The sequence below is a fragment of the Pleurodeles waltl genome, chromosome 3_1 (assembly GCF_031143425.1).
Source record: "Pleurodeles waltl isolate 20211129_DDA chromosome 3_1, aPleWal1.hap1.20221129, whole genome shotgun sequence".
Classification (NCBI taxonomy): Eukaryota; Metazoa; Chordata; class Amphibia; order Caudata; family Salamandridae; genus Pleurodeles; species Pleurodeles waltl.
The window spans coordinates 530,202,061-530,346,239 of NC_090440.1; the positions used below are offsets into that span (position 1 = coordinate 530,202,061).

The window sequence follows — 144,179 nt, forward strand, 5'->3', positions numbered from 1 at the left end:
CACTGGAAACTTCCACTCGCTTGAAGCAAGACACATTTTGGGTGACTAGCTGCTCTCCTCTTTGAGCAGTCCCCATTGTCCCAGTCACTTTGACCACCTTCCACACACTTGACTCCTAGGGGGTCCGGAACTTCCCCCTAGGATGCTGGTCCTTTACTGCCACCAGGTCACCGACTCAAAGGTCGGGGCACCTCGTTCTCCGATTGCTTGCTTTCTGGTTGGTCATCCATCACTTTTGTTGGGTAGCCTGCAGATCCAGCTCATTGGGCTCCCAATGCGAATCAGCCGGAATGCAGTCCCGTGGGGGCTGCCTGAACATCAATGCTGCTGGGACGCAACCAGTCGTACTGTGGGGCGTCTGCTGATAAGCTCTCAGAAATTTGTGCATATACCACTCAACATCATCCCCTTGTTCAACACCAATTCTTAGGGCTCTATTGAGAATTCACATGAATCTTTCAACATCACCGTTGTCCTGCGGCAAGTATGGCGTAATCTTTCGGTGACGTATAGCCAGCTGACCCTGATAGTCTCTTAGCTCTTGACAATTAAACGGTGGGCCATTGTCTGTTCTGATCTCATCAGGGAGACAACACAGGGCAAATGTTTTCTCCAGCACTGGCCTTACATTCTAAAATGCTGTCGACCTGACCAGCTCTACCACCGGGAACTGGGTATAGGAGTCCATCATGACTATGTTCAGCCTCCCATCAGGAAAACTCGCAAAATCCATGCTGACTTTCGACCATGGCTTTGAGCAGGGTGATTCCGTGGTCACCGGAGTGCTGGGCTGATTGATGGCGGTGATGGCACAGGATGGCACCTCCTTATAAGGGTATCAACCATGGCATCCATACCAGGGAACCACACCTTGGCCCTGATGCGAGCGTTTGTCCTAGCAGCCCCTTGGTGTCCTTGATGAGCCAGTTCTACCACGGTGTCCCACAGGCACCGAGGGAGTACTATCTTTGGGCCCCGGAGGAGGAGACCACCGCTCCCCTCCGACAGTTCGTCCCGCACCTTCCAAATCCTTTGCATAGACATGCGCTCCTCGTGGTCCAAGGATCTAGTGCCTTCAAGGAAACGCTTCCACCCTCTCCGGGTCAAGGCATTTTTAGCACGATCTATGACAGGGTCTGTTCCAGAAGCTTCTGCTATCTCTACTAGTGTTAGAGCCACACAGCAGGCTGCCAGCACTACCATCTTCACAAAGCTCTCCAGCTTTTCCCCCTCGTCCTCTGTTACATCACCTGGTTGAGACACTGGGGGATGCCTCGACAGATAATCAGCCGGGTTGTTCATTCCCGGCTGATAGATGACCTGAACCCTGTACGGCTGAAGCAGGACAGCCCATCGCTCAATCCTCGGGGAGCCAGCCGTATGGATCTCGCAAACAGCAATACCAGGGGCTTGTGGTCAGTGATCACCTGAAATTCTTGTCCATACAAGTACAAGTGAAAGTGCTGACAGGCCTAGTGGATTGCCAGTGCCTCACTTTCGACCTGTGCATATGAAGCCTTTACTGCTGACACGACTCGGCTGGCATACACCACCAGTGCCCACTTCTGGTTGCGCTGTTCCTGACGCAGAACTGCCCCTAACCCATCGGGGCTAGCATCCACCACTACCTCCATCTTTCTCCTGGGGTGAAAATAAGCCACAGTCAATTTATCTAGCAAAGCATCCTTCACATCCTGGAATGCCTTGCCTGCTTCAGGGCTCCAGTCCCACTTAGTTTCAGCCTTCGTTAGTCGTCTCAGAGGCTCAGCCATTGTGGCCAGATGAGGAATTTCCTGCCCGCAGGCTGTTGCCATGCCAAGGAAACTCTGAAATTACGAGGCATTACGTGGAACCGAGGCACTCCGAATTACATCCACCTTCTTGGGGTCTACCTGCAACCCCTCACGTGAGAAAATGTAACTGAAGAAATTGATTGAATTTGTGTAAAATGCACATTTCTTTTTGTGGAGTGTGAGACCCCCATCGGTCACACTGGAGCGTGGCCCTTAACCTGCGATGATGATCTTCCAAAGTCCCGGAAAATATCAAAATGTCATCACTGAGGTTGAGCACACCCTCAAGGCCAGATAATGGCCCTCATTTCAACCCCGCCCGCCAAGTTGAAACCGCCTGGCGGCCACCAATGCAGCCACTCTCCCGCAGGGCCTATTTGGAGATCCCCGCTGGGCCGGCGGGCGGAAACCTGGTTTCCGCCCGCCGGCCCAGCTGGGATCTTGGCTGCAACACGGGAGCCGGCTCCAAATGGATCCAGCGGTGTTGTGGATGTGCGACGGGTGCAGTTGCACCCGTCGCGCTTTTCACTGTCTGCTATGCAGACAGTGAAAAGCTGCATGGGGCCGTGGCAGGGGGCCCCGCGACTCCCCATCTCGCCAGCCTTTTCATGGCGGGTTAAACCACCATGAAAAGGCTGGCGGGAGGGGGACTCATAATCCCCTGGGCAGCGCTGCAAGCAACGCTGCCCTGGGGGATTTAAACCGCCAGGGCTAAAGTTGCGGGAAACTGCCGGTACCGGCGGTGCGACCGCGGCACTTCCGCCGCGGTCGTAATTCCCCAGGAAGCACCGCCAGCCTGTTGCCGGTGCTTCTGTCAAAACAGCCCAGGCGGTCAAAGACCGCCAGGGTTGTAATGACCCCCAATGTCTCTCTGATGGCATTTTGAAAAACTTCAGCGGCAGATGACACCCCAAAGCTAAGCCTTTTGAAACGCTGTAGCCCAACATGCGTGGAAAAAGTAGTAATGTTCCTGCTTTCAGGTGCCAGTTCCAGCTGATGGTAGCCGGAATTCAGATCTAGCTTCGAGAACCACTGGGCACTATTCAAATCTGAGATAATGTCGTCCATCATAGGTGTGATGTGCTGTTCTCTCTTGATGGCGTGATTTGGCAACTGTATATCCACACAGAGGCGAATGGCACCCGGCTGCTTGGGTTTTGGCGCAATCACCAATGGTGACTTCCAGGGGGTAGGCCCCATCATCTTCTCGATCACCCCTTGGTCTTCTAGGGCTTGCAGCTCTTTCTCTACTGCCACCCAGAGATCAAATGGAACTTGGCAGTGCAGCAGCCCCGTGGGCTTCAAAGCAGGGTCAACATGCAGCTTGAACTGTTTCCCCTTGAGTTTGCCCAGTCCTACAAACAACTGTGGGAATTAATTTAGTATGGACTCCGCATGCGTGTCATGGATCTGCCGTGCAAAAAAACAAGTTCTAGATCCTCAGTAGTGTGGCACTCAAGAAGAGTACCACGGCTCCCCTTCATAACGTATAACAGCTTTTGTCGAGCAACCTTGACTGACCACAGTCACTTCAATGGCACCGTGCAAAGGGAGTGGGTCATGCCCACCTTAGGTGTAGATTTTCCTGTTACAGGTCGTCAACTCTGGCCTCTGCGACAGCTGGTGGTATATCGCACTGTCCATCACATTAACTGACGCACTAGTGTCAATCAACATGGCCACTCTGGCGCTACTGATCGCAATACTACACATGGGGGGGCGGGCATCACTTTTGTTGTCTTCGTCCAGTGAATGAGATGACAAAGATGTCTTCCACATCTTCCTCTTCATACCCTATACTTCCTGCTCCCGCTACACCAGCATCTGTGCCTTCTGCAGGCATCAGTCTCCTCACTGTGGCGGTCTTGTCTTGTGCCACCTTCTGCTTGAGCCGCGCAGTGTGACACACCTTGGTGAAATGATTCACCTTCCCGCACTTATAGCAGCTTTTACCTCTCACTGGGCAAACGCCGGGCGTCTTGTGGTCATATCCGCAGCTACCGCATTCTCTCTCACCTTGCTTTTGGGCACGTGGTGAGCGTTGGGTGGATTGACGTGTTTGTAGAGCATCAACCTGTTCCTCTTTCACCACTGTTTGTCTCATGGCACAGGACTCATGGCCGTCGACGACTGCCCTCTCACGGCACCCAGTGCATCTGCCCGGGTAGCTGAGAGTTTGTGCGTCCGAGCGAGGATCAAAATCTCATCCAACATGATGCCAGGCTGTCGCAGTATGAGTTTCCGTAACATGTTCAAACGGCATTCCTGGATGACTTGCACATGGATCTTCTCGTGCTGGTTTAGGCCGATGCAGGTGCTTGCTATTTTCCGCAGCCTGCCGTAAAACATGCCCACTGATTCGGTGTCAGTTTGTTCTGCTTGGTGGAGCTTAAACTGCTCATAATCAGGGTTTAACTGGGGGTCGAACTACAGGTTCAGTGCTGCCACTGCAGCGTCAAAGTTATTAGCCTGACCTGTATTTGGAAGTGTTCCAAAGAGCTCGTACAGTTCATCACCACCCATGTACAACATAAGGGACCTGCGCACGGCTCCATCTGTCTCTCTGGTGGTACAGAAATAGTTGTCCAGGCGGCCAAGCCAATGACGCCATTGTGGCGCCACCGTGGCAGGATCCGCAAGCTGGCTGAAGGGGGGGCAGCGCTACCACTGAGGATCGTGCCCCCACATTGGGTGGTGGTGGCTGCTGGTCACGATTCTCCTGAGAAGAGGCCATTGCGTTATCCGCGCACCACTCACTTCCAGCGCTGTCAAGTGATCGTGGCCCAGCTGACTTGGGCCTCTGTAGCTGGGGTCCTCACTTGAGGTAAATGCTTTGTAGTCCTTTAGTTACACACCTCCTTTAGTGAATGCCTGTTATTTTCTTCCACCAATATTCTTTACATTTCGTTCACATATATTTGTGTTTATATATTTTTTTGCAGTTTGTATTTTATTTTTTTATTTTTCAGGCCTCTCCGCATGGCATCCGACCTTCCACACACACTGCTGACTCACCAGGTCTGGGAATCAGGTTGCTGCGTCATTCCCGTCTTGGCAGGCACTTCCAGGCCAGCCAGAGGGTGGGGTCCTTTCCTTGCAGGCAGCGTTGGGGAAATCCTTGCTCCCAGACTGGCGCGGTCAAAGCGCACCAGTGCCATCGTGCAGAATAGACGTCTGCGGGCGGGCCCCTGCACACGCCCAGGAGTGCCGCCGAGTGCAGCAGCACGGAGCAGGAGGAGGGGTGACGGCCTCAGGATGAGCGCACACACACGCAGGCAGGACTGCAATGCACTCCGCCAGGAAAGCGGAGCGCCGAGGTAGGCGTCTTCGTGTTGTTCGGCGCTCGTGCCAAAGCGAAAAACGGGGCTCATGTCGCGTAGCACTGCAGGGGCAGTCCACCTCGTCGCCAAAGTGGCGCGTGGCCATGCGCCAGAGGGTCGCTTGCAGTGAAACATGCTACTGTTGTTTAGTATATTACTGTGCTACTGCTGGGGTCACCAGCGCTCACTTTATTTAAGACCTCGGTGGTGAGCCCACCCCCTTGCCCTCACATTGTAACATTTTATCGGCTTGCTACAAAACCAAAGTTTGCTGCAGTGAATAGGCAAAGCAAGGGTCGCCGGGGTCGAGGAGTCAAAAACAGGCCGTTAACATCTGTATCCAGAATGTTTGCCTCTCTTTTAACTGTTGACATCTGGACCTGAACAAGAGTATTTTTTGCAGACTTTCAAATTTCTGACTCTTTCACTTGTACAAACCTAGAGCGCTGCAGTTCTGGCAAACTCTTACGACTGCAGTTTAATTTCCTAGCCGCAACCTACTGCAGCAGGCACGGAAAGCAGCTGGTGGGATTGTTAACTGAGATTAAACAAGCATTTGCAAATACACTAGGGTCTCGCATTTGTTGTAAGTTGTAAACTCCCAACCGGATTTTTCTTGCATTAAAAAAAAAAAAAACTGCAATTGCGCTGCTACAGTTCACACTAATAAAAGTGTCGGCAAAAGTGTAATTAACTGAGTAACAAGGTCGATAGTATGTGAAGCGCTGGACTTCTGCCCAGCGAGATCGCGCTGCGAAAACACAGAAAAAGTAGTCCACAAACCCAGCGAGCCTCGTATGTTTTCTGTACTTGGTCGTTATGCTCGAGGAGGGCTAACCACCGGAAAAGGCATGAGGTATGCGTGCCTTCCACTAATGAAAAGAAGCGGATTCTAACAGGCATGCCAACTTGCCAATGAAAAACACTGACGTGAAGTTGACAGGGCTCCGAGCCCTTTTCTAATCCCTAAAGCGTCTCGCTAGCGATAGGACCCTAAAAAGGCGAATCAGTCACCAAGTTAAACCATTAGTGGCCTCTAGAGGCAGCATGCCTATTTATATGTTTCCCTCGTATTCGTTGCTTGATTTTGCTCGAGGAAAAGTGTCACTCCTAGTCGTTGAATTGTCACTCAATTATGAAAATGTCACAGACAGCAATCTGAAGCCTTGGCAGCTATGCTGAAGCATTAACTTTCAAATATTTTTTTCTTCACATACAACTATGAGAAAAACGGTTGGGCCACTCATGCGTTTTTCCAAACTGTACAGTTGTCGTTATGCTTAGGAATCACTTCCTTTCAAATGAGGGTGTGCGCAGGAAAACGATATTACTCCAGATCAGCTCGATTCTCAACTACTTCTGTCTGTTGGTTCCGATTTACGGCCGAGGCACTGCGGTCCGAGATTCGGCATGGATTAGAGTTATTCGCGATGAAGGAGTGCGAAGAAGGCTACCGTCAATCCAGGCACTAAAAGAAGGAGACCGAAGAAGGAAGGCACACTTTATTCTTTTGAGACGTCAGGCATTATAAAACACCTGACGATAACGCAGAGGAAAGGCAAGATGGCGGCGCCCGGGCGCTACATGTTTCGCTTACCTCTCTGACCCCATAGAATGGCTATCACAAGACGGGGGCTGTGGCGCGTGCCGTGGCCTGCGACCGTGCTACCGAGCCCCACGGGAGTATGGTGGCCGGGTCTCCTCCCGCGGGGCTTTATGTCCACGACGGTTGGTTCATCCCAGAACATAAGGAGCAGCCTTTATCGGTACGTGAGTGGCATGGGGGCCCCTCCGTTGTGCCCTCCTTGGCGAGTGCTCTTCTTTGGTACTGACCTTTTCGCCATGGAGATTCTGAGAAGTCTACACGAGACCAGGTAACAGCAGGAGGAGGGGAGTGGTCCATACCTGCTGTCAACCACTCCTTTGAGTTATACTTCTAACTCCGAGTCCTACCCATTTTTATGCTCTGGTCTATCGGTGCATTGCCCCCTTAACAGTAATACCTTGAATTGTTGGCTCATCATCACTCCTATGAACTCTGCGGTTATTTACACATGCCTGAACACTGCCCTACCCAGCCTCTGAACACTACGGGTTATTCTCCCCTGGCCATGCCCAATTATCACCTATTCAATTTCCTCAACACTCTCGCCGCTCAATTGCTTGCGGTTATTTCGTGTACTCTTATGATCAACCCGTGTACTGTCACCATTGTGCCTCATGCAGTGCGCAGCCTCTCACAACTGATCATCACTTTTACTGTCACTCCGAAAATTGTGCTTGTTGTATTATGAAGGTGATGTGTAATCTGGGTTCTGGCTGTCTCCCAGCAACAGTGGGGATTCTGGAATGCGGGGGCTTGGAAGAAAGGCGGTTAGAGTAGGAGACAGCCGGGCCAGGGTCGTTATACAATAAAGCTATACCTATTCTTATAAAGGCAACTCTCACAGTGTGATGTCCTCAACTTAACAGTGCTGTTATAGTTTGCCTTTTTGGATTGCACTGTCAGTCCAGGAATTTAGCCCCCATGTATGCACAACCTCCATTGTCCTCCGCACTGCGCAACCACCACTACCCAACCCAACGACATGGCCACTCTCACTACCCCAGATATTCACCCATCGCTGACCTGTGCTTCACACCGGCCGTTCCTTGATCTTTGCCGATCTGTATAGTTTCTTAAACGGAACCACTGTTATCGCATTCATCCCTTCCGTCAAGTCTACATTGTTCTTGCCTGAAATGCCCTCAAAACATCAGTGGAATTTAGTTTCCACTTTAAAACCACCAGTAATGGGCTTCCTCAGTGTGCCTCTAATCAGCCGGCTCAACAGTGATTTCCTCCAGGGCATAAGACTTTAAAAAAAAAAGTGAGGGGGCTAAGCAGTATGCAAGTGATATCATGGCGCGAGACATCACCGGGCTTCACATGATAATAAAAGCAGTTTATAGCGCAAATGGCTACTCAATGGAGTGTCCTGGCGCGATACAGCAAAGTCATACTGATGAAACAACAACAGTTAGTCTTGCACAAAAAGCCATTCAACTCTTCTCCCTTGCTCCATAAAAATAGCAGTTGTGTGTCATCTGCAGAGGATGTTCGTTTAGCTCCCAGGTCTTCAGCTAGTTGGGCCAGAGGGGTAAGGTAAACATTAAAAAAGGTGGGACTTAAGGGCGAGCCCTGGGTGACTCCCATAGCCAATTTATGCGGGTTGGCAGAGCAGGGAGGAATCCAGACTTGTTGACTCCTACTTGCCAAAAAGGATGTTAGCCGGTTTAAGGCCTGTCCTGTTACCCCAATAGCCTGGAGATGCTGAAGCAGCTTGGCATGGAGAACAGAGTCAAATGCAGTTGATAGATCCAACATAATCAGTGCAGCATTGCCCATGTATCAAGAATGCCTTTGATATGGCATTGTGGGCTCCAACAATGCTGTGTCAGTACTATTAGGTGGTCTGAAGCTTGACTGGCTAGAATGTAACAGATTGTTCACTTCCAGATAGTTGGAGAGCTGTTTGTTCACCTGTTTTTATAATATTTTCACTAGAGCTGGCGATAGGGAGATCGGCCTATAATTCAATGGAATACTAGGATCCGCTGAAGGTTTTTCCACTAAAGGTAAAATCTTTGCCTGCTTTCAAGAACTGGGAACCATGGCGGATACTATTGGTGCATTAAGAATCATATTTACTATTGGGCTAATGATGGTAGTCCCTGAAGCCACAGGCCATGACCTCACAGGAATTGACATCACAGGAAGTGACTTCAGATCTTAAGACCTCACACATATGATTAGCAGGTCTATCATGAGTACATTTGAGCGCATTACATTATTTAACATGAGTTTTTGCATCAGAAGTATGCCAAAAAAGTGACGCATCCAGATGCAAAACCTGGGCCTCACTGCATGTATTTATGTTTTTTAAAACTGTACCACAAAGAAATTGGCATCAAGGAGACACATGGCAGTAGATCTATTCTGCTTAATTGGTTACAAAGTCTACATTTTCAAATATCTTATGTGGTTAAGGCACCTGCTGCATAGATCTGTTTGCCCAGTAAATCCCAGGGAATAATATAAATGATAAGATAACTCTGGAGGTTAATGCACTTGCTAGAGAGAGCTGCTTTTTCTAGTCCCAGTTTTGAGTCAAAGTAGCATAGAGGGTCTCCTGCAAAGCTCACCGTGCGACATGCAGATGACAGATTTGTATTTTATTGAGATGGGCAAGTGGGTTACTGCTTTTAAAACAGAGATCCTTTTGTTAATTGCAGTTCATACATTGTAATCCTAATAATATAGCACAATGAGCTATAAAGGACATGTGACTCCTATGCCTTATAAGCCTCACTGTCTTATTTAACACCTCCTGTACATTGATTAACACACATATGATTTATTCTAGATGTGTAATGTGTACGTGTTATGTAAAGCGCTCCAACACCATGGATTGGGATGAGAAGCGCTATAAAAGAAATAAAACAAAATAATGGTATTTAAATTGTTGTGTTTATGCACTGGGACAGACCAACACATCTGACATTCTAACAGTGCATGCATATGTCTTTTATATACAGGGACTGAACAAAGTTAAAAGCTTGCCTTTCTCAAGTATCTGTGAAGAAATAAGCTGTGAGGCTCTGTTCTTCTCCACTGCATTTGCAGCTAGATGTGAGGAACTAGATAGCTCCCAGCCAGGAGATTTAATCTAAAGGAGGCCTGATGGTCCTTAGCTCTGGCCTTTTTTTTTGGACTCGGCTGGAATTAAAATAACAAAGCTCCTCGCCAACACGTTGTTTGTCTGAAAGCAGACAACGTGCAGGCACAGCTGAACTTGTCCCGGTGTCTGAAAATTACAACAGGACAAGTTTGGGATATTTCTGCAGGGCCCAACTTCTTGGGAGGGGTGACGGCCTCCACCCTGGGAAAAGATTGGGTAGACACTGTCTACTTGTGTGTACCCTCAACTTGTGCTCTAGTTTCCTCTAAAGCTCCTTGCAGTGTGTGTATAATACTAATGAATCCTTAATTCTTCCTCTCCCCAGCCATAACCATTTAACAATATCTCAGGCTAATGCCTAATGCCTGTCTTTTTTCGAGTGGAGGTGGGCGGTTAACTGAATGAACTACCTTTCATACCCAGAAGCCTTTATAACCTTGTGAAAGGTGTTAAAGATATACATGTGTGTGAGGGGGAAGGGGTGGCTATGTGGCAATGACTGCTTGCCTCAAACCCCTGAAGTATTTAGAAGGAGCCACTGTTAGTATTTGTTATCTTATTGAATGTGATGTGACCGTTATAATTTCTGAACCTGTCTCCTTTGCCTTGTCTCTTAATAGAGAAGAGAATAAAGATCCGCTGATTGAAAAACTAGAAGTTATTACGCTGCCGCCTCTGTTGCCAAAAGGGCTGCCTGTCAAAAACTATGCTGTGAAACATTGCCTTCCAAACTACGAATGGCCTAATGTAGGATCTTGTGAACAGTTTGATGTTGGCGTAGTGACCTCATTTGGCCGCCTCCTGCCTGAGGATCTTATTCTAAAATTTCCATAGTAAGTCTCTTCTGAAATAGCTGGAACCTGATAATTCCTCGGTCTACTGTACAATCGCATTATTCAGTTTCAGGTTTTATAGAATAATATAATACGTGGAAGACTGAAGTCCCTGTAAAATAACCTATCTCTAATTCTTTAGTTACTTTCTCGTTGCCTTCTGGTCACTGTAATTACAAAATGATATTGCTACTCTACTTTATGAAGTTATTACAAAAGGGGTCTGAAATCGCAGTGCCTGCTTCCAGGGCCAGTGGACAGTGTAAAGACCATCTTCTTCAGAAGTACCCTTAACTATATCTTGACAAATTTAAGACTACATTTTTAGGCTCCTTTCTTTTAAACTAGCTACCACGAAAATCAAGTCATTATTTATGGTAAAAGTTGATTTATTGCACTGCTGAAGGTCAAGACAGAGAACAGGAATGAGTTATTTTATCAACACGAAGCTTTACTACAGATTTACGTTTACATTAAGAACATCTGAATAATTACAAGCTGCTTGTTGAGACACATCTCATGTATTATCAGCAATAAAATATCTCGTTAGAAGTGGCAAGCACTAGACTTTAATAGGGGTTTTGGTCGAGGAATTATGGTTTCGGTGTAGGTCACCCCAGAGTTCCATGGCCTTATTAATGAAATATGCCTTCAGTTCTATTTCCCTATGTGGGCATAGAGCTCCTTGGTGACTTGCAGTATCTTTATAATGTATGGTCGGGGGTACTTGTCACATGCGTTATGTTTATATTCATGTTCCTTTTCTTTTGATCCAGAGATGCCTGCGATTATGGACTAGAAGGCAGGACATTCTGCAGGCAGGGTCAGGTTAATCTGTACTGGGAATATGAGGATTTAAGTATTTGATTACACTATTTGGGATACTTTTAGGAGTATGAATAGACTTGGAAAGGCAGATGAAATGGAAGGCTACAAGAGTCACCGACGTGCACTTAGATTAAGAGGCTGTTTGTGTAGTACAACTGTCTTTTCTAGAATGGAGTAAAGAGCAGGCACAAAATTAGTGATTCACTTGTGATTAGGGTACCTTTTAACGAGTTACTTATGTGCAACCCAGTTGAGGACCAATTTTTGGACAGGAATAATTTTGTGCTTTGTTTCAATGACAGAGAGAATGACAGAGGGGGTGCCTTTATTACTTTTACCAAAACATTCTTAAGAAAAGTGTTTATGACCCATAGAGACATTATGTGTTCATAGTTGTTAGCATCACACGACTGTATGGGAAATGGAAGTGTAGTGAACATAGATCAGATGTCTCCTCTGGCCGCAATGCATCATGATATTTGTCGCATATAGTCTAATGTCTTTGAGTTTTTTGTGATGCAATATGCTGCTTTAACTCATTAAAAAAACAAACAGATGCTTGTGTGATGTGGATGTGACTGCCACTTACCGTTATTAGTAGACCTCATGGTTTGGTTCATTAAGAATTGGTTCCCAAGGTTGCCCAATAATGATTTTCTCTTCTTACTATCCCTTCCCAGCGGAATCCTTAATGTGCACCCCAGCCTTCTCCCCCGCTGGCGAGGCTCTGCTCCCATTTATCACACAATACTGAATGGAGACACAGTCACAGGAGTTACCATCATGCAGATTAGACCAAAAAGGTATGCCTTATCTTGGTTTACTGTCATCATTCGGGTTGAGGGCAACCATGGTGGAATACTGGATGACTTTCAGGTTAATGTCATGTGAAACAGTCATCCCAATGTTTTCCTTTGTATTTTCTCTCCGCAGTATTCATTACCCATATCACAGTATAATCGCTAAGGTTATGATATTAAATATTTGAGCATGTTTTCCTGTACTTTTTTCTTTTTAAAGATTTGATGTGGGTCCAATTCTTATGCAAGAAAAGATTGCCGTTCCATCACAGTCCACTGCAAAGGAATTGGAGAGATTGCTATCGAAATTGGGCTCTGCGATGGTAAGTCAACAGGAAATGGGCTTAATGACATAAGTGGTAAACTGTTAATTTTACTAATATCTTAATCCTTTCTCTGCATAGTTAATGGCTTCATTTAAGAAATCCAGTTTAAGGAATTTATGATTTGAATGACTTACAAAAGACCATAAGTAACTTGCATTGTAACGACATTGACTCAGATAATGATGATTACATTCCTTTCCAAACTCTTGCAGTTCTTTTTAAAAGTTTAATTCTCGATACTCCTGCCAATCAGTGTTTGTTTCTTGTACATTGACCATGTTGGTTAGAAGTTAAGCATATGTTAGGAGCTCCACAGAACTTTTAAGAAGTGGCTGCTCAGGTTATGAATGTTTCCATGAGTGATCTTCTTCCTTTTCTCTCTCAGCTGATCTCAGTGCTGCAGAGCCTTCCTCAGACTTTAGAAAACAAACAAGAGCAGCCAAAGGAAGGAGCCACAATTGGTAAGTGCTTTACTTTTACATTTAAAAAGTTGTAATCAATGAAAAATCTAATCATCGATCTACTGTGGTCTGAGAGCACAGAACGTGTATGTTGTGGGAGGGGGGGAGGAGACTGGAGAGACATGGTCGATAGCTGACCTGCCGATCAGCACCTGAAGCTTCTTTATCTTTGTTCTCCAAGGCCAATGGTTGATGATCCAGACTAGACCGACTTAGCCTTGGGTCCTTCTGATGTTTAGTTTGACAAACACGGCTGTAATATTTTTTTCAGATATGCAAATTCAGTGCTAGATTAACAAAGGACAGCATTTCTGCTTTACTTCTTACTTCTGGAAACTGTCTTATTTATTGGTAGTTTGTCTGCAGTACACTACTTTTGGTTAATGGCCTCCACTAAACCAAAAGTCAAGTTGGTTGAATGGAGGCTGTGTGCAAGCACAATAGTTACTTATGTTTGTTTCCTTATTGGTAGGTTTTGGAAGAATGTTTGTTGTGGGCTGAAAGAAGAGTCCTGTCTTTTTGGAATGTAGTACTGGAGTACTGCATTTTGTGTGGCTCTGCGGCAGAGGTCTTCAAACTTTTGCTCTGAGCCCCATCTCACACCATCGAAAGCAAAATGTTTTGAAGCTCACCTCCAAAGCTACTTAGCTTTATAACAATGAATGGAATAGCGGGAGAGGCAGGATTAAGAGCAGGGATACTTTTTCTGTTGCGTTTAATTCACAGTGAATGTTAGACTTGTACAAGAGCAAATGCATCGAACAAAAACTGGCCTGATCTGGATACTTTCATCGTTTTTCTGGACTATGACTTTGAGGCACCCAGGGCTCCAGAGTCTCAGGCCCCTGCATCCAAATGCAATCCTGCTGGTCTTATTCATGCCACTCCGTCGACTAACCCCTTTACAAAACCATACCTGAGAGGTTAAGGTTAATGGTGGGAGGCCTCCGCCTGATAGCGAAAGGGAGGAAGCGAAGTGAGGGACAGGAAACTAAAGAAGAAACACGCCTTCTCACGAGGGCGCCTGCTACCTGCAAGAAATGTAAAGGTATGGAATTGGTTAATCACCAAATTGTAAGGTTGCTTGGGAGCTAGTATAGGCTTTTATTGATGGAGCCACTTGGACTCCATGCTGACAAAGATTTATTCTTTTTATGAGGTAATTTAAGGATGTTATCAGCTGAGTTCGAGAGTGTGTCCTTTAATGCACTCTTACAAAAACATTTTAAAGTACAGTTTGATGATATATAGTGACATTTATATTCCCAGTGCTTTCTGTCATGGGTACGGACCTTGAAGCGCCATAAATATATACGTCGCTATTCCACACCGCCCAAACCAGAATTCATTTCTGCAACTCTCTGGTCACATACAGGCATCTGCACTGATTACATTAGCCAACTGAGGTTTTATAAAGGAAAATAATACATTCCCATCAATTAATTTAATTTTAATTTATTTTTCTGTTACAATGTATGCATGTTTGTTATTTTACATGCAGTTCCTGAAGGTGAAAAAATAACTCAATAGTTACTGAATATTTTGTTTTTGTTAGCCACATCTTTGACCTCGATACCCCACTCACTGACTCTGCCCCAGGGGACTCAGGATTACAACTCCCACAGTTCTTTAAGCTTTTCAACCCCTGCATGTTAACAAGGACAGCCTGAAACATGCCAAATAAACCAGGTCATCCAGGCCATCTTCATTTACAAGTTCTGCTAAAGCCATTTGTGTCCCCTACAAATGCAGGCTCTGACCTTTTTGAAGGGTTGGGGGGGAGGTGGGTGCGCCTAACAGCTTGAAGATCTCTGGTCTGTTGTCTCAGTCCTTATAAATGGCAATTTATCTTTACTAAGAAAGAATAAAGGTATCAAACTGATTTCACTGGTCTGCGAAAAAGTGGCACATTTACAGCAAACAAAACTAGAGAGCTCGCTCACATTATAGGTTTTTATATTAGTATTGATCAATTAAGCTTTCATTAGTGCATTACTACTTTACTACTGGGAGGGAAATATCCTACTGAATGGTATTACAGGCTTGCACCCCTGTCCTGGATGTAGATTATATAACATCCTGATATTTTTGGCCCAGCATACGCAACCGTCAGCGGACGTACTGAGGTCATCATGGTTCTGAGACCCAGAGTCCAGCTGTGCGGTCTGTAGGGGCGCACCAACCCGACTTTCTAATCAAAATGGAACTACTGTCCAAGTTCTGAGTCACATTAAATGATGGAGGGAGTATGCGTTTTCTATTTGAAAATACTAGGATAAGTATGGTACCTACAGACCTCAAATGTGTAAAGGTCTACTTTAATGTAATGCCCAGACCCACCACCAACATCCCTGAGTGTGTGTGTGATTCGTAGGAGGACTTCATATTGTTTGTAAATAGGTGGTTGCAGAGACCAGTGGGATCTATTTTGGCTACCCCAGATAAAACATGGCACAAAATTGAGGTTGAGTTACAGTCTTTCCAGACAGCTGGAGTGTATTGCTTGCATTCCTGAGATAGAGAATGTAGCCTCAGACAATTCAGAGAATGAAGTATGAGAGGAGGGAGACAGGGCTGTCTTAGTTATTTCATTGTGATGTGTTAGCAAGGGTCTGATAATTATTAGTCCTGAACTCTGCCATTTGGGTTTATAGTGGGTAAGAGGAGGTGAGTCAGCAGAGACCGGTATTAAAAAGAGGGCATCTTATAGGCAGTAGCAGTCCCCTTTTCCTCTCCCCTGAGTTTAAATGCAGAAAGCTTATAAAATCAGGGGTAGAGTTTTCACAGGTCAATATTCTCATGTTTTGGGTGCTTCAGTTACAGCCAGCCTCTTCCCTACCTGCTATGAAAACCATCACCTATGACAAAGGATACGTCTTTGCTACAGAAATAAAAATTAACTATGAAACAGAACAGCTCCAAACTGGTACCTGAGCAATGAGAATGGGACTAGCATCGCCCGGAAAATGTGTTTAAAAGTGGGACAAAAGAATCCCTCTTTGTTCCATTTCTAACTTATTTACTGACCAAGGGGAGGGAGTGTTCTGCATAGTACTTGAACGACTTGTCAGGTCCCAGCTGTTGCTTTGATAGCCAGTCTCCCAGAGGTGAGGGGACATCACTTTAATTTTGCATTTCTTGCTGTCGTTGTGCCTGTGGCATGGCTTGCTTATAGAGGGGAAGGAGCAACAGAGACTGCCCACGGGGAAGCCTAGCCGCTATGCCTGGAGTGTGTTGCCCCCTCGACAAAAAGCCTGAAATGGGGAGAGTAACTGGTGTGGCTCCAGGTCGAAATAGGGTCCCTTGACCTTCCTAAAAGTTTCCACAACAAGCTAAGTGGGCCAGATCATCCTATGTCCCATTAACCTGTCAGCCAGTGCCATTGCAATATGCCTGTAATGTGCCAGAGATTGGAGAACTGGTGCTAACTCTGCCATGGAATTTATCCTCGAGATCAAAGACCTGGGACTTCTTGGTGGGAGGATTCCTGTTGGCGAGGTACCTTGTGGTGTTGCCAGACCTGCACTGCTCATACGTGGACTCATCATGCCCTTAACACAAACGCCGAAAGTCAAAGTAGAAGGGCTCTCCATCCCATGCTATTGTGAGCTACGAGCAGAACCATTTACACATGCTTTGGTTACCGGTTGCTGTGCGCTTGTGTGTTTCAAGAACCAATTGACCAGGTAACGTGAGGTGTGTGAACATGAACATTGACTGTCCCCTTATCTGCCAAAACTCAAGAAGGTTATTTTACCCACTGGGACTGAATCGTCCTAAAGAACCTTAGAAGTGAGACATATCTACGGAGTGGCCAAAAGGCTGAGAACCAGGGAACCGCTTGCACCATATTACAGTGAGCTTTCCCCTGTGCCAGATTACGTCTAAGTATTTCTCTCTGCTTTGAATCCCGTAGAAGCCTGGGACATTAGTAGAAAAAGTCCAACCCCCTCAGTGGCCCGAGTTGTTCCCCAGTGATAACATCTTTCTCCCTGGTCCCCGAATGGGTTCTCTGTGCTTTGAATCCCATAGAACCAGTCTACTTGCCCTCTCTACCCTGAGAATGAAGTACAGGAAGGGGCACTTGGTGCCCAGTTTGCAGTGCCATTGTAGGCCAAGCCTGGGACATCACTAGAAAAAAAATAGTGTACTTCGAAAAGATTAGGAAGAACAAAGACGAGGAAGCAAACATGTACTTGGTCTATGCTGCATGGAGGAGCAAACATAAAAAATGAAGGGAAACCAACGGGAGCCAAGCAATCGAAAGATTACAAATGAGAGTGACAGCGAAAACAACTATTGGTATGCTCTGGGTGGTTTGTCAGCCAGCTGAATTATAAACAATATGCCTCGCGGCACAGTGCATGCTCTGTGCAGGTGAGACCTGAAAATGCAACAGAGCACACCCTTTCCCAGCTCGTTTGTCTTTCACATCTTCATATGGCTTCCTTTATCCTGACTTATTTCATTCAGGATAAAGATGTGACCTCGAAGGGGTGAACGTGGTGACAGGAGGACTATGCTTGCAACTATTAATATTATTAAAACACAAAAGAGAGTGGTGGGAGTCCAGTGGTATATGCAACTATTAGTATCCCATTCATGTGACCTTTGACAGTTAGGCAAATAGTAAGTGGGGTGGCAGATCTGGGTAGAGTGGGAGAGGGCTTGTTTGGTAGTTGAATAGATTTTCCTTTGAGTGCATGACTTCACTTTTAACTTTTTGTGTAGTCACAGGAAGTGTAGAGGAAAAGGGAGGCTTGCTTTTATTGTACCATCACAGTTATTGTGCCCAATATGTTGCCTGAAATTCTATCATGTCTCAAAATTGTATCATATCTAACGTTATAATGTTCCAACCATACTCCTGGGTGTGCCCATTAAGCTTCTGAGGTTTTTCGTCCTGGGAAACGCCCAGTCCCGTCAAATTATTTTCATTCTTCTTTCTGTATCGTTTCATGTTCAAATCATCTAATTTCAGAATTATAAATTTTGCATACAATTCATGAACAATTCCAGCTTTGTTCTTTTTCATTATGAAATATTTACACGCATTAAATTAGTCCTTTGACATATAAATGTTTTTTTAATTTCTGCCTCGACCAATATGTAGAAATAGGCTAGTTGTTTTGCGCCTGTATTTTCTCAAGTTGTCTGTGGGGTCCTTGTAGTCCAGGGTCATAAGAAGATGCTTCATTTCAGTTGTAAAATTTGGGATTTCTTGTGTCGGAGTTAACTACAGAGCCACAGAGCAAATGCCAGCTTAAAAAATCCTAACGATAGCGTTTAATATATCCACGATTTATTTATAGGAAATTATAATACAATGCATCCATCGTGCAGCATTGTCTCTGGATGCTAAATAGCAAGTATTGACCTCTGAGGCTTACATGCTAAGCCTACCCTACTGGGGCCTGCAGCTTGCACTTGGAAAAGGTCTACAACTTGGAGGGCTCCCCAACTGCTCAGTAAGCACATGTGGTTATAGGTACCATATTCATTTCCCAGAATCAAGTGCAGCCACGTTAGGGAATGCTTTTGGGTCTATGCATGTTGGTACATTAGAAAGAAGCGGCTTGAAGGCAAACTTCCCTGTCTCTTCTGTCAGGGTTTGGAGGTCTGAGAAGAATGTAATTGTGTAGTGTATAAGGTAATGATGCTAAATGTCTGTATTTCCCTCTCAGCTCCTAAACTGACTGTTCCCATGGGCTATTTACAATGGGAGGAGCAGACTCCGGCCCAGATCTTGCGCATGGAGCGTGCACTGCGACCTGTGGTAAGAGACCGCATATCAGTACTCCCCACTCCTAAGCTGAATGAAACTCTCTTAAAATCAATCCTGGGCTTCTTGTCTTCGGGTGAAGTAACTCCTTCAATATAGATATTTTAGAACCGAGTATGAGTGAACTAAGTTATTTTATGCTATGTTTTTTCGTTATTTTGAGTGAAATATAAAGCATCCAAAGCAATTGAAAAAAAGACATAAATTGAGTCTAAAACAACCAAACTGTAAAGGGAGATTTCATTGCTGTCAGAACTGCTGAAAGATGACACGAAGGAAAAATGTAGGTTAACTGAAGTGTATGATTCATTTGACAAATTTGTTTATACCTCGTATAGAGAGCATCTGCAAAGAGAAAAAGGTAAAGTGGGTGAGATGCTAGCAAGGCTGCTGAGGCGGGAAACCCACTGCAGAATATATTAAACATAGTTAACCTGGTTTAAGAAGGTTTGTTCCTGCCTATGGTGAGTTATTGAGACGGAGTAATATACAAGGTTTGAAGCAAAATGTGGCCTGTGGTTAATGACCCCTCCCACTACCTGTTGGGACTACCTTCTTCTTCTAAGAATGGTGAAAGCCAGCACAAATCTTGCGGTCCTATACCCTAACAAAAACCAGGAGCTTTCTGGGGTGAGTGACAAAGATTACCCAGTCTTTCTTTTGGCGAGGTGTCGGTAAGGTCCTGTCATCCGGCCTGAATGTTTATATAAAGGTAAGCCCCATTTGTTCTCTTTTTGGAATACTAATACATTGAAATAAAAGACAATGGGGCTGATGTGGACATAAGCAGGTTGTGTTTTTATGACTTTGTTGGCAGGGAGGGAGAGCTGCAGGAAGTGTTTGCTTACTCTCCTCCCAACTATAGAGGAGTGGTATGGAGCGATTAAGCAGGTGTATGCCGCGGAGAAGACAGGAGGGTTTGGTGGCTCCGACAGGCCTTTGGGCACCCCCATCGGGAGGTGGATATCTGTAAGGGCACTGAATACGTGGCCCTATGGTTACACCTGACCCCTCAGGAAACGGCTACCGGTGGAGATGGAACATCCGTAATTGGTATTAAGGAATGACCAGGGGATGGAGCTCCCGGGCGTGTAAGTTGGATGCTCTTTGAGCTATTGGTATCCTTGGCACTTTTGAGGTGATATGAGTACCAAAAAAAAATGTAACCAAGCGCCCAACGTCCACTTACCAAGTTTTTCAGCCAGTCTGGAGCAGGGTCTGGCCATTGCCTCTCTACTTCAGACCTACTAAGGCTTTAATATCGCACCTCAGTTAATCAGAGGAGGACCTTGACAAGCAGTACACTGTACATTTACTACATAGATGACCCCCCTCCCCCACGCTGTCAAGATTTTAACTTTCTTTCTGCCACTACATAGTATTAATTCACAGCCAGCACCAGAGACATTATCCCGTGCCATATGAATTGATTTTGATCATTTGCACATAGTGTTAATTTAAAATTGAATAAAGCGAAGCAAATGAGTCATTTAAAAATATATTTACATACGCAAAAGGTATAGAATATAATGTAAGGCTTACCTTGCAAAAGGAATAAAGATTGATATAGAATGTGATGAAACATGGTCATTTAGCTGTAGAAAAAGAAACAAAGGGGACAATAAGTTGAAGATTGTGTGAGCTCAGTAGATAGATAGGTGTCTGTGCTTAGGTGAAGTAATATTAAAATGCGCTCAATGTGTTCAACCATGTGTTATCCGTTTTAAGGCCTTTCATCTCGAGGGTTTTTTCAATGGGCCTTTTAGCTGACTAACTCCTGAGGTTCTTTTAGTGTGTTATGCCATTTTGTTTTCTTGTGCGTCAGTCACTCTTGGGTGGACCTCTTCGCTTTATTTTGTTTTCTTGGTCAGCGTAGATTAGAGCTACAACAAGAGCATGACAGAAGCCATTATTATAAGATAATGTTGATTGTTACAAGAAAATACATGAAATACAAAACATTACATACCATAGTGCTAAAACCTAAAAGTTAAAGCATTGACGCACAAACGATACTCCTACCTGAAGGGAACTCCTGTTCCCCAAGTTCTGAAGGTTAATTGCTCACACTACTAATGCAGCTATCCTTTCGCCCGAATATTATCCCACCCAGCATAACCGCATGGTTGTGTTTCTATCCCTAGAAGTCCAGAGCTCAAGTGCAACAGGAATGCAGGTAAATACATTTCCCAAGTGGGTTCTTTGCTTTCGACCTTTCTGCACCTTACGCTCCTCACGCTCCTCATGTTGTGCATCCAGAACCTTTCCTGCTGAAGGGACAATGCCATCTTTAAATTCATTCTAGCACCCAGACTGACTCCATTTCAACCAGCCACTCTCCACGTACTCCATCTATCTACAGGTCATTGTCTCACAAACTACCTTCCCATCTACTCCATCTGAATGAAGAACTCGCCTCTGATGCCATCATGACCCCAACTCTCCTCCTCGTTGTCTTTCTCTAAACACAACTCAACTTCTTTGTGTCCCACATCCTTCCAGCTGTAAATAACCCTCCCTCCTCCATCAGATCTTCAATTCGACTATCTTTCACTGCCTTCAGTCAGTCATAAAACTTTATTTGGATTATATATAATCCATAAAAGTACATAAATACATATAGAAGATTCAAACATTATTTGTCAAATTTATGTGTTAAAAATATTTGGATCTAGCATGTGTGTATTGCATTGCATCACGTTGTACATCCTATAGAACGAAAGCGATAAAAACTTAAAAAATACTAGCATCCAAAAAATGCACACACAGCATCTATAATGCACACTAGTGTGCAGAACAGCAGAGGGGCAAAATATGCAGAGCATTCAATGGCATGTAGATAGTCACGAATATATAATAGAAGTTTATCAGGGACATACATCCGTGACTTTTTTAAGAACAGACTAATGTGCAAAAAGGCATAGTCCAAAATATACAGCAATATAAAAAAAGTTGTATTATTGCTCCAAAATCAACAATTCAACTTCCAGTACATTAAGATTAAATAAAAACAATAAGCACATATACATAATCACTGACTAAAAGCACAATATATAAAAAGAAGACAGTCATTCATCTCGGATCTCTACAGGGCACTCATTCCCTCCATAGTTGCCAGTATAATCACGTTAATCTATGTATGGGGCACCCCCTTACATGAATTCTTGCCCTGCCCTGTTCTGTAATCATAACAGCCATTACAATACATACAGTGCAAATAACTAAGAACCCAAATTCCTTCCACAGGTTAAAAGCTAGTGATATTTGCCTGCCCAGCCCCTGTTTGGGCAGTAGTTGGTTAATCTTGTGCTATCTGGGTTAAGATCTTAGCTCGCTTATACCAGACACTGAAAAGGAAATGACTTGCCGAGTAAACAATGGGCTCTGCAGTGTTTATTGTAAATAGGTGTATCGCCGCCCGGTAATCCCCAGAGATGAACAAATGGGCCTAAGCCAGCACCACCTTATGTCGCGGTACCCTGGACATACAATGACAAAATGATTCACTGTCTCCGGCACATATTTATAAATAGGGCATAAGGCGTGTGAGACACCTCGTCGCCATGAACTGCAAAAAAGCATTCAGCAGTAAGCAACCATATCTAAAATGCAAGTAAAGGCTTTTTGCCCGTGGGGAAGTTATATTATCTAAAAAGTGTACAAACTTCGGTATAGGTTTGAACCCCAGAATCTTTTCAATTAGATAGCTCTTTTTGGCCCTTGATTGTTGATGCACCAGGATATGGTGCCAAAAAGCCGTCTTTATGACCTATTTGTCTGGTTTACAGATTTGGTCAGGATGCTCCCAAAGTACCTCAAGCATCAACTTCTTGCACCATTGAACTTTTAGGGCAAGGCCCAGTCTTATTAGATGGCCTAGACAGGCGCAGTACGGGGCCAATTCAGGGGTAGACCAAATGCGAACCCAATAAAGAAGTGGTGTTTAGCTGAACATGGTCAGTCACCCCATTGGTACTCAAATCATAGCAGAAGGGGGATGAACGGTGTGCTAACTGGGACAGCCACTAGTGCCCTAAAGAAATTATTTCGGCAACCGCTAAGCTGTGTAACTTGGCATACCCCCAGATTTCAGCACCATAAATAGCAGCATTGAGAGCCTTAGCACAATGAGCCTCGACAGTAAGTGAAGTAGAACGAGTGGTGGTCGCTCTAAAAAAAAAAAACGCAGAATGGCTTTAGACCTGTGCGGCAACATCAGGGAGCTCTTTAAAATTTGGGGGTCCCTCTTGAACTTGTCCGACAGGATAATACCTAAATAGTTGAAACATGACACCCTTTCAAGGTTTACGTTGCCCACCCTAACACTCTTTGTTTTTGCAGGGCACTTGCTAAAGACCATATATTTAGGTTTTGCATTAGTTATTTCCAATCCTCTTTTGGTGCAGAATGACCCAAACTTTGTCAACAGGTTTTGAAGCCCTATTGGGGATGTAGAAATTAATCAAATTAAATCAAATCATTAACATTTATAAAGCGCGCTACTCACCCGTGCGGGTCTGAAGGCGCTAGGGGAAAAAGGGGGGGTTATCGCTGCTCGAACAGCCAGGTCTTTAGGAGTCTCCGGAAAGCGGAGTGGTCCTGGGTGGTCCTGAGGCTGGTGGGGAGGGAGTTCCAGGTCTTGGCCGCCAGGAAGGAGAAAGATCTCCCACCCGCCGTGGAGCGGCGGATGCGAGGGACAGCAGCGAGTGCGAGGCCAGAGGAGCGGAGGAGGCGGGTGGGGACGTAGAAGCTGAGGCGTCTGTTGAGGTATTCCGGTCCCTTGTCGTGGAGGGCTTTGTGTGCGTGGGTGAGAAGTCGGAAGGTGATCCTTTTGCTGACTGGGAGCCAATGCAGGTGTCTCAGGTGTGCGGAGATGTGGCTGCTGCGGGGTATGTCGAGGATGAGGCGGGCCGAGGCGTTTTGAATACATTGCAGGCGATTTTGGAGTTTGGCTGTGGTCCCGGCGTAGAGGGTGTTGCCGTAGTCCAGGCGGCTCGTGACGAGGGCGTGGGTCACGGTTTTTCTGGTGTCGGCGGGGATCCAGCGGAAAATCTTGCGGAGGGTAAGGAAGCAGGCGGAGGACACAGCGTTGACTTGCTTGGTCATGGTGAGAAGAGGGTCCAAGATGAAGCCGAGGTTGCGGGCGTGGTCTGTGGGGGTCGGTGCGGTGCCGAGGGCCGTGGGCCACCAGGAGTCGTCCCAGGCGGACGGGGTGTTGCCGAGGATGAGGACTTCCGTTTTTTCAGAGTTCAGCTTTAGGCGGCTGAGCCTCATCCAATCTGCGACGTCCTTCATACCCTCTTGTAGGTTGGTCTTGGCGCTGGCGGGGTCCTTGGTGAGGGAGAGCATAAGTTGGGTGTCGTCGGCATAGGAGTTGATGATGATGTTGGCGAGGGGGCTCATGTAGACATTGAAGAGTGTCGGGCTGAGTGATGAGCCTTGGGGTACGCCGCAGATGATCTCGGTGGGTTCTGAGCGAAACGGAGGGAGGTAAACTCTTTGGGAACAGTTTGAGAGGAAGGAGGCGATCCAGTCCAGGGCCTGGCCTTGGATTCTGGTGGAGCGGAGGCGGGTGATTATGGTGCGGTGACAGACGGTGTCAAAGGCAGCCGAGAGGTCGAGCAGAATGAGGGCGACTGTTTCACCGTTGTCCATCAGGGTTCTGATGTCGTCAGTGACTGAGATGAGGGCGGTTTCAGTGCTGTGGTTGGTTCGGAATCCGGTTTGTAAGGGGTCGAGCAGGTTGTTGTCTTCCAGGAAGGTGGTCAGCTGTTTGTTGACGGTCTTCTCTATTACTTTGGCTGGGAAAGGCAGAAGAGAAATGGGGCGGAAGTTTTTCAGGTCGCTCGGGTCAGCCGTAGGTTTCTTTAGTAGGGCGTTGACTTCGGCGTGTTTCCAGCATTCGGGGAAGGTAGCAGAAGAAAAAGAAGAGTTGATGACGGTCTGGAGGTGCGGGGCGATGATGTCGTCGGCTTTGTTAAAGATGAAGTGCGGGCAGGGGTCCGAAGGGGCGCCGGAGTGGATAGAGTTCATGATGGATTTGGTTTCTTCCGTGTTGATGTGGGACCAGTTGTTGAGGGTGATGGCCGTGGATGCCGGTTCGGTGGTGTTTGGTTGGGTCTGGTGTCCGAAGCTGTCGTGGAGGTCGCTAATCTTGCGATGGAAGAAAGTGGTGAGGGATTCGCACAGATCCTGAGTTGGCGTGACTGCTTTGCCGTTGGCGCTGGGGTTGGAGAACTCCTTGACAATGCTGAAGAGTTCTCTGCTGTTGTGTCTGTTTTTGTCCAGTCTGTCGGTGAAGAAGTTCCTTTTGGCAGCGCGGATCAGGTGGTGGTGGTCATGTTGTCAGTGGTGCGGTCCTTGCGCCAGGCTTTCTCAAGGGCGTGACAAGTTTTCTTAGATTCTTTGAGGGTGTCAGAGAACCAGAGAGGTTTTTTGGTGTTGGTCTGTCGATTCGTGCGTTTGAGGGGAGCAAGGATGTCTGCGCAGTTGGAGATCCAGTTTGTGAGGTTGAGGGCTGCATCGTTGGGGTCGGTGGTGAGGGTGGGTTGGTTGGCGGCGAGTGCGGAGAAGAGTTGCTCTTCGGGGATCTTGTTCCACTGTCGATGAGGGATGGGTTGGGTGCGGAGGTGGCGGGTCTCACGTCGGAATGTGAAGTGGACGCAGCTGTGGTCGGTCCAGTGTAGGGTGGAGGCGTGGCTGAAGAAGACGTGTTTGCTGGCGGAGAAGATGGGGTCAAGCGTGTATCCGGCGATGTGGGTGGCGGTGTTCACCAGTTGTTTGAGGCCGAGGTTGGCGAGGTTGTCGAGCAGGGTGGTGGTGTTGGGGTCGTTGTTTTGTTCCAGATGGAAGTTGAGGTCACCTAGGAGGATGTAGTCCGGCGAGGCGAGGGCGTGCGGGGAGATGAAGTCGGCGATGGCGTCACTGAAAGGGGCGCGTGGCCCGGGAGGAAGGTAGATGAGGGATCCTCTGAGGGTGGTCCTCGGATCGGTGCGAATCTGAAAATGCAGGTGTTCAGCGGCGAGAGTGGTGTCTTCGGTGGAGGTGGTGACGCTGATGGAGTCTTTGAAGACGATGGCGATACCTCCTCCTACCTGGTTGGTGCGGTCTTTTCTGGAGATCTTGTAGCCTTCGATGACAGGATGGCAGTGGCGATGTCAGGGGCCGAGGAGGCGTTCATCCAGGTCTCCGTGATGAAGGCGACGTCCGGTGCTGTGGAGTCCAGGGGGTCCCAGAGTTCAACGCCGTGTTTGTGGGCGGAGCGAGCGTTGACTAGGATGCACTTGAGGTGGTTGATGGCGCGTGGGCTTGTGGTCGTGGTTGTTGCGTGGTGGAAGGTGCGTTTGCAGGAGTTGCAGGCGAAGGGTCCATGGGTGCGTTTGGGGTGAGCTTGGAAGCAGGTGTTGGAGCGTCCTGGGTTGAGGGTGTGGAGGGTGGTGGGGTCGTAGCGGGTCAGCGGGGCTTGGGAGAGCTGGGGACCAGGGGTCGTGGCGCTGGGCGCGGGACAGGCGCAGACGGGCTTGCCTCTGGCGCGCCAGCGGCGCAGCCGCACAGCGGCCGCCATATGAGGTAGGAGGGGTCAGGTGGGGGCGAATGGGAGCTGGGGGGCGGGGGCGTGCAGGAGGTCGCGGCGGGAAAGCGCGAGGGAGGGGGGGACAGGTAGAGTGAGAAGAGCTGGTAGAGGGGAGTTTAAGGGTGGAGGGGGGTGAGTGTTAGGAGGTTTAGGAGATAAGGGAGAAAGATAGGAGTAGGGTTGAGAAGATAGGGGAGGGGGGGTTGTAGAGGTGGGTGAGAGGTAGAGTGAGAGGATAGGAAGATAGGTAATAGAGGGGGTGAGGGAGGGGGGAGAGATAGAGAAATAGATAGAGAAAATGGATAGATAGGGAAATCGATAGATAGGGAAATAGATAGAGAGATAGGAGGAGGTGGAGAGTGAGGGAGTTAGATAGTGGGATAGAGAGATAGGTAGATAGGAGGAGTGAGGGAGGTAGATAGTGAACGGGTTAGATAGGGGAGATAGAGAGGGGGATGCGAGTGGGGGAGGGGGATGAGGCAGGAGCAGGAGGGCAGGTGCGGGGAGAAGAGGACAGAGGAGGCAGAAGAGCCGAAGGCAGAAGACAAGAAGAACAGAAGACCGGAAGGAGAGAAGAAAGGAAGACCGGAAGAACACAGAAGAAGATACAGAAAACGAAGAACAGAGGGCAGAAGACCACAGAAGAAGATGAGGAAGAAGAGAAGAAGAGTGAAGACGGGGGAAAGAAGAGTACAGAAGAAGATTACAGACGAGGAGCGAGGAGGAAGAACAGAGAAGAAGAAAAGAAGCAGGAGAGAGGGTGACTAGCGCGGGGCAGAGCGAGGGGCTGGGAGGGGGGGGGGTACCGTATTTATCGGCGTATAACACGCACTTTTTCTCCCTGAAAATAGGGGGCAAATGATGTGTGCGTGTTATACGCCGATAAAATGTAATGGGTTTTTTTCCTGAAATTTCCTCTTAAAATGAGGTACGTGTTATACGCCGGTGCGTGTTATACGCCGATAAATACAGTACTTACTGTGAGGTGGGTCTCAGGAACTCAGGAACCTGGAGGAGCTGCAGCGGCAGGGGGAGCGACATCAACGTGACATCCGCGAATAGGATTGGAATTTCCCTCAATCTATGGTGGGAGAGTCGTTGACACATTGCCCAAGGTACTCAAGAACATCATTCATATGAAGAGGAAAAGAGTGTAGGGGCCAACACACATCCTTGGCACACTCTATGACCAATAGGGATTCTGGACGTCAGTTCTCCGGAACTTGAGTAGTTCCTGCCATTTATCCTCATCTCATTTTTTTCTTTGCAGCTTTAAGTGCCTTTTTATACCTAGCACAAGCACATTTAATATCCACCCAGTTGCACTCCCTTATTGCTGTCACTAGGGATCGTTTAGCCAGCCTCCATTCCTGATTAAACCATTTAAAGGGTTTACTAACCGACCTTGGTGTGCCTTGACAGACACTGACAATTATGTTTTTTTTAGTTTATCAAAAAATAAAGTGTGAGTGCCTAGCATAAAATCAGGGTCAACGGTTGATCCTACAAGTTTGGACATATTGTAGAAATAATCAATACATTTCTGCATGCGTATCCTGGTCCGCCATCGCTACTCTGTGACAATTATTTGTTGCACTGGGTTCCGGCAGTGCTGCTTGTTCAGAAGCAGGTAACTGTAAAAATTATCCTGATTTCCCCCCCCCCCCAACAAGAGGTGGCCAAGGGACTATGATCACTATCCGTGGTACTCAACCCCTCCATATCATTAAGATTCTGCCACAAATGGACGTCCACCAGCACATAATCAATAATACTCCTCTGGCATCCTCTTCTAAATGTAAACGATCTATCCGGATCTGAGTGGGTTCTCCCATTACAGGCTTGCAGCCCGTGTGCCAGCACCAATGTGGCTGCTTGTAGAGCAGTGTTTGTAAAGTGGCTCTGCGGCCTGCCTGCATCTGTAGGACAACTCAGTACTCATCTTCTTCCTTGGTTACCAAATTGAGAGCATTGCAAGGTTCAAACAAGGTATTAAAATCGCCAGCCACTATTATTTTGGAGTCCTGTTTGTGGTTCTCTACTAAACTGTCTAACATGCATAGGACTGGAGACTCACTTTTTGCTGACATTGAGCGAGCATACACGTTCAATACAACCAGTGCCAAGCCCCTGGGGAACTTTAGTTTAATGCCCATTAAATCAGGCAAATATGTCTTAAGTAATCCCTGGGCACAAGCAATGTTATTGCTAACCAAGATCATGAGACCACCCCCACCCCCCTCAGTTGCCCGCCCCATTTTCCTCATGTCTCAATGCTGTAAGTGGCAAAGCCACTAACAAAAAACCTTGTTTACACTCCAAGTTTCTTGGAATAGGCAGACATCGTACTTCCCTATGAGGGAGATCCAACTCCCTATCCACCAGCTTTGCGTTTACCCCTGCCGCATTCAATGAGATTATGTGAAGGTCTGTCTTACAAGTATCCATCAATCTGAGAGGAAGATCCTCTTATTCTGCATCAACAAGTGGACAAGGTACCCCTGCAGAGGGAGCATCCGAAGTTGGCCCATCTGCAGCGACACTCGACAGATAATAATTCCACTGGGTGACTGTTGCCCCGGCTGACGTAGTCAGTCCAGCTGGTCTCACGAGACAAGATGATAAAATAGATTACGGGTAGAAATACCAAAATTAATGTGGTGATTGTCCTGGGTTTGTAGAGTACTCTGCATGGCAGGCTGTATAATGCTAGTGGCCAATGCTACTGGGGGGGGTAAACATAAAAAAACCGGGAGGGCTCTCATGCCCTCATTTCCGTTACCTTTTTGACTAAGCAGATGTAGCAAGGATTGACGCAGTGTTTATAGTTCACAATTACACAGTCACCCTGTGAGAATTTTGGTGTGGGGGCCCTCCCATGAGATCCTATGAGTGGTAATAATTTCCCCGCTAAGATCATGTGTCCAACCAGAATGTTCACATAACCAATGAACAACTTTGTTTAATAATGAGTCATGCAACTCCCGCTTCTCTGTGGGTATCCGTGATCCATCCTTGAGAACAATGATGTATGGGGTACATTTCGGTGGGATGCTGGGTCTAACATAAGAAGTTCCAAAACTTGAAGAGAACCACAATACCGCTGTGCTATTGACTGGGGCTGCAGTCCCTCCGGGTTCATCTGCGGTGTGGTCACTACATCGACGATGCAAGATGCCCTTGTTAGGCCCATTAACAACAAGCGACCAACTCTCCGTGCTCACTACAGAGTGCCCAGACAGTCCGACATCAGCCCAGATTGAACAAACTGGCTGGACCTCGATGGCTACACTATGCTCCAGATTCGTGTTTCCAGACACTTTTGTAGAGCTTGGAGAGGATGATCCACTGATGTGGGCAGTTCCAGACTGTTGAAATTTTAATTCAATGGAGCTAAGACGCTCAATTATAGGTTTCAGTTTTAAATCCAGAATAGTATGTATCATGGCTTCCAGCTGATCAGTCGCCGTGCCCTGAACCAAGTCGAGTACCTGCCCAGCCTACTTTGCTAGCGTCGTCTTGTTAGTGTTTTGACGAGTACGCTGGATAGCAGGCTGGTTGATGCCAATCCTTTGACATTTCTGCTTTCTAACTGTCTCCGATCTTCATCTGGTTTAGAGAAGGGGATTGTGACTGTAACTATGGCCTATAGTGGAACAAGCACCTGGGTTGATGCCTGTGCAGGCTTAGGTGACCTCCCCTCCTCATCCCACTCCCCCCCCCCCCACGGACCTTGCTGGAACTATATCTGCAAGAGTCATTTCGAGAGCTCTTCTGTCTTGCCAAGTCAGTTCTCTATCATTATCAGGACAGGGTGGTGAAGCCCCCGCTACTCCTAAAGTGGGAGAATATTACAAAGCGAGAGAGCCAGCACTCCCCCCAGCTCAGTTTCTTTGTCAATAATACCAACTGCCTGTGTTATGAAGTTACCCATACTCGATTTACATGAATTGATATGGCCAGGTGGGCCAAGAGGCCCAGGGGCAACTTTAGTGGTAAGTTTTCGTTTTCAAATCTTAGCTCTTGGCATACTGCACTTTCAAATGAGATCCCCATCACAGTCAGCCGTGCAAAAGACCAAGATCACAATCATGACTATGTAAACAGATACCTCTTCGCAGCCCACAGAGCTTGCTTCGATACTTCCAAGAGAGTTGGCCCTGCCTGCCCTCTTCTGGCCGATGACGGGTGAAGGTGGGCCTGGTCTTGGCCCGGGCGCATCCCGCGCTGTGGGACAGCGGCGCTCGATTTAGGGCAGGCGTCAAGGCTGGGCAGCTTGGAGTTTGTAGTCCACCCCCACCTCCTCACTCCAAGGATTTCCAACTTCTCCTATGCTGCGGGACAGCGGCGCTCGATTTAGGGCGGCAGTCACGGTAGGGCAGCTTGGGACTTGTAGTCCGCCCCGCATCCTCACTCCAAGGATTTCCAACTTCACCCTCACTGCAGGACAGCGGCGCTCGATTTAGGGTGGCCGTCAAGGCAGTGCAGTTTGGGGCTTGTAGTCCGCCCCACCTCCTCCCTCCAAGGATTCCCATCTCCTCTCATAGCTATTGTGCCTAAAGTGCCCAAATCACTCAATACTGCTCCATAAAAGGCCACAGCTTGATTTCATAAGCAGTGGACAATGATGGGCGTTTAAACCCCAACTCATAGAATCTCCAGTGGCTTCTTATGTAGCTGAATTAATCGTTCAAATTCTTCTGCTGACTGAGGCCAGCAGATGAGTCAGTCATTGCACTCGTGGTAGTGGAATTTCCACCCGCTGTGGCACTCGTGCTGGCACCCCCGGCTCTATGTTCACCTTTGAAGCCCTCTTCTTGGATGCTGTAAAAAAGCAGCACAAACAGGCGGACAAGCACTTCGGCCTGATCGTGGAGTTCCATAGAATTCTTTTGCCACTCTACGGAATTCCATGGATTAAAACTCTGCGAGTTCTATCCAGGCTTATTAGAGAGATGCTTAAATGCAGCACTCCCAGACAGAAAAATGTCTGCTGCCACCAACTCAGAAAAAGGATCACTGATGTACGTGGGCTGCACCCATGTACAGAGCCTGAATTTGTCTGCCGGCAGAGCCATGGGCTGCATTCCCTTTTGGCCCTGGCCCCGTAAAGGATGAGAGGAATGACCTTAAGTCATCTCATGACCTATCCCACTCCTCTTTACCACCTGTCCCTCTTTTCATCACAGACCCTAGCTTCTCTTCTTCAAGAATCCAATCACTGCCTGATTTTCCATCCTGTCTAAATTTGGCAAAATCCTTTTCACCCTCTTTGAAGTGGAGACGGAGTACTATTCCCTTCCACTGGACATACTCCTGCTTCTCTCCTATTTACCTTTATCTTTGGCACCAACCGGCAGTACTGCTCCTACTCCACTGCCTGTCGCCCCCCCCCTCCTCTCCTACACACTTTCTCTCTCTTTCTTTCTCACACTCCCTCACCCTCCTTCCATCACCAAGAATCACTGCACATCTTTGACTTGATCTAATGCTTATCCTACTGGGAGATGTCACTACCCATACTTGATGAGGCCATTTAATCAGGGTACAAAATACATATTCAGAATCAAACATTTTGAGGAGAGGATGTAATGATCATCATCTACAAGAACCTAAAATCTTGTGTTCACTTGAGGTTAGAAATGTATGCCATTCTTTGCTCCACCTCTTTCTGTCTGCATATCTTACACATCACCTCTTTCTTCTTCAACATTTTATCTCTTTTCACTCTCTCCTGAATGCAGTTCCTTGTGTGTCCTTTATTTCAGCAACCTCTAAACTACAAAACGCTCCCACTCACTGCATTTTATTTTATTTTTGTCTTGTCAATATTTTGGCTACTGTGCACCGGCTTTACACATATTTGTACACAATTGCAGCTGGAATGCATGACAATTGTGCTGTGCAGCTAGGACGTGTTCTGAATACCTTTCTGACTCGGACAGACATTGTGAGAAACTCGCACTGCCTTCACCCTGACGCCAGAGCTCTAGCACAGCCCGTTATAACACCTGGAGGTGACTCAGTTGAAAGTATGCAGTATAGAAGAGTGATATGCTACACGAAAGAAACTACAGAAACACAACACCTTGAAGTAGCTGACACTTAAGGAATGCAACATTAAGTAAAACATGCACAATAAAAACAGGAAATACATCGCTGACATGGATTACTTTAATTTTTCTTGCATTCATTTTTCAAAAATCAACCAGCATTTTTGCGTGTAAAATTAAGCACATGATACTGAGCCCAATAAAGACTCACTTCAGTGCCCATTTTTAGGTTTTGCCTGCACGGCACAGTTGTGTAACATGTCTAAAAACAGTCACAAAACCAATACATTTCGCAGAGGCGAAACTTATTGGCTTTGCTAATGCTTGTTTATTACTGTCAAGTCCGAGACCAAGAGGGACCCGATCCACTTAAACCCCTGGTTGTATAAACTTGACCTTGATCTTGCTATACTGCCAGCGCAGCGTTTTACACCTTTCTAGTCTAAACTGTCAGGTCGGTACTCCGAGTTAGAAACGTGAAGAACTGCTGGACATTTTCCATATGCAGTCGTGCTTTTTAAACATGCCATGACACTTGATTTTTTTTTCCACTCCTGGGTGCCTGCAAGTAACATGAAGAAATCTGCTTGCAGTTTCAAGTTGGTTATTATTCAACTTATCCTGTTAACGCACCATTAGTAAGTAACTTTTTGGGAGCTTTAATCAATACCTTTTCTGTAAATAATCCCTCATTCGATTCCCATCCTCCACAATAGTGAGTTTCTGTTAAAGTGCCATCATTTATTCTACTTTGGTAAATGTTTCTCTGGTAACAGCTAAGTATCAAAATCTTCATTTTCTTTGAGCCAGTTGCCTGAATGTAAGTAAGCCTTTAAGTAGAACAACCTGCCTGCCTACCGGTTTGCAACGCTCTTCCATCGTATTTTGTTTGAGTCATTTAACAGCAAACCGTGAGTGGTGTCTCCCTTCCATCCCTCCTGATTTCTATAAAAAAAACAGGATGAAAATTAAATCGAAATTGGTCTTCTAATGCTAAGAAAAAAAATACTTTTGTTAACGCTGTGCCTTCATAATGAACTCTCGAAGTAACTGCATTTTGCTTTGTATGTATTTTTCAGATCCCGTTGCAGACCCTTTGGATGGGGCGCATTGTGAAGCTATTAGACTTCGTGGAAGCCCCTGCTGACCCAGGATTTCAGGGTATTTCACATAAAGTGCTTGTCTTTAATATTGTCATACATCTATTTGTGCTTTTAACAACTTTCACTCATGCTCAAAATGTGATACATAGGCTCAAAGCCTAAATAAAAGGAACACACTGCAACTGACAAGGAGAATGACCTGGTTCCTAATCACTACTGCTGCAGGTAACCACAGTTTGTGTTCCAAGGCAAATCATTCTCTCCATGTAGCTTCATCCACTTATCTGACAAACCTGCGAGTGACCGCACAATCGCCATATAAAAACAAGACGTTTAAAGCTTCCTTTAGCATCAAAGAGTGGTTTCATCATCTCATTTAAATGATATGCACTGGAATGATTGTGGTTAGTTAAAATTTTCTAGGCACATTTTTCATAAACATAATCCACGAAACATGTTAAAGTACAAAATCACCTGGACTATATGGCCTAACAGACCGCTTGTATAAAAAATTGTGGCCCCTAAAAGCATGAAAGTTACCTTAACTGTAACAATCAAGGTGACAGGAACCAACCATGGAGGATGCAGACATAATCCTCGTGCACAAATCAGTGAAGCCAAAAAAACAATGTTCATAATAGGAGCATGTATCTCTGCTAAATACAGATTTTAAAAAATATACAAGAAATTCTAGCTAATTGAGCAGAAAACTGCTTGCGTTTTCAAGTGAACCTGGACCAGTCTTGGTTTATGCAAACTTTTGATAATATACAAAGGGCCCTACACATGATCGAAAAGTCTGACAGAAGATCTGCCCTGGTGGTGATCTTGGAAATCGACACAGAAGAAACATTCAGTAGGTTTGCGTGGCTTTTTCAACAAGTGCTGGTAAAATCCTGATTTGGACTGACTGATCTAGTCAATTTATGCAGCCTCTACAGCAAGAATGACTTGTGATAAAACTATATGATTCTGCCTCAGACGTTGGCCAGAGCAGGGATGCACATTGACACCATTCCTCTTTGCACTGTCAATTGAACCATTAGCTGATCAAACAGTCACTCTATATAAAGGGCATAGGCAAACGTTCTGCAATGCTTGGGCAAAGTACCATGGTGTCAAGGTGAATACAGTAAGTAGATATTTAAGGGAATAAAAATCACTCCACAAGGGGTAATGTGGAAGCACCCTCACCATTTAAACATGGCAGAGAAAGTATTAGGTATCCGTGGGTGAAAACTACCTGACAATACAACATACGTAAAGTACAAACTACTCCGCTTTTGTAAGAGAAAATAAGCATGATCTGCAAAGATGGCACCCATTTTATTTCCTGGCTGGGCAGAACAGCTGCTATAAAAATAATTGTACTTCCAAGTATGTTTGTCTTTTAGGCCCTGTTAGTAACAATACAAAAAACATGACACAACATGATCAAAAGGAGTATATACCAAATTTATCTGGCAAAACCGCAAACCAAGGCTATAGGAAATAATGCAGATAACTGGGAGAACAGGCAGGTTGGGTGCTCCCGATATAGAGAAATGTAATGTTGAGAATTGAGAATAGCAGATGAATGTGGTCGCTCTGTTAAATAAATGAATAATTATGTGGAAATGACAAAGCTGGGTAGGCTCTACAAATAGAAGAAACCATCAGTGACTTGTGTATATGCTACAACCAGATAAAAGAAAAAGAGAGACGGAGATATTTTTAACCCGTAGATTTGGCACTATCACCGGTGACTAAAGAAGGAGGGATAAGAGATCTAGCGCCTTTGAAAAATTATTTACAAACACCTGTAACACTTGCCATACAACTGAGGGGGTCTATTTATGCAATAGTTGGAACAGATTGCCTGGAAAGAGGGAACACGAGGAATAAGAAAGGCTACGGAATGATCTACTGAAAACAACCTGCAGTGTTTATGGGAGAGAATCTTGTTATTTAATTATGTACAATTAGTGCATTACCCCCTTTCTCAGAAGCCCCAACAAATGTACTCGAAAACAAAAGGGAAATGTAAGACAGGTTGTGTTAGAAATGGAGTCTCTGGTTGGCTAGGGTATGCAGCTAAGCCAGGCAGAACCCACTGCTCTAGTGAGGGCAAGTAAGTTACACACCAAAGATAACCCGTGCTCACCCCCCTGGTAGATTGGCACAGAGCATTCAGGCTTATCCCCAGAGTGTTAAGCGTTTGTGCAACATACCAGTGATACAATAAATACACCACAAAGACGCCACACAAGGGTGTATGAAAATATGTTTCTTATATTATAAATAAATCACAAGACCAAAACAACATGAACCATGATTACTATGCATATAATGTGATTCCTCACATAATACTGATTATCTTGACATTGTCATGCCATCCGGGCATAAGGTAATATCACACTCATTACCCTGTCAGTGTACCAGGTAATCATGATTATAACACCAGGAGACGAAAATGTAACAGTAAAACTTGTCAATTACCAAAGGTCACCCTTAGGGATACACTCCAAGTTAGCCTCTAAATGCAGTATTTCCCCACAGTGCTAGGAATCAAGAGGCACATCCCTCCCTAGTAGACACATTACGGTAGTACTGTAAGGATACTAGCATGTGGCCATCGAGCCCAGGAACACCTGCACTCCTTTCTGGAGGTGTACGGTAATTTGGTATCCAAGGAGGGACCAAAAGAAAGCTGTCCCTAACGGCGGTTCCATACTACAGTAGGGGGTCTTCCTGAGAGGCTTCCCCTACGAGGGAGCCTGGGAACTGTACTTGCTCTCCATGGAAGGTCCACACAGGGAGAAAAGCAAACACACTGGGAGGCTTTGTTGAATAGTGAACGCTTACCATGCTGTACACTAGAAATGTGCTCCCCAGCTCATGAAGGGGTGCTGAATGAAGCATTCATCATACACGAATTGGGGGGAGCTGGAGTGGCTGGACTCTTAGTCTCACGGCCAATTCTGAGCAGTCCACTGCCCCAGGAGAGTACTTGGTGAGGGAGGGGGGTATTGGACACAAAGTAGGCAGGCAGGCTAGCACATTAATGCCAGTACACAAGTGGTAATTCCTCCTGCAACCCAGCAGTAAACAGGCAGCAGGCCAACACAGCTTAGCATTTAGCAATAATGGTAGTTTCCCCCCATCAAGGTCCAGTGGGAACAAAGTCTGGGAGCAGCTGGCAATAGGGGCAACAAACAGAAAAGCAATCCAGTGAGTTTTCTATGGCACCCAACAATGTAAGGGGTCACTTCAGAGGAACCCTTTAAAGTGTAACACAACCCCTTTCAACCAATCCCTGGCTCCTGACATCAGTAGAGGGTAAATCAGCCCTTTGTGTGAGGGCAGGACACAGCCCATTGACTTGTAAGGTGTGAACGACCTCTCCCACCCTAGGAAAACTATAGGTATGCAGATGCCTCTTCTGTCACACCCAGCCCTTCCTGTGTTGTGGCTGTCTGGAAAGTGTGCAAAAGTGTAACTGTCACTGCCCTGGACCTGGCTTGGAGTCAGGCTGGAAAACACCAGAGGTATAAGCACTTTCTAAAAGTGGCATTTCTAAAATAGTAATGCAAAATCCAACTACACCAGTAAGTAGGATTTTTCACCACCATGCCAAACATACCAAACATGCCAACGTTACTCCTTTCAGATAAGAAATTACCACTTAAAAGTATTTAAGTGAATTCCCAATGCTAACCTGTGATAGGAGCAGCCCACAGAGTAGTGAAAAACGAAATAGGCTGTTTGTCACTAGTAGGACATGTAAATGTATATGTCCTACATTTCATATACAAAGCACCTTGCTCATAGGACTACCTTAGGGCCTACCTTAGGGGTGCCTTAGATGTACTAAAAGGGGAGTTTGGGCCTTGGCTAGTTTGAAATGCCAAGTCAGTGTGGCAGTAAACTGCACACGCAGGCCGTGAAGTGGCAGGCCTGAGACAGGTTTGAAAGGCTATATCTGTGGGTGACACAATCAGTGCAGCAAGACCACTAGTAGCATTTGATTTACAGGTCCTGGGTATATAGAATATCACTTTACAAGGGCCTTGCAGGTAAATAAAATGTGCCAAACAGGTGTGGGGAGTGGGGGGGAGAGGGTCGGGAAAGGGGTGTGGCTACCGCCCAGGAAAGTTGGCCTTCTGGAAGGTGAGCTCCAACGCACCCTCTACAAAAAATCATCCTACTCTGCTGTCGGGTGAAACTACATCGATCCTACGGGACCAAACTGATCTCTGTGACATGAGGTGATCATGTGGAGCTTCTTGTTGGGGGGAAATTCAGCAATGTTTAGACTGCGACTCTGAGAGCACCTTTGTCCCTCAGGCCTATGCCGGGACACCAACCTAATAGCAACTACTTCCTGGTGACACGGACCAGCTAAATAACGATATACCACAGCACAGTGACTCATCTACAGTAGAGTGCACATCTGAAAACTGGTAGGTGCACTTACTGTTGTTTTTTCTGCCCTTCAAACGTACCTGGAGATGAGATCCACTTAGCACTGTGCCTGACCCTCAGATAGCCACCATGACAGCATACTGCTGCTGCCTCTAGAAATTTCCTAGACTTAAGGGACCGTCTGCCTATCTACCATTACCGTCTTCCTACCTACCAGCGCTGTGCACATTGTGATATCACTGGTTGCCTATGGACATTGTGACCCTGCATCTATAGGCATTTTTCTGAACCACCCTATGAGCACATATCATCATTGGCCTCACTACCACCATTGTCCACTCTCTAATCCAGTCTACCTATATGTCCACACAACTACATAAACCTCACGCAAAACAAATCTCAGTAAGGGGCTAGCTGACCTTATAATATTCCACTTGGAGGATTACCCCATTAACATGGCAGACCAAAGATCAAATGATGCAAAGGTGGGTCCCAAGGGCACTAAACCAGCACAAAAAAAGATCAAAACAGGAGCTCCCCCCCCCCCCCCCCCATTTGCCGGACTCCCCATCAAACCAAAAACGGACAGTAGTGCAACTCTGGAGCTAATTATGCAAAAGCTTGGCACTCTCCACACCCTTGCACAATCCATAAAGACTACCACAGAATCAATGCAAACTGATCTTTTATCCCTGAAACAAGGGAGTAATGGACGCAGAAACACATAAGGCTTCTGGAAGACCACAAACTCAACATCGTAGACAAGCACAATAACTTGTGCAAGGATAGCCCGCTTGGCGAAAAATATTACAGAACTTGAGGAGAGTAACAGAAGAGGCAACCTGCACATTTTTGGGCTCCTGAAAGGAGTAGAAAATCGCTCCCCATCCTGTGCTGCATTCATTGAAAAGTGGACCCCCCAAGTTCTAGGAATAAACCTTACCAAAAACTTTGAAATTACGTGCACTCACAGATTTCCAACTTACAGACCCAAAACTTTTGATGCCCCTACGGCTTTCATCTTTGGACCCATCCATTAGTCGTACCCTGAGGCTATCCTTACTCTGATAAAGAAAATCAAATGGCAAGGCTCCTCCATTGGGACCTCACAAGACTATTCAAGAGACATTGTCAACAAAGGAAAGCAAAAAATACAGTTCTCCTTCCTTGGACCAGCATGGATAAAGACAATGTACAATGGTAAGACCCCAGAGACTTGGACTCTTTTATTGCCAATATCCAAGATCTGAAATTGAGCTCCTAAAGTGTTGCCGAAAATTTGGATCTAACAAACTCCGCTCTGCTAACAGCCCTAATTACTTCTAACCAACACCGACCTGCCTTGAACAGAAGGCATTACCTTCAAATCCTCCTAAGCCGCAATACGTAAATAATGGTTTAAACAGCACACATGGATGTCCTAATATTCTGTCAAACTAAGTCAATAGTTTTACTAATGAGGTTTATAATAGCACCTTTAAAATTCATCAGTACTCAGTAATAAATTCTGTGTACAAACTAGCAGCTTTAGATTAATGACAACTAACCTGCTCTGCTAACCGACGTTAACCACTGCTAATCAACACTTATCTGTCTCTAAACCTCTTCAATGTGCAACTCAGTTACTCAGTTCTCTAACAATTTCTATAGTCTTATCACCCATTACTACCCACCTACACCATTAACCCCTAAACTTTACTAGTCCCATATCAGAGGTACCCAGCATGCAGGAGCATAAAAGGCATTCAATTCTCAGTGATTACATAACAACTAGAACGTTATGACTAGTCATCCTGATAGACTACTTAACAGCCTTCTTTGTAAAATTTGGGTCTCTGATTTTGCGATAAATCTCCACTGTCCAAGCATTAAGCTATCTTGTACGAGGACACAACTGGGGCCTCTTCGGTATATTCCGTTGCACATCTAAGCAGATTAAGTAACAGTCTTATGTTCGCAACCCAATTACAAATGCCTGTTTGCATATTGTACAAAAATAAGCTAGGCAAATCCCAATGACGATATAATGGTTATATCAACATGACTAGACATCTTATTAGCCTACTTAATAACCTGCTTAATTACTTTGGTCTCTGGCTTTGCTATTATATTCCACTATCAATTTGTCCAGGCATTAAGTTACCTTGTTGTTGGGGGTGTGGTCACGCCGAGCAGCAAGTTGGCTGCTCCTTAGAGGGCTCTGATGTCCGGCTGAGATATATCCGTCAAAATCTGGCTAAAACCGTGCTCTCGGTGGCGTGGCGCTATTACAACCATAGACTGCAGCAGTGAGTGATATTTGCGACGGCGGATGCCATCTGGACTGTGCCCCTGAAGACCACATGGTCAGGGCAGCGCTTGGGGAGTGGGAGCCGTAGGGGATTTCCAGGCTCTGCGCAGCAGATCTGAAACCAGGTGATTGCGCGGGGGGGTGTATTGGGCTGTCAGCTGTCTGTGGGGCGCGCGCTGGAGGGCGACCTGGGGCCTGCAACGCAGCCCGCAGCAGAGTGCGGGCCAGTGACGGCGTAAGTGTACACCCGATAAAAGACTGGAGATCAGTTGCATTCCTGCATGGACAGAATATTGGACATTATAAAAGCTAAAAATTAAGATTTGGAAGCAAGGTCCTGCTGCAGTAATCTCCGCATTGTAGGTGTACCAGAATCTACTGCTATAACCAGAATGGAAGACTATGTCAAAGATTTGCTACGAGGCCTTTTTGGAGAGCACCTATACCCAGTATTTATAGTAGAACGCCCCCACAGATCGCTTGGCCTCTGCCCTCAGGGGGTGCCGGCCAGACCTGGTGACATATGAACCAGATCTTATCACGTACTTTGATACAATACAACTGGTGTGGCTTGACCGGGCTCATCGTGCCTACCTAGAGACCCCCATCACAACAGAGGAAATAACCAAGGGGATTGCTGAACTCCTGGGCGACAAAGCCCCCGGAGCTGATGGACTCACCACCTTATTCTATAAAGAATACACCTCATTGCTGGCTCCTCACCTTCTGGCTATGTACCAAGACTCACTAGCTTTGGGACGCGTTCTGGGCTCCCTCCGAGAAGCTATGATAATTACCCTACTCAAACCAGACAAACCAGCAATTTGTTGCCACTCTTACAGGCCGCTCTCTGTCATTAACATTGATAACAAAATGGCTAATCGGTTTTTGCCACTTTTACCCACCATTATTCGCCCTGACCAGGCTGGTTTTATACCAGGTAGGTCCACATCCCATAATCTCCAGCACAATTTTCGCCATCATGCATCACCTGGCCCCACATGTTCAGGCAACGGTGGCATTATTAGACGCGACAAAGACGCTTGACACACTAGAATGGACGTACCTCTTCCCCTTACTGGCAAGAATTGGACTAAGTCCTACCTTTACAAAACTAATTTGCCTTCTATACACCCTCCCTATGGCAAGAATGTGCGTAAACGGTACCTTCTCGGAACCTTTCCAGATCACATGGGGAACTTGACAGGGCTGCCCACTGTCGCCATTGCTGTTTGAGGTCGCGATGGAGCCACTGGCGGTGCAACTCGAACAACACCACGCAAATAGGGGTATTGGCCTTACCTCCAGAGCCCTAGTGATCTCCATGTAGGCAGATGATATAGTACTCTACACCTATGATCCACACATTAATCTGACCCCTATGGTACAAGAGGTGATTCATTTTGGAGAGCATTCAGGGGTGCAAATAAACAAGGTGAAATCAATGCTACTCCCTCTCACGGAGGAGACCCTGACTTTCCCCCTTGAATTTCCACTTCAATGGGCGGAGGAACCAGTCCGCTACTTGGGTAACTGGCTTAGCCGTGACGTCTGTACTCTGTGGCAAGCGAAGTATGGAAGGGCAGTGACTTGGCTGGAGGACAGAATTCCGATATGGTCTTGCCTCTGGATTTCATTTATGGGCTGCATCTCTCTAGCAAAAATGGTGGTCCATCCTAAATTCCTCTATCTGTTCCTCAATATAACCCTCCAGGGTGACCTGGGAGCTCCTCACGCTGCTGCCAGCAAAGGGGGGGGTTTGGGGGAGAGGTTGGTGGGGCCGGACATGACCCTCTACGCATACTGCACACAAGCACAATATCTCCACTTCTAGATGCACCAGACCCCCTTTCAACTGCACACTGATGTTGAGGTGGACAGAGCTGCCCTGTGCCCCCTACAGACGACACTATTTAACCCCTACAAGACACCCAGAGCTGAAAGAAAGACGGTTGCCTGTGTGAGATGGGCATGGGAGGGCATACGGAAAAAAACTGGCCTGTCCCTACTATACTGACCATCCATCCCTCTACTCGAGAACCCATGATTCCACCCCTTCAGGAATGTGGCGCCAGGGAGCGAGCTCTCAAACTTTCTTCGTGACGCAATTACCCGAGGCGGTGGGTGCACACCATACCCCACTAGACGTTCTGCTATATTATCAGCTGCGGACAACATGTTGAAATTTACACCCCACCTTCTCTGCTGCACCACCCACACTATCTTTCTTACGGTATCATCCCCTAGACAGCTAATTAATCGTCTTTACACTTCCACCCAGGCGGCCGCCCCCCCCCCCCCCCACCCCCCCAACCCAACATTGGGGGCCCGCGTAAAGTGGGACGCGGACCTCTCCTTAACACGCAATGCGACTACTGCTGTGGCCAACTCAGTCAACTCTCTCTCAACCACAGACTACGCCTCATACATTTCAAATACCCACACCTTCTCTACCGGAGCTCTCTGCCGCTCCTTAAGGTGTAGGATTGCTACCAGAGGCAAAATGTACCAGATGCGGGGATGTTCAGGCCTCCTTCTTATACATGGCATGGCTGTGCCCACAGATACTTGCATTCTGGGAAGCAAACTTTGATACCATACAGATATTAACTGGCCATGCCCACTGAGAACACCGTTAACTGCATTACTAGGATACATAGCACAAATACCGGCCAAATGCAGACGTCTTACAGCTATGCTACTCCTACTAGCGAAAAGAAGAGTGCCCATAAACTGGGGCAGGCGCCTGTCCCCCACTAAAGCAGCCTGGATACAAGACGTTACATACTGCCAAGAACAATTGGGGGAATACAGTGAATTGTTGCCACCTAGCTCCCATCCCAAAGACACATGGATTCTATCTCTTCACTCAAAACAGTTCCACCACCCCCACGGCCAGGTCACGTACCACTATGACTTAACCAGCAGGCAATATCAACATGGATAACATTATGCACTAACCTCAGGCACACCTCCTGCCACTATAACACTATGGCAACACCATAATTTGCACTGGCTAGAATTATTTTAAGCTGCATAATAACCTGTTCTCCATCATACTCCCAATATATAACACTGGACCCTGACACAGCCAGGGGGTGATCCTGGGAAACATAGAATGTATTTTGTGTCATCTTGTAGATAATGCATGGATGGTTGACAAATAACTGGAAATTTGTAATGCACCTCATGGTGTTTGTTGTAGATGTTTCTACCAGTTAAAAAGTTAACACAACTGGGACCCTTTGGATATATTCTGTTACATGCCTAGTGGGATTAGCTAAATCGTATGTTTGCATTTGAATTACAAATGCATGTTTGTATATTTACAAAGTTAAGCTTTACTACTTCTGATACCATTAATTGTTGTATTGATCCCCTACCTTCACTCCCTTCCACCTGTTACCCACCAAACAACACCATCACACTCAAGGACGATCTGATTTCAATACAACAAACTCAACTAAGACCATTGTAGTTACCCAACACCTTAGCTGGAACATTCATTACACAACACAACACCTCTCCTTTTTATATATTTTTTATTGGTTTTATATAGCAGATATATAGTACATGCGTTTGTCAGAAGTACTTACAGGATCACAATTATCTGATTAATATTTCGTTTAAACAACTAAACCCCCCGTTAACACACAGCCATTATTACATACAGTATTAATATTCCTGCTGCGTAGCTCATAGTGTTGCGCTTATGCTAGAAATCAGAGAGGCTCCCTTTATAATTGCTGTAAGACGCCTACTATTTATGAACGCACCCCTATGGGGACTATAGGTGTACTTTCTTGCCTTTATTGAAGGTAGGTAGTGGGTGTACCTGATTTCCGGGTATCTTTACTCATGCTCCTATGACTGTGTGCTGTTGTGACTGGGTAGGCTTCTGGTGTGTGCAGTTTCAGTGTTGTATAGTCCCCTTCATGGAGGCTTGTCGTCATTTTTTGCTTCGAGTTTAGATACCATTGTTCCCCAGGTGTTGCACCCCGTGTGTGTCTGACCTTCTCGTGTCAGTTTTATAAGCACCTGATGTTCTGTGCGGGCCGACCGCAGTGTGAGGGAGTGCCAGGATTTCTGGTCCAGGGCGTTTGGTGCTTTCCAGTACATTGCTATCAGCCTTTTATACATCACGAAGGCTAGGTCTACAAATTTATGTAAGTGTCTGTGCTTTTTTGTTCTTGTCCTCACTCCCTATAAGCAAGATCTAGGGTCCGCTTCCAGTTCTAGTCCCGTCCAGTCTGATAGCTCTTTCACCATCCTGTTCCATTCTATTTGCACCCGGGGGCATTCCCAGACCATATGATAAAAGTGGGCATCTGCTTCCATGCATCTAGGGCATGTCGGCGCTGTGTCGGGGAACATGCGTTTCAGCCTGGCCGGAGACAGATAGGTCTGGTGTATAAAGTTGAACTGGGTGTAGCGGAATCTGGGGTTCCTTGATACCCTTCGGACGTGTGACAATGCTTTCGGCCAGTCTTCTTGGAGGATCGGGACGGGGAGGACAGTGTTCCACCTCTCCCTAGCTCTCTCTAAGGGAGGTTCTGAAGGCTTGGTAAGTATTTTGTATAGGTTAGAGATTGCTTTAGTTTGGGCGTCGTCCTGTAATATGTGGTGTATTGTGAGGGACGTCTCTGGCTCTAGGGCCCACGTTCCCCATGCTTTCTTAATTGCATGGCATATAGTGTGATACGATAGGAATTGACCCAGGCTCACAACTGTGAGGGCCTGGATGGCCTCAAATGGCATTAGCTTACCATCTTCAAAACAGTCACCCACCAGTCGTATTCCCACCTCCGACCACACTAAAGCTGTGTGCGGTGCGATCCTCTGTTGCTCAAGGAGACACTCCAGCAGAACGTGCGGGGTTTATGGAAGTGTTCCATGTCCCTTCTGGACATACCTCCCCCAGCATGCGTGTGCCACAGCTAGTAATGCATTGATGGGTTCACTTTTGGGGTATTTGTTTGACAGCCATATTAACAGGTGGTCTTTTTTTAACTGAGTCTGCATCCATACTGCCTCAGCTGAAAGCGGCCTGTGGAGCCAAAGTTGCAGCCATTGCAATTGTGCTGCTGCGTAATAAAGCTCAAAGTTGGGTGCCCCCAGTCAACCCGAGTCCACTGGTCGCTGCAGTGTGGATAATGCCACCCGTGCTCTGCCCCCCCCCCCCATATGAGCTGTAGCAGCATTGTGTTCAGATTATTAAAAAAGCTACGTGGGAGGACAATTGGCAGTGCCGTGAAGTAATATAGTAGTCTGGGCAAGATCAGCATGTTTGCGATCGCTACCCTGCCCGGTGGGGAGAGCGGTAATTTGTTCCAGAAGCGTAGAGAACCCTTCATGGAAGTTAATGCTCTCCCCAGATTAACGTCTCTGAGGTCTTCTGTGCTGTGGTAAATGTGGACCCCCAAGTATTTAAATGTTTCAAAGCACCATTTCAGGCGCCCGTGTGGTGCCACCTCCGGTCTTCCTGGTGGCCATCTGGTCAGTGGGAACACACACGATTTGTCCCAATTTACTGCTAGGCCAGATATCCTACCGAACTCCGCTAGGAGTGTCATTATGGAGGGTATCGACTCTGCGCCTTTCTGAGTGTATATAAGAGCGTCATCTGCATATAGCGAGATTACGTGGTGTGTTTCGTTCCTAATTAATCCCCATTTGTCTGCCATGGAGCGCACTTTAGTTGCCAGTGGCTCCATTGCAATCGCAAACAATACTTCACTTATGTAAAACCCCCCAAAAAATAATCTTGAAATGAAAACCATATGCTCAACAGGTGTGACCGAATCATACCATGTTTTAGGGGAGAGAGCACATGCACTTTAGCACTGATTAGCAGTGGTAAGTGTCCAGAGTCGTTAAGCCAACAAAAAGAGGGTCAGAAAAAAAGGAGGCAAAATGTTTGGGAATAACCCGGCTGAAAGGGCCATTTCCAACAGGGTGGTGCATAGAGTGAATACTAATCCATATACTGGAAAGAAGTATCAAGCCACATAAAAAGTTCATAGTATTCCCAACGACCTTCTGATGTAATCGTGGACATGAGGCCATCAAACTGGTAAGATTTAAAACTCCCCTAAAGGACAGTGACTTCACTGATGTTACTAGGAGCCAAACAAGATGTTGCAGCAAACTGGAGACATATGGCACCGCCTGATAGCATAAAATGGTCCTGCATATTATGGTCTCCTGTAGGATGGGAGATGTTAAAACACAATTTAAAAGGAAAGTATTTAACACTGTTTGGAAGCCATTAATGGAATACTTCCAGAATGACACATTAGGACTGACATTCCCAAAACATTAAAAGCACTGAGTATGAATTGGAAGACGGGATCATCATCCTAAGGTGTGGTGCAGAGTGAAAAGTGAAATTAACAGAGCTCTCAGTTTGCAAGAGATTAATGAACAGATGAACCATTAAGTGGGAATTGGATTAACTGGGTAAATTCTGTCAAGGATGGTGAGTTGTGATGGGTGGATGGGGAGATAAACCGAGATATCACATAATGCTGATTAATAATGTACTAAATGATGACTGCCTCTCTCCTGTGATGTCTTTTTCTGGAAACTTAGTAAAGTGTTGTTTAAAAAAAAAAAAAAAATGGAATACCGAACAGTGAAAATATATGCAGCTAATTCTTACACACAGAAAAACCTCTATATGCTGCCAACATTCTGGGTCGGACTGGGACAAAATATACACGGGGCACCAAGTAGACGTAGCTCCCATTAGATCATTAGACAGCTAAAAAAAGAGTGGCCTGTGTCTGAAAATCTAGGCAGTTTCGAACATGTAAAGACAAGCTGCATAAGTGTTTTGCAAAGCATGGAAGACTGCATGGATTTGAGCTTGCTACAGGCAGTGTTTGTTTTACTATCCCGAAAAACAACCGTGAAAAAAACGATATCAAAACAGGCCCACAAACAGCCTAAAAACTGTCCCACACACTGAAATGTCAGACCAGCCCCGACTAGCCAGAGCCTGCCAACACTGAATGAGACCATTTATTACCATCAAAGAACCTTACAGTATTTAAAAGTAGTTACCATCTGCAGGGATTGAGTTTCCCTCACAAACTACTTTAATGCACTATGTTGATATAAGATGACATGGGATTCATCCTTAAACTTTCATGATATCTGGCTGGTGATCACTCCGCCAAAACAAAGTAATGATCTAGTTAAAATGGTGCTGAAAGTATATCACAGAAACTAAAATCCTACTAAAAGAAACAAAATAACACAATTGTATTTGTGTGCCCACCATCTGCTAAAATTATGTGACAAAGGAAAGAATAACCAGTGTTGTACAAAGCCAATTTGGAGCTTTCTGTACTCCACATTATATATTTCTCTCATTGAAGACATTTTGAAACTGCTGTTGGACAGATATGCTTCTGTGGGTTCTTGGTAAACAGGATTCCACCCAAAAGTTTTTTTTTTTTTTTTTTTTTTTTTTTTTTTTGAGGTGGTTAATCACAATTTGTATTATTTTTAGTTTCAAGCTTGAGAGCAGTGCTGGAATACTAGCAACTATAGCCAATGTCTGTTTTAGTAATTTTTCAAGACAGAGGTCCTGGGATGACCCTCCAAGACCTTTTATTTTTACCATCAGAATAATGTCTTTAGGAAACCAGTTAAATGAGACTAAGCGGGGTTTGTGTTGCACGTTTATTTAATATAATGTTAGGAGCTTCACATCCTTTTCACATTTAATTGAGCTGTGAATCAGTGTGATCTTTTCAATGAAAAAACTTATTCATGGAGTCCTGAAGTTCTTGGGAAGGAGACAGTGGCAACACAACACAGTGGACTTTAACCTGCTACCCTATAGGCTTAGGCCACCATGTCAGGTTCTGTAATTAAGTTGTTGAAATCATACTTGTTTGGCCAAACATAGAGGGTTAAATCCGCCCATTTCAGTCCTCTGAAGAGATTGAGGAGTGCTGGTTCCCTGGGGGTTTATAGTCTCCAGTCCTTTTATATGTATTTTTCTGTCCACTGTTCTCTTTCCCCAAGGCTAACAGATTGCATTACCGCATCTGCGCATATCATACAAAGATTTATCTATGTTTGATTGGCCAAGAAGATGGCTTGCTTCGTAAAGAGAAGGGCTAGAGGATGTAGGCCTCTGGATGAAAGACAGTTGACGGAAAGTTAATGAAGCTGTAACTAAGGTGGTTCTCATGGGCTCTAGTCACAGGATATGTGTTACAAGCGATGCTCCCCAACCTCCCGCAGACAGCAAGGAATCTACGGGTAATAGGGCATGCCCATTTAAATATTGAAGCAGACAGACAGTGGTTTGCTCAACTTATTTTGTTCAGCCAAAACAAACATTACCCTATTTGAACACTAAACATCATAAATCGATTCTAGCATCACTTATAAACCCAAATTGGACTATGCGATGGCCATACTGGGAGTTCTACTCAGAAGATAGATTGAACAATTATCATTGGTTCATAAAATGGCATCTATGTTAGTCCTAAGATTGAGCAAGTTTGATAGCATTAGACCTAGTCTGTGTTCCATTAATTATCTACCGGTAGCCAAGTTTACTGTATTCAGATTGGCATGTTTCGTATTTAAATGTCTAAAGGGAAATGTTTCAGTCTACCTGTAGGAGAAGCTATCATAGCATCAGCCACCATGATTACTCAGATGCTTTTGAGAAGCCAAAACCCCCATTAGAAGGGATACTGCAGGTTTGCTGTCCTGGCCTCCCCGATATTTCCTTCCAGAAGAGATTAAACATACGCCCATCCTGTTAAGCTTCAGTAAGGTAGTTAAAACATTTTGTTTGGTTTCTAAGTCTGTACTACATCTTTAATAAAACACTAATTTATAAGTATGATTGGGTACAGTGGAGCTTGTATCGTAGAGACTCTGTAATTTGGGATGTTTGCCAAATATATACATAAATAAAAACATTACCATATGTTTGAAAGATGTGCACGTTTGTACAATACTTATTTTGCTCTATTAGGAGCAGACTGGATTCTAGGTGCATGTTTTCCTTTAACCCGCTTCTTTAAATGTTAATGCGTATGCCAGTAACATTCAATAGCTATCATTGTTTTCAATTAGTATTGCATCTGAATTACACCCTTTTTATAAAGTGATAGAAATTGGCATTTTTATATCCTCCAATATTTTTCATCATGTACATCAAGCCTCTGAATGATCCAATAAGAACAACACTTCCATATTTTCCAAGATGCATTGAAATAGATACACTTGTGGTTGGACACAAACAGGTCCGCGTACTTAAGTTAAAACACAAATAACATGTTATGTGAGAGTGTAAATGGATTCCCATGTCAACACTGTCATTTCATCCTCTTATTACTATTTTGAACTACTGAAAAGTGCTCACAATTTAATGGAGAAGCGTGAAAGATCAACCATAGCAAGAGCAACAGCTAATTATTGCAACGCTTTTCTCCTTGGAGCCTCAGCGCGTAACTTCGGTAAGCTGCAGGTTCTGCACAGTTTGACAGCAGAGCTGTAAGGTACATACCTTCAAAAGCAACATGCTTTATGGGAGACAATGGCTCTGGCCAGGGAAGATAAAGTATTTAAAGCACTGATCTGGGATAATAGGTTTCTTCCAAGTTTGTTAAGGAATAGCATACACATTGACTAGGAATGTTAGATCTAGCAATATAAACACACGTGCTAAACACATGAAGAGTGAAGGAAGGTAGCAGAACCTTCCCCAGCCTGTTTTGCACATCGTGAAATAGGATTCTATCCTGTGTGAGCTGGAACATGAGATCACTAATTTGTGGAATATTCTGGAGACACTTTATTTTGGTATTCCTATGTCACCTCCTCCCAGAGTTTGGTTGCATTTGGATTTTTGTGCTCTACAAATGATAACAATCCAGAGCTGATTAAGATGTGTTCTTTAAACGAACTAGGAACAAGCACTTCTAAAATAAAATAAAAAACACGGAACGAGGGATGAGTACGAATGTTGTTGGAGATCAAAACTATACTTTCTGATTAGTGTTGTGATACTTTCCGATACCAACTTTAAAGTCCTTTTTATGCAAGTTATATGGCCTGGTCTGGAATGGTACTTCTCCATGATCTTTCCTTCTAATTGGAATAGCAGTCGGTGTTGCAGCCCAGTCTACTAACAGCAGTAACTACAACTTGAAATCTAGCATTTTGATCGTCTACCTTATTCTTTGGTAGTCGTGGCTGTCCTAAGTGGCCAAGAGACCGCATGTTACTGCTATATAACATAGTACAACCTCCCAGCATCAGCTATGTACTAGGTTTATCTAGTCTTCAAAAGACTGCTTTTTACTTGCATTCCTGCTCAAAAAAGTAAATAAATTGAGCTACACCAAAAATGTACATAGGCCACGTACACAACTGAAACCTAAAACTCAATAAAATCTGCGCTGTTTTCTTACCTCACTGTTAACTCTGCCGATTGTTCTAAAATAGCTCTTAGTTGAAATCTGCAGTTGGTACCGTTAACATGTTAATGCTAGGGTAACTCCCAGCTTCCCTTGCATGCAGAAACGTAGCTAACTTCGATACTCTGTTGCCAAGAAATAGCAAGTAAAAAAAAAAAAAAGTCACGAAGTCTGGCTTTCATGTGGCAAACTCATAGAACAGCATTTCTGCATGGCTATCTTTGCATGCCGTACCACATCAACACATATATGGCTACTTTGAAATGGACCAGGCATCTTAATTTCCACAGTTGCATTTCAAATAGTTACGTCTGCTAAAAGCATCTGGAAATTCAAGCCAAGATATGAAGCCATGTACATATACATAATCAATTACCATATTAGCAAAACTACTTAATAAGATATATTTAATGGTACTTTGAGAGTCGGTCTTTAGATGGAAGGTATTTCCAATGATAACCCCAAGTAGACTATTTTTTTTTTTTTTTTAAAACAAGCTGTTTCCCTCTTAAAAGAAACTATATTAATCTTCCTCAATAGACCTCCTTTTACCGGGGCTCATAGATGATTTTTGTCAGATAGCTTGGTTTATATTTCCTCCTTGTGCTCTAAATGCTAGTTTCTCACTAATCTTTCTCCTTAGAAATGGCATCAGCCTGTCATCATGTAGCACATAATCTGCCTCCTAGAACTGTTACCATGTACACCGCTGATGTCACAAACTTTCAGCACTACTTAATCAACAGCTGAGGCCTGTAGTACCTGGGCAGAAACAAGCCCACTCCTAGTGAACAAGATCACCTGTGCACACAATAGAAAAACTAAAAATTAGATGACCGCCTTATTAGTTCTTAACAAAATGGCTGGTGATAAATTATGGCAGCGTTATACCCTTTGATTGTGTGTAGGATCATAGGTTAGGACTTTAATTTTCGCAAGCCTCTGTAGATGGCCACATTTTCATCAGGCTCTGAATATGCCAGTGCCCTATCAATGTCAAATCTTTGAATATTGTCAGGCTCAGTTTATGAATGTACTCTTTCTGATGGATACAACTACCTGTGGATTCCTCACCTAATGAATACTCCCATGGCGCCAGCATTCGACGGAAATCTTCTTACTAGTCTCTGCACGTCGACGAGGACGTCACTCTAGCCCACGCGATGCCGTCTGACGTCATACAGGCAATAAGAGGTCCTCGACGACGTGCCGACGTCAGTTCCCTTTTTTCCGTGCATTCGAAACGGTTATCTTCGAGGGAGCAACTGTTACTTTTGTGGTTACAGTGTATTTTTGCTGCGTAGTCTTTCGCTGTGGTAATAATGTCGCAGAGAAAGTCTTGATTCAAGCCTTGTCGTGAGTGTGGAGGCAAGATGTCAGTGACGGATCCTCATTCCGACTGCCTTTGGTGTTTGAGCTCCGACCACGACGTCTCGACTTGTGATTCATGCCAGCACATGAATCCAAAGGCCCTCCAGGAACGTGAGGCGAAGCTGTTTATGGCGAAATCGAAGGAGAAGCATCACAAGAAGTCTTCTTCGCCAAGACATCGGCGTCATCGAGACTCCCGGCGCCGTAGAGAATCTCGGCGTCATTCAAAGGAGACTCGTTCCAGGTCTTCGGATCGGCGCCGAAGGACATGGGAGATCAGTCCCACGGTTACGCTGCATCCTTCGACGCGTTGCCCTCTCCGGCGTCTCCGACTTCACCTGGACAGGCGTCGGTGATTGAGGTATTGGAGCCTCAGGTGTTATCTCCGGCGTCGCAGACGTCGAGGTCGGGGTCGCCTCCGAGACAGGCACCCCAGTATCCGGCTTTTCCCACCCCTGGAGCCGATAGTTCCGCATTCTTGAATGCGATGTATGCCATCTTCCAACAGATGGCTCCAGGGGGTGCTCCGGCTGGGCCTTTGGCCTTTTCATTGGGTGATCCTGCGCCTCTTCGGCCGGCACCCTTTATGCCCTTTCTCCCTTTTGGGAACGTGGGCTCGGCGCCGGTGGCCGCTCCGGTGGCTTCAGAGGGATTGGCCCCGGGGATTTCCATCCCGTCGACGTCGGGATTTCGGCCTGTGACTCCGGTGGGTCCATCTGCTTCGACTGCTCTTTCGTCGGCGCCGAAGTTACCTGTGGCGCCGGTGGCTTCTGAAGATCTTCGACTTCGGCGGAGGCATTGTCGACTCCGCGTATTGAACAACGGCTTCATTCGAGGAGACGTGCTCTCCGTGTATTAGAGGAGCAGGAGTACCAACGAGCCCTGGAGGAAGGAGAGCTAGAGGACTCGGGTGATGGGCTGCGTGGTCTGGAGTCGGCCAGTGGGCTGGACACTTCCCCTGAGTGGGATCTTTCGTCCCCGGGAGAATATACTGAGGAGGCTGCTTCCTTTCACGCAGTGGTACGGAAGGCAGCTAGTTTTTTGGACCTGCCTTTGCCGGTGGTGGAGGCTAAACAAAACCTTCTAACAGAGGTGCTACATCCGGCCTCAGCTGCGGCGGAGCCTCTTTTGCCATTTAATGACGCTCTGCTGGATCCGGTGTTAGAGGTGTGGAAGAGGCCGGCATCTTCCCCAGCAGTTCACAGAGCCGTGGCCAGGAGGTATCGGGAGGCTCCAACTGACCCTGGTTTTCTGTCTAGGCACCCTACGCCGGAGAGCTTGGTGGTGCAGGCCTCCTGTTCATCCAAGTCAGCGCCTGGTTCTTTCCTGACGGTGCCTGGGGACAGAGATTCAAAGAAACTGGAGGCGCAGTCCAAGAAGATTTTTTCGTCCTGCAGTCTGGCGTTGAAGGCCACCAACGCAACCTGTATCCTGGGGAGGTATATTCATGCTCTGATGGATGACATTTCCTCATCATTTACAGAGCTTCCCCAGGGTCTTTTGGATGTTGTTTCAAATGCCCAGGCTGCTGCGACCCAGATTATCCAGACTGGACTGGATACGACCGACTCGGTAGCCAGAGCAATGGGCACAACTGTGGTGGCAAGGAGGCAGGCCTGGCTCCGTAACTCGGGCTTTTCTGCGGATGTACAGTCCACATTGTTGGATCTCCCGTTTGATGGGGACAAACTGTTTGGAGCCAAGGCTGATTCGGCCTTGGAACGTTTTAAGGAGAGCAGGGCCACGGCTAAGTCGTTAGGGCTCCAAGCTCCTTCTTCCACGGCCTCTTCCAGATTTTTCAGGAGGTTTCGTGGATTTGGGCGTGGCTCTTCCTCCTCTTCCTTTCGGGGAAGATATCAGCAACCTGCCTCTTCCCATCCCTATAGATCTTTTAGAGGGAGAGGTAGGGTCCGCACCAGAGGAGCCTCTCAGCAGCACTCTGCCTCTTCCTCATCCTCTGGCGGGGTGCAGCAGGGGAAGCAGCCTTAGGCTTCCACCATTTCCCACTCACTCCTCTCCTGTAGGGGGAAGATTACAGCATTTTCTCACCAAATGGAAGACTGTTACAACGGACACTTGGGTTCTCAGTATTGTGGGAAAAGGCTACACCCTTCCCTTTCGGGAGTTCCCGCCCCTCATCCCGCCCCGCCCTTCTTATTGTTCAGAAGAACACCTCCTGTTGCTAGAACAGGAGGTACAAGCCCTCCTTTCAAAGGGCGCGGTGGAGTTGGTCCCAGATCAGGAAAGGGGTTGAGGATGTTACTCAAGGTATTTCCTGATTCCCAAGAAGGATGGTCGTTTGAGACCAATCCTGGACCTGAGGATCTTGAATTGGTTCCTCAAGCAGGAAAAGTTCAAGATGCTGACCCTAGCACAGGTGCTTTTGGCGTTGAACAAGGAAGACTGGATGGTGTCTGTCGACTTGCAGGATGCTTACTTTCATATCCCGATACTCAAGTCACACAGGAAGTATCTCCGGTTTGTGGTGGGATCGCAGCACTATCAGTTTGCGGTCCTTCCGTTTGGTCTTACTTCAGCACCTCGAGTCTTCACGAAGGTGATGTCGGTGGTTGCGGCAGAACTCAGAAGGAAGGGGATAGCAGTATTCCCTTACTTGGACGACTGGTTGATCAAAGCCATGTCCCCGGAGCTTGTGTCGCATCATCTGCAGTCAACAACCCAGTTGTTGTTCGACCTGGGTTTTTCAGTGAACGAGCCCAAATCTCACCTAGAGCCCTCTCAGCGCCTCCTGTTCATAGGGGCAGTACTGGATACAACATTGGGTCGGGCCTTTCCTCCGCCTCAGCGGATTCAAGATATTCAGGATTCGGTTCCAATGTTTCGAAATGGAGCGGTAGTTCCAGTCCTCAAGGTCCTTCGTCTGCTCGGTCTGTTTGCCTCCTGCATTCTGTTGGTCACGCATGCTCGCTGGCACATGAGGGCTCTTCAGTGGTGCCTCCGAAGGCAGTGGTCTCAACACAAAGGGGATCTAGAGAGTACTGTCAAGATCTCCAGAGATGCTGCTGTGGATTTGAAGTGGTGGATTGCAAGCAACAATCTTTCACAAGGAAAGCCGTTCCAGCAGTCGCCACCAGTGGCCACAGTCATAACGGATGCTTCCACTCTAGGGTGGGGAGCTCATCTGGGGGATCTGGAGATCAAAGGCCTTTGGTCTCCAGAGGAACAGATGTTTCACATCAATCTGTTAGAGTTACGGGCTGTACGTCTGGCTCTCAAGGCCTTCCTCCCTTCCCTTCGTGGTCAGTCGGTACAGGTCCTAACGGACAATACTACCACGATGTGGTACATAAACAAGCAGGGAGGAGTGGGGTCGTACCTTCTCTGCAGAGAAGCTCTTCGACTATGGTCCTGGGCAAAGGACCATCAGATTTGCTTGATAGCAAACCATCTGGCCGGAGTCTTGAACGTGCGTGTGGACAGTCTCAGTCGCCAATTCTCGGCAGACCACGAGTGGCGTCTCCATCCAGATCAAGTCCGTTTAATCTTCCAGAGGTGGGGGTTTCCTCGGGTAGATCTGTTTGCCACTCGAGAGAACGCGCATTGTCCGTTATTCTGCAGCCTCCAGTATCCGATGCAGGGAGCGTTGGGGGACGCGTTTCAAATAACCTGGTGCGGCCAGTTGCTTTACGCGTTTCCTCCCATACCCTTGATTCCTCGAGTATTGAGGAAGATTCGCCAGGACCGGGCTCTAGTCATCCTAATAGCTCCGGATTGGCCAAGGAGGGTATGGTACTCCGACCTTCTCCAACTCTCAATGTGCCCTCCGCGCCGTCTCCCTTTCAGGGCAGACCTCCTCTCGCAGTCGCAGGGGCAGGTTTTACACCCCAACCTCCAGAGTATGCACCTACATGCCTGGAGATTGAACGGGGCAACCTGAGTTCCTTCTCTCTCCCGCCTGAGGTAGTGGATGTTATATTAGCGGCCAGGCGACACTCCACTAAATCTATCTACGCTAATAGATGGTCTAAATTTGTTGCGTGGTGTGGAGAGAGGCAGATTGATCCTTTGCATGCTCATCTATCGGACGTTTTGTCTTTTGCTCTGTCTCTAGCGCAGAAAGGTTGTGCAGTGGCTACCATTAAGGGTTATTTATCGGCCTTGTCAGCCTTCATATGTCTTCCAGACCAACCATCTTTATTTAAATTCCCTATTGTTATCAGATTCTTGAAAGGTCTTCTAAATAAATATCCTCCAAAGCCATTCGTTATGCCGCAATGGGATTTGTCCTTGGTCCTGACTTTCCTTATGGGGTCCCCTTTTGAACCTATGCATTCTTGCCCCTTAAGGTATTTGGTTTTAAAAACAGTCTTCCTGATAGCTATAACATCAGCAAGGAGAGTGAGTGAGTTGCAGGCCTTATCAGTAAAGCCCCCTTATACAACTTTTTATGGGGATAAGGTGGTGTTGAGGACCAAGGCTGCTTTCCTCCCGAAGGTTGTTTCACCTTTCCATTTGGCTCAGGCAATTACTTTGTCCACGTTCTATCCTCCGCCTCATCCTTCCAAAGAGGAAGAAAGACTGCACCGTCTGGACCCAAAGAGGGCGTTGAGCTTCTTTATTGATAGAACAAAGGATTTCAGGCTGGAGGATCAGCTGTTTATTGGATACGTGGGCAAGAGGAGAGGAAAGGCAGTCCACAAGAGAACACTATCCAGGTGGGTTGTTCTTTGCATTAAAATCTGTTACTCTTTGGCAAAGAAGGATCCTCCTGAGGGCATTAGAGCTCATTCCACCAGAGCGAAGTCGGCCACTTCGGCCTTGGCCAGAGGTGTTCCTGTGGTCGACATCTGCAAGGCAGCAACTTGGTCGTCCCTTCACACTTTTGCAAAACATTACTGTTTGGATTCTGAGGTTAGAAGGGACGGCCATTTTGCACGGTCAGTGCTGCAGGATTTCTTGGTTTGACCATTTAGGCACCCACCGCCGGGCGTGGTACTGCTTTGGGACTCTATTCATTAGGTGAGGAATCCACAGGTAGTTGTATCCATCAGAAGAACGAGTTACTTACCTTCGGTAACGACTTTTCTGGTGGATACATTAGCTACCTGTGGATTCCTCACGGTCCCACCCGCCTCCCCGTTGCCTTTCTGGTCTTACCAAGTAATCCTTGAGTACGCTCCTCTTGGTCTTCGAGGGTGCAATAGATGTTGTATATAATATATTTATATATGTATATATGTATATATCTTTGTGTATATACTTGATGTGTATATATATTTTAAAAAGAGAGAGTTATATATATATAAGATTTACAGTTATTCATGCAATGTTGTGTATTTTTACAATGTAATGGGATGTTGCCTTGCTCTTTCATTGCATTGCCTGGTTGTTCTCATGCACGTAAAAAATGATTGGTACTGACGTCGGCACGTCGTCGAGGACCTCTTATTGCCTGTATGACGTCAGACGGCGTCGCGTGGGCTAGAGTGACGTCCTCGTCGACGTGCAGAGACTAGTAAGAAGATTTCCGTCGAATGCTGGCGCCATGGGAGTATTCATTAGGTGAGGAATCCACAGGTAGCTAATGTATCCACCAGAAAAGTCGTTACCGAAGGTAAGTAACTCGTTCTTTTAGGCCAGCTTTTTGATCACTATAGGTCGATTTCACAAAATGTAACTGTAAATAAAACATGATTTTATTTGAGCCAAGTGTCTAGGTTGCTGAGGAAGATCATAGCGACCACTCACAATCTCACCTCCTTCTCTTGATCGCTTTGTGTAATTCTTGTGTATATCACCTCATCTTACTGTGCCTCACTTCCCATGTTTGCCATAATTGTGAGCATATACCAGGCACTAAATCAATGACTGCTTTAAACTTTTACAACTGGATGAACTCTGCAAAGTCTTGTTGATGTCAAAATGTTGTAAGTCCACACATAAATTTGGCTTACCCACGCTAAAGTTTGTTTTGCACTGGCAAAAGGCTTGCATGTAGATTTTAGTGAGGGCAAACGTAAAGGTACTGGAATTAGGTGGAAAATTGTAGTTTCCGGGTACAAATGCCATATGAGTTTGTGCACATAGTCAAAAGTATATTTTTATGGATATCAACTCGTATGCAGCCCTTTTCCACCCACTCAAAAGATTGACAATTTCCCCCTGACTAGGGCAGGCTTAAAATGTATGTTCCTAAATGGAAAGGCATGCCACTTGAAAGAAAGAAAAAAAAAAGTGAAGTATATGGAAAGGACTTTCTCCATGTGGGAAAATATTTCCCCAATGAAGAACAACGTTTTAACAAGTGAATTTGCATTTGCTCTGCATATTTTAACAAGAGCAAATAAACAAGTGTACATACTCATGCGAAAATAGGATCAACAAAGGTTTACTAGAAATATGGTTTCCATGCCTACTTTTGAAACATCATGTAAGTTCTTGAAAGTCATCCATCTGCACCAATTCAAGATCATAGATATCTAGTATTCCTCAAACACTTTTTAAGTGAAGCCTTAGATAAATGGTTTTTAAAGTTGTCCTTAAAAACTGCCTGTGACCTTCAAACATTTGTTTTCAAATTACAATTAATATTTGGGTACATTTTATTTTGCTAATAAGCAATCACCAATCGTGCTTCCATTCTTCTGCATTTATTTGCCTTTAATGGAGGAGCCTTCTAACCAGCCACAATTTGTTATTTTATAAACATGTACATGTTTTTATTTACCACTGCTGTCACTAAAGCAAGTGAAGCTTACAGCTCACTGTATTTTCTTAGGTCAAATGCCCTAATTGTAAAGGCTTTACGTTATTGAACCTTAGATACAACTTTAATAGTTGTGTACATAGGGATGCATATCTTGCCTTGGCAGCAGACTATTCTCTTTCCCCCAATCATACTATAGTACTGTGAACTGGCTGTCAAAGTGTTTGTGCTGCAGGACCTTCGACCGGCCTTGTCTAATAGAGAAAATTAAATATGAAAACTCGTTGTCCTTGACCCCTATACAATAAGTGCTGGATGTCAGACTGTCACACATATATATATATATATATATATATATATATATATATATATATATATATATATATGTGTGTTAGATGGCATGTGTAGCTGCAGATAAAGATACTGTGCATATGTCTGCCATCTAGTGTTGGGCTCGGAGTGTTACAAGTTTTTTTTCTTTCGAAGAAGTGTTTTCGAGTCACGGGATCGAGTGACTCCTCCTCTTTGGCTCCATTGCGCATGGGCATCGACTCCATGTTAGATTGTTTTCTTTGCGCCATCGGGTTCAGACAAGTTTCCTTTTGCTCCGATAGTTTGATTCGGAAAACGTTGAAAACGCTGTTTTTTTCGACTGTATTGTATCTATCGCATTACCACTTCCATCGACACTTCGGTACTGTCGGAACAGACATCGCTACTCGCCCTTCGGGCGCGCGTGCCCAACTTGGGCCTCGTCTGGCCGACCGCGTGGAAGCCTCATGGATCGGACTCCATTCCGATTCTGTCCTCTGTGCCTTGATAAATTCCCTTATACGGACCAACACCTCGTCTGTAATCTCTGCCTTTCCCCCAACCATCGGGAAGAAAATTGCGAGGCCTGCAGATCCTTCTGGTCGAAAAACAAGCTCTGAGGCAGAAGAGCACGGAGACTCGAGATGGCATCAAAAAGCACCAAACATCTCGACATCAAAGGGGAAGAAATCATGCAGACCGCAGTCTCCGTTCGAGGATCCGACTCCGACCAGGATTCCGAGGAGGAAAACCCACCAGCTTGGCACTGAAAAAGGCCACCCCTCCAAAGCCATCAGACTCGAGCCAAAGCTCCGTCTCCGAACCAAGAAAAACACCGCTCTTTCAAGTCAAAATCTCAAAAATCATTTTCGGAGCCTAGACATCCTCAACCCCAACCTTTTCGATACCGAAAAAGCCAGCTTCGGAGCCGAAAAAGCCTATTTATACTGAGGAGCATGGACTTTCACAAGCACTTAAAGAAAGCCACAAAGCTACTGCGGAGGACTCACAAATAGAGGCAATGGATGAAAGGCAAGCCTGGATTCATATCCATAAAGAGACTGGCAGAATTTTAACCGCACCTCCTCCAAAACCAAATAGGAAATTAGCCTTTCAAGAGGAATTGGACACTACACAGCCTCCAGCTAAACTGCCAAGAACAAAGGAGAGACCTCCACCTCCTCAAGGTTCTCCTCCTCAGACTCCTCCTCACTCTCCAAATTTACATATCTCTCTGCCTACCAGTCCTACACCTATGTAGTCACCATCACACTCATTTGATTTGCAGCAGGACAATGTGGATCCATGGGATCTTTATGATCCAGACCCCATCCCAGACAATAACCCAGATTGCTATCCCTCTAAGCCTTCACCACCAGAGGATAGTACAGGCTACACAAGTCATAGCTAGGGCGGCATCATATCACAATGTCACCATGCATACTGAGCCATTAGAGGATGATTTCCTATTTAATACACTCTTCTCCACGCATGCAACATATCAGTTGCTTCCTATGCTCCCTGGCATGCTAAAACATGCTGACCAGATATTTAAAGAGCCAGTAAAAGCAAGGATAATTACTCCTTGATTGGAGAAAAAATATAAGCCACCTCCTTCCGATCCTGTCTACATTACCCAACAGCTACCTCCAGACTCAGTAGTTGTAACCGCGGCCAGGAAGATAGCAAGTTTGCAGTCGTCAGGTGATGCACCCCCACAGACAACAAGAGTAGGAACTTTGATGCTGTGGGGAAAAGGGTGGCGTCTCAGGCAGCCAACCAGTGGAGAATAGCCAACTCTCGGGCATTGTTGGCTAGATATTATAGTGCCCACTGGGACGAGATGAAAGACCTAATCCAACATCTCCCCAAGGAACAGCAAAAAAGGGACAACAGATAGTTGAGGGAGGGCAAGCCATCACTAATAATCAGTTCAGGTCAGCCCTAGACTCTGCAGATACAGCAGCTAAAACCATCAACACTGCTGTAACCAAGAGGAGACATGCATGGCTTAGGTCTTCAGGATTCAAGCCTGAAATCCAACAGGCAGTGCTCAATATGGCATTCAACCAAAAACACCTTTTCGGCCCAGAGGTTGACACTGCAATTGAAAAGATGAAAAAGGATTCAGACACCGCAAAAGCCATGGGTGCACTGTATACCACACAACACAGGGATCCTTTCGTAAACCCCAATTTAGAGGTGGATTTAGAGCCCAAACTGCCGAGGCATCCACCTAACAGCCAAAGTCGGCCTACCAACCTCAATACCAATGAGGTGGTTTCAAAAGCACTTAGAGGCCAGTAGCCCAGAGGCAGGGGGAAATATCAAACATCAAAACAAGCCTCACAACAAACTAAGCAGTGACTTGTGCCATTCCTTCTCAATTCACACCTCACCTGTGGGGGGAAGACTGCAAAAGTTCCACAACAATTCTCTAAACATTACACACGCAGGTGGGTATTAACAATTATCCGCAATGGCTATTGCATAGAATTGACACACACTCCACAAAACATTCCACCAAAACCACACAAGCTGTCCACAGACCATATCACTCTGTTGCAGGAAAAAGTCAAATTTCTATTACTCAAACAAGGAGTAGAAGCTGTGCCACAAAATCAAATAGGGACCGGAGTTTACTCACTGTATTTCATCATTCCCAAAACGGAACGGGACAGAACCTTAAGGCCAATATTAGATCTCAGAACCCTCACTCTTTACATCCTGTCAGAACACTTTCACATGGTGACACTAAAGGATGTTATCCCACTACTTCAGCAACACAATTTCAGGGCAACGTTAAACCTTAAAGATATGTATTTTCACCTACCCATCCATCCTGGGCATAGAAAATATCTCAGGTTTGTCATTCAAGGAAAGCATTATCAGTTCAAAGTGTTACCCTTTGGAATAACAACAGCTCCCAGTGGCGGTAGTCGCAGCCTACCTAAGAAGACAACCCATTCATGTTTTTCCATATCTAGACGATTGGCTAATAAAATCAAACAGTCATACACAGTGTAAAAAACATGCGCATTATGTAATACAAACCCTGCACACCCTAGGGTTCTCCATAAACTGCCAAAGGTTACAACTACAACCTGCACAAATTCAACAGTATTTACTAAATACTCAACAAGCTCTTGCAAGCCCAAATCCGCCAGCAATACAAGCATTTCACAATATATTGGCACAAATACAAACAGGGCAACAGTACAGTGTCAAATTCATGATGAAAGTATTGGGCATGATGGCATCGGGTATTGCGATTGTTCCACATGCAAGACTAAACATGTGGCCCTTGCAACAGTGCTTTGCACAACAATGGTCAACCTGAAGATCTAGTGTTGATAGACCGCCAAACATAAAGGTCCCTTCAGTGGTGGAATGCCACAAACCTAAACAAAGGACGCCGTTTCAGGACCCTGTGTCTCAGACCATACTTACAACAGAAGCATCAATGATTGGCTGGGGAGCTCACCTCAACAATCAAAACATTCAACGACAATGGGATGCCCAACACAAACAGCTACATATAAATCACTTAGAGATGTTAGCTGTCTTCCTAGCACTCAAAGCTTTTCAGCCTCTCCTTATTCACAAAAATGTCTTGATCAAAACAGACAACATGACCACAATGTATTATCTAAACAAACAAGGAGGGACACATTCGTCCCAACTCTCCCTTCTAATTCCAAAAATTTGGAAATGGGCAATACACAACCAAATTCACCTGGTAGCACAGTACATTCCAGGGATACACAACCAATTAGCAGATGTTCTCAGCAGAAATCATCAACAAACATACGAGTGGGAGATTCACCCTCAAATACTTCATAAATACTTTCATCAGTGGGGAACACCAGACATAGATCCGTTCGCCACCAGCGAAAACGCAAAATGCCCAAACTTCGCATCCAGATACCCACATCCCCTATCCAAGGGCAATGCTCTATGGATCAATTGGTCAGGGATATTTGCTTACACTTTCTAGTCCACAAACTGCGTCAAAACACGCTCAATCTGATCCTCATAGCGCCAATGTGGGCACGTCAGCCGTGGTACACAACACTATTAGACCTGTCAGTAGTACCAAACTCCCAAACAGACCAGATCTGTTGACCCAAAACAAAGGGCAGATCAGGCATCATAGTAAATAATATATATATAAATATATATAGTATGGGAACAAATCTTGGTACATGCAACAAAATTTGCTTTTGTTTTGTTTACATACAGAACATGGGGTTATTCCTGGAGCTGTGAGATATCACAAGAAGTCACAGACATTGTTGATTCGCTGTAAGGTATGAAATTATTTTCTTTTTTGTAAAGAATGTGAGATATTATTTTCCTATGTTTTCAAAGTAGTTTTTCAAGATGTTAATTAAACCTGTGTGGAAAAACAGGTATTCCATTCATGCACAGCAAATAGTTTATACCATAGAACTCTGATGGAACATCACTCACTTCTGACACTTCATTTTGAAGCATCAGTGTTAAAATGTGGCAGCACATAATTACATTTTTAATGGTATTTTGTGTGTTTATTTAAATACACAAGTATTCCCCCACCTCGCTTACTGTCACTCCATCTCCTTTAGAGAAATCCCATATCTGGCTTCTTTCTTGCACCTCACTTCTCAAGAAACCCTCTATATATCATTTAGCTTTCACCATTCCAAAGAATCCCATACCTGGCAACCCTCACACTCTAAAAAACAAAACAAAAATAAACCTCACTGCCAGATCCCCAGAAGAACACCTTTTACTAGGTGTCATGCTACACTTCTTCACCTGAAACCCTTACATGCACATTCTGCACTCACCCCACAGTTGCCATTACCATTAAAATTGACCAGGCCATGTATCCTCACCTCATGTGGAAGGTAGGAGATATTTGTATACATCTAAAATCTAGGCGGCCCTTTTTTCTCCAATAGAGCTTTGTTATGCTCAGAAAACATTTGCACTGATTGAGAATCGCACGTTTGGTTGATATATAGGTTTGGTTTCACAAACCTCGTACCACCCAATACTTGACCAGCTCGATCGCAAGATCTGGGACAACTTCCAAAGTATGATACCTACATACCCATCTGCCTGTGAATTACCTATGTTGAACAACTTATTTCATGTGATCTTCCATAAAGGAGATGCAGCCATTTACAGAAACCCACAGAACTGTGTTATTGCGAGAGGCATATACCCAGTTGTATGAATTTATGTCCACCAGCCTTTCAGTGCAACTGAAATTTGCCATACTGTTTTGGGGGTTAGGAGTTCTGTAGAGAATCTATAGAGACACATTTTAAGTCCCTCATTATAGACCAAGCAGGGACACTTTCTTTCTGAGCACACCGCCCCTAACATTTGCATTATCTGTATCTGGGGAAGATGGCGAATGTGGTGCCTAAATGTATGATTGAGATCAGCGAGAGGGAATCATTCACATTGTTTATTGGCACCATCCTTAACCCCTGCTGTGCCCAGGACGTAATGGTTACGTCCTGAGGCACAGTGCTGCTGTGCCCAGGACGTAACCATTACATCCTGTGCCCAGAGGGAGCGCTAGCGCTCCCTCTGAGGGGTTCCCCCCACCCCCCCCAAGTCAGGGATGGAAGGGGAAGCCCTTCCCCTCCCACCCGACCCCCCAACCCCCCCTGTGACGTCAGCACGCGCTGATTAGTCACAGGGTCTCCGCATCGTGCTGGAAGCAGAGCTTCCAGCGCGATTGAAAGAGAAATGCTTTTGCATTTCTCTTTCAATCCCATGGGGGAGGCCCGGAGAGGCTTCAAAGGGAAGGAAATGTATTTCCTTCCCTTTGAAGTCTCTCACAGGGTTTCAAAAGCTGGATTGCTTGCAATCCGGCTTTTGAAACCCCACTAGACACCAGGGATTTTTTTTTTTTCAATGAAACTGTCAAAAGGGAGCGACCCCTTGGGCAAGGGTCGCTCCCAGGGGGGGCATTTTTTTAGGAAGGCCTTTTCTGCCCCCCCTGGGGGCAGATTGGCCTATTATTAGGCCGATCTGCCCCCAGGGGGGGCAGAAACCTCTAGGCACCAGGGAGCATTTTTTTTTTTTTGTGATGTTTTCTTTTTTTTTAGGTGGGGAGCGATCCCTTAGGCAAGGGTCGCTCCCCTAGGTGGCAAATTATATTTAGGCCATTTCTGCCCCCCTTGGGGGCAGATTGGCCTATTTTGATGAGGCCACGAAACCATTAGACACCAGGGAGTTTTTTTTTTTGCGTGAATTTCACGCAAGGGGAGCCACCCCTTAGGCAAGGGTCGCTCCCTGGGGAGGGGGGGGATTATTTTAGGCCATTTCTGCCCCCCTGGGGGGTAGATCAGCCTAGTTTGATTCGGCTGATCTGCCCCCAAGGGGGGCGGAAACCACTAGGCACCAGGGATTTTTTTGTTTTTTTGTTTTACAGATGGGGAGCGACCCCTTGGACAAGGGTCGCTCCCCTGGAGGGGCAAAATGTATTTAGGCCATTTCTGCCCGCTTTGGGGGAAGATCGGCCGATTTTAGGTCAATCTGCCCCCAAGGGGGGCAGAAACCACTAGGCACCAGGGATCTTTTTTTTTCGCCGTCACGCAAGGGGAGCAACCTTGTAGGCAAGGGTCGCTCCCCGGGGGAGGGGGGGCAAAATTATTTTAGGCCATCTCTGCTCCCCCTGGGGGCAGATCGGCCTATTGGTATTAGGCCGATCTACCCCCGGGGGGGGCAGAAACCTCTTGTTGCCAGGGCTATTTTTTTTTGTGTGTGTTTTTTTTTTTTTGTATGTTTGTTTTTTTAGAGATGGGGAGCGACCCATCAGGCAAGGGTCGCTCCCCTGGGGGGCAAACTGTATTTAGACCATTTATGCCCCGGTCGATTTTAGGTCAATCTGCCCCAAGGGGGCAGAAACCACTAGGAACCGGGGATTTGTTTTTTGGCGCCAATGTCACGCAGGGGGAGCGACCCCGTAGACAAGGGTCGCTCCTGGTGGGGGGGTGGGGGTTGGGGGGGCAAATTTATTTTAGGCCATTTCTGGCCCCCCTGGGGGCAGAAACCTCTTGTTGCCAGGGCAATTTTTTTTTTGTGTGTTTTTTTTGTTTGTTTGTTTGGTTTTTTTAGAGATGGGGAGCGACCCATCAGGCAAGGGTCGCTCCCCTGGGGGGAAAACTGTATTTAGACCATTTCTGCCCCCCTTGTGGGCAGATTGGTCGATTTTAGGTCAATCTGCCCCAAGGGGGCAGAAACCACTAGGCACCGGGGATTTGTTTTTTGGCGCCAATGTCACGCAGGAGGAGCGACACCGTAGACTAGGGTCGCTCCGAGGGGGGGGGGGGGAATTTATTTTAGGCCATTTCTGCCCCCCCTGGGGGCAGAAACCTCTTGTTGCCAGGGCAAATTTTTTTTGTGTGTTTTTTTTTTTTTTGTTTGTTTTTTTTAGAGATGGGGAGCGACCCATCAGACAAGGGTCGCTCCCCTGGGGAGCAAACTGTATTTTGAGCATTTCTGCTCCCCTTGGGGGCAGATTGGTCGATTTTAGGTCAATCTGCCCCCAAGGGGGCAGAAACCACTAGGCACCGGGGATTTGTTTTTTGGCGCCAATGTCACGCAGGGGGAGCGACCCCGTAGGCAAGGGTCGCTCCGTGGGGGGGGGTTGGGGGTTGAGGGGCAAATTTATTTTAGGCCATTTCTGCCTCCCCCTAGGGGCAGATCGGCCTATTATTAGGCCGAACCTCTAGGCGCCAGGGCAATTTTTTTGGGTGTTTTTTGTTTGTTTTTTCAGAGATGGGGAGCGACCCATCAGACAAGGGTCGCTCCCCTGGGGGGGAAACTGTATTTAGAACATTTCTGCCCCCCTTGGGGGCAGATTGGTCGATTTTAGGTCAATCTGCCCCAAGGGGGCAGAAACCACTAGGCACCGGGGATTTGTTTTTTGGCGCCAATGTCACGCAGGGGGAGCGACCCCGTAGGCAAGGGTTGCTCCTGGTGGGGGTGTGGGGGTTGGGGATGCAAATTTATTTTAGGCCATTTCTGCCCCCCCTGAGGGCAGATCGGCCTACTATTAGGCCGATCTGCCACCAGGGGGGGGCAGAAACCTCTAGGCGCCAGGGCACATTTTTTTGTGTGTTTTTTCTTTTAGAGATGGGGAGCGACCCATCAGGCAAGGGTCGCTCCCCTGGGGGGCAAACTGTAGTTAGACCATTTCTGCCGCCCTTGGGGGCAGATTGGTCGATTTTAGGTCAATCTGCCCCAAGGGGGCAGAAACCACTAGGCACCGGGGATTCGTTTTTTGGCGCCAATGTCCCGCAGGGGGAGCGACCCCGTAGGCAAGGGTCACTCCTGGGCGGGGGGGGGTTTGGGGGGGTGGGGGGTCAAATTTATTTTAGGGCATTTTCCCCCCCTCCTGGGGCCGGCAGAGCTAGAGGTCAAAATCCACAGGTAGGCACTTTGCAAAAAACACCTCTGTTTTCTGTGAAAAAATATGTTGTGTCCACGTTGTGTTTTGGGCCATTTCCTTTCGTGGGCGCTAGGCCTACCCACACAAGTGAGGTACCATTTTTATGGATAGACTTAGGGGAACGCTGGGTGGAAGGAAATTTGTGGCTCCTCTCAGATTCCAGAACTTTCTGTCACCGAAATGAGAGGAAAAAGTGTTTTTTGGCCAAATTTTGATGTTTGCAAAGGATTCTGGGTAACAGAACCTGGTCAGAGCCCCGCAAATCACCCCATCTTGGATTCCCCTAGGTCTCTAGTTTTCAAAAATGCGCTGGTTTGCTAGGTTTCCCCAGGTGCCGGCTGAGCTAGAGGCCAAAATCCACAGGTAGGCACTGTTTTCTATGAAAAAATTTGATGTGTCCATGTTGTGTTTTGGGCCGTTTCCTGTCGCGAGCGCTAGGCCTACCCACACAAGTGAGGTATAATTTTTATCGGGAGACGTGGGGGAACGCTGGGTGGAAGGAATTTTGTGGCTCCTCTCAGATTCCAGAACTTTCTGCCACAGAAATGTGAGGAACATGTTTTTTTTAGCCAAATTTTGAGGTTTGCAAAGGATTCTGGGTAACAGAACCTGGTCCGAGCCACACAAGTCACCCCATCTTGGATTCCCCTAGGTCTCTAGTTTTCAGAAATGCACAGGTTTGGTAGGTTTCCCTAGGTGGCGGCTGAGCTACAGGCCAAAATCTACAGGTAGGCACTTTGCAAAAAACACCTCTGTTTTCCTTAAAAAATTTGGCTGTGTCCACATTGCGCTTTGGGGCGTTTCCTGTCGCGGGCGCTAGGCCTACCCACACAAGTGAGGTATCATTTTTATCGGGAGACGTGGGGGAACGCTGGGTGGAAGGAAATTTGTGGCTCCTCTCAGATTCCAGAACTTTCTGCCACAGAAATGTGAGGAACATGTGTTTTTTTTAGCCACATTTTGAGGTTTGCAAAGGATTCTGGGTAACAGAACCTGGTCCGAGCCACACAAGTCACCCCATCTTGGATTCCTCTAGGTCTCTAGTTTTCAGAAATGCACAGGTTTGGTAGGTTTCCCTAGGTGGCGGCTGAGCTACAGGCCAAAATCTACAGGTAGGCACTTAGCAAAAAACACCTCTGTTTTCCTTCAAAAATTTGGCTGTGTCCACGTTGCGCTTTGGGGCATTTCCTGTCGCGGGCGCTAGGCCTACCCACACAAGTGAGGTATAATTTTTATCGGGAGACGTGGGGGAACGCTGGGTGGAAGGAAATTTGTGGCTCCTCTCAGATTCCAGAACTTTCTGCCACAGAAATGTGATGAACATGTGTTTTTTTAGCCACATTTTGAGGTTTGCAAAGGATTCTGGGTAACAGAACCTGGTCCGAACCACACAAGTCACCCCATCTTGGATTTCCCTAGGTCTCTAGTTTTCAGAAATGCACAGGTTTGGTAGGTTTCCCTAGGTGGCGGCTGAGCTACAGGCCAAAATCTACAGGTAGGCACTTAGCCAAATTTTTGAAGGAAAACAGAGGTGTTTTTTGCAGTGTCCACGTTGCGCTTTGGGGCGTTTCCTGTCGCGGGTGCTAGGCCTACCCACACAAGTGAGGTATCATTTTTATCGGGAGACGTGGGGGAACGCTGGGTGGAAGGAAATTTGTGGCTCCTCTCAGATTCCAGAACTTTCTGCCACAGAAATGTGATGAACATGTGTTTTTTTAGCCACATTTTGAGGTTTGCAAAGGATTCTGGGTAACAGAACCTGGTCCGAACCACACAAGTCACCCCATCTTGGATTCCCCTAGGTCTCTAGTTTTCAGAAATGCACAGATTTGGTAGGTTTCCCTAGGTGGCGGCTGAGCTACAGGCCAAAATCTACAGGTAGGCACTTAGCCAAATTTTTGAAGGAAAACAGAGGTGTTTTTTGCAGTGTCCACGTTGCGCTTTGGGGCGTTTCCTGTCGCGGGTGCTAGGCCTACCCACACAAGTGAGGTATCATTTTTATCGGGAGACGTGGGGGAACGCTGGGTGGAAGGAAATTTGTGGCTCCTCTTAGATTCCAGAACTTTCTGCCACAGAAATGTGAGGAACATGTGTTTTTTTTAGCCACATTTTGAGGTTTGCAAAGGATTCTGGGTATCAGAACCTGGTCCGAGCCACACAAGTCACCCCATCTTGGATTCCCCTAGGTCTCTAGTTTTCAGAAATGCACAGGTTTGGTAGGTTTCCCTAGGTGGCGGCTGAGCTAGAGGCCAAAATCTACAGGTAGTCACTTTGCTAAAAACACCTCTGTTTTCTGTGATGTGTCCACGTTGTGTTTTGGGGCATATCCTGTCGCGGGCGCTAGGCCTACCCACATAAGTGAGGTATCATTTTTATCGGGAGACTTGTGGGAACATAGAATAGCAAAACAAGTGTTATTGCCCCTTGTCTTTCTCTACATTTTTCCCTTCCAAATGTAAGACAGTGTGTAAAAAAGACGTCTATTTGAGAAATGCCCTGTAATTCACATGCTAGTATGGGCACCCCGGAATTCAGAGATGTGCAAATAACCACTGCTTCTCAACACCTTATCTTGTGCCCATTTTGGAAATACAAAGGTTTTCTTGATAGCTATTTTTTACTCTTTATATTTCAGCAAATGAATTGCTGTATACCCGGTATAGAATGAAAACCCACTGCAGGGTGCAGGTCATTTATTGGCTCTGGGTACCTAGAGTTCTTGATGAACCTACAAGCCCTATATATCCCCGCAACCAGAAGAGTCCAGCAGACGTAACGGTATATTGCTTTCGAAAATCTGACATTGCAGGAAAAAGTTACAGAGTAAAACTTAGAGAAAAATTGATGTTTTTTTCACCTCAATTTCAATATTTTTCTTTTTCAGTTGTTATTTTCTGTAGGAAACCCTTGTAGGATCTACACAAATTACCCCTTGCTGAATTCAGAATTTTGTCTACTTTTCAGAAATGTTGCGGTTTCTGGGATCCAGCGTTGGTTTCATGCCCATTTCTGTCACTGACTGGAAGGAGGCTGAAAGCACAAAAAATCGTAAAAATGGGGTATGTCCCAGTAAAATGCCAAAATTGTGTTGAAAAATTGGGTTTTCTGATTCAAGTCTGCCTGTTCCTGAAAGCTGGGAAGCTGGTGAATTTATCACCGCAAACCCTTTTTTGATGCCCTTTTCAGGGAAAAAACCACAAGCCTTCTTCTGCAGCCCATTTTTCCAATTTTTTTGAAAAAAACGAAATTTTCACTTTTTTTTTGCTAATTTCTTGGCCTCCTTCTGGGGAACCCACAAAGTCTGGGTACCTCTAGAATCCCTAGGATGTTGGAAAAAAAGGACGCAAATTTGGCGTGGGTAGCTTATGTGAACAAAAAGTTATGAGGGCCTAAGCGCGAACTGCTCTAAATAGCCAAAAAAAGGCTCGGCACAGGAGGGGGAAAAGGCCTGGCAGCGAAGGGGTTAATCTACTGCCCAGAATCGGATGAGAGACCGATCATAAGATGTTATTAGAGGTCACAGTTTGTAGGTTGAACCCAAGCTCAATATTTACTTTAACTTAACTGTCACCATTCACAAAAGACTTGCAGAACCAAAGAAAAAGTTTTTTTTTTTTTTTTTTAATCTAGTGCATTCAAGCAGATTCCTAAATATACATGTAGCTTCCCATGTCTGTAAACGGTGATGAATTAAAGTTTGAGAGACTTGTGTCTGTCATGGCATTGGAAAGCAATTCAAATCCTCTTGTATACTGTGTCGGTACCAAAAAATGAATCATTGGTGCTTATTTGAGGTTTCATGCAGCTGTGAATGCTCACATACAAGCTCCATTACACATTTGTTTGTTGTCTTTTGTAGTAGAGACATTACAATTATGCCATTTCCCCGTTTGAACTCCCTGTTGGATAACGAGTCAGTTTTGGATGGTTAATGTTGTCTTATAGGTGATTCCAACTTTTCATTTCAGTGTTATTGATACATGCCTTTTCCAAGCTGTTGCAACTCTGAATTATTTATCACAGTTAATTCATGGTTTTTGCTGATAAGTTAATTTTGTATTACCGGTTTGCAGCTTTTGATTACTGAAGCGAGCAAGGGAAATCAAACTTTGAGTTTCTTCCAGCCTGCTTATCTTGTAAATTCACGTATTGTACCACAAACCGAGAATGAAGTGATGCAGAGAAAAAAACGAGTATTTCCTTTTTTGAATAAAATTCATAACGCACAATGCATCAATCCTATTATGATACTTAAATTTGTATAAGATGTTCTAATGATACTTACATTTTGTTTTTAAAACATACTCTTTTATGCCCAAATTATTGTTGTTTTTAAAAGAATATTTAAAAGGTGTAATCGTGATTCTTTCGTAGAAAGAACTGTATCTCTGTACCTGTCAGAGGTTTGGTATTTGATAAAATACTTACTCATCCAAGGAACGGGATGCTTCAGAAATCTACTTGTCCTGTAAAATAAATGCTCTTGTCACTTTTGGTGCCATTCAGTGAGGTGACTTGTTATGGCAGAATTCTCTGTACATCAGCACTGTGATGAAGGCCTCTCAGATTAAGCGAGGGCATCTATGATATCACGGTTTGGTATCTAGCGGGCCGATTTTGCCCCCTTTCTGCAAATCTGCATACAGGGCATGAAATTAGACAGGAAGCAGTAGTTCCAGGGTTGGAATGCTTGTGAGTATATGCATACCCATAAACTGACATGATTATTGGTATTTATTAACTCCTCTATCTCTTGCTGTCGAGACAGGAGGATGGAGAAGTCCTAATTCTAGGAGCAAGAGTCCTCACAGACCCAAATGGGTGTCATGCTTCATCATCGGAATTGCTTCTCGTCAGACCGGCGCTGTAATGTCTGACGGGCACCCCCGAGATTTAGAGGAGAAACATATATCCACTTGGTCCTAAAGAAGCGTCGCGGGATCCGATTGGACGCAAAACATGTTGACCCTTTTCCAGGGATGGTCTGGCAGTTCCTCACCTCCCTTCTTCCAAAAAGTGTGAGAGTGTTTTGATCATTATCCTCATTTCACTCTCCTCATTGTTTTTAATCTTGGCCTTCACCCTCCATGGTTTAATAAAATTGTTACCCCTAGGTTTGGGTCCATAGCCAATCTTAGCCTTTAGTGTATCTCTCCTTTCTCTTTTTTCCTTCCAAGCTCACTCTTGGGGTCTTGGCGTCATCGAGAAAAGATCTCTGGCAAAAGAGCCCCCCTACGGGGGGGTGCCCGTCAGACATTGCAGCGCCGGTCTGATGAGGAGCAGTTCCGATGATGAAGCATGACACCCATTTGGGTGTGTGAGGACTCTTGCTCCTAGAATTGATTATGTCTTCGTAGCCATGGCCTTGTTATCCAGGGTGAAGGGTGCTGCTGTAGTCCCTAGTATTCATAGAGATCACAATCCCATTTGCGTATCATTTCATCTATTTAAGAGGGGGCGCCATGAGTGAAGAGTCGACTGCTCTATCTGTTAAGTCCCAGGGTTTGCATTTCGCCTGTAGGAATGCGAACATGAAGTCTCTATTTTCTAGTGTGTTCCTTGCACTACCCTTTAGTTCTTAATTGCCTTAGCCTCACCACTGCTTATAGTAAGCAAGCTCACTCCTTTGTTCAGCTGAATGTGGAAATTAAAGGTGCTTCTGAAGCCCTCTAATCCTGACCGGACAGTGCCCAGGTAGTTCGACCGGCCATGTATATAGGCCTCAAATTTAATTCATGAGGCTCTTAGGGAAGTTGCAGATCACTGCATAAATTAGCTCTACGGAACAAAACCACTGCAAAATTAATCCTGGTGCAGTCTGATCAAGGTGTGTAGGTTGAAGGACATCAGGGCTTTTTGGCGCAAGGTAAATGGAATTAAACCTTTAGCGGTTATGCCCAATTCAGTAGTCACGTCCATTAGTAAGGAGGCCTGGGTTGACCACTTTGAGGCAGTCTATCACATCCGGGATGATCAGTGCGATGTAGAAGAGGAGGTAGCCTTTTCCCTTGCCATTAACTTCTCTCATGAAGAAGTTTTGGAGGCTATTCTGAAGAGTCCATCTAATGAAGCACCTGGCCCTGACAGAGTTCCTGTAGCCCTGAAGTCAGCTCCTGATTTTTTGGGCCCTCCTTATCTGCAACTCCTTTAACGCAATCTGCAAGGTAGCTATTCCCTCCTCCTGGCGCACTGCTGTTATTGTGCCCATCTTTAAGAAGGCCAACCCTACTTCCCTTGGATGTAATCGCCCTATTTCATGATTGGATTCTGCAGTTAAAATAGCCGGGAGAGTAGTGCTAGGAGCACCTGCTCACTTGGCTGAAGGGCCTGACACTCTGTCGGAGGTGCAGTATGGGTTCAGTATTTATGAAGTTGAAAGAACCACGGCACATCCAATCATTCCAATTATTAGTCCTTTAATCTTCTTGGGTATTCATCAAATAAAGCAACCGCTATACCGTTCCATGTACATACAGCCGACACGTGTTTCGTCGTAACAACGACTTTTTCAAGGCTGTGAAACAATATCCAAAACACATCATAGTAAGCCAATAGTTCCAATGTCTAGTATAAGGTCTTTACTCTCACCAAAAGTGATATCCCTGCCTCTGTGTGAGGTGAGTTGGCAGACAGCTAATTAGTGCTTTCCATATTACTAGAAATAGGTAATAGGCATGCTACACAGGTGCTGCACATGGATAGAGGGTTTCAGAGTGAATTGTTATACCACCCAGTGCAGAAGATTATAAAGATACATGCCAGTGACCCTGGTAACAAAAGTACGGGAGAGGGAAAGAAAAAACACAAAAACAAAACCACCAGAGGTTACAATGAAGAACATACCTTATTGATATAATATATATTATTAGAACTGTATCACAATACAACCATCTTGTATCATTCGAAGTAGAAATTCCTTTCCACATGTAGGGGTATATCGATTTCTGTTCAGCGGTACACCTTGAAAAAGAGTCAAGGCTCGTACCTGGACCATGATAAGTCCAACTAGGAGAGAAAGAGGATCATGAAGACAACTCAGTGCCAAGTACTAATAAGGTAAGTAACAAGGATAGTAACATAATGTACAATAGAGATCTTAAATGCAAGTGGCATACCACTTTATGACTCTGGGGAAATGTATGTGCTCACACTGTGAGGCACCAACCTATTAGTATGGTTGTGTGCACGGAGTGAGATAAAAGAATTTCTCAATGCTCCAAAATTACCCACATCATAGCATATTAACCCTACACATACACGTAAGGAATACTAACGTGAGGTGATATATAGAATACCACTAAAAGAGAAAGTAATTCTAAGAATTTCAACACCAAAATAAGGAGTATCAATTGTTTGCCGCCAAAAATATCTGTCAGTGAACAATAACTATTTGGAAAACCTAAACCTCATATTGTAAAAGCGGTGAGAAATGAAGGCACTGAGCTTTAAACTTATTGCCTAATTTCGTTCTAATGTCTGGAGTCAAAATCAAACCGTATGCATGATAGAGTTTAAAACTTTGTGTGATTAATAAACGACAGGCAAACCTGTTTGTGAGCCAAAGAACGCCAAACCGCATGTTAAAAAAAGCAGAGAGAGAAGAAAGGCACTATGCTATTCAACTCGTTGCCTTATTCCGTTCCAGTGTCGGGCAGATTTAAGGCTACGTAAAATTGCTAAGCTGCAGAAAGTACGGTTACACAGTCAAAGACTTCATAAAATTGCTAAGCGGCAGAGAGTACGGTTAAAAGATCAAAGTAATACGGAGATGGGATTTTACCCGTGGTATGTTTAGGACTCGTCTCTTATTTCGAGTAATTCAAATCGCTCGTGCTGACTTGGACCGGCATTAATAGTTTAACGAGCAATAGACAAGAAAAAAGGACAAATAAATTCTCTATCTCGGTGGCGGCCATCTTAAAACGGGCAGCAACCAACACACTCGGGTGGAAATCAATAGAAGAAGGTCTAAATATACAACAATTCGTCAAGGATATAGAGTAAGAATGTGGAAACATGAGAAAAGTGAAAACGTGAAACGATGGACCCAGAGAGACCCACATAATTAAATGGATGACGCTCTATACTTATTATCTCGAGAGTACAAACCATATCATAAGGAAGATTGTTAATAATCAGAAGTAAACATAAACATTGCTAAAATATTATCAATGTAAAACATCAATATGTCTACTTGTGCTATGTATAGTCATTTGGTACAAATACATAATAATAAGTTCCATTATAGTACATCATAATTAGAAGTGTCATATCTAGCATACAGAGCTTATGTTGATGAGACCGTATAATCAGACTCCCCATGTCTGTTTCTTCAAAGAAAATGTGTTGTACATAAGTTAGATATTAACTTAACATGACACACTGTATTACACAATGTTGGAAAGGCTACCAAGTACAATTACAAGAAAACATGTAAATCTTTTTCTTTATTTAGCCCCTCCTCCACCGCCCGGAGCTTGATTATCCATCTGCTTTCCAGTTATCTAAGCAATAGTGTTTTGTTGCCACCCCTTGGGCAACCACCCAGAGTGGCAATACCATGTGTTTTGATGTTGTGTAAGTCCCGCTGGGTATGTGTGGAATTTAAATGTAAAGCAAACGGATAATCTTTGTTGTTGTTTTTAATTGCTCGAAAATGTTCTTGTAACCTTTCTTTGTAGGGTCTGATGGTGCTCCCTACATAAATGTGATTACAAACACAAATCAGACAGTACACCACATATTTGGTATTACAATTCATGAAATGTCTAATGTGATGCGTGACACCCGTATTGTAACAAAATGTTCTGATTTTATCTATGGTGTATTCACAAATATTGCATTGGCCACATTTGTAGAAACCATGAGGTGGTTTTGGAATCCAGTTATTATTGGTGCGACAAGGTAAGAAACTGTGACACAGCTGATCTCTCAGTGTGCGACCCCGGCTGTACACAACACTGGGTCTGTCACTGAGACCACTTTTCAAGGTGTTATCCGACAATAATAATGGCCAGTTCCTTTTCAGAATTTTAAAAACGTCTGAACTGAGGGTGCTATAGGGGGTGATCAAACTCAGTTCCTTATTTTCCTTAGTTGTTTTCTTGGGTCTAACATTAGTTAGAAGTGTAGTTCTATCAATAGTACGAATTCTCCTATCCGTTTTGTCCCACAGTTTTCCCGAGTATCCTCTATTGAGAAATCGCTGTTTTAATATGCCAAGTTGGTTGGTAAATTCATGTTCATCACAACAGTTATGTCTTACCCTTATTGCTTCCCCAAATGGGATTGCTCTTATTTGAGAAGAGGGATGGGCACTAGATGCGTGTAAGATGGAGTTGTAACACTCCGAGCCCAACACCAAATGGCGGACTGTGCACAGCATGTGAATCTGCAGCGACTAATTCCACGAACAGATGTACACTGGGTAAGTGACATTTTCCGTTCGATGGCATGTGTAGCTGCAGATACACATGCTGTGCATAGACTAGTAAGCAGTTATCGCCCCAAAAGCGGTGGTTCAGCCTGTAGGAGTTGAAGTAGTTTGAAATAATGTTCTTAATACAGCTTGACCTACTGTTGCTTGTTGTGCACTTAGCACATCTACACAGTAGTGCTTGGTAAATGTATGAGGCGTAGACCATGTTGCTGCCTTACATATTTCGTTCATTGGAATATTTCCTAGAAAGGCCATGGTAGCACCTTTCTTTCTGGTTGAGTGTGCCTTTGGTGTAATAGGCAGTTCTCTTTTAGCTTTAAGATAGCAGGTTTGAATGTACTTAACTATCCATCTAGCAATGCCTTGTTTAGAAATTGAATTTCCTGAATGAGGTTTTTGAAAGGCGATAAATAATTGTTTTGTCTTTCGAATTAGTTTTGTTCTGTCAATGTAGTACATTAGTGCTCTTTTGATGTCTAATGTATGTAGTGCTCTTTCGGCTACCGAATCTGGCTGTGGGAAGAACACTGGTAATTCTACCGTTTGATTTAGGTGGAACGGTGAGATTACTTTTGGTAAAAATGTAGGATTGGTCCGTAGAACAACTTTATTTTTGTGTATTTGAATAAATGGTTCTTGAATGGTAAATGCTTGAATCTCACTCACTCTTCTTAGAGATGTGATGGCAATTAAAAATGCAACTTTCCACGTTAAGTATTGCATTTCACAAGAGTGCATGGGCTCAAAAGGTGGACCCATGAGTCGTGTTAGGACAATGTTGAGGTTCCATGAAGGAACTGGTGGTGTTCTTGGTGGTATAATTCTCTTTAGGCCTTCCATAAACGCCTTTATGACTGGTATCCTAAACAATGAAATTGAGTGCGTAATTTGTAGGTAAGCAGAAATTGCCGTAAGATGTATTTTAATGGAAGAGAAAGCTAGGTTAGATTTTTGAAAATGTAGTAAGTATCCTACTATTTCTTTTGCAGATGCGTGTAAAGGTTGAATTTGATTATTATGGCAGTAATAAACAAATCTTTTCCACTTATTTGCATAGCAGTGTCTAGTGGTAGGTTTTCTAGCTTGTTTTATGACCTCCATACATTCCTGTGTGAGGTCTAAGTGCCCGAATTCTAGGATTTCAGGAGCCAAATTGCTAGATTCAACGATGCTGGATTTGGATGTCGGATCTGTTGTTTGTGTTGTGTTAACAGATCTGGTCTGTTGGGTAGTTTGACATGAGGTACTACTGAAATGTCTAGTAGTGTTGTGTACCAAGGTTGCCTTGCCCATGTTGGTGCTATTAGTATGAGTTTGAGTTTGTTTTGACTCAACCGGTTTACTAGATATGGAAGGAGAGGGAGAGGGGGAAAAGCGTACGCAAATATCCCTGACCAGTTCATCCATAGAGCATTGCCTTGGGATTGATCTTGTGGGTACCTGGATGCGAAGTTTTGGCATTTTGAGTTTTCTTTTGTTGCAAATAGATCTATTTGAGGTGTTCCCCAAATTTGAAAGTAATTGTTTAGTATTTGGGGGTGAATTTCCCATTCGTGGGTTTGTTGGTGATCTCGAGAGAGATTGTCTGCCAACTGGTTCTGAATCCCTGGAATAAATTGTGCTATTAGTCGAATGTGGTTGTGAATCGCCCAATGCCATATTTTTTGTGTTAGGAGGCACAACTGTGTTGAGTGTGTCCCTCCTTGTTTGTTTAGATAATACATTGTTGTCATGTTGTCTGTTTTGACAAGAAGGTATTTTTGGGTTATTATGGGTTGAAATGCTTTCAGCGCTAGAAATACTGCTAACAGTTCTAAGTGATTTATGTGAAACTGCCTCTAATGTATGTCCCATTGTCCTTGGATGCTGTGTTGATTGAGGTGTGCTCCCCACCCTGTCATGGAAGCATCCGTCGTTATGACGTATTGTGGCACTGGGTCTTGGAAAGGCCGCCCTCGGTTTAAATTTGTACTGTTCCACCATAGAAGCGAGATGTATGTTTGGCGGTCTATCAACACCAGATCTAGAAGTTGACCCTGTGCTTGTGACCATTGTGATGCTAGGCACTGTTGTAAGGGCCGCATGTGCAATCTTGCGTTTGGGACAATGGCTATGCATGAAGACATCATGCCTAGGAGTTTCATTACCATTTTGACTTGTATCTTTTGTGTTGGATACATGGCCTGTATTACCTTGTGAAATGTTTGAACCCTTTGTGGACTTGGAGTGGCAATCCCTTTTGCTGTGTTGATTGTCGCTCCTAAGTATTGCTGTGTTTGACACGGCAAAAGGTGTGACTTCGCGTAGTTGATCGAGAAACCTAGCCTGTGAAGGGTCTGTATGACGTAGTTTGTGTGCTGTGAACATTGTCTTAGCGTGTTGGTTTTGATTAACCAGTCGTCTAAGTACGGGAACACATGTATTTGCTGCCTTCTGATATGTGCAGCTACTACTGCCAGGCATTTTGTAAAAACTCTTGGCGCAGTTGTTATTCCGAATGGCAGCACTTTGAATTGGTAATGTATTCCTTGGAATATGAACCTTAGGTATTTCCTGTGTGAAGGATGTATTGGTATATGGAAATACGCATCTTTTAGGTCTAATGTTGTCATGTAATCTTGCTGTTTGAGCAGTGGGATTACGTCTTGTAACGTGACCATGTGAAAGTGGTCTGATTTGATGTAGGTATTTAGTGTTCTGAGATCTAGTATTGGTCTCAGAGTTTTGTCCTTTTTGGGTATTAGAAAGTACAGTGAGTAAACTCCTGTGTTTTTTTGTAGATTTGGCACTAATTCTATTGCGTCCTTTTGTAGCAATGCTTGAACTTCTAGTCCTAGAAGATCTATATGTTGTTTTGACATATTGTGTGTTTTCGGTGGGACGTTTGGAGGGAATTGGTGAAATTCTATGCAATAACCATGCTGGATAATTGCTAAGACCCAGGTGTCTGTTGTTATTTCCTCCCAAAGTTTGTAAAATTGGCTTAGTCTTCCCCCCACAGGTGTTATGTGATGGGGTTGTGTGACTTGTGAGTCACTGTTTATTTTGAGGAGTTTTGGGGCCTTGGAATTTTCCTCGATTTCTTGGGAATTGGCCCCCTCTGTATTGCCCCCGAAAACCTCCCCTCTGATATTGACCCTGGTAAGTAGGCCTTGTTTGTGAGGTTGTGGTTTCTGTGGGTTGACCTCGAAACCCTCCCCTAAAAGGTGTTTTTCGAAATGTGCTGCTGCTCTGCGGGGAGTAGAGTGCGCCCATGGCTTTGGCTGTATCGGTGTCTTTTTTGAGTTTCTCAATGGCAGTGTCTACCTCCGGCCCAAACAATTGCTGTTCATTAAATGGCATATTGAGCACAGCTTGTTGGATTTCCGGCTTGAACCCTGAAGTGCGCAGCCATGCGTGCCTTCGTATCGTGATTGCAGTGTTTATTGTCCTTGCAGCTGTATCTGCTGCATCCATGGAAGACCGTATCTGATTATTTTAGATACTTTGTCCCTCTTCTACCACCTGTTGCGCTCTTTTTTGGAACTCCTTGGGTAAGTGTTCGATGAAATGTTGCATTTCATCCCAATGAGCTCTGTCGTATCTTGCCAAAAGTGCTTGTGAATTGGCAATACGCCATTGATTTGCTGCTTGTGCTGCAACCCTTTTTCCCGCAGCATCAAATTTGCGGCTCTCTTTGTCTGGAGGTGGTGCGTCTCCTGAGGTATGAGAGTTGGCTCTCTTACGAGCTGCCCCGACAACTACTGAGTCTGGTGTTAGTTGTGTTGTAATATAGATTGGATCTGTTGGCGGTGGCTTGTACTTTTTCTCCACCCTTGGAGTTATGGCTCTGCCTTTAACTGGATCCTGAAATATTTGTTTTAAATGTCTTAGCATTCCTGGGAGCATGGGAAGGCTTTGGTACTGGCTATGGGTGGAGGATAGGGTGTTCAACAGAAAGTCATCCTCAATTGGTTCAGAATGTAAGGTGACGTGAAATTCGGCTGCCCTTGCGACCACCTGTGTGTAGGATGTACTGTCCTCAGGTGGTGACGGTTTTGTGGGGTAGGAGTCTGGGCTGTTGTCAGACACTGGAGCATCGTAAAGGTCCCATGCATCGGGATCATCCTGACTCATTGTAGTATGAGCTGGTGAGTGCATCAGTGGTGGAGTTGTTGCTGGTGATGCATGTGTTGATGGTGGTGGAGACGGTGGGGGGGTTGTTTTCCTTGCCACTTTTGCCTGTGGTTGCTTGTCCTTTTGTTGAAAGGCAAGTTTCCTTTTTATTTTGATTGGGGGGAAGAGTGGTTATCTTCCCTGTGTCCTCATGAATATGATGCCTTCTTTGCGTGTAGTCAGGCTCTACAGCTTGAAGCTCCTCTCCAAATCTATGTAATTGGGAGGTTAATCCTTGTTCCTCTGTATAGGAACTAGTTTTCGGCTCCGAGGCTGGATGTTTCGGAACCGAAACCTTTTCGGAAGTCTTTTTAGGCTCCGAAGAAACCTTCTTTGTTTTCGGCGTGGTGTCTCGGTGCCGAAATTCTTCGGTGCCGCTGTCTCTGTGCCGAAGTTTCTCAGAGCCGCTGTCTCGGCTCCGAGGTTGCTGTGTGGCGGTATCTCGACCGGAGTCGGATGACTTCGACACCAGCATGCCCTTTTTCGGTGCCTTGGATCGGTCACCTAGTTTTCGGGTTAAGCCATGGCCTGTTGGCGGTGGCGTCCCCTGGGCTTTTGTGGACTTCTCGTGAGTCTTGATTTTCGACGTCTTACTCACGGTTTGGTGTGTTTCTTCGGCGTCGAGTTCTTCAGAATCCGACTCGCGGATGGAGAAAGCTTCTTCTTCCTCCTCGAAACGTTCTTGACCTGTCGGCGTGGACGCCATTTGTAGTCTCCTGGCTCTTCGGTCTCTCAGCGTCTTCCTCGACCGAAACGCTCGACAGGCTTCACAAGTATCCTCCTTGTGCTCGGGGGACAAGCACAGGTTACAGACCAGATGCTGATCCGTATACGGATACTTGTTATGGCATTTTGGGCAGAAGCGGAATGGGGTCCGTTCCATCAGCCTTGAAGTCGCACGTGGTCGGGCCGACCAGGCCCTGACGGGGGATCGAAAAAACCCCGAAGGGCCACCGGAACTCTTCAAAATTCAGTGTCGATTTGTTCTAACTAACCCGATACCGAACGCAAACAATGCCGACGATTTTTTCCGAGATTCTAACTAACTTTCCGACCCGAAACACGGAGCGAAAAGGAACACGTCCGAACCCGATGGCGGAAAAAAAACAATCTAAGATGGAGTCGACGCCCATGCGCAATGGAGTCGAAATGGGAGGAGTCCCTCGGTCTCGTGACTCGAAAAGACTTCTTCGAAGAAAAACAACTTGTAACACTCCGAGCCCAACACCAGATGGCGGACTGTGCACAGCATGTGTATCTGCAGCTACAAATGCCATCGAACATATATATATATACTTCATTTTATCTATTTTTCTTATTGGAAATTGCTACTGTTTTTTTTTTTTTTTTATTGTGTACACTTTTATGGTTGCTTCTTGTGGCCCAAATAACATTTTGAACTTTACTCCTACGAGGCAGTCTTATACATTTTTGTGAGCCACTCCTCATGTGTGGGTAGGAGTGGGGACTGCCAGTGCCGGAGAACACAGTTTTACGCCGCCGCAAGCGCTGCATTGAGCAGCTGTCATTCTTGGTGAGAGAGTGCAGGAAAATCCACAGTGTTGTGAAGCAGGATCAGGGAGCATGCAAGCATCACAGATTGCCAGTGTCTTGCGCAATGTGGAGGTGACAACACCCCAACAAGGAGCAGATTTCAGGACAGTCACACAGAATATGCACCATGTTACAACACTAATAATCGGAGTGGGGGTAGTAGCCCCACCACCCTGTGCTTCACTATGGTCCAGTGCCAAACCTGCAACATCTTGAAGAGGCAGAACTTAATTTGGGCCTCCCATGTGCCATGGCTAAGAGCGTTCCTGCAGGTCCAACTCATACTTTGCCTGGAGTGGAGTTTGCCACTTGGCCCACAGGCTCTCCAACAGTGGTAGGGAGTACATATGCTGGGTTAGAAGTTTGTAAAAGCCCAACATCACATCTGCAGTGTCCCCAGACTTTAATATAGGAGACCACTGAAGAGGACAGAAGCGCCCAAGGCTGCGGATCCAAACATCTCACGAGGCAGTAACGCAGCTGCATGTGCTTCCGCTGTTGGTGGGGTGGTAGATGGAACGCTTTACTGAACATTTCAAAGGATTTGAAGGTACCCTGGATAAGCACATGATGGAGGGAAAGGTTCCCTGAATCACACCAAAAGCCCCAGTTGAGCATCTTGCTACCGCTGTGAATGCCTTTAGAGAAACAGTCTGAAAAGCACAAATTCACATGAAACTCACTCACAGACTATGTACAATAAAGCAGGAAATCCTGCTACTGACTTAATCAAAGAACAATGCTTGTATCTGGACAGTTAATAATCTGTCTGGAATATCATAATAATATACAGTGCAACTAGTACTAAGGTATACCAAAGACATATACTTTTATTATGGTGAATCACCGTCAAAGCATAAGAAATTGCTTTTGTTACTAACAAAGGATGCAGTAGTGAAAAAGTACACCCCAAGTGAAAAAGGCATGACAGTCAAAGAATCACTGTTGTTTCTACAGCAATTGGTGTGCTGATGTATTATCACAAAGGCAGCCTCTAAATGGTATTTAAACAAATACATCCATAGGACAAATCCTTTTATGGGATGAGGAGTAACAAGGTCTGTTGTTGGCTGTCAACGTTTCGACCCTTTGCGAGGATGTTAGGGTCTCATCAGGACAAAACGTGACCTGGGGAACTAATATAAAAAATGGTATTAAGGGATGAAGGATGAACAAATGCTTAGGGGTAAGGATTGTGGAGATATAAAAATCTGCTGGCTGCCTTTCAAGAGGGCTGCAATTACTAATGTAACTGGAGATAATGCCCCACCTTGGTAAAGTACATGGTATCTAGAATTCAAAGTTTGCCACATATTAGTAAAATTAAAGTTAAATGAATAAGACACTATTTCCCATGAGGGCAATGCTTACCCATTATTGCTCTGTAATGTTGCTGATGCGTTGGATTTAGTTGGGGGTACTCGCAAGGGGCCTGTAATTCTGTAGACAATCAGTTTAAAGGTGAGGTCACATAAAGTGAAGAAGGCACAAGGGGATTACAAATGGTTTACCCCTCGTTTGCGAGATGCGGCTCACTGTTATGCTGGAAGATGTTCCCATGATGAGGAACGCATGTGGCTCCAAAGGTAGCCCGTCCTCCCGATCGAAGAGACAAAGAAAGAAGAGCACGCTGCTAAATAAACACAGCCGATGGCACATGTGCACCTGCTGTCGCCTGGGGGCACAGAACTAATTAAACAGCTGACTGAGGGCGTGAACTGGTCAGCCCGCATCAGAAGGGCCTTCTGGCAATCATTACAGTCATGATCTTGATTCAAATAAAAGTTTTCTGAAATTCCAATTACCAGAAATATTTTCACAGGCTCAAGAGGTGAATTAGAGCTTGTCCTGAATCAGGGTTGAAACACTTTTACATAAATGAAAATAGAGGAATCGAATCCTGAGTCTCTGTGACTCATGAGCCCTGAATTGTACGGTTGAGCTAAACCTGAGGCTGCCAAGGGGAGTACTTTTCAATTATAACTTTAGCATCTGGTTATTCTTAAGGCTACAAAGTTTTACTCTTGTATATAGGGGACCATACACAAAGGTATACCGCCTTAGGGCACAGAATTATTTTAACACAGTTAAATGAAGGGCGGATCAACTGGCACGCGTCATGTAAGGGAAATGGGACTCCCAGCAAAGATTCCAGTCTGGTAATCCTAATAGTCATTTGGAGCACTTACTCTAAGCACAAATAAGGAGTGGTGAAAATAAAAGATTTGTTCAGAAACTTTTTTAAAGAATAAAAGACTACGGGAATCATACCCTCAGTGTCTGTGACTCATAAGTCCAGAGTACACCATTGGGCTAATCCATCGGCTCTCAGGGGAACAATTTTCAATGTGAATATACTTTATCCGATAGACAGTATAAAATCACGTTTATTAAACAAATTGAGTGAATTTGTAATTTTATACTTTCTAAAAGCATTATGTACCTCTTGCCCCTAGATATCTATAGGTCTCCCTTGTTTCGCATAAACACCATTGCAGATACCAGCAGTGCCCCATAAGGGCACCTAATCGAGTAAAAGGACATCCACCCAGGTCTTGGCCATAGTCTGAAGCATAGGATTTGCCGAACGAGGTGCGGCGGCATTGTACTTGTAGAGTGAGTGCATCCCCCTTGGGCACCTCAAGATGGTGTGCTCTATAGCAACCCACAATGTGGGGTCCTAGGTCTGTGCATATGTGTAGGCAAGCTGCGCAAAGTGCAGAGCCATGGAGTGGTGCTCGACCAAGAGGAGGCTAAGACCACCACATGAACGGTGACCTATAAACTTGCCTATGACCAGCCGAGGTCTTGCCTTTTCCTAGATGAAGGACTTCACGCCCCTATCCACAGACTGCAAGATCTTGAGGTGTATGAGCAATAGGAGCCTTGCTAGAATGTAGGTACACCTCGGAAAGGCAACCATCTTGACAGCCTGTGTCCTACCCCACAAGAGGGACCTCTTGTTGTAATCGTGTCTATTGTGTTCCAGCAACGGGTCAAGATTGTCCGCCACCATACGATCCAGACTCTAGTTGATATAGAACCCCAAGTATTTAAGACTCAAGAGCTTCCTTGAAAGGGGTAGCTGGAACAGCCACCTTCGTGGCCACCCATGAGATTAGTAAAACTTCACTCATGCTCCGTTTGTTTCTGGACCACCATTGGTTTTAATCCTCCTCTCTCTGCAAGATGCCTGTTGTTATTCTATTTCATCTTCTGTTAACTTGTGCCTACCCCCATTCAACTTTGGGCTGCTTTCACCTTACAGTATGAGTGTTGAAAGGATAGGTCTTTGGTTAAAAGGATGTTTCTGGGAAGTAAATTTCGATATTCATGAATACAGTAAACAATAGCTAATTCCTGTTATCTGAAACACTGGAGACATTACGAATCCTGGGTGCAAAATTATTGATGATCAAAAAACTCGTAATTCTTACTTAATTTTGGAGTTTCTCAGAGGTGGGATTTTAAAGGGGCTAGCCTCTTGTATGCTAAATGGGAATCTACTGCAGCTTTTCGCGAATTTTAGTTTGCCTTAACAGACGTTATACCATTAGTTTTTTAACTCATCTAGAGTTTCAAAAAGTAAAACAAATTGGCATTCTCCTCTACTTCCTTGGGACCCTACGACTGTCCTTTAGGGGTAGCAGGTATCGCCACTGTCACCATTCTCCTCAGTTTCTGAAAGTAACATCGTATCACAGATTAGTAGAGTTAAATTCTCTAATTATTACTTTTCCTTTCTTACAAATACTGCAAGATAATGTAATTCTAACACAATGTCCAGGTTTTCTGCTGAAAGCGCATCCCGAATTCCATATTTCTCAAACAATCCCACCAGTGGTGTGTGCTGGAGATTAAAATTGTCCTCCCCATCCCCTAGATGTCCGTCAGGCTATTTATATATTTAGAAAGAACAAAGGATTTCCATTTATCTGACTATTTTTTTGTTTCTTTTGATGGTCCCAGTAGAAGAGAAAAAGCCCTACTACTCCTCCAAGTTGATGGGTGAAATTAGGTACCTGTCAAGCATACAAAACGTTGAGGAAAGAGATTCCCAAGTATTTTCAGGGCAGAGCCATGAGAGGATGTTCCTTTTCAGGCAGAACCAAGCGGAGTTCTGTTGCAAGTTATCTGTACAGCTGTGAATTGGGCTCAAACTAATACTTTTGTTTCTCATTACTTCTCACCAAGGTTTTTCCCTCGCGCACACTTGTATTTCCTTGGGGCACTTTAAGTTCTGGAATTCTATCTTCCTTGGCTTTGGAAAAGATGTCTGGTAAAGACAGAGGGTGGATTTAACAGAGTGAGGGAGAGAGACTGGAAAAAATGACTTTCACCAATATACTAGTCTTTCTTCCCAGTCGCGTATGTAAGGGAAATCTGACTCCACGAGGCTTACTGCCTCATGTATGCAAAGACAGGGATGCAGAAGACTTAGACAAGGTGAAATGAAGATTACTGCTACGGGTAAGTCATTCTAATGTTTTGTGCCCTTAATTCTTGCACAGGAAAATATATTTCAGTAGTCCCTTACCAAGTCTTTGCCACACACAAACAGCGTGCTTTCCACACAATATTGAATTTAAAATAAAGATAACCCTGCCAGGGTTAGTGCGATTCAAATTGAAAAAGTTCTGATACTTGTGAACGATTACATTTGTTCATGAAAATGATCAATGTATGTTTATTCACATTCTTTCTTTCATCCTTTGTGGCACACTAGGAATTTGTTGCGGCTCCATAAACAGTCGGGATAAAGTTAAGTAAAAATAATAAAACTGTTGACCATCAATTATTTGAACAGACATAACAAGGGAATGATGCAAAAATGCTATAGCATCAGGAATGATGCAGAAATTGTATAGTGTCAGTACCTGCTAAGCCCGATACGATAAAAAAATAAAATAAAAAAAAACATTTATTTTGTGAAAATGACCCTAGCTATGGGAATTGCAGCGTGGATGTGTTGCAAACTGCTTTCAGTTGATAATGGTATGTTGTCTCCTTTTCCTTCCTAGGATGGCTGGGTTGGGGTCAGAACAATCAAATTAAAGAAGAGACTTTCGGCAACCGATTTTTACAACGGATACCTGTATCCCTGGTTCAAACAGGGCCAGCTTTCAAAGGAAGAGGAGTGTCTGTTTCACACACTACAACTCCCAGCCAAGCGGAGTGTCCGGACAGAAACGAGCGGTGCTGCAGCGGGACCTGCAGCTGTAAGTCCACCCTGCAGTGTGTAAAGACTCTGTATACTGAAAACCAGTGTTGGATATTCCAGGACTCGACTGCTGGTTTTACGTTCAAAATACTCTCGGGCCATATTCCCTGCTTTACTCTGATGCCTTAGTTCTGTTCTATACAGAAAGCCTAATTCTTCTGTACCAGCACTAGAACCCCATTCAAATGGCAGACTCTGCATTCAAATATAAACGGCTTTTCAAATGATAAAAGGTCTAACAAGCATTGTCACTTCCATGCACTGAATAGTGAGGATTTTTAGGCACACGGACTCTGTGACAACCAGTGCATTAGCCACTTCAAACCATGGATTTAATTGGACATGCCATTTTATAAATCGCGACTTTATTCAAAGGTGAGGAAGGATTTTATTTTGATTTAAAACATGTTTAATAAAATTATTATTTGTATTTTTTTCAAAACATCCGATATGTTACTGAATTGCACATCCTACTTCTGTTTTCTATAGGCAAAAAAAGATTTGCAGTAGCAGCAAACCGTGTTCTTAAACGACTTGGTACTTGTAGTCTAAAACATCCACAGACAGCATTACTTACTAATGAAGTTGTACCCAGCAGTTGCTGAAAAATGCATGGCGATTGGGTGTATGTCCTTCCCGTGGTACTGCGTTAGCCCATTCACCAAGTATTGGCAGAGTTAAAAGGTTTGCGTTGCTAAGCCTGTAAAATAAATGCGTAAAAAGCAGCCCATTAAAAATAAAGCAGGGATTGGTCCACCTGCCCTGCATTCCAGTGGATTTTTTAATATTTTTTACATAGTTGTGCATATGCACACAAGCAAAATGCACCCACTCACAGGGAAAGACAGCCAATGGTTGAAGTGGGCTGACCCACCAACCAATCATTTATGCTATGGTGGCCAGAAAAAAAACGGCGACTGGCGCTTGAACCAACCAGTGGGCATATGTATAGTTACTGTGGGATGGTTTTGAAAACCTTAGATTGACGAGACAGAAGCTATCTCCAGCTAGACCTGCTGTCTCCAACCCAAACCTTAAAATGAAGTGGACAATTACCTGGCTATATAAATTCAAATCTTTGTCACTTACTGTTTTAATTTCTAATGGTGCAGCTGTACTTTTGAAAGGTCTCTTTTTTTCAACCCCCTAGTCTGAGATGCAGTTGGGAAGCCTGTGATCATGGTGCTAAAAGCAATGGTCTTTAACTTATTTCAGGCTGAGTCTCCCTGTCTCCCTTGCCTATAACAACAACAAAACATTATCTTACAATTCTATTGAGATGTATATTAAATATTTTGAGGGAGAAAGTTATTGTAGTGGGGCTTCATTTAGAATACTTCAAGCCACATTTTTTTCTTACAATGAAATTGTGTAAAATAAAATTAAAACTATTTAAGTGAGGAGCAGCAATTTCTAAGGGACACTGGGAGGCAGGGGTGTCGAATTCCTAGCTCCAAACATGAAAGCCATATTCTTTGGAGTCGGGGACAACACATCAGCATGCTTATTTTGTCCACAGGACAAGAGGAATGCCTGCTGCTAAGGTGGGTTATTCGTCCGTATGTACCAGATGTTCAAAAGGGTACGGTTCATTAATGCAAACCTTTTGCTGTTAGAGTGAGCGTTATAAGAACTACACTGAATTGTTAGCCCAGCTTGCAATAATAGAAGTGGTTAAACTAAAAAATGTGTACAAGTTGCTACATTAACAATTTGTAATTTTTAATTCCCTATAGAATGCTTATTTACAAGCAAGTACATATAGAAAAACAGAAGCAAGATTGGCGATTTTATTTCGTAAACAAAAAAACTAATTGTGACTTGAAAATAACGGACAGAGGTTGCAGATACATATACATTTTTTTAACTGTTGGCCAATTTTTTTGCTTTAAATTATCTGTAATTTGAAAAAAAAAACAAAGGTCAGAGGCAGATTTACTGAACGTTTTTAAGAACAATTTTGAATGAATTCTTTAATAGAGAATTAGTTTAAGACCTATACAGATTCTAATCCTAAAGTCATGAAAGAACACCCGAAACTCTGTGGCCTTGCCCTGGTGCTCTTTCTGGAATTCATAGGTTTACACACATTTGGTTGGAAACCGCCAGTAGTTGCAGGTTTACAGACCTATTCCTAACCTGCTGTGAATTCTATTTTTGCTAAATGCATATATTTGCGCATGCTAAAATCTGATGAGCAAGTGCAAAAATTGTTCCCTACTCTCAACCCAAATGGAGAAACTCCCTCCGAATCGTGGAAAACATTTTACTCTTGTCCTTATCAGAGTTAAAATTTCAACCTTTGCCAGTGTGGGAACATGTTGGAGCGAAGTTGATGAATATTATTAAATATGTAATTTTGTGCGTGTGCTAAAACTCATGGGGCATTGCAGCCCTAAAACGACCACTTCACAACTTTCAGCCCCTGATAACCTTTGCTCTCACACAAGTTTTCAAGGGAGAAGCAAGCATTGGTAAAGGCAATAGGTTTCACCTATGGAAAAGCTATTGTCTTTGTTAATGTATTTTACATGGTGTTCAGCAATTGACCTGCTGTGCAACATGGCTTAAAGTAAAAAGACAAATAAAAAACAAAAACAAATGATGTGGCCAGTTCTGACTGCTTCACAGCGTTTTTTATTTACTTTAAGCCATGTTCCACAGCAGCTCAACTGCTGTGCAACATGTAAAAAACATATTGACAAAGCTAATAGGTTTTGCATAGGCGAAACCTATTATCTTTGCCTATGCTGGTGAAACAAATACATAATACACATATACATAGAGGAGTAGAAAATAAACATACTTTCACACAAAGCCTTATCATACCCTGCATCTGTGTATGTGAATTATGATTTACTGGTAATATAAACTACACCTCATTAATCCTGATTAAATATATGCTCTAGAAAAACATGTGCCAAAATGTAGACACTTGCGAAGGAAAGGGTAGCTGGGTGAAAGAAGGATTTTAAGTCTGTAAAATCCCCCACAAAAGGTAAATTAGGCATGGGGGCGCCTTGTGTCTGCGTCGAGAGAGAATTATAAGGAACAGAATTGTATTTTTACTGCTGAGCAAGACAAAAAGATAGTTGGAACAAGGTACAATAGCCTCTCGACCACTGACAACCCTTGGGAACTCAGCCACATTGCTGTTTGGACTGTGAAAGGTTAAAGCAGTGTCTGCACACTTTCGGGAAAAAACTGGCGGAGTTGTGGGAATAAATCTATGCAGTTGAATAGACACCAATTAAGTGGCATGATTAATTTTCACATGAGGCGGTATGTATATGCATCTGCAAACAACTATAATATTTGCAGTGGTGCCACAGGAAACAGAACGTGTGAAGTTTCTAACACGTTGGCAATAATTTACTATGGTTGCTGACCTGTGGTGGGTACCTACGGTGGCGCATGCACATCTCACCTCCTGAAGAGAAGGATAACTTGATATGCAGACCTCTGCTGGTAAAGCATCTTCTTCACCTTCAGGGCTAACGCCTACAAGATGCAGGCCTCCTGAAACCATTTGCCCCAGATAAGGTTCTCCATAGTAGGAATGGGGCGTGCAAGGTCCGGAGCAAGGCAGGATGGAAAAGCGAGACCCTCTTCACACAAGCTGCTGCGTGTGCTGAGGGTTTGACCTGCCAATGGGAAGCGAGCTCAGGCTTTGCTCAGGCAATGAAAACTAGCTGTTTTATAGGGCGGGACCGCTGAACCAGCAAGTTCGGATGTGAGAGACCCGTGCAAGAAGGCTAGGATCAACAACAGTTGGGGAGGAGGGGCAACACGAGCGAGGTGGGGGGGAAGAAAGGAGTGAGGGAGGGTGTCTGCAAACATGCACTCTTGCCGAGTGGGAAAGGGACTGCGGGAAACATCAGTGGGAGGTGATAGTGAGCAGTGGAAAGCTGTAACACAGAGGGAGGCTGCTATTGACTCTCTCCTAGTGCAGTAAATACTACTGAACAAGTACTTCATGCATGTTATAGAACCCTGACACGGGCCATTCGCATCCCACACAGGCAAGCACACACCACTACGACACAGAAAAAAAAGTAAACACCCAATTCAATCTCCCAGGAAGTTAGGGTTCTCAAGATTGCTCAACATTCATAAACTGTGGCACACTGACAGACATGATGGGACAACTAGCACTTTCCAGAGAAATATATTAGAGTGAAGAGACATTTTGCAGGTTGCGGAAAATAAGGTTTGTTTAAAAAAAAAAAAAGTACATTCACAGTGAATTAGCCAGTGACTGGAAGGATTACTTGGTCCAGGCTTCACACAACAGCATGGATGGCAGGATGGCAAAGCAGCAGAGAGCAAGAACTGAAAGCAGATGACTGTGCTGGCCAATCGGAAGCACTTAAGTTAGAATGATGTTGGACTAAGCCAATAGTAGCTTGAGGTAAGGGGTCTAAGCCCCTTCTAAGTTTTTTTTTTTTGTTTTGTTAACTCACAAAAGATTTTGCACATGCATGCTAAACCTAAAAGCAACTTTCACATGTGAGCCAAATCTAGATGAGCAATTAGGCCATTACATTTTGAGTCTTTTTAGTGCTTAGGTATAATATGCACACATCCATTCATTGATATAGGACTTAATATGAGCTCACAATAATTGCAAACCTTCTACCCTAAAGCTAGTTAGATGGACTAGCAGACATCAAAATATTTGCATAGTGCAGAATAAGTAAAATTGAATGTACTAAAATTCCTGTCTAGGTTTTAACAGTGTAATAACAATCCACCCATAAAAGCCTATTGTCTTTAACATATGTTTTCACTACACGCAAGTCAGGCCTACTAACATAACTATTCTTACTAAACAGAGCAGACCTATGGCCGCTGACATTTTCCCAGTTAACCAATTCAGGCTTGTATCAAGTGGCTTGTCACCATAACCAACTAAGGCCTGTTGTATTGAACATGCACTTTTCCACACACAGCTGTCAGGCCTACAGTTAGACAATTACAGATATGGAAACCACACATTTAACACAAATATATATATTTCCCCCTAAAAAGGAACAACAGTGATTCTTACCGTGCAAATCGTTTACTACCAGGGTTTGTAGAGAGGGTAACCACCACCAAAGCTCTTGCCTATTATGGTAATCTGTCAGATTCCATGTAACAACATACTGATCTACAGGCTTTATAACAATGTAATATACACCTTATTGGCTTTAATGTGATTGTCACAAGAAATAAGTGGGTCTTACTGCCTTCACTGTAACGTTAATAAGCTAATCAAACATGATGCTTGTCAATGAACCAATCTGGACTACAGCCTTTGGCATTGACTTCTAAAAAATAACCAACTCTGACCTACTGTACTGAGCATAAGCCTCACCACCAGGCCATTTATTGTACTAAAAATTAAAATTTGGCAAAACAATATACAAGTACTCTTAAGAGGACCTAACAAGGATTATCATGTTGCACATCTTCTCACCTCAGTATTTCTCAGAGTTGGTTACCACCACTAAAACCCTTGTCTGCTATTGGAATATGTGGGATTCTGTGTAACAAAAATATCTTTCCACAGGCTTTAATGCAGCGTAGTTTTCTCACTATAAGTAAGCCAACCCTATTGATTTTGTTGTAACGTTTTATGGTAACAGATCAGACCTGTGGTATCACTGACTTGTCACCATAACCAGGTCAGGGCCTACTGTACTGAACATAAGCAGCGTTCCTACAAGGCAACCATTCACATAGTTATAAAACTACAAGTATGTACAAAGTTTCAGTTGGCAAAACAAACATCCCCTCTTAACTGGGCCAATGGTGCTTCTCATAGTGCAAATCATCTGCTCCCAGGGTTTTACAGAGAGGGTCATAACACCAAATCTAGTGCTGTAGTGATCCTGTAGTGATCTATGAGATTCCATGTAGCAAAATACCCATCTACAGCCTTAAACACAGTGAAATAATAATATTCCCTTTCAGATGTACTTATTCTAATATGATTTTTCCACAATAAATGAGCCCTAGTGTCATTGTCATAACTTTTCAGAATAGATCAGACTGATGGGTTCTGACACATGGCATTGCTGCCTTGCCCCCATAACCAGTTCAAGTTTATTGTATTTGCCATAAACTTTCCAGCAAGACAGAGATTACAATACAAGCACTCTTTCTGCAGAAGCACAAAAACATCTACGCAGCCCAATGCTGTAGTTAAGGAAAGGAAATCAACATGTAGGAGGAGCAAAAGCGCCTCTCCAATAGTACTACTTAAAGCTTTTTATCCGCTGATCACAAAAGGTCTGCAAAAGCTTTGCTGTCAATCCAGACTTAAATACAGTCAAACAAATGTATCCAAGGGCAAATGAATTGTGATTGCATCAAGGCCATTCACTGTACCAAGGTGCAACAGAGCAGTTGAACTTTTTAGTGATTCATTAGTGCAGGGCTAGTCTAGTTAGTGTACACCTTTCATAAAGGTTGTCTTTGGGACCTATAGGCTTTGCCAATGGGTTTTGTAGCAATGCTGTGCAGGATAGCTAAAGAAGAATTAAAAAATGTTTTTAAAAAGTATGGGACTTTATCACTGGATCATTCTGTAGGTGTGTTCATCAAACCTTTGAGCACCTACAAAATGACACAGGTGTTTTTATTTTTATTTACTGATCAGTTAAATCGGTAAAAAAAGGGGAAAAACGTGTGAAAGCATTTGTAGCAAATCTACATTTTCTGCATGGTCACCCCAGATGTTTCACTGTCATTTGGACCCCATTTTCTTGCTGGTTTGTGAACTCTGTGCAATTTACTCCTGCCAAAATGGAGCACAGTGCCTGTGCTTCCCCTTTCAACATGATGAATTTGCTTACCCTTAATTGACATATTTTACTTGCCCGTACGTCCCTAGTATATGGTTTAGAAAATGTGCCCAGGGCCTAGAAGCTAAATACCTTCTGTGGATTGTGGCACCGATTGTGCTATCCACAGAATGCCCCTGGAAAACCTGGCCTCAGGCCTACCATGGGTAGCCTGACTGCAGAAGCCAAAAAACTGGTGTCAAACCTCTCAAAATAACCCTTTTTGACAAGCGGTAAATATTAATAAGTCACCTGTATGTACAGCTTGTTACCCAGAAGCTAGGGAGGGTGATATTTAAAAGTGGAACATATGCAAAATTAAAATTGCCATGTTCCTTAAATTTCTATGACCCACAAACTAGTTTGACTCATAGAGCTGTCAAAGTACATATTATGCATTTTAATCTGTAACTTTTGATAGGAAATGGCCACAAAAATCATTCAAGGACTATTTTTTTTTAAAAAGTCCAATCTAATGGCAATGTTAGATGTTTAATAAATATTTAGAAAGAGTAGTTTTTAGAACGTTAACTTTTACCTGTCTGAGTGTCCGCTAGACTAATTAGCATTAGCCTATTGACTACTGCTGTGCCAGCGCTTGGTCTTGATGAGGTGTGAAAAGTGCTCCCAGAGCAGGAACAATGGCCTGGGGAAGTGTTTTTCTTCCTCTTGCAGGAAGACCAGTTAGGATGCGTCCAAGAAGTTTATTATCTTGTAACATTGCCTGCCTTTTAAACCATTGGTGAGACTAGAGCCAGCAATCCTCACCCACCAAAAACCTAGAACCAACCATAAATGCGGCACCCTCCTTTGTACTTTCTGGACATTCAGAAGATCAGAAGAAAAATGGGCCTGCTGTCTGTGGCTATACAGGAATCCTGAAGGATTGGGCCTGCTTTCTATGACCTGAGAGGATACCTGAATGATTGGACCTTCTCCTGCTTGTGCCCAGGACAAAAGAGTGGACCTCCTCCGGTGTGGCTACAGTGACACAAAAAGCTGTTAGAGGCCTTTTTTTTCCTTACTTGTCCAATTGATCAATACAAATTGTACCTTGATAGTGGCCTCTGCTGGAATGAGTCCTTGCCCCTAAGTGCTGACCATAAGCCTTAGAAGGGACTGAGAGCTGCTTCAGAAACCCTGAAAAGTTGAGACTTACAAACATTTAAGACTTCAAAGACCTCTGGAGCCATTGGGGGACCTGGCAGCAAATGTATCCAGAGGCAGAGACGGGGAGCAACTCGAGGCATGTTGTGGGGAGGGATAGAGTTACATGGAGGGCGTAGGTGGGGAGGAGAAAAGCAAATGGTCAAGAGAGAGCTATGCAGAGGGACAAGCACACATGGGCAAGTGCATCACGGAAGGGAATAGGAGAAGCACACAGGCAAGAGCAACCCAGCGCTATAAGCACAGTAAGAAGACAGTCGTAAAACACATGCACTTGTGGAATGCTTAAGACAAAAGAAAAAGTAGTTCCATAAAAGTGAGTAGTGGAATGACAAATACATTGGAAATGGTCCAGGTACGGACAGACAAAGTAAGCTAAGCCATAGAATAAGAAATTGGTAAATGAGTGACAGTCAAGCCCACCAGTGGTAACAGGCAGGCTGCAAACTCCTCTATGTTCTTGGTAATCTCACAATCTGTGTTTCGCAACTAGAGGATTGTGCTGTCTGGTATACTCGACCTAAAAATGTCTCCTAACAAGTGTACGGTTTTAATTTGAATGTTCAAAGTTCTAATTAAATGCCGCTCTCCTCCCCTATTATATTCTCACAAAGAGTTGCATAGCCCTTCAAGACCAGCAACAGCGGGCCTAAGTACTGAGAAATCTGGGATGATTAGTTGATATCTAAGGAGTGGCAGTAAGTTTGGATGCTCAGATATTACTAATCTACCACAAAGGGGAACAAAAATGTAAGGCTGCTGGTGAATCCTAGGACAAGGGATCCTGTCAATATTCTCAAGGTGGTTTGTTAGATAATGTCAATCTCTTCTTTATGTGATTTATTACATATTGTAAATCCCTGGACAACCAGAACCATGGCTTGCATATGCGGTGCATGTGAATCTATACCTGGTAATTAAGAAGTCAAATATTTGTGTTTTTCTAATGCCAGTTAGCTCAAAACTGGAATTGTATTGCAATGGTGATGTGTATGTCCAACTCCTTAAATGTATTTCTCTGCATTTGTCTGAAATGATTTATCCAATTATGCATTCACAGAAAAGAGAAAACCCTGGAAGTTGGTAGTTAAAGGTGGCGTTGTTGGTTGAAAGAGAGTTACAAGTTGCCTTCCCTCTGCTACTGAGGCACTAAATGAGTCACTGTTAAGGCAGGAGATTATTATTTTCAGAGTTATTATGAAGCATAGTTAAAGTTTCAACAGCAACCTTTAAATACTGAGCTGAGTTTGACTTTAGTGTCCATGACACATTTTGGGGGTTTAAGATTGTTGGAATTTCATGTCTTCCCTATGCTTAAAGTGAGCGTTTACAGTAGTCCTTCCAGGCTCCCAGCCTATTCCTCAGGCTTGCTCTACTGTCTTTTGGAAATGAGAGGAGGGTACTTTACAACGTAGGTGGTTTACTCATACGGAAAGTCCGTTTAGGAGCCACCAAATGAGGGACCCTGCCATTTTTACTTTTTTAATTTTATTATGAAATAGACATTTCTCCAGTATTGGATCTTTCATAGATTCACATGCTTGAATCATCCCCGTCGTCGAGGTGGGAGCCTCACGGTAAACTTAAATATATAAAAAGCAGTAAGTCAGTAAAAGTAAAACCAGTAGGCCCTAGTAGGCCTCATAGGGTATTTTACAGTCTATCCACTTTGTTTTGTGAAAAGACCCAAACTTGAGTATCAACCAATCAGGATTCAGCCCCTCCCAAACACTCCCAACAGAGGCTGAATTCCCTCAGATTTTCTACCGCACGTCGTGTGAAGGGAGTCTCCCTGAGCTCTGCTCAGTTTTTTTCCTATTTTCTGACTGAAGATGAAAAGGGGCACTCCCACCAACCTGGGAAGCCACAAGATTAGTGAAGAGTACACCAAACACAAGTCCATGGGGTCATTGGGTTGCACAGGAGCAGATCTACTCAGCCCCCTTAGTTATTCTACTGCTGATGATAGGATCTGCAAAGCAGACCCCTCGCCGTTCAGGCACACGTAACCAGCTTAATCATTTACCTCCCCCGCCAATGACGATGAGGCTGGCTAAAGCTCGCTCCATGAGCACGCACCAGTAATTGGTGACTCACGGCCAACCAAAGCTTGATCATCGAAACTAAACTCTAAAAGAGCCTGCTGTATACTATACACAGTGCAATGGATATAGGCCTCATATTGAGCCTTGTTCTTCATAATAAGTAGTAGATGGAATAATATCAATAGAGACTGACTTTATGGACGGAACCTCTCTTTTTTGTACATTTTAATAAGTCTTGGACAATATATTTGTGCCCTGAGGAAGGTGTGTGTCCTGCTGGCCACATTACACCGAAATGTATGTCGGCACGGTGGTTCACTAGGAGGACCCCACAAGTTCCCGTACTGTGAATTTGATGTACAGGATGTCTACAACTTATACAGGAAAGGGTTATATAAGGATAAAATAACCTTCAAGGAAAAGTTTGAATTGGAAACGTATCCTGGTCGTTGGAGGACACTGAGTTATATTTGATTTATTATTTGTACAATGGCATGTGTAGCTGCAGATACACATGCTGTGCACATCCCGCCATCTAGTGTTGGGCTCAGAGTGTTACAAGTTGTTTTTCTTCGAAGAAGTCTTTCGAGTCACGAGATCTAGGGACTCCTCCCATTTCGGCTCCATTGCGCATGGGCGTCGACTCCATCTTAGATTGTTATTTTTTTCCGCCATCGGGTTCGGACGTGTTCCTTTTCGCTCCGGGTTTCGGGTCGGAAAGTTAGTTAGAATCTCGGAAAAATCGTCGGTATTGTTTGCGTTCGGTATCGGGTTAGTTATAACAGATCGACACCGACTTTTGAAAAGCTCCGGTGGCCCTTTGGGGATTTTTCGATCCCCCGTCGGGGCCTGGTCGGCCCGGCCACGTGTCTCTTCAAGGCTGATGGAACGGACCCCATTCCGCTTCTGCCCAAAATGCCACAACAAGTATCCGTATACAGATCAGCATCTGGTCTGTAACTTGTGTTTGTCTCCAGAGCACAAGGAAGATACTTGTGAAGCCTGTCGAGGGTTTCCGTCCAGAAAAACATTAAGAGACCGAAGAGCGAGAAGACTGCAGATGGCGTCGGCGCCAACAGGACAAGGGTGTTTCGAGGAGGAAGAAGAAACCTTCTCCATCCAGTAGTCGGACTCGGACGAGCTCGATCCAGAAGAAACGCCAAAAACCGTGAGTAAGACGTCGAAACATAAAACTCACGAGAAGACCACAAAAGCCCAGGGGACGCCACCGCCAACAGGCCATGGCTTAACCCGAAAAATAGGTGACCGATCATCGGCACCGAAAAAGGGCACGCTGGTGTCGAAGTCATCCGACTCCGGTCGAGATACCGCCACACAGCAATCTCGGGCCCGAGACAGCGGCACCGAAATGGGTCGGCACCGAGAGACCACGATGCCGAAATTAAAAAAAGGTTGCGTCGGAACTGAAAAAAGTAGCCGAAAAGGTTTAGATACCGAAACATCCAGCCTCGGAACCCAAAACAAGTTCCAACACAGAGGAACAAAGACTGTCCTCACAAATGAAAACACATAGATTTGGACAGGAACTGGAGACAATGGAGCCAGACTACACCCAAAGAAGGCTCCACATTCAAAAAGAAACAGGGAAAATCAGTACTCTCCCTCCTATTAGAATGAAACGCAAACTTGCCTTCCAGGAGAAGGACAAGCAGCCACAGGCTAAGGTGGCTAAACAAGTAAGCCCGCCACCGTCTCCACCACGCTCTCTGCAACCATCGCCGGTAGCCACACCACCAATGATCCAATCCCCGACTCATACAGGGATGAGTCAAGACGATCCAGACGCGTGGGATCTTTATGATGCGCCAGTGTCAGATAATAGTTCTGACTGTTATCCAGCTAGACCGTCACCACCAGAAGATAGTACAGCCTACGCACAGGTGGTGTCAAGGGCAGCGGCGTTTCATAATGTCAACCTGCATTCAGAGCCAATTGAAGACGACTTTCTATTTAATACGCTGTCGTCCACACACAGCCACTATCAGAGTCTCCCCATGCTACCTGGAATGCTAAAGCACTCCAAACAAGTGTTTGAGGAGCCTGTAAAAGGAAGGGCCATTACTCCAAGAGTGGAGAAAAAATATCAACCTCCACCAACAGACCCCGTGTACATCACACAACAGCTAACACCGGACTCAGTAGTAGTAGGGGCAGCTCGCAAGAGGGCGAACTCACACACTTCAGGAGATGCACCACCTCCAGATAAAGAGAGTCGTAAATTCGACGCAGCAGGAAAAAGAGTGGCAGCACAGGCAGCAAACCAGTGGCGTATTGCAAACTCACAGGCTTTGTTGGCCAGATACGATAGGGCTCATTGGGACGAAATGCAACACTTTATAGAACATTTGCCCAAGGAGTTCCAAAAGACAGCACAGCAAGTAGTGGAAGAAGGACAGAGTATCTCAAACAATCAGATACGGTCAGCAATAGACGCTGCAGACACAGCTGCTAGAACTGTAAACACAGCAGTGACAATAAGGAGACATGCATGGATCCGTACATCAAGATTCAAGCCGGAAATACAACAAGCCGTGCTGAATATGCCATTCAACGGACAACAGTTGTTTGGGCCGGAGGTGGACACTGCTTAAAAAAGACACAGATACGGCCAAAGCCATGGGCGCACTCTACTCCCCACAGAGCAGAGGCACATTTCGAAAGACACAGTTTCAGGGGGGGTTTCGAGGACAAAGCACAGAACCCACAACCTCACAAACAAGACCCACTTATCAGAGCCAGTATCAGCGGGGAAGTTTTCGGGGACAATATAGAGGGGGACAATTCCAAAAGAATAGAGGGAAGTTCCAAAGTCACAAAACTCCTCAAAACAAGCAGTGACTTCCACGTCACAAATCCTCAACACATAACACCTGTGGGGGGGGGGAGACTAACCAAGTTTTACAAACATTGGGAGGAAATAACAACAGACACTTGGGTCTTAGCAATTATCCAGCATGGTTATTGCATAGAATTTCTCAAATTCCCTCCAAACGTCCCACCGAAAACACACAAGATGTCAAAAGAACATATGGATCTTCTAGGATTAGAGGTCCAAGCGTTGCTACAAAAAGGAGCAATAGAATTAGTACCAATTCAACAGAAAGGAACTTCGAAGAAAAACAACTTGTAACACTCCGAGCCCAACACTAGATGGCGGGATGTGCACAGCATGTGAATCTGCAGCGACTAATGCCACGAACAGATGTACACTGGGTAAGTGACATTTTTTTTATATATATATATATATATATATATATTCGGTGGCATGTGTAGCTGCAGATACACATGCTGTGCATTATCCTGCCATCTAGTGTTGGGCTTGGAGTGTTACAAGTTGTTTTTCTTCTAAGAAGTCTTTTCAAGTCACGAGACCGAGTGATTCCTCCCTTTCGGCTCCATTGCGCATGGGCGTCGACTCCATCTTAGATTGTTTTCTTTCCGCCATCGGGTTTGGACGTGTTCCTCTTCGCTCCATATTTCGAATCAGGAAAGTTAGCGAAATTATCGAAAATTCAACAGTATTGTTATCGTTCAATATCTAGCTCGGCGAGGATAGCACTATGCTAATCCTATGCTTAAAGTCTTTGCTAGATAAGCAGACATTTGAGGTGAGCAAATCTAGAGTGTCGCTGGTGTTGCAGGGTGCTCTTTACTAGAGCAGCTCTCCACCTAAAATTGGGAACTTCCCAGAGTTCTCCTTTGTTTTTTTGCATAATTTATGCGTCGCTCTATCCCTGAAAGGGTTTTGGTTTGACTTATACTGGGTGCTCCCTTGTGTCTGGACAAAGCTATACTCCTCTGAAGAGCTCTAATGAGAGCGAAACACGTGTCAGGGGTTGCTTTACTCATTCCAGGTTGGCTTGGATGGTATTTGACCAGTCCAAAGCTGTAATACTGTGCCTGGAGTGGTAAATGGCTTTTGTCATTTTACAGCTCGGCAAGGATGACACTATGTCAATCCTATGCTTAAAGATTTTGCTGTACAAATGGCAAAAGACTTTGTCAATATCTAGCTCGGCGAGGATAGCACTATGCTAATCCTATGCTTAAAGACTTTGCTAGATAAGCAGACATTTGAGGTGAGCAAATCTAGAGTGTCGCTGGTGTTGCAGGGTGCTCTTTACTAGAGCAGCTCTCCACCTAAAATTGGGAACTTCCCAGAGTTCTCCTTTGTTTTTTTGCATATATATATACATATATATATATATATATATATATATATATATATATATATATATATATATTCGGTGGCATGTGTAGCTGCAGATACACATGCTGTGCATTATCCTGCCATCTAGTGTTGGGCTTGGAGTGTTACAAGTTGTTTTTCTTCTAAGAAGTCTTTTCAAGTCACGAGACCGAGTGATTCCTCCCTTTCGGCTCCATTGCGCATGGGCGTCGACTCCATCTTAGATTGTTTTCTTTCCGCCATCGGGTTTGGACGTGTTCCTCTTCGCTCCATATTTCGAATCACGAAAGTTAGCGAAATTATCGAAAATTCAACAGTATTGTTAGCGTTCGGTACTGGGTTATGTATCGGCACCGACATCAAGAGCGCTCCGGCGGCCCTTCAGGGCTTCCACTCTTCACTGAGCCCTGGTCGGCCCGACCACACCCGTCGTTCCAGACTAATGGACCGGACCCCCTTCCGCTTCTGTCCTCAGTGTCATTCGAAGTATCCTTATACAGACCAGCACCGGGTCTGTAATCTGTGTTTAGCACCTGAACACAGGGAGGATACTTGCGAAGCTTGCCGAGCGTTTCGATCGAAAAAGACCTTAAGGGATTGACGCGCAAGAAGACTTCAAATGGCGTTGAAACCGAAAGAACAACTCAACGTCGGAGAGGAGGAAAGCATCTCCATCCAGGGGACGGACTCGGACGATTCCGAAAGTGAACGACCCTCGACGGTGCAGCGAGCCGTGAGTAAACCTGCCCCGTCCAAAACTCGCACAAAAACATTTAAGGCCATGGGGACGCCACCACCAGCAGGCCATGGCTCAACCCACCGAAAAGAAGGTGACCAAACATTGGCATCGAAAAAGGCCAAAGAATTGCCGAAGACTTCCGACTCCGGTTGAGATTCCGGCACCGAACGATCTCGACACCGAGAGTTCGATTCGCCCAAAGTAAGGAAAATATCTTCTGAACCGAAAAAAGACTGTAACAGAAACCTCGGTACTGAAAAAAGCGGCTTCGGAGCCGAGAAGAAGCTCTTATACAGAAGAGCAATGACTTTCCAGCCAATTCAAGGAAAGACATAGATTTGAGCAGGAGTTAGGTATGGAAGAACCGGACCATACACAAAGGAGGTTACATATCCAGAAAGAGACTGGAAAAATACAAACTTTACCTCCACTCAAATCTAAAAGGAAACTTGCATTTTAGTAGACAGAAATGCAACCTAAAGCAAAAGTGGTTAGAGACAAATCTCCACCACCAAGGTTCTCACCACAACCGTACCCACCGCACTCACTACAACTGTCACCAGTGGGAACACCTACAATGCAGTCACCCACACATACTGGGATGACACAGGATGATGCTGCTGCATGGGACTTATATGATGCACCTGTATCGGATAACAGTCCGGATTGTTATCCAACAAAGCCGTCACCACCGGAAGACAGTACTGCATATACGCAGGTACTATCTAGGGCAGCTACGTTCCACAACGTAGCAATGCACACAGAGCCTGTGGAGGATGATTTCCTGTTTAACACTTTGGCATCCACCCACGCTTCATATCAGAGTCTGCCAATGCTCCCGGGCATGCTCAAGCACGCGAAACAGGTTTTCCAGGAACCCGTAAAGGGAAGGGCTATCACGCCTAGAGTTGAGAAGAAGTGCAAACCTCCCCCAACAGATCCTGTGTTCATAACACAACAACTTACACCGGACTCAGTGGTTGTAGAGGCGGCAAGAAAAAGAGCAAACTCTCAATCGTCAGGAGACGCTCCACCGCCTGACAAAGAGAGCAGAAAATTTGACGCAGCGGGCAAGCGAGTGTCAGCACAAGCAGCCAATCAATGGCGGATTGCAAATTTACAAGCCCTACTTGCACGCTACAACAGGGCACACTGGGACGAGATGCAGCACATCATACAGCACTTGCCCAAGGAACACCAAAACGTGCCCAGCAAGTAGTGGAAGAAGGACAGGCTATATCTAACAACCAGATAAGGTTCACACTAGACTCGTCAGACAAGGCAGCACGAACTGTCAACACGGCTGTAACCATTTGCAGGCATGCATGGTTGAGAAGTTCTGGATTCAAGCCAGAGATTCAACAATCGGTGTTGAATATGCCATTTAATCAAGAACATTGAGAAATTGAAAAAAGACACAGACACGGCCAAAGCCATGGGCGCTCTCTATTCCCCACAAATCAGAGGCACCTTTAGAAAACCACAATGCAGGGGAGGTTTTCGGCAAAAAACATCTGAGCCTTCCACCTCTCAAACCAGACCCACCTAGCAGGCACAATACCAAAGGGGAGGGTTTCGTAGTTCCTATAGAGGACAATTCCCAAGAGGAAGGGGAAAGAACCAAGCCAGACCAAACAGTGACTTCAATGTCACAACACCCCAACACTTGTCACCAGTGGGGGGGGAGGTTCACCACATATTACCAAAACTGGACACATATTACCACAGACGCATGGGTCCTATCAATTATCCAACATGGTTATTGCATAGAATTCACAAATTTCCCACCAGATGTGCCACCCAAAATGCACAATCTGTCCCAACAACACTTGGACCTATTACAAATAGAAGGACTACTACAAAAACTACTACAAAAACAAGCAATAGAGTTCGTACCCAATCATCAGAAAGGAACAGGCGTCTACTCACTATATTTCCTGATTCCAAAAAAGGACAAAACGTTAAGACCTATCTTAGATCTCCGAACACTGAATCTCTTCATCAAATCGGATCACTTCCACATGGTAACACTTCAAGACGTAGTTCCCTTGTTAAAAAAGGAGGAATACATGACAACGTTGGATCTCAAGGATGCGTATTTCCACATACCCATCCATCCTTCCCACAGAAAATACTTAAGGTTTGTAATGCACGGCATACACTATCAATTCAAAGTGCTACAGTTCGGAATAACAACAGCCCCAAGGGTATTCACAAAATGCCTAGCAGTAGTAGCCGCTCACCTAAGGAGACAGCACATGCACGTAGTCCCATATTTAGACGACTGGCTAATAAAAACCAACACTTAACAACAGTGTCTTCTTCACACGCAATACGTCATACAAACCCTACACAAACTGGGGTTCTCTATAAATTACCAGAAATCACATCTGCAACCATCACAAATACAACAATACTTGGGAGCAACACTCAACACACAGAAGGGTGATTGCCACTCCAAGTCCACAGAGTCCAATCGTTCCAAAATGTAAGATCAAGCATACAATCAGACCAACACTACACAGTAAGGTTTGCAATGAAACTTCTAGGCATGATGTCCTCATGCATAGCCACTGTCCCAAACACAAGATTACACATGCGGCCCTTACAACAGTGCCTAGCAAATCAGTGGACACAAGCACAGGGTCAACTTCAAGATCTAGTGTTGATAGGCCGCCAAACACACTCCTTGCTTCAATGGTGGAACCCTATAAATTTAAACAAGGGGCAGCCATTCCAAGACCCAATGCCTCAAGCTATTATCACAACAGATGCTTCCATGATGGGGTGGGGAGCACACCTCAACAAGCACAGCATACAGGGTCAATGGGACAATCAACGAAAACAACTTCACATAAATCATTTGGAACTGCTAGTGGTTTTTCTAGCATTAAAAGCATTTCAACCACTGGTAGCCCACAAACACATCCTTGTCAAAACAGACATGACAACAATGTATTATCTCAACAAACAAGGGGGGGACACACTCGTCACAACTGTGTCTCTTAGCACAAAAGATTTGGCATTGGGCAATTCACAACCACATTAGCCTAATAGCACAATACATATCAGGCATTCAGAATCAGTTAGCCGACAATCTCAGTCGGGATCACCAGCAATCTCACAAATGGGAAATACATCCCCAGATCCTACAGAATCACTTCCAACGCTGGGGAACACCAAACATAGACCTATTCGCAACAAAAGAAAACGCAAAATGCCAAAACTTTGCGTCCAGGTACCCACACCCTCAGTCCAAGGGCAATGCACTATGGATCAGTTGGTCAAGGATATTTGCTTATGCTTTTCCCCCTCTCCCAGTCATTCCTTATCTAGTCAACAAACTATTAATACTCATAGCACCAACCTGGGGTCGCCAACCGTGGTACACAACACTGTTGGTCTTATCGGTAGTACCCTACATCAAACTACCAAACAGACCAGATCTGTTAGGACAACACAAACAATAGATCAGACACCCGAATCCAGCATCGCTCAATCTAGCAATCTGGCACCTGAAGTCTTAGAATTCGGACATTTAAATCTTACACAAGAGTGTATGGAGGTCATTAAACAAGCGCGAAAACCTACAACAAGACATTGTTACGCAAACAAATGGAAAAGATTTGTTTGCTACTGTCACACTAATCAAATTCAACCACTACATGCCTCCATAAAGGACATTGTAAACTATTTATTACACTTACAAAAGTCAAATCTAGCATTCTCTTCCATTAAAATCCATCTCAACGCAATATCTGCCTATCTGCAGATTACACATACAACACCACTTTTTAGAATCCCAGTCATAAAAGCATTTATGGAGGGATTAAAAAGAATCATACCCTCAAGGACACCACCAGTACCTTTGTGGAACCTTAATATTGTATTAACACGACTCATGGGCCCACCATTCGAACCCATGCATTCTTGTCAAATGCAATATCTGACTTGGAAAGTAGCCTTTCTAATAGCTATCACATCAGTTAGAAGAGTAAGTGAAATACAAGCATTTACTATTCAAGAACCCTTTATACAAATACATAAACATAAAGTGGTTCTCCGTACCAATCCAAAATTCCTACCAAAGGTCATATCACAATTCCACCTAAACCAAACTGTGGAACTCCCAGTTCTTTACGCAACCAGTAGCCGAAAGAGCCTTGCATACATTAGACGCAAAAAGAGCACTTATGTATTACATTGACAGAACGCAACAATTTAGTAAAACAAAACAATTGTTTGTAGCTTTCCAAAAACCTCATGCAGGTAATCCTATATCCAAACAAGGCATCGCCAGATGGATAGTTAAATGTATTAAAACTTGTTATATTAAAGCAAAAAGAGAATTACCTATTACACCAAGAGCACATTCCACTAGAAAGAAAGGCGCCACAATGGCTTTTCTTGGGAATATACCTATGACAGAAATATGTAAGGCAGCCACCTGGTCTACGCCTCATACATTTACTAAGCATTACTGTGTAGATGTGTTAGCAATGCAACAAGCCACAGTAGGACAGGCTGTATTAAGAACATTATTTCAGACAACTTCAACTCCTACAGGCTAAACCACCGCTTTTTGGGGGAGATTACTGCTTGGTAGTCTATGCACAGCATGTGTATCTGCAGCTACACATGCCACCGAATGGAAAATGTCACTTACCCAGTGTACATCTGTTCGTGGCATGAGACCCTGCAGATTCACATGCGCCCTCCCACCTCCCCGGTAGCCTGTAGCCGTTTTTAGTTGAATGAAAATTGTAAATATATAAATAAATATTATTTTAATAGACATTAAGTACATACATAACTACTCCATTGCATGGGCACCTCTAGTATACTCACAACTCCTACCTCACCCTCTGTGGGGAAAACAATCTAAGACGGAGTTGACGCCCATGTGCAATGGAGCCGAAAGGGAGGAGTTACTCTGTCTCGTGACTCGAAAAGACTTCTTCGAAGAAAAACAACTTGTAGCACTCCGAGCCCAACACTAGATGGCAGGATAATGCACAGCATGTGAATCTACAGCGTCTCATGCCACGATCAGATGTACACTGGGTAAGTGACATTTTCCATATATATATATATATATATGTATGTATATATATATTTTCGATGGCATGTGTAACAGCAGATACACATTCTGTGCATATATTTCTGCCATCTAGTGTTGGGCTCGGAGTGTTACAAGTTATTATTTTTTTTTCGAAGAAGTGTTTTCGAGTCACGGGATCGAGTGACTCCTCCTCTTAGGTTCCATTGCGCATGGGCATCGACTCCATGTTAGATTGTTTTCTTTCCGCAGTCGGGCTCGGACTGGTTTCCTTTTTCTCCGATAGTTCGATTCGGAAAACTTTGAAAACGCTTTATTTTTGTCAGTATTGTATCTATCAGGTTTACATCTTCCATCAACACATCGGTACTGTCTGAAAAGAAATCTCTACTCGCCCTTCGGGGCGCGTGCGCCCAACTTGGGCCTGGTTGGGCCGATCGTGTGGAAGCCTCATGGATTGGACTCTATTCCGATTCTGTCCTCAGTGTCACGCGAAATTCCCTGATACAGACCAATACTCGTCTGTAATCTTTGCCTTTCGCCAGATCATGGGGAAGAAAATTGCGAGGCCTGCCGATCCTTCTGATCTAAAAAGACACTTTGAGACAGAAGAGCACGAAGGCTCGAGATGGCATCCAAAATCTCTGAACATCTCTACATTGAAGAGGAAGAGATCATGCAGACAGCAGTCCCTGTTCGAGGTTCTGACTCTGACCAGGAATCCGAGGAAGACAGACCGGTCACAGCAGGACAACACATGAGTACGCCTGCCCCTGTACCATCACAAAGACCGAAATATAAGGCCTTGGGGATGCCACTGCTGGAAGGCCATAGCACGACCCGAAAGAAGACTTCCAGTGACCAAACTGCCAGTTCGGCACCAAAAAAGGCCACTCCCCCGATGCCATCGGAGTTGACCAAAGGCTCCGTATCCGACTCGAGCAAACACCGTTTTTCGGAGTCAAAAATTCAGAAATCCCTTTTGGGGCCGAGAACATCTACTACACCATCTTTTTCTATACCGAAAAAGCCGGCTTCGGAGCCGAAAAGAGCAGGTTACACTGAGGAGCATGGACTTTCTAAGACACTCAAAGAAAGCCACAAAACCTCTGAAGAGGACTCTCAAGTACAGCCAATACTTGAAGTAATGGACGAAAAGCAAGCTAGGATTCATATCCACAAAGAAACCGGCAGAATCCTAACAGCACCTCCTCTAAAACCTAAGAGGAAATTAGCCTTTAAAGAGGAATTGGACATTACACAGCCTAAGCTAAAGTGCCAAAACCAAAGGAGAGACCACCACCTCCTCAATTTTCTCCTCCTCACTCTCCACACCTAAATATCTCTCCTTCTACCAGTCCTACACCAATGCAGTCACCATCACATTCTTTTGACTCGCAACAAGACAATGTAGGTCCATGGGATCTTTATGATCCAGATCCCATTCCCGACAACGACCCAGACTGCTATCCCTCTAAGCCTTCACCACCTGAGGATAGTACAGGGTACAATCTAGTTTTAGCTAGGGCTGCAGCATACCATAGTGTCACCATGCACACTGAACCGCTGGAGGATGATTTTTTGTTTAATACACTCTCCTCCACACATTCAACATACCAGTCGCTCCCTATGCTCCCCGGCATGTTAAAACACACTGATCAAATATTTAGCGAGCCAGTTAAAGCTAGGATAATTCCTCCCAGGATAGAGAAAAAAATACAAGCCACCTCCCTCTGATCCGGTCTACATAACTCAACAACTCCCTCCAGACTCAGTAGTAGTAAGCACTGCCAGAAAGAAGGCAAACTCAGTGTTATCAGGTGATGCACCCCCACCAGACAAAGAGAGTAGGACATTTGATGCTGCAGGGAAGAGAATTGCATCCCAGGCAGCCAATCAATGGAGGACAGCTAACTCACAGGCTTTGTTGGCTAGATATCACAGGGCCCATTGGGATGAGATGCAAGACATAATTCAGCATCTCCCCAAGGAACATCAAAAAAGGGCACAGCAGATAGTGGAGGAAGAGCAAGCCATCACCAATAATCAGATTAGGTCTGCCTAGACGCAGCAGACACAGCTGCCAGGAGTGTCAACGCTGCTGTAACAATAAGAAGGCATGCATGGCTCAGGTCCTCGGGTTTCAAACCCGAAATCCAACAAGCGGTGTTGAATATGCTGTTCAATAAAAAATAACTTTTCGGCCCAGAAGTGGACACTGCAATTGGAAAATTGCATAAGGATTCAGACACCACAAGCTATGGGTGCACTATACACCCCACCATACAGGGGATCCTTTCAGAAACCTCAGTTTAGAGGTGGATTTTAAAGCTCAAACAGCAGAGCCATCCACATCGCAAGCAAAACCAGCCTACCAACCTCAATACCAACAAGGTAGTTTTAAGGGCACATATAGAGGACAGTATCCCAGAAATAGAGGGAAATATCAAACCTCTAAACAACCTCACAGCACACTAAACAGTGACTTGTTTCATCCCCTTCCACTCCACACCTCACCTGTGGGAGAAAGACTACAAAAGTTCCACACCAATTGGCAAAACATTACCACGGACAATTGGGTACTATCAATTATCCGCAATGGTTACTGCCTAGAATTGATAACTCCCCGAATCATTCCACCAAAACCACACAGATTATCCCCAGAACACATCAGTCTGTTACAGGAAGAAGTCAAATCTCTATTACTCAAACAAGCAATAGAACTCCTGCCACAAAATCAAGTAGGGACGGGAGTTTACTCACTATACTTCCTGATTCCCAAAAAGGATGGCACCATAAGACCAATATTAGATCTCAGGACCCTCAACCTTTACATCCTGTCAGAACACTTTCACATGGTAACTCTCCAGGATGTTATCCCACTACTTCAAAAACACGATTTCATGGCTACATTGGACCTCAAGGATGCGTATTTTCATATACCCATCCATCCGGCGCACAGAAAATATGTCAGGTTTGTCATTCAAGGAAAGCACTATCAGTTCAAAGTGTTACCCTTCGGAATAACAACAGCACCAAGGGTATTCACAAAGTGCCTACCGGTAGTCGCAGCCTACCTATGAAGACAAAATATATGTCTTTCCATATCTAGACGATTGGCTAATAAATTCAAAAGGTCATACGCAGTGTCAAAACCATGCGCATTACGTAATACAAACCCTTCACACGCTAGGGTTCTCAATAAATTACCAAAAGTCGCAACTACAACCTGCGCAAATACAACAGTATTTAGGTGCAATACTAAATATACTCGAAAAGCAAGTCCAAATATGCAAGGAATACAAGCATTCCAAAATCTAATCGCACAGATACAGACAGGTCAACAGTACACTGTCAGATTTGTTATGAAACTGTTGGGGATGACGGCATCATGTACTGCAATTGTTCCACATGCAAGACTAAACATGCAGCCCTTACAACAGTGCCTTGCACAACAATGGTCACAGGCACACGTTCAACTTCAAGATCTAGTGTTGATAAATCGCCAAACATACTTGTCCCTTCAGTGGTGGAATTCCACAAATCTAAACAAAGGGGCGGACATTTCAAGGCCCTGTGCCTCAGACCATAATTGCAACAGATGCATCAATAATTGTCTGGGAAGCTCACCTCAACAATCACAACATCCAAGGACAATGGGATGCCCAACACAAACAGCTACACATAAATCACTTAGAGTTGTTAGCTGTCTTCCTAGCACTCAAAGCTTTTCAGCCTCTTCTCACTCAGAAGAATGTCCTGATCAAAACAGACAACATGACCACCATGTATTACCTAAACAACCCAGGAGGGACACATTTGTCCTAACTTTCCCTCCTAGCTCAAAGATTTGGAAATGGGCAATACACAACCAAATTCACCTGGTAGCACAATACATTCCAGGGATACACAACCAACTCACAGATGTTCTCAGCAGAAATCATCAACAAACACATGAGTGGGAGATTCACCCTCAAGTACTTCAAAAATACTTTCAACAATGGGGAACACCAAACATAGATCTGTTTGCCACAAGCGAAAACACAAAATGTCAAAACTTTGCATCCAGACACCCACATCCCCTATCCAAGGGCAATGTTCTATGGATCAATTGGTCAGGGATATTTGCTTACGCTTTTCCCCCCTCTCCCACTCATTCCATTTGCAGTCAACAAATTGTGTCAAAACACACTCAGTATGATACTCATAGCACCAACGTGGGCCCATCAACCGTGGTACACAACATTATTAGACCTATCAGTAGTACCACACTCCAAACTCCCAAACAGACCAGACCTGTTCACACAAAACAAAGGGCAGATCAGACACCCAAATCTCAACACACTCAATCTGGTGATTTGGCTCCTGAGGTCATAGAGTTTTGGTATTTACAACCACCATCAGAACGTATGGACGTGATTAAGCAAGCAAGCAAGAAAACCCACTACTAGACAGTGCTATGCTAACAAATGGAAAAGATTTGTATATTACTGTCAATCTAAACAGATTACCCCTCTTTCAGCATCAATACAAGATATTGTATGCTACTTACTTCATTTACAAAAATCTAATTTTGCATTCTCTTCCATAATCATACATCTTACTGCAATTTCAGCATATTTACAGCTCCTTATTTAGAGTTCCTGTTATTAACGCCTTCATGGAAGGATTAAAACGCATCATTCCACCCAGGACACCACCAGCTCCTTCTTGGAATTTAAACATAGTGCTTACGCGACTTATGGGCCCACCATTTGAACCTATGCACTCATGTCAAATGCAATTCTTAACATGGAAGGTTGCCTTCCTAGTCGCAATTACATCATTACGAAGTCAGTGAAATTCAAGCTTTCACTATTGAACCGTTCATACAAGTACACAAACACAAAGTTGTACTACAAACTAACCCCACATTTCTTCCAAAAGTAGTATCACCTTTTCATATCAATCAAAAAGTGGAACTGCCAGTCTTCTTCCCACAGCCATATTCTGTGGCAGAAAGAGCTCTACATACAATAGACATTAAAAGAGCACTAATGTACTATATAGATAGAACAAAACCATTCAGAAAAACTAAAGAGCTGTTTGTAGCCTTTCAAAACCTCATATAGGCAACCCCATTTCAAAACAAGGACTAGCAAGATGGATAGTAAGATGCATCCAAACATGCTACGTTAAAGCCAAAAGACAACTCTTAGTTACTCCTAAAGCAAATTCCACAAAGAAGGAAGGTGCTACAATGCCCTTTTTTAGGAAATATACCAATGGCTGAAATATGTAAAGCAGATACTTGGTCAACACCACATAAATTCACTAAACACTATTGTGTAGATGTTTTGGCAACACAGCAAGCCACAGTAGGTCAAGCTGTACTCAGAACATTATTTCAAACAACTTCAACTCCTACAGGCCGAGTCACGAGACCGAGGGACTCCTCCCTTTCGGCTCCATTGTGCATGGGCGTCGACTCCATCTTAGATTGTTTTCTTTCCGCCATCGGGTTTGGACGTGTTCCTCTTCGCTCCGAATTTTGAATCGGGAAAATTAGCTGAATATCGAAAATTCGACGGTATTGTTCGCGCTCGGTACCGGTTTAGTGTTAGCATATCCACACCGATAGTAGAAGCGCTCCGGCCGCCATTCGGGGCTTCCGCTCTTTAGCGGGGCCTGGTCGGCCCGTCCATCGTCTAAACTAATGGACCGGACCCCCTTCCGCTTCTGTCCGAAGTGCCACGCGAAGTATCCTTGTACCGACCAACACTTGGTCTGTAATCTGTCTATCACCAGAACACAGGGAGGATACTTGTGAGGCCTGTCGGGCATTTCGATCGAAAAAGACCCTACGCGATCGAAGAGCCAAAAGACTACAAATGGCGTCAACACTAAGAGAACAGCTCGACGTCGAAGAGGAGGAAAGAATCTCCATCCAGGGAACGGACTCAGACGACTCCGAAAGTGAGCGACCCGCGGCAAAGCAGAAAACTGTGAGTAAAACTGCCCCATCCAAGACTCACTCCAAGATCGTAAAGGCCAAGGGGATGCCACCGCCAGCAGGCCATGGCTTAACCCATCGAAAAGACGGTGACCAAACATCAGCACTGAAAAAGGCAACTGCCGAAGACATCAGACTCCGGTCGAGATTCAGGCTCCGAACGATCTCCACCGAGAGTTCGACTCACCTAAGGTGAAAAAAGTTACCTCGGAACCGAAAAAGACTATTTTGAAACCTTCGGTACCGAAAAAAGCAGCCTCTGAGCCGAAATTAGGCTCTTACACAGAAGAGCAAGGACTTTCCGGCCAAATGCAAGAACATAGATTTGTGCAGGAAAGAGGTATGGGGGAACCAGACCATACCCAAAGGAGGCTACATATCCAGAAAGAGACTGGAAAAATACAAACTCTTCATCCAATTAAAATCAAAAGAAAGCTGGCATTTCATGAGTCAGAAATGCAGCCGAAGGCAAAGGTGGCAAGAGATAAAACACCACCACCAAGGTTTTCGCCACAGCCTTCTCCACTACATTCACCACAGCTGTCCCCGGTAACAACACCCCCAATGCAGTCACCGACACATACAGGGATGACACAGGATGATCCGGATGCATGGGACTTATATGATGCCCCGGTATCCGACAACAGTCCAGATTGTTACCCAACAAGGCCGTCACCTCCAGAGGACAGTACTGCATACACGCAGGTACTATCAAGGGCAGCTAGATTCCACAATGTAGCAATGCATTCGGAGCCAATAGAGGATGATTTCCTATTCAACACCTTGGCATCCACCCACACTTCCTACCAAAGTCTGCCAATGCTCCCAGGCATGCTTAAGCACGCAAAACAGGCCTTCCAAGAGCCAGAGAAAGGAAAGGCTATCACACCTAGGGTGGAGAAAAAATACAAACCTCCCCCAACGGACCCTGTGTTTATAACACAGCAACTGACACCAGATTCGGTGGTTGTGGGAGCAGCAAGAAAGAGGGCAAACTCTCAATCATCAGGAGACGAACCACCGCCTGACAAAGAGAGTAGGAAGTTTGATGCATTGGGCAAACGAGTGGCAGCACAGGCAGCCAATCAATGGCGGATCGCAAACTCGCAAGCCCTACTGGCTCGCTACGACAGGGCACACTGGGACGAGATGCAACACATTATACAGCACTTGCCCAAACAACACCAGAAACGTGCCCAACAGGTTGTTGAAGAAGGACAAGCAATATCCAACAACCAGATAAGGTCCGCATTAGACTCGGCAGACACAGCAGCACGTACAGTCAACACTGCTGTAACCATTCGCAGGCATGCATGGTTACGGAGCTCAGGATTCAAACCAGAAATCCAGCAAGCTGTGTTAAACATGCCTTTTAACCAGGAACAATTGTTTGGGCCGGAGGTCGACACAGCAATTGAGAAATTAAAGAAGGAAACAGACACAGCCAAAGCCATGGGCGCGCTCTACTACCCACAAAGCAGAGGCACATTTAGAAAGCCACAATTTAGAGGGTGGGTTTCGTATGCAAACACCAGAGCCTTCCACCTCGCAAACCAGACCCACCTATCGGGGGCAATACCAGAGAGGAGGGTTTCGAGGCTTGTATAGGGGTGGACAATTCCCAAGAGCAAGGGGAAAATTCCAAAGCCCTAAAACAAGTCAAACCAAACAGTGACTTCAATGTCACAAAACCCCAACACTTAACACCAGTGGGGGGGAGACTTACTGCATACTACAAAAACTGGACACACATAACTACGGACGCATGGGTCCTAGCCATTATCCAACATGGTTACTGCATAGAATTCATACATTTCCCGCCAGATGTGCCCCCAAGAGCACACAATATGTCCAAACAACACTTAGACCTGTTACAACTAGAAGTCCGAGCATTGTTACAAAAACAAGCAATAGAGTTAGTACCCAACCATCAAAAAGGAACAGGTGTCTACTCACTATTTTTCCTAATTCCAAAGAAAGACAAAACGTTGAGACCCATATTAGAACTCAGAACGCTCAATCTCTTCATCAAATCAGATCACTTCCACATGGTAACACTTCAAGACGTGGTTCCCTTGCTCAAAAAACAGGACTACATGTCAACGTTAGATCTCAAGAATGCATACTTTCACATACCCATACATCCTTTGCACAGAAAATACTTAAGGTTTGTAATACAAGGCGTGCACTATCAATTCAAGGTGTTACCGTTTGGGATAACAACAGCCCCAAGGGTATTCACAAAATGCCTCGCTCATATAAGGAGACAGCACATGCACGTATTCCCATATTTAGACGATTGGTTAATAAAAACCAGCACTCAACAACAGTGTCTTCTTCACACGCAATACGTTATAGAAACTCTACACAAACTAGGGTTTTCTATAAATTACCAAAAATCACATCTGCAGCCATCCAAGATACAACAATACTTGGGAGCAACACTCAAAACACAAAAAGCGATTGCCACACCAAGGGGGTCATTCTGACCCTGGCGGCCGGTGACCGCCAGGGTCACCGACCACGGGAGCACCGCCAACAGGCTGGCGGTGCTCCCGAGGGCATTCTGACCGCGGCGGTTCAGCCGCGGCCAGAAAGGGTAAACCGGCGGTCTCCCGCCGGTTTACCACTGCCCTTGTGAATCCTCCATGGCTGCGGAGCGCGCTCCGCAGCCATGGGGATTCTGACACCCCCTACCGCCATCCTGTTCCTGGCGGGTCTCCCGCCAGGAACAGGATGGCGGTAGGGGGTGCCGCGGGGCCCCCGTAAGAGGGCCCCGCAAAGTATTTCAGTGTCTGCTAAGCAGACACTGAAATACGCGACGGGTGCAACTGCACCCGTCGCACCCCTGCAACTACGCCGGCTCAATTCTGAGCCGGCGTCCTCGTTGCAGGGGCATTTCCTCTGGGCCGGCGGGCGCTCTTTTGGAGAGCGCCTGCCGGCCCAGAGGAAATGTCTGAATGGCCGCCGCGGTCTTTTGACCGCGGTGCGGTCATTCAGCGGTGGTACCTTGGCGGACGGCCTCTGCCGTCCGCCAAGGTCAAAATGACCCCCCAAGTCCACAAAGGGTACAAGCGTTTCAGAATATTACATTAAACATACAGCCAAACCAACACTACCAAGTAAGGTTTGTAATGAAACTTCTAGGCATGATGTCCTCATGCATAGCCATTGTCCCAAACGCAAGATTACACATGCGGCCCTTACAACAGTGCCTAGCAAAACAATGGACGCAAGCACAGTGTCAACTCCAAGATCTAGTGTTGATAGACCGCCAAACACACTTCTCGCTTCAATGGTGGAACCCTAAAAAATTTAAACCAAGGGCGGCCATTCCAAGACCCAGTGCCTCAAGACGTGATCACAACAGATGCTTCCATGATAGGGTGGGGAGCACACCTCAACCAGCACAGCATTCAGGGACAATGGGACAATCAACAAAAACAACTGCACATAAACCAGTTAGAACTGTGGGCAGTGTTTCTAGCATTAAAAGCATTTCAACCACTGAACCCACAAACAAATTCTTGTCAAAACCGACAACATGACGACAATGTATTACCTCAACAAACAAGGAGGGACACACTCGTCACAACTGTGTCTCTTAGCACAGAAAACTTGGCATTGGGCAATTCACAATTACATTCGCCTAGTAGCACAATACATCCCAGGCATTCAGAACCAGTTAGCCGACAATCTCAGTCGAGATCACCAACAAACACACGAATGGGAAATTCATCCCCAGATCCTACAAGATTACTTTCTACGCTGGGGAACACCAAAAATAGACCTATTCGCAACAAAAGAAAACGCAAAATGCCAAAACTTCGCATCCAGGTACCCACACCCTCAGTCCAAGAGCAATGTGTTCTGGATCAGTTGGTCAGGGATATTTGCTTACGCTTTTCCCCCTCGCCCACTCATTCCTTATCTGGTAAACAAACTAAGTCAAAACAAACTCAAACTAATACTTATAGCACCAACCTGGGATTGCCAACCGTGGTACACAACACTGCTAGATTTATCAGTAGTACCTCTCATCAAGTTACCGAACAGGCCAGACCTGCTAACACAACACAAACAGCAGATCAGACACCCGAATCCATCATCGCTCAATCTAGCAATCTGGCTCCTGAAGTCTTAGAATTTGGACACTTAGACCTTACACAAGAATGTATGGAGGTCATTAAACAAGCTAGAAAACCTACTACAAGACATTGTTATGCAAACAAATGGAAAAGATTTGTTTACTACTGCCACAATAATCAAATTCAACCACTACATGCTTCCACAAAGGACATTGTAAGTTACTTATTACACTTACCCAAGTCTAAACTAGCATTCTCTTCTATTAAAATACATCTCACAGCAATATCTGCCTATCTGCAGATTACACATTCAACATCGCTTTTCAGAATCCCAGTCATCAAAGCATTTATGGAGGGATTAAAAAGAATCATACCCCCGAGAACACCACCAGTACCTTCGTGGAACCTTAATATTGTATTAACAGAACTCATGGGACCACCATTTGAACCCATGCACTCTTGTGAAATGCAATACTTAACTTGGAAGGTAGCCTTTCTAATAGCAATCACATCACTTAAGAGTAAGTGAGATACAAGCATTTACTATACAAGAACCCTTTATACAAATACATAAACATAAAGTGGTTCTCCATACGAATCCCAAATTCCTACCAAAGGTTATATCACAATTCCACCTAAACCAAACAGTGGAACTCCCAGTCTTCTTTCCACAACCAGACTCAGGAGCCGAAAGAGCCTTACATACGTTAGACATAAAAAGAGCACTAATGTATTACATTGACAGAACAAAACAGTTTCGTAAAACAAAACAATTGTTTGTAGCCTTCCAGAAACCTCATGCAGGTAATCCTATATCCAAGCAAGGCATTGCCAGATGGATAGTGAAATGTATTCAAACTTGCTATATTAAAGCAAAAAGAGATCTACCTATTACACCAAGAGCGCATTCCACTAGGAAAAAAGGCGCCACAATGGCTTTTCTAGGAAATATACCTATGACAGAAATTTGTAAGGCAGCCACATGGTCTACGCCTCATACATTCACAAAACATTACTGTGTAGATGTGTAAACAACACAACAACCCGCAGTAGGACAGGCTGTATTAAGAACATTATTTCAGACAACTTCAACTCCTAAAGGCTAAGCCACCGCTTTTTTGGGGAGATTACTGCTTATTAGTCTATGCACAGCATGTGTATCTGCAGCTACACATGCCATTGAACGGAAAATGTCACTTACCCAGTGTACATCTGTTGGTGGCATGAGATGCTGCAGATTCATATGCGCCCTCCCACCTCCCCAGGAGCCTGTAGCCGTTGAATGAAAATTGTAAATTTGTAAATAAATACTATTTTAATACACATTATGTACATACATACTTACTCCATTGCATGGGCACATTTAGTATATTCACAACTCCTACCTCACCCTATGCGGGGAAAACAATCTAAGATGGAGTTGACGCCCATGCGCAATGGAGCCGAAAGGGAGGAGTCCCTCGGTCTCGTGATTCGAAAAGACTTCTTCAAAGAAAAACAACTTGTAGCACTCCGAGCCCAACACTAGACGGGAGGATAATGCACAGCATGTGAATCTGCAGCGTCTCATGCCACGAACAGATGTAAACTGGGTAAGTGCCATTTTTCATATATAGATCCGTGAGGAATCCACAGGTAGCTAATGTATCCACCAGAAAAGTCGTTACCGAAGGTAAGTAACTCGTTCTTCTGATGGATACAACTACCTGTGGATTCCTCACCTAATGAATAGAGTCCCAAAGCAGTACCACGCCCGGTGTCGGGTGCCTAAATGGTCAGACCAAGAAATCCTGCAGCACTGACCGTGCAAAATGGCCGTCCCTTCTGACCTCAGAGTCCAAACAGTAATGTTTCGCAAAAGTGTGAAGGGACGACCAAGTTGCGGCCTTGCAGATGTCGACCACAGGAACACCTCTGGCCAAGGCCGAAGTGGCCGACTTAGCTCTGGTGGAATGAGCTCTAATGCCCTCAGGAGGATCCTTCTTTGCCAAAGAGTAACAGATTTTAATGCAAAGAACAACCCACCTGGAGAGTGTTCTCTTGTGGACTGCCTTTCCTCTCCTCTTGCCCACGTACCCGATGAACAGCTGATCCTCCAGCCTGAAATCCTTTGTTCTATTAATAAAGAAGCTCAACGCCCTCTTTGGGTCCAGACGGTGCAGTCTTTCTTCCTCTTTAGAAGGATGAGGCGGAGGATAGAACGTGGACAAAGTAATTGTCTGAGCCAAATGGAAAGGTGAAACAACCTTCGGGAGGAAAGCTGCCTTGGTCCTCAACACCACCTTATCCCCATAAAAAGTTGTATAAGGGGGCTTTACCGATAAGGCCTGCAACTCACTCACTCTCCTTGCAGATGTTATAGCTACCAGGAAAACTGTTTTTATAACCAAATACCTTAAGGGGCAAGAATGCATAGGCTCAAAAGGGGACCCCATAAGGAAAGTCAGGACCAAGGACAAATCCCATTGCGGCATAACAAATGGTTTTGGAGGATATTTATTTAGAAGACCTTTCAAGAATCTGATAACAATAGGGGATTTAAATAACGATGGTTGGTCTGGAAGACAAATGAAGGCTGACAAGGCCGACAAATAACCCTTAATGGTAGCCACTGCACAACCTTTCTGCACTAGAGACAGAGCAAAAGACAAAGGGGGTAATTCTGACCTCGGCGGTAAAAGGCCCTTACCGCCGGTCAGAAGACCGCCATAACACCGGCGCGGCCGCGGTTAACCGCCACGGTCATTCTGACCCACAATGGCCAAACCTCCAAAATTCCGTCCTCCACTGAAGCCCGCCACATCAGCGGGCAGCGATAAACTGGAGATGACCAAACCTCCACCGTCACGCCAACAGAAATACGCCCATGCCATTACGACCCACAAATCCACACGGCGGTCATTCAAACGCGGTATTCCATTGGCGGTACACACCGCGGCGGTCAGAATACACACACATCACCAAAACACAGCCACATTGGACAATTTGAAATACACACACCTGATACACATACACACACCACTCCCACACAATCAACCAACTATAAAACACACACCCACATCACCCACAAACCCCTGCGACCATAATTACTGAGAGAAGGAGAGAGAGACACAGCAGACAATCCAAAGCAAGACACACTGAGGCACACTACACCATCACACACACCACATAGTAGCACAAAGCACCACTCACCAACATACTCATCACATACACCACCCCACACCTTACCCACACCACCCCATGGCACCCCAAAGGCACCCACGCTTTTCGGACCAAGAACTCCGGGTCATGGTGGAGGAAATCCTAAGAGTGGAACCCCAGCTCTTCGGCTCGCAGGTGCAGCACACCAGTATAGCTAGGAAGGCGGAGCTATGGCAGCGGATCGTGGACAGGGTCAACGCGGTGGGACAGCATCCCAGGAATAGGGAGGACATATGCAAAAGATGGAACGACCTACGGGGGAAGGTCCGATCGATGGTCTCCAGGCACAACATCGCGGTCCAGAAGACTGGCGGCGGACCCCCACCCACCCCTCCCGAATTCACATCGTGGGAGCAAGACGTCTTGAACATCCTGCATCCTCAGGGCCTCGCAGGAGTAGCCGGAGGAATGGACTCTGGCAAGTCCAATCTCAACTACTATATCCCCCCCACCCCACCAGCATGCCAACCCACACCCCCACCCTCACCCCCAACCCCCCAGCACACATCCTCCCTGACAATGTCTCACCAGCACAACCCACCCATCCCAACACCAACTCCTGCATGCCAACACAAATCATGGGCACCCATCACCTAAGCATGACCACTGCACTAACCCCCCCCCCCCCCCCACTAACTACCCTCACAACACCTCCCTCAAGGGAATGCCTGCACTGGGGGACAAGGGCACCCATAACACGCACGCTATTGTACACACAGAAACAATAACCAAACTCTCTTACCCCATGCAGGACCCGAACGACAACACACCAGCCAGGAGGGTCCAGAAGTGTCCATCCCACCACCGGAACAGGCCCACACTGAGGATAGCAGCTCTGTCGACAGTGAACCTGATGCCCAGCCCGGACCATCGGGGACCTCTGGGCAGTCGGTTCCCCTCAGGCAGCCACAGGCCACACCAGACCCGACCCCCTCTGCCAACACCAGCACAGCTCCCACCCAGCGGGCCCATGCCTCTGTCTCTAGGACAGCTCAATCAGCGGTGTGTCTGCCACTACAGGGCACCCAGGCTAACCCAACACCCCAACAACAACAGGGACCTGGGGGCAGTGGTAGCGGGCACACCGTCCAGGGGACAGAGGCCGGGGGAAACCGGGCAGCTCGGAGGGCTGCTGTGCGACCGGGGGGGAAGGAGAGGCCCAGGGAACCCACTCTCCAAGAGGCCCTCACCACCATCATGGGGGCATACCACCACTCCCAAGAAACGATGGCGACGGTACTGGCCAGGTTCACTGAGATCCAGGCACAGCAGGAGGAACGCTACATGGGGTTCAGGGAGGAGCTGAGAATCATCGGGACCGCAATGGGGACCATCGTCCTGGCCCTCCACAGGATAGAGGACGCGTTGCGGGACCATGGTGCACCACACAGGGCCCCTGTCACTAGCCCGGACCAGGAACAGCCTACCACCTCCGCCGGCGCTAGTGGACAGGAGGTCCCAACACCTCGACAGCCCCCCAGAACCTCACCTCCTGCTGAAGAACAACCACCCCGTAAGAGGAGCCTGAGACCAAAAAAAAAGACAGAGTAGGATGTCAAGACCCCCGCCAGCAGGACATACCCCCTCAAGTCTTCCCACTGTCCCACATTGCCACCCTGTCCAACCATGAACTGCCTATGCTCCATCCTTCCACAGGCAAAAGGACAATGCACCTGTGAGACTGAGAACTGGACTCTGCCATGGATATTCCTCCACCCCCACCCATCACCCTTAGAATCACATGTACCGATATCTAGCACTGTAAATAAAGCACATTTTGCACACAAATCTGTTTTGAGTCATGCTGTATTATTAACAAATGTATTACATATTACTGTTCGATTTCTGTTCTGTCAATTAATCATGACAACATACCAATGTCAATACGCTGTAGTTCATGGGCGAACCAAGCAGAAGTCAGGTACTGAGTCAGACAGCACTGAGACGGGAAGGGAAAGGCAAAAATTAATGAAAGACATCTGTGGGGAACTACAGAAAGTACAGATGCAGGAGGCTATAAGCAATTGTGAAATGGCGTGGGTGATTCTTACCTGTGTGTTACTGGAAATACTGTTGTATCACTCTGTCCCTATTGTCTGTGTCGTCCTCCGAGTCTTCCTCCTCTTCACTCTCCACAGGCTCCACGGCTTCTACAACACCACCATCTGGACCATCCTCCTGCAGGAAAGGCACCTGGCGTCGCAAAGCCAGGTTGTGGAGCATACAGCACGCCACGATGATCTGGCACACCTTCTTTGGTGAGTACATTAGGGATCCACCTGTCATATGCAGGCACCTAAACCTGGCCTTCAGGAGCCCAAAGGTTCGCTCAATCACCCTCCTAGTACGCCCATGGGCCTCATTGTACCGTTCCTCTGCCCTGGTCCTGGGATTCCTCACTGGGGTCAATAGCCACGGCAGGTTGGGGTAACCAGAGTCACCTATTAGCCACACACGCTGTCTCTGTAGCTGTTCCATCACATAGGGAATGCTGCTATTTCGCATAACATACGCGTCATGCACTGACCCAGGGAACTTGGCATTTACATGGGAGATGTACTGGTCAGCCAAACAGACCACCTGGATATTCATTGAATGGTAATTCTTCCTGTTCCTGTACACCTGTTCATAGTCATTTGGGGGGACTAAAGCCACATGGGTCCCATCAATTGCACCAATGATGTTGGGGATGTGTCCAAGGGCATAGAAATCAGCTTTCACTGTAGGCAAATCACCCTCCTCTGGGAAAATGATGTAGCTCCGCATGAGTTTCATCAGGGCAGACAACACTCTGGATAAGATCTTGGAAAACATAGGCTGAGACATCCCAGATGACATGGCCACTGTTGTCTGGAATGAGCCAGTTGCAAAGAAATGGAGGACAGACAGAACCTGCACTAGAGGGGGAATTCCTGTGGGTTGGCGGATGGGGGACATCAGGGCTGGCTCCAGCTGGGCACACAGTTCATGGATGGAGGCTCGGTCAAGTCGGTATCGTAGTATTATGTTGCGTTCTTCCATTGTGGACAGGTCCACCAGCGGCCGGTACACGCGAGGATTCCTCCTTCTCATCGCTAGTCCCAGCGGACGGTGCCTAGGAAGGAGAATATGGAGTACAGAGTCAATCCACTCACAGGTACGTACAACACAGCTTGCACAGTACAGGTAAATGTATGGTTTGATATGTTTGTATGTGTGCCATTGCAAGACCTAGGCCTGTGTGACGCATTAGAAATTAAGCCATGTGGGCCCTTGAAATGGCCGATGCCTGACCTGTGAAGTGGGACAATGGGATGTGAGGTCACTGCGCTGGCGGGGCACACCGTGGCGGTAGGCGGTCGAAGACCGCTGTGCGAAGACACATTGGTTAACATTGAAGCCTATGGGTTTCAGGAGCCAATGACGATGTGCGGTCGCAGGACGCACCGCCGCGGGCGTGACTGCCATTTTCTATCTGCTCAATCATTCGAGACCTGATCATCCACAGGAGAGGACCTACACTGCAAGTGCTGCTGTGAACTCGGTCTGGAAGTGACAATGGCTGCTGCTACTGGTGAAAGGGCTCCCGCCTTCAGTTCAGAAGAGTTGGAGAAGCTCGTGGACGGGGTCCTCCCCCAGTATGCGCAACTCTACGGTCCTCCAGACCAACAGGTGAGTACACTCAGTGCACATTGAATGGGTTATGCCTGTGTGGAGGGGGGGGGGGGGGTGTAAGTTGGTGGGGTGTGGAGGGAATGGGGAGTGCAACGCACGACAGATGAGAGAATGGGAACCATGACAAGGTTGGGGAGGGGGGGGCATGTACTCCAAACATGCAGATATGTGACGGTTTCTCTTTCCCACCCTGTACATGTCAAACAGGTGAGCGCCCACCAGAAAATCGATATTTGGCGTGCCATCGCCGAGGAAGTCCGGAACTTGGGGGTCCACAACAGACGGGGCACCCACTGCCGGAAGAGGTGGGAGGACATCCGCCACGGAACGAGGAAGACCGCAGAAACACTGCTGGGGATGGCCTCCCGACCTAGGAGGGGTGCCAGTGGCACCATGACCCCCCTGATGTCCCGGATCCTGGCGGTGGCCTACCCTAATTTGGATGGGCGCTTGAGGACAGCACAGCAGACACAAGGGGGTGAGTATCCGCACATTCTCCTATCTGTATGCGCATTGGAGGCGTCTGGGTGGGGGAGGAGGGCTGTGGGTGACATTAGGCCCGGGCGCTCTCTGTAGTGTAGTCCGCTCCCTTAGGCATGGCCCTGTGCCCCCGCCCCCCACCTCTGTAGGGTGCTAAGTGCAGCTACCCATGCTCCAGCATCACACATGTGCGCGTGTGTTGTCCCTAGACCTGTTTGCCTAGTCAGAAGTACTGAGTAGTGTACCCCAAGTTCGCGACTTAGTGCACGAGGCACCTGTGTCTGTCCTCTCCGCAAAGGGTATTGCTAAGGCATGCACTCAACTTTGTTTAATTTCTACCCCCACCCTAAATCTTTGTCTTCTTGTGTTTTAGCATCATCAGGCGGAGGAGATTTGGCGTCGGAGCAGGAGGGAGCTGCAGGTCACCAGGCCCCGGTGGGCACTGACACAGACACCGAGGGCACCAGTGATCCGGAGGGCGAGGGGAGCACCACAACGGGGGCCGGTGGAGACACCAGCGACACGGACACGTCCTCGTTTGGGAGCTCCCTAGCGGGGGCGTCACCATCTGTGCCCCCCGCAACAACAGGTACAGCCGCCACCCAGCGCACCAGCACCGCCCTCCCAGCAGCCCCTCAGTCTTCGCTCCGTGGCCGCTCGGCCAGGAAGGCGCGCGTCTCCTTCGCCCCAGGCACCTCAGCCCCTGCCTCTGTTACCCCTGCTGCCCTCAGTGCGGAGCTCATTGACCTGGTGAGGACGCTCATTGTTGGGCAGACTACCCTTCTGAATGCCATCCAGGGGGTGGAAAGGGAGGTGCATCGGAGCAATGCCTACCTGGAGGGCATTCATTCGGGTCAGGCTGCCCATCAACGAGCGTTCACTGCTCTGGCCTCAGCACTGACGGCAGCCATTGTCTCCAGTCTCCCTCTTCTATCTGCCTCCACCCTTTCTCTGTCTCCTGTACCTCAACCTATCCCAACCACACCATCAGACCAGCCTGCACACACCTCAACACCCAAGGCCAGCTCATCCAAACATAAGCACCACAGAAAACACAAGCATTCACCCAAGCAACACACAGATGCAGACATATCAACAGTCACTACCACCTCTGTGTCCCCGTCCTCCTCGTCTCCCTCCTCCCTCCCTGTGACGTCTACACTCACACCTGCATGCACCCCAACATCAGCCAGTTCTTCCACCACCAGCAAACCCTCCACTACAGTCCGCACACCTGCAGTCACCACCCCCACTGGCATTTACACGTCCCCTGTGTCCTCTCCCACTGTGTCTGTCACCCCCTCTTCCAAGACACATAAACGCAGGCAGACACCCAAACAACAGCCAACCACCTCACCACAGCCTACGTCCCAGTCACCTGCACCCAAGGACAGCACACCTGGCTCTCATACAACCACATCCTCTTCCTCCACTTCTCTCACCACTACTCCTACCCCTTACCTTGGTCCCAAGAAAAATTACCTCTCCAGTTTTGACCTCTTTCCCTCCCCCGACCCACCCCCTCCAACTGGGAAAAGTCCCAAGGGCACCTCAGCCACCACCAGCCCAACTACTACAGTGCAAGTGGTGCATGGCATGTGGAGTCCACCCTTTGGCGGCAGTAACACTTCGGTGAGCAGCAAGGGGACAGCCAGCCCCCCCCAGGCAAGAGGACCCGGAAATTGAAGGGCCGCCGTGAGCGGACAGAGACGGCTGCCCCCAAGGAGGTGACTCCGGCCACTTCACCGGCCACAGCAGCCAGGGGAGGCAAGGGCCCGAGAGCCCCATCTAAGGAGCGGAAGGACAGCAGGGCGGAGAGGACAACCACCAGGAGCGCGGAGCAGGAGGGCCCCACAAGCCCCATCCCGGCTGCAAGGGACGACACCAAAGGGCCCAGGACTCGCTCCCCGAAGGGGCCTGACACAGCACGGTCGGAGGGCGACTGAGCAGGGTGTCCAGGCCAGGTATGACTCCCTTGACATACTGCAAGAGCACCGCTGAACAGGGCCCCGCCGTGAAGACCGGTACCGCTGAACAGGGCCCCGCCGTGAAGACCGGTACCGCTGAACAGGGCCCCGCCGTGCAGAAGAGCACCGCTGAACAGGGCCCCGCCGTGAAGACAGGTACCGCTGAACAGGGCCCCGCCGTGCAGAAGAGCACCGCTGAACAGGGCCCCGCCGTGAAGACAGGTACCGCTGAACAGGGCCCCGCCGTGAAGACAGGTACCGCTGAACAGGGCCCCGCCGTGAAGACAGGTACCGCTGACCAGGGCCCCGCCGTGAAGACAGGTACCGCTGACCAGGGCCCCGCCGTGAAGACCGGTACCGCTGACCAGGGCCCCGCCGTGAAGACCGGTACCGCTGACCAGGGCCCCGCCGTGAAGACAGGTACCGCTGACCAGGGCCCCGCCGTGAAGACAGGTACCGCTGACCAGGGCCCCGCCGTGAAGACAGGTACCGCTGACCAGGGCCCCGCCGTGAAGACAGGTACCGCTGAACAGGGCCCCGCCGTCTCAAGCACCGCTCCGCTGGGCCCTTCCTGTCAAGCACCGCTCCGCTGGGCCCTTCCTGTCAAGCACCGCTCCGCTGGGCCCTTCCTGTCAAGCACCGCTCCGCTGGGCCCTTCCTGTCAAGCACCGCTCCACTGGGCCCCGCCGTCTCAAGCACCGCTCCGCTGGGCCCTTCCTGTCAAGCACCGCTCCGCTGGGCCCCGCCGTCTCAAGCACCGCTCCGCTGGGCCCTTCCTGTCAAGCACCGCTCCGCTGGGCCCTTCCTGTCAAGCACCGCTCCGCTGGGCCCCGCCGTCTCAAGCACCGCTCCGCTGGGCCCCGCCATCTCAAGCACCGCTCCGCTGGGCCCCGCCATCTCAAGCACCGCTACGCAGGGCCCCGCCATCTCAAGCACCGCTCCGCTGGGCCCCGCCATCTCAAGCACCGCTCCGCTGGGCCCTTCCTGTCAAGCACCGCTCCGCTGGGCCCTTCCTGTCAAGCACCGCTCCGCTGGGCCCTTCCTGTCAAGCACCGCTCCGCTCGGCCCTTCCTGTCAAGCACCGCTCCGCTGGGCCCTTCCTGTCAAGCACCGCTCCGCTGGGCCCCGCCGTCTCAAGCACCGCTCCGCTGGGCCCCGCCGTCTCAAGCACCGCTCCGCTGGGCCCCGCCGTCTCAAGCACCGCTCCGCTGGGCCCTTCCTGTCAAGCACCGCTCCGCTGGGCCCTTCCTGTCAAGCACCGCTCCGCTGGGCCCCACCGTCTCAAGCACCACTCCGCTGGGCCCCGCCGTCTCAAGCACCGCTCCGCTGGACATCGCCATGTCATGCACCGCTGCGCTGGGTCCCGCCGTCTCAGGCACTGTTTATGGTTCACTGTGCCCACCATGCCGCCTCCTTGACCAGTGGACTCTGTAATCCACCTGAGAGACTGTGGCTTTGCACTCCCCAGGATGGCACAGTGGGCAATCCACCCACTGTAGAGACTTGAGAGACTGTGGCTTTGCACTCCCCAGGATGGTGCAGTGGGCAACCCACCCACTGCAGAGACTTGAGAGACTGTGGCTTTGCACTCCCCAGGATGGTACAGTGGGCAACCCACCCACTGTAGAGACATTGAGAGACTGTGGCTTTGCACTCCCCAGGATGGTCCAGTGGGCAACCCACCCACTGCAGAGACTTGAGAGACTGTGGCTTTGCACTCCCCAGGATGGTACAGTGGGCATGGTGGCTCCTCGTGGATCTGGCGTCGTGGACTCATGTGGCTGTGGTGGCCCCCCCTTCCCTTCCCCCTGAGGTGCCTGTAGTTTTGACATCAGATGCCCCTGCAGTGTTCTCTCCAAAGGACTCAGGTCTCATGTGTGGGCTTTGCCCTTGTTTCGCAGAACCTTGGCCCATGGACATGTTAGATTCGTAGGATGTGCAGGACTTGTTACTTCAGTGATACACTGATGTGTATATCTTTTTGGTTTTTGTAAATATTTTTCACGGTTGCTCAATTATTTCCAGGTGCTTTTTTTGTACATGAAAATGTATTCCAAATTTGGTTGTGTCATTGTATTTTTAAAGGGGCTTTGTGTGGTGTCACTGTGACTTCCTGCTCTGCATTGGTGTGTACATATTGGGGGGGGTGGGAGGGGTCGCATATGTGTATGACCATAACCTTTCTTCCTCCCCCCTCCCGTGTGTCGTAGGTGCAGTACTCACCGTTGACGTCTGCGCCGGAGTTCGTACTCGTGGTAGATGAGCAGGTAGACGAGAGCAGGTATGATGTTCAATTCGGGTTCCATGCTGTCCGGATTCCGCGTGGAGTGTGTCGAGGTGAGCGTTTTCCATTGAAAATGTCTGTTTCCGCCGTGTTTTTATCGGCGGGGCTCCCGCCCCGGAAAAGGTGGCGGATTGGTGGGTCGTGATAGGGTGGGCGGTACATTATCTGCCGCCTGGCTGTTGGCGGTGACCGCCGCGCTGTTTGTTTGTTCCGCCGTGGCGGTCGGAGTGTTAATGCGGCGGGCCTGTTGGCGGGTTGGCCGCCGCTTTATCACCGACCGCCAGGGTCAGAATGACCCCCAAAATGTCCGATAGATGAGCATGTAAGGGATCAATCTGCCTCTCTCCACACCACGCAACAAATTTAGACCACCTATTAGCGTAGATAGATTTAGTGGAGTGTCGTCTGGCTGCTAATATAACATCCACTACATCAGGCGGGAGAGAGAAGGAACTCAGGTTGCCCCGTTCAATCTCCAGGCATGTAGGTGCAGACTCTGGAGGTTGGGGTGTAAAACCTGCCCCTGCGACTGCGAGAGGAGGTCTGCCCTGAAAGGGAGACGGAGCGGAGGGCACATTGAGAGTTGGAGAAGGTCGGAGTACCACACCCTCCTTGGCCAATCCGGAGCTATTAAGATGACTTGGGCCCGGTCTTGGCGAATCTTCCTCAATACTCGAGGAATCAAGGGTATGGGAGGAAACGCGTAAAGCAACTGGCCGCACCAGGTTATTTGAAACGCATCCCCCAACGCTCCCTGCATCGGATACTGGAGGCTGCAGAATAACGGACAATGCGTGTTCTCCAGAGTGGCAAACAGGTCTACCCGAGGAAACCCCCACCTTTGGAAGATCAAACGGGCTTGATCTGGATGGAGACGCCACTCGTGGTCTGCCGAGAATTGGCAACTGAGACTGTCCGCACGTACATTCAAGACCCCGGCCAGATGATTTGCTACCAAGCAAATCTGATGGTCCTTTGCCCAGGACCATAGTCGAAGAGCTTCTCTGCAGAGAAGGTACGACCCTACTCCTCCCTGTTTGTTTATGTACCACATCGTGGTAGTATTGTCCGTCAGGACCTGTACCGACTGACCACGAAGGGAAGAGAGGAAGGCCTTGAGAGCCAGACGTACAGCCCGTAACTCTAACAGATTGATATGAAACATCTGTTCCTCTGGAGACCAAAGGCCTTTGATCTCCAGATCCCCCAGATGAGCTCCCCACCCTAGAGTGGAAGCATCCGTTATGACCGTGGCCACTGGTGGCGACTGCGCGAACTGTTTTCCTTGTGAAAGATTGTTGCTCGCAATCAACCACTTCAAGTCCACAGCAGCATCTCTGGAGATCTTGACAGATCTTGACAGCACCTTCTAGATCTCCTTTGTGTTGAGACCACTGCCTTCGGAGGCACCACTGAAGAGCCCTCATATGCCAGCGAGCATGCGTGACCAACCGAATGCAGGAGGCAAACAGACCGAGCAGACGAAGGACCTTGAGGACTGGAACTACCGCTCCACTTCGAAACATTGGAACCAATTCCTGAATATCTTGAATCCGCTGAGGCGGAGGAAAGGCTCGTCTCAATGTTGTATCCAGTACTGCCCCTATGAACAGGAGGCGCTGAGAGGGCTCCAGGTGAGATTTGGGCTCGTTCACCGAAAAGCCCAGGTCGAACAACAACTGAGTCGTTGACTGCAGATGATGCAACACAAGCTCCGGAGACTTGGCTTTGATCAACCAGTCGTCCAAGTAAGGGAATACTGCTATCCCCTTCCTTCTGAGCTGCGTTCCGTACTACAGCGTGAAAGGAAGCCGCCTCCTCCGTATATTCCCCTGGAGACGAAAGATTCCACTCAGGGGAAGTGTCCAGCCCACTGGCTGTATCCAGACCATGCAGTCCATCACCAGAGTCCTCCAGTTCTCCTTCCTCCAGGACTCGTTGGTACTCCTGCTCTTCCAATAGACGAAGAGCCCGTCTCCTCGAATGTAGCCTCTGCTCGATACGCGGAGTCGACATGGCCTCCGCCGAAGTCGAAGATCGGCGCCGATCCCCAGAAGCAACCGACGCCGCGTCCGGCGCCACAGGCAACTTCGACGCTGATGAAAGAGCAGGACGAAGAGAACTTGGAGCAGATGGACCCACCGGAGTCACAGGACGAAATCCCGACTTCGGGATGGAAATCTCCGGGGCCAATCCCTCTGAAGCCACCGGAGCGGCCGCCGACACCGGCGCCGAGCCCACGTTCCCAAAAGGGAGAATACTCCCATGGCGCCAGCATTTGACGGAAATCTTCTTACTAGTCTCTGCACGTCGACGAGGACGTCACTCTAGCCCACGCGACGCCGTCTGACGTCATACAGGCAATAAGAAGTCCTCGCCGACGTGCCGATGACAGTTCCCTTTTTTCCGTGCATTCGAAACGGTTATCTTCGAGGGAGTTACTGTTACCTTCGTGGTTACAGTGTATTGTCTGCTGCGTAGTCTTCTCTGCGGTAACAATGTCTCAGAGGAAGTCGGGTTTCAAGCCCTGTCGAGAGTGTGGGGGCAAGATGTCAGTTACAGATCCTCACTCCGACTGTCTATGGTGTTTGAGCTCCGACCACGACGTCTCGACTTGCGATTCATGTCAACACATGAATCCGAAGGCCCTCAAAGAGCGCGAGGCCAAGTTATTCATGGCAAAGTCAAAGAAGAAGGAGAAACATCATAAGAAGTCTTCTTCGCCAAGGTCTCACCGGCGTCATCGAGACTCCCGGCGCCGTAGAGACTCACGACGTCACTCCAGCAAGGAGTCTCGTTCGAGGTCACCTTCGGCTCGGCGTCGGAGGACTTGGGAGGTCAGCCCCACGGTCACGCCGCATCCATCGACGCCGTTGCCCTCTCCGGCGTCACCGACTTCACCTGGTCAGGCGTCAGTGATTGAGGTGGTGCAGCCTCTTGTGTTTTCTCCGGCGTCGCAGACGTCGAGGCCGGCGTCGGGGTCGCCCTCGATCCAGGCACCCCAGTATCCGGCTTTTCCCACTCCTGGAGCCGATAGTACCGCGTTTCTTAATGCGATGTATACCATCTTTCAGCAGATGGCTCCAGGAGCTGCTCCGGCTGGTCCTTCGGGGCCCTTGGCCTTTTCGTTGGGTGATCCTGCGCCTCTTCGGCCGGCACCCTTTATGCCCTTTCTCCCTTTTGGGAATGTGGGCTCGGCGCCGGTGCCGGCGTCGGTGGCCGCTCCGGTGGCTTCGGATGTTTCGGCCCCGGAGGTTGCCCCTCCGTCGAAGTCAGGATTTTGCCCTGTGACTCCGGTTGGTCCATCGGCTCCAAGACCTCGTCCTCCGGCTCCTGCCTCGGCGCCGAAGCTGCCTGTGGCGCCGGACGCGGCGTCAGATGCTTCTGGAGATCGGCGCCGTTCTTCGACGTCGGCGGAGGCCATGTCGACTCCGCGTATCGAGGAGAGACTTCATTCGAGGAGGCGTGCTCTCCGTCTTTTAGAAGAGCAAGAGTACCAGCGAGTCCTAGAGGAGGGAGAGATTGAGGACTCTGGAGACGGACTGCATGGTCTGGATACAGCCAGTGGGCTGGACACTTCCCCTGAGTGGGACCTTTCATCTCCAGGGGAATATACGGAGGAGGCTGCTTCCTTTCATGCTGTGGTGAGGAAGGCAGCGAGCTTTTTGGACCTGCCTTTGCCGGTGGCAGAGGCAAAGCAGAATTTGCTGACAGAGGTATTGCATCCGGCCTCTGCTGCAGCTGAGCCTCTCTTGCCATTTAATGAGGCTTTGCTGGATCCGGTGTTGGAGGTGTGGAAGAAGCCGGTGTCTTCCTCGGCCGTTCATAGGGCTGTGGCCAGGAGGTATCGAGCTGCACCATCTGACCCTGGCTTTCTCTCTAGACACCCTACGCCGGAGAGCTTGGTGGTGCAAGCCTCCTGTTCCTCAAAGTCAGCGCCTGGTTCCTTCCCGACGGTGCCTGGAGACAGAGACTCCAAGAAACTGGATGCGCAGTCCAAGAAAATATTTTCGTCATGCAGTTTGGCGTTGAAGGCCACCAACGCCACGTGCATTCTGGGGAGGTACATCCATGCGCTGATGGATGATATTTCGTCTTCATTCACGGAGCTTCCCCAGGGTCTTTTGGATGTGGTCTCGGACGCCCAGGCTGCCGCGACCCAGATTATCCAGTCTGGGCTGGACACGACCGACTCGGTGGCCAGGGCGATGGGCACGGCTGTGGTGGCAAGAAGACAGGCCTGGCTCCGAAACTCAGGGTTCTCTGCGGATGTGCAGTCGACCCTGCTGGACCTCCCGTTTGATGGGGACAGACTGTTTGGAGCCAAGGCAGATTCAGCCTTGGAACGATTTAAGGAGAGCAGAGCCACAGCCAAATCGTTAGGACTGCAATCTCCTTCTTCCTCTGCCTCTTCTAGAATTTTCAGGAGGTTTCGGGGATTTGGGCGTGGCTCTTATTCCTCTTCCTTTCGGGGGAGGTTCCAGCAACCCGCCTCTTCCCTCCCCTATAGGTCATTTAGAGGGAGGGGGAGGGGTGGGGTCCGTACCAGAGGAGCCTCTCAACAGCACTCTGCCTCTTCCTCGTCCTCTGGAGGGGTGCAGCAGGGGAAGCAGCCTTAGGCTTCCACCGTTTCCCACTCACTCCTCTCCTGTAGGGGGAAGATTACAGCGTTTTCTCCACAAGTGGAAGTCTATCACAACGGACACTTGGGTTCTCGGCATTGTGGGAAAAGGCTACGCCCTTCCCTTTCGGGAGTTCCCGCCCCTCATCCCGCCCCGCCCATCTTATTGTTCAGAAGAACACCTCCTGTTGCTAGAACAGGAGGTTCAAGTCCTCCTTTCAAAGGGCGCGGTAGAGTTGGTCCCAGAGCAGGAAAAAGGTCGAGGTTGTTACTCAAGATACTTCCTGATTCCCAAAAAGGATGGTCAGTTGAGACCAATCCTGGATCTGAGGATCTTGAATTGGTTCCTCAAACAGGAAAAGTTCAAGATGCTGACCCTAGCACAGGTGCTTTTGGCGTTGAACAAGGAAGATTGGATGGTGTCTGTCGACTTGCAGGATGCTTACTTTCATATCCCGATACTCAAGTCGCACAGGAAGTATCTCCGGTTTGTGGTAGGGTCGCAGCACTATCAGTTTGCGGTCCTCCCGTTTGGTCTTACTTCAGCACCTCGAGTCTTCACAAAGGTGATGTCAGTGGTTGCGGCGGAGCTCAGAAGGAAGGGGATAGCAGTATTCCCTTACTTGGACGACTGGTTGATCAAAGCCAAGTCCCCGGAGCTTGTGTCGCATCATCTGCAGTCAACAACCCAGTTGTTGTTCGACCTGGGCTTTTCGGTGAACGTGCCCAAATCTCACCTGGAGCCCTCTCAGCGCCTCCTGTTCATAGGGGCAGTACTGGATACAACATTGAGTCGAGCCTTTCCTCCGCCTCAGCGGATTCAAGATATTCAGGAATTGGTTCCAATGTTTCGAAATGGAGCGGTAGTTCCAGTCCTCAAGGTCCTTCGTCTGCTCGGTCTGTTCGCCTCCTGCATTCTGTTGGTCACGCATGCTCGCTGGCACATGAGGGCTCTTCAGTGGTGCCTCCGAAGGCAGTGGTCTCAACACAAGGGAGATTTAGAAGGTACTGTCAAGATCTCCAGAGATGCTGCTGTGGAATTGAAGTGGTGGATTGCGGGCAACAATCTTTCACAGGGGAAGCCGTTCGCGCAGTCGCCACCAGTGGCCACGGTAATAACGGATGCCTCCACCCTAGGATGGGGAGCTCATCTGGGGGATCTGGAGATCAAAGGGCTTTGGTCTCCAGAGGAACAGGTGTTTCATATCAATCTGTTGGAGTTACGGGCTGTACGTTTGGCTCTCAAGGCCTTCCTCCCATCCCTTTGTGGTCAGTCGGTACAGGTCCTGACGGACAATACTACCACGATGTGGTACATAAACAAACAGGGAGGAGTAGGGTCGTACCTTCTCTGCAGAGAAGCTCTTCGGCTATGGTCCTGGGCAAAGGACCATCAGATTTGCTTGGTGGCAAATCATCTGGCCGGGGTCTTGAATGTACGTGCGGACAGTCTCAGTCGCCAATTCTCGGCAGACCACGAGTGGCGTCTCCATCCAGATCAAGTCTGTTTAATCTTCCAGATGTGGGGGTTTCCTCGGATAGATCTGTTTGCCACTCGGGAGAACGCGCATTGCCCGTTATTCTGCAGCCTCCAGTATCCGATGCAGGGAGCGTTGGGGGACGCGTTTCAGATAACCTGGTGCGACCAGTTGCTTTACGCGTTTCCCCCCATACCCTTGATTCCTCGAGTGTTGAGGAAAATTCGCCAAGACCGGGCCCAAGTCATCTTAATAGCTCCGGATTGGCCAAGGAGGGTATGGTACTCCGACCTTCTCCAACTCTCACTGTGCCCTCCGCTCCGTCTCCCTCTCAGGGCAGACCTCCTCTCGCAGTCGCAGGGGCAGGTTTTACACCCCAACCTCCAGAGTCTGCACCTACATGCTTGGAGATTGAACGGGGCAACCTGAGTTCCTTCTCTCTCCCGCCTGATGTAGTGGATGTTATCTTAGCGGCCAGGCGACACTCCACTAAATCTATCTACGCTAATAGGTGGTCTAAATTTGTTATGTGGTGTGGAGAGAGACAGATTGATCCCTTACATGCTCATCTGTCACATGTTTTGTCTTTTGCACTGTCTCTAGCGCAGAAAGGTTGTGCAGTAGCTACCATTAAGGGTTATTTGTCGGCCTTGTCAGCCTTCATTTGTCTTCCAGACCAACCATCGTTATTTAAATCCCCTATTGTTCTCAGATTCTTGAAAGGTCTTCTGAATCAATATCCTCCAAAACCATTCGTTATGCCTCAATGGGATTTGTCCTTGGTCCTGACTTTCCTTATGGGGTCCCCTTTTGAGCCTATGCATTCTTGCCCCTTAAGGTATTTGGTTATTAAAACAGTATTCCTGGTAGCTATAACATCTGCAAGGAGAGTGAGTGAGTTGCAGGCCTTATCGGTTAAACCCCCTTATATAACGTTTTATGGGGATAAGGTGGTGTTGAGGACCAAGGCTGCTTTCCTTCCGAAGGTTGTTTCACCCTTCCATTTGGCTCAGACAATCACTTTGTCCACGTTTTATCCTCCGCCTCATCCTTCAAAGGAGGAAGAAAGACTACATCGCCTGGACCCAAAAAGGGCGTTGAGCTTCTATATCGACAGAATGAAGGATATCAGGCTGGAGGATCAGCTGTTTGTCGGATACGTGGGCAAGAGGAGAGGAAAGGCAGTCCACAAGAGAACACTCTCCAGGTGGGTTGTTCTTTGCATTAAAATCTGTTACTCTTTGGCAAAGAAGGATCCGCCTGAGGGCATTAGAGCTCACTCCACCAGAGCTAAGTCGGCCTCTTCGGCCTTGGCCAGGGGTGTTCCTGTGGTCGACATCTGCAAGGCCGCAACTTGGTCGTCCCTTCACACTTTTGTGAAACATTACTGTTTGGACTCTGAGGTCAGAGGGGACGGTCATTTTGCACGGTCAGTGCTGCAGGATTTCTTGGTTTGACCATTTAGGCACCCACCGCCGGGCGTGGTACTGCTTTGGGACTCTATTCATCAGGTGAGGAATCCACAGGTAGTTGTATCCATCAGAAGAACGAGTTACTTACCTTCGGTAACGACTTTTCTGGTGGATACATTAGCTACCTGTGGATTCCTCACGGTCCCACCCGCCTCCCCGTTGCCTTTTTGGTCTCTCCAAGCAATCCTTGAGTGTGCTCCTTTTGGTCTTCAAAGTTGCAATACATTTTGCATGTATGATATTTGTATATATGTGTATATTTATATATAAATCTATATATATATTGGGTATATACATGATTCGTATGTATAAATATATTTATTTGTTTAAAAAAAAAAAAAAAAAAAAAAGGTTATATTAAATCTACCGCTATTTTATTGCAATGTTGTGTGATTTACAATATTAAGAGATGTTGCTTTGCTCTTTCATTGCATTGGGTTATTATTATTCTCATGCACGTAAAAAATGTTGGTACTGTCATCGGCACGTCGGCGAGGACTTCTTATTGCCTGTATGACGTCAGACGGCGTCGCGTGGGCTAGAGTGACGTCCTCGTCGACGTGCAGAGACTAGTAAGAAGATTTCCGTCAAATGCTGGCGCCATGGGAGTATTCATCAGGTGAGGAATCCACAGGTAGCTAATGTATCCACCAGAAAAGTCGTTACCGAAGGTAAGTAACTCGTTCATACAGTTGTCACATGCATGCGTTCTCCACAAACGTACCTCGCTGCATACACAAACTCTGCAACAGGCAGATCAGGTGAAAATTGGGGGACAGAAAGGCACCTTCATTTAAATAATACAAAAGGCAAAAAAAGAAACTGATAGATTTGGTTGTCAGAACAGACCACAAACGGAAAAAGGTAACGTTTGGTTCCAGTCCTAGCTATGGCTACATGTTTCTGCACGTTTTGCTTGCTGCTAAACATCTGTAAGTAATAAAACAGAAAATCAACACACAAAAATAAAATATTAATATTGAATAAAATAACTGCCTTAAAAGTCTTTTCATGTATTACACAGTACTAAGTCGGTTATTCTGCCTTCTGTGCAAAGGTGTTCTGTGGAATTGCAAAGTCTGTCGATTTTTTATTGGAACTGGATAAAGTTGCTTTAGAATTCACTGAGTGCTACAGCAGGGTTGGCGACGTTCCTCTGTATTCTTCGGACGGTAGACATAGTGAACTGGTTCGTATAATCCTGCTGTACTTGAATAATTAAGGATGCAGACGAGCTGCTGCCCCCACCGTGGTCATTATGGTGTCCAGCAGTTGCTCAAACCACAGGTCCGGACGGGAAGGGCATTGTCACTGTGCAGGCTTCACCAAGGGCAAGTACCACTGCAAAAAAAGTTTCATAAATATGCATTAAAAGCATAGTATTGATAACAAATAAAGACGCATATAGGCCACATGTCCTCGTGCAACAGTTGAGCTTGCCAAAATATTAAGGGCTTGATTACAACTTTGGAGGACGGTGTTAATCCGTCCCAAATGTGACAGATATACCACCTACCGTATTACGAGTCCATTATATCCTATGGAACTCGTAATATGGTAAGCAGCTAGCATCACTTCCTAGAGGACTAAAAATGAGGAATTATCACTGGAACTAGAGAAGCTGCTGCAGTGCTGTCTAGAGGAGTAAGAATGAGGAATTACCACTTGGACCAGAGAAGCAGCAAGCAGCACAGTCTATAGGACTTAGAATGAGGAATTACCACTGGGACCAGAGAAGCAGCTAGCAGCACTGCCTGAGGACTTAGAAATAGGAATGACCGACGGGCCTTGAGAAGCAGCATACAGCACAGTCTAGAGGACTTAGAATGAGGAACTATCGACCGGACCAGAGAAGCAGCTAGCAGCACATTCTAGAGGCCTAAGAATGAGGAATTACCACTGGAACCAGAGATGCAGCGGCAGCATTGTCTACAGGCCTAACAATGAGGAATGTCCACTGGGACCAGAGAAGCAGCTGCAGCGCTATCTAGAGGACTTAGAATGAGGAACTACCACTGGCAGCAGAGAGGCAGCTGCAGCATTGTCTATAAGACTAAGAATGAGGAATTATCACTGGAACTAGAGAAGCAGCTAGCAGCAATGTCTAGAGGACTTACATTGAGGATTACCACTGGGACCAGAGAATCAGCTAGCAGAACTGTCTAGAGGACTTCGAATGGGGAATCATCACTGGCACCAGAGAAGCAGCTGCAGCACTGCCTACAAGATTAAGAATGAGGATTTACCACTGGGACCAGAAAGGCAGCCGCAGCACTGTTTAGAGGACTTTAGCATGAGGAAGACTGAAAGTGGATGAGTGTGTGTCTGAGGGTGCAAAACACGCACACAGAGCCAATCATTTCTAAAACAGCAGTGGAGGGAAAAGTAACTTGGAAAACATCAAATAAGTATACCCGAGCAGAAGCACAAAAACAAACAAAACCTGTAACCTTTGGTGCCTTTCTAAACAGTGTTTTCACTGGTGTGGTATGAACACATTGCTCTGGACAACCAAAAGAACACTAAGACGGCAATGCCCAGATGGGACGAGGCAGGAGGGGCCATCACAGACTGTAACAGGAGGAAGCGTGAATGTAGTGTGATGACCAACAAACATTTTCTCTTAGTTAAATTGCCTGGGAGGGAACTAAGCACGCAAAGGAGGGACATTAAAAAAATGCACCAATAAAAAGGAAGCATTTAAGACGAGCACAACAAATAACAAATGGCAATAGTGGGCATGGTTAAAGCCATAGACTGATTACAGCCTGTCTTGCAGAGAGCGCTGCCTAGGCTTGGCCTAAAAAACAAAATCCCGGTGAGAGGTAGGGGGAGCACCAAAGGGGTGCATGGGGGTGGGGCAGTCTGAAAATCAAGATCCAAGTGAAATATCTTTAGTGCTTGTTTATCTAGTGGAAAACAGAGAGATTGAGTTTTTGACTCATTTTGCATTCCCCTGTATTCTTTGGCATTGAAAAGGCGTTAATAAGCTGAAGATGGGTAAACAGCTCACAGTGAAACAGAACCCAGCCCGAGCACGAAGACAGATAGACTTGTTCTGCCACAATTGCACCATAGGCACCCCAAGGTCAGACTTGAACCTCCAACTTCCTCAGACAGACACAGAACACTGCTCCTGTGGTAGGGGGGGCTTGAGCCCTCAGTCAACATAAAATGGAACCCCCACCTGGATTCAAGAGATTGGGTCAACACCAGTGAAGGCCGCCTCAACCCAGAGGCTCGAATAGCCACACTCAGAACCAAAATCAATGCCTCCAGTAAGGACACCAGCAAAGAAGACCCCTTGATGGCAAAATTAGACACCACTGAGAGGTTGATCTTCGAGAACCTGTTGGAGGCACTCCATGCAAAATTTAAGAAACTGTTTACTCATCTGGACATCAGCAAGATTTTTGAAAAACCCTTAGCGCCTAGGCATCCACATAACAAAGAAACACTGGCTGGTCTTCGAAAAGGAACCAGGCCTTGGGGTCAGGGATTCAGTCACTGGCCTAACACCTTTCCAACCCTTAACCATAACACATTCACCACCACCAACACCTCTCATTCCCCTCCCAACTAATAGCACATTGGCTCCGATATTGGAAGCCTTTATTCCCTGCAGGACCTATATGATGAGCCTTTCATGCCCAGGAGGAAAATGACCTTTAAGAGGGCTACATAGCTCACTCCCACTCACAGGATCGTGACCCCTACAGTGCAAAACCAAAATTGCTTGACAACACTGCTGTCTACTATCCAGTAATACAACGAGCCAGCCCAACACCATTAGGTATAAAGGCACACAAGACGACTTCTTGGTTGAGGCCCTGTCCAAGAGAGGACAGACAGTACAGTACTTTCCCATGTTGAAGGGGATGCTTCGGTTAGCCACTGACCACTTTAATGAGAGGCAAAGGCAACAGGTCAAAAGCATTATAAGCTGTCCCCAATGACTCTGTGTAAATCCGTGGGCAAGTCACCCTCAACTCCCTAGTCGTCCACACTTCCAGCAAAAGGGTATCTACGCAGGCAACAGTGGATGCCGTGATCAAGAGTCCAAGAGCATCAATGCAGCAGAAAAGCATGTATTGCTTGGAGCAGCCACCCACTGGCACATTGCCAGTTCTATAGGACTCCTCTCTAGGTACTACTGCTACCACTGGGAGAAAATGGAACTGGTGAAGCACCTCGAGGAGGCCCACCAAAAAGGAAGACAGGACCTAGTTGCTGGTGATAAAGCCATCAGTAACACTAACCCCAGATGCGTCTTTGACACAGCAAATGCTGCAGTTAGAGGAATTAACAACAGCATCCTCCTCCACAGGCATGTTTGACTCAGGGTATTAGAGTTTAGACCTGAGGTGCAATAGCACCTCTTGAATGTCCTGTTTGATGGCCACCAACTGTTCGTCTCCTAGTTGGATCAGATGCTCGAAACAAATCAAGAATACAGGCATTGCAAAGTGCATGGGTGTCATGAAGTTCCAGTTCTGCCTTTCGCAGGCAGGTAAGTGGGGTGGTACTAAAACAGCAGATGCATGCTAGAGACCCCCATACTAATAACACAACCAATCCTTTCTGGGTCCCTTGCAAACCAAGACCTTCCAGGGGGAAACAACCATGGTACTGGCAGAAGTTGTTCTGCTCTGGGAACCTCTGTCAGCAAGGAGTTACTTCCCTTCCTTTCCCCCAATCTTGGCACACCTGTCAGAAGACCAAGGTACTTCTTCTCTCGGCTGAACGACATCACCTCTATTCACGGAGTCCTTTCAATTGTGCAACAAGGGTACTTCCACACCATCCCGTCCAACGTCTCACCCAGCCTTCACATCCATCAGACGCACTACTCTTTAATGATCTGAGGTAGGGCTCTTTCTTGGTCACTAACAACGATAACTGCTCGTACAGCGCAGGATGCTCCTTTGGGAGTGACAGTTGTGCTCTATAAAACCCTGTCATTTATTCATTCATTCATCCTAAGTTCAGAGGAAGATGTTAAAGTGCTCTTCATAAAGGGCGCCATCAAACCAGTACCTGTATAACAAAGCGGGAGAGGGATATATTCCCGCACCCCCAAAAAACTGTCTTCTCCCTGTGGCTGATCCTAGACATTTGGCTACTGAACAGGTTCATCCTCTCTGAACACTTTCACATGGTCACCCTGCAGGACGTCTGGTCGTTGATCCGCTGAGGGGACTTCATGTTAGTGCTAGATCTGAAGAACACGTATTCACATCCTGATCCACCCCGTTCATCACCAGTACTTTCAATATGTGGTAAGTGGATGGCACTATCAGTTCAAAGTACCTAGTGGTAATGGTAGTGCTCTTGTGTAGAAACGCCATACAACTTTCCATACTTAGAGGATTGGCTGATCAAAAGCAGCAACAAACGTCAATGCCAAGCACAGTGTCCCTTCTTCACAGACTAGGTCTCACCATCAATGCAACAAAGTTGCACCTTCACCTGCAGCAGGTAAAGCCTATTCTAAATGCAGTGATAGGAAAGCATACTCCAACAAAAAGAGGGTGATGGCATTCCAACAGCTGCTGCCTTTTTTTACAGACCCACCGTCTGATCCGTGATGAAACTGTTAGGGATGATGGCTTCATGCACAGCAATTGTGCTATGCACCAGGTTATACCTGCACCTGCTCCAAGACTGCCTCTTGATGTTATGGGTACATACTGAATAACTAACGCTCAGCACCCTGCTTTGGTGAACCAGCAACAATCTGTTGCTCAGCAGCCATTTCTAGACCCCTCTTTCGCAGACAAAAGTCACATCAGACAAGTGTCTCATGGGGTGAGGAGCTCACTTCCACAAGATGACTGTTGAAGGCACCTGGACCTTTCAATATCAGGGTCACCCCACAAACAGCCACCAGCCTAGTTCGCAAAGTGTCCTTCAAACATTTTTAGGACATGACTGTATTAATAAAGACACAATTTGACAGCAACATATGACATCCAGAAGCAGGGTGGGGGACACCCACTCTGCCTAGCCCTCTGTACAAGTTCATGAAAATTAACACTGGGCAACCTGTAACAACATCCACCTGTTGGTAGAGCATTTGTTAGGAGTGGAGAATGACTTTCTGGCCCTGCTCAGCAGGATGCATTTGCAAGTCCATGTGTGGAAACTCTACCCTCAAATTCTTCATTCGTACTTTCAATGGTGAGGGACCCCACTTGTTAACCTGTTTGCAACTTGCGAACATGCAAAACGACAAAACCTTGCCTCCAGGTCCAGGTCCCAGTCCATGGTCAATTCACTATAGATAAATTATCCAGGAATATTTACCTGTGCCACTTCTCTCCCTCATCCCTTAAGTAGCAAGGAAGGTGAGGCAAGTACCCATATCCCTCATACTAGAGGCACCACCCTGCCCAAGACACCCCTCTTAGTCAATGCTCCTACAGATGTCAGTCTGTTCCCATTAGAAGTGTCTGACTGGGCTGGACCCTCTCACTCAGCATCCCAGCCAGCTCAGACACCGAGATTCCAAACTGCTGAACTTCCCAATCTGGCACTTGAAAACTCAGAATTAAGTTTTCTCAAGATTCCATGGGAATCCATACTTATTCTGCAAGAAGATCAAGCCCACTAATCACGCATGTTACACAGCCAAGTGGAAAAGATCCATGCATTACTGCATGTCTAAGCAGTCAGATCCCTTTAAGGTTTTCTCCAGGAGATTGTATGCTACCTTCTGAACCTACAAAAGGCAGGCCTTTTGTATATCTCCATCCGCTTGTACTTAATCGGTTGCCGAGTGATTACAAAATAAACACTCATCTCTTGTTAGGCTCCAAGTCATCAAAACCTTCATGAAGGGTCTTAGAGGATGAAGAAGATATTTCTGATTATTGAATAATATGCGCTTAACATCATGAACATTTAGCATTAAGAAACGAAAACAATGCATTTGGTAAAATTATATTTTCATGAGCTTGCCAAACTAGTTCTAA

At 46.2% G+C, this 144,179-nt stretch overlaps 1 protein-coding gene across 5 annotated transcripts; it reads left to right on the forward strand.

The window, feature by feature from the left end:
* Positions 1 to 6,463: 6,463 nt before the first annotated feature.
* Positions 6,464 to 88,348, forward strand: MTFMT (mitochondrial methionyl-tRNA formyltransferase). 5 transcript variants are annotated; one of them, XM_069222828.1, is made up of 9 exons: positions 6,464 to 6,987; positions 10,455 to 10,667; positions 12,176 to 12,298; positions 12,516 to 12,618; positions 13,007 to 13,082; positions 18,767 to 18,858; positions 33,570 to 33,651; positions 63,334 to 63,401; positions 87,424 to 87,673. In XM_069222828.1, exons 1-9 carry the CDS (start codon positions 6,728 to 6,730, stop codon positions 87,442 to 87,444), a joined length of 1,038 nt encoding a protein of 345 aa, XP_069078929.1. In that variant the 5' UTR covers positions 6,464 to 6,727; the 3' UTR covers positions 87,445 to 87,673. The 5 variants fall into 5 exon arrangements, with proteins under 5 accessions (XP_069078929.1, XP_069078930.1, XP_069078931.1 ...); XM_069222830.1 differs by lacking the exon at positions 87,424 to 87,673 and adding an exon at positions 87,719 to 88,348 and having other exon boundaries at positions 6,465 to 6,987; XM_069222827.1 differs by lacking the exon at positions 87,424 to 87,673 and adding an exon at positions 87,719 to 88,348 and having other exon boundaries at positions 6,466 to 6,879.
* Positions 88,349 to 144,179: the final 55,831 nt, after the last annotated feature.

Coding starts and splice junctions, on each gene's coding strand:
- MTFMT (XM_069222830.1), top strand. CDS start 6,728: ATGGCTATCACAAGACGGGGGCTGTGGCGCGTGCCGTGGCCTGCGACC. Junction 13,083..18,766: donor AAAGGAAGGAGCCACAATTG/GTAAGTGCTTTA, acceptor TTTCCCTCTCAG/CTCCTAAACTGACTGTTCCC. Junction 33,652..63,333: donor TGCTGACCCAGGATTTCAGG/GTATTTCACATA, acceptor GTTTACATACAG/AACATGGGGTTATTCCTGGA.